We start from the raw sequence: 144,179 nt of genomic DNA, 5'->3' as shown, positions 1-144,179 counted from the left end.
AACATTGTTAATCAACTATGCTCCAATATAAAATAAAAATTTTAAAAAAAAGTAGTCAAACTCATAGAGCAGAGCGTAGGATGGTGAATGCCAAGGGCTGAAGGGAGGGGAAAACGGGGAGTTCCTGTTCAAATGTTATAGAGTTTCACTTATACAAGATGAATACTTGTCAGAGATCTGCTGTGCAGCATTGTGCCTGTACTTAACAATTCTGTAGTGTGTACTTAAAAATTGTTAAAAGGGTAGATCTCATGTTAAGTGTTCTTAACACAAAAAAAGAGGGTGTTTATGTCCCCACCCTTTAGAATTGGGCAGGCTTGTAACTGCTTCAAACAATAGAGGATGGCACAGGTGATGGTATGTGACTTCTGAAACGAGGTCATAAAAGGCTGTGCACTTTTCTCCTGGATCTTTTGAAGTACTGGCTTTGGAGACATTTACTCTCAGTACTCAGTCTTGGAACCAAACCATATGATTGGGTGAACCGAAGCCACAGTTGGCTAAGCCCTTATAGCCATCCTAATCAAGGCACCAGATATGTGAGTGAAGAAGCCTCTGGATGGCTCCAGCCTCCAGTCTTTCTAGTCACCCCTGGTGCTGATGGAGCAGAGACAAGCCATCCCTGCTGTGTCCTGTCAAGCTCCTTGACTCACACGCCCTTGAACACAGTAAACACATTGTTTTATGGCATAAACTTGGGATGGTTTGTAATGGCATTAATAGTAACAGTGTATGCATTTCAATGCGTTTTAAAATTAAAATTAAATAGTACCCTAATCTTATAATAAAATTTAAAACTCACTGTAATTAAAAATAAATCTTTTGATGACTTTTCTCTGAAAGTAGAAATAAACTTCCATTGAGTTGTATATAATTCTAAGCCAGGGCATACTTTGAAGTGAAACTTTTATGGAGTAGTTGGTAATATGTAGCTTGAAATCTGTGTCTAGGAACAGGAAAAAAAAAAAAAAAAAAAAAGGCAAAATCTCACAGCCCCCGAATGGGGAAACAAACCATTGCATTAGAAACTTCATATTAAAATATAAATTTATAGAATGTTTTATAATGAATGAAATGTCATTTAAATATGATCAAAGTAGAAATACTAAATTGTGAATTTTAGTATTAGGTATATATCCACCTTTCAGTAAAAATATTTAAATAATCCTTGCAGATAGAGCCTAAAATAATACATTGAGCATTTTTGTATGTGTGCCCTCAATGGAACACCAATTTTACTAATAAAAATAATAAGAAAGTGGAAAATATAATCATATATAAAACATGCACTGTAATTCATTTTATAAAATAATTGAATGTGTGACCTGTTAAATAATTTACATGGACTTGTAGGGTTTAAATAGTGTGAATGTTTGTGACCACTTTAGGGATGTGACATTTAATCTGCTACCTGAAACATGGAACGGAACCCATTAAGCAAAGATCCTAGAGAAGATAGTTTTAGGTAGAGGCACCATGAAGCCCTAAAGCTCTTCTACAAGAAAAGAGACATCTGTGCCCTGATGGGAGGGGAATTGAACAGTAGCATTGTGAACAGTGATGAGATAATATATTTCACATACTTTGCACATAGCTAAACATTCTTATCTCAAGAACAGTAAATATTCTTAGTTTTACTAAAGATATGTTCTCAAAAATTGCTGGGCTGTGTTTATAATTTTGTTAATATTTATAGGAAATCCATTCTGACCATTTTAGATATTGACTGGGAATTGTGTGTATTGGCTGATTTTACAACTCTAAGTAAACTATGCATAGAGGATTGAAAAAAGTGACATTTTAAAGACATTTTTCTGTGATTTACTTAATAGAAAACAAATATCTTCAAAAAGATAGGAAGATGGTAATAGATTTGTGGAGACCATGATGACTACTCCCTGGGAAACTTTTTAATCAACAGTAATTGAGAAGGAAGTTACTGATGAGAAAAGGGCATCTTTTACATGGAACAAAAAGCAATCAACTCTAGGTATTATTTTCTATTCACTAGAAAGCATTGAATGTGCCAGACTTTGACTTAAAACTTTTTCTTGGAAGACACTTAAGTTTCTAAATGTCTTTTTACAATTTGATCAAAGACATTAAAATGTAATCAGTAAATTTGAGAATAATCATGGGTATTTATTCTCTTTCAGAGAAACAAAACAATTCAAGCATAGATACATCATTAGACAAACAATAATACTATTTCTTTAAAAATTGTGTTGCGGGCTTCCCTGGTGGCGCAGTGGTTGAGAGTCCGCCTGCCGATGCAGGGGACACGGGTTCGTGCCCCGGTCTGGGAAGATCCCACATGCCGCAGAGCGGCTAGGCCCGTGAGCCATGGCCGCTGAGCCTCCGCGTCCGGAGCCTGTGCTCCGCAAGGGGAGAGGCCACAACAGTGAGAGGCCCGCCTATCGCAAAAAAAAAAAAAAAAAAAAAAAAATTGTGTTGCATTAAAAAACACATTGGAATATAGAACTAAATCAAGGACTATTTCGAAATGTGATGACGTGTATGTGAATGTGCTTTGTATACATTCTCATTTTTAACATTCTTACTGTTAATTAATAGTTTCTCTAACAATAACAAACCAAACCAAAGTATCTTGCATTTTGTTTAGTTACTTAGGATTCAACTTATCTAGTACTGATTCTGCTTGCCCCACAGTGAGCTAATCACTAAGTTAAATTGATTCCTTCTTCTCTCTGTTCCTCAGTACATCTTCTGTTTCACACTGTAGTCAACATTCTTTTTCCTGAATCCTGTGCCTTTGATGACCACATTTTCTGTTCTTCCTGCCTTCTTTACTAATGGTTCTTGTCAAATCAGTCTTCATAAAATCACTCTATTGTAGGCAGTCTCCTGTTCAGTAAACTGAAACTACGCTATTGGTATTGAATCAAGTCTTATCTAAGAGTCCTGACATCTGGCAACTTTATAATATATTCTAAATAACCTTCTATGCTCCAACGTGAATTCTACTTTAAAAAGGAAGTGCCTTATTATTCTCTCTTCATTATCAATGTGTGTGCTAAGGAAAAAACAGGATGGAAATTTCTATCTCTCTTTTTATAGGAAGATTACAACCCTTCTTACTTGTTTCTCCTTATTTCTCTCCTGCACACATGGAAAATGTCTTCCAAATGTAGAAAATGAACTTTCCATTTGCCTGTGTTTGACTCTTCTCCTTAGCGTAATGCTATATTAATTGAATGTAAAAAAAGGTCTAGGTACTAAAAAACAAATAAGAGTAAAAATATTCCTCCTGTAAGAATGATCTCTGTTCCATGGTATATATGACTTGCCTTGTAATTTAGCCAAGTCAACTCTAGGAAACATGACATACTCAGAAAATAAAAAGACATCAAAAATAGTATCATGTAACCGTTCACTTTTTATTTGCCCACCCTACACTTTTGTATTCATCTCTTCAGCTCAGAAATACTGTCTCTAACTCAGTAGGTTCTCTCCTGGATTTTCATATGTTAATATCTCTGTAGAGTGTTCATTGATACCTACTGTTTGATATTGACATTTGTTATTGCCTTGGGTGACCCATCATTCAAGCTCCAAGACCGTAACACACCAATTCCTTAAGGTTTTATATTTGTTATAGAATTTATATTTCTCACCATCCATATAAAGCTGCCTGGGTATATCCCTTACCAACTCTTCTTCTCTGGCAAAGCTGAGATGTTAGTTTCTAGGGCAAATGATAAGGAAACATTAATATAAAGTAAGATGGAATGAATGCAACAAACATCCATTTATTCACTCAAAATATTAACTGCATACTTGCTATGTGTATAGCAGGGTTTCCAGTGCTCAGGATGCAGTTGTAAATGAAACAGAAAAACACTTTCTATCCTTCTGAATTGTTATTCAATAGGATGAAGACATACAAGAAAAATATGAATAATACAGACTACATATATTAGTGACAAGGGATAAAGATACAGAAATTATGAGAGTGATTATACAAGTTAGGGATGTGTGTGGAATTATTGATAGAGTGAGTGTGGACGACCTAACTGAGAAGGTAAATTTTTGAGTAAAGATTTGTAATAAAAAGGCCCTTAAGACAGCAGCACACCTGTGTGCTCATGGAGCAGTGAGGAGGAGGCTGGGATGGCCGAAGTAGAAAGAGCAAGGGCGGAAATAATAGGAGACAAGATCGATGTGGTGATAGATCATGGAGGACGTCTTAAATGCTGTGTTTATTACCATCAGAGATATATAAAGCCATGAGAGTGTTTAAAGAAAACAAAAACATGATCCCATTCCTGAGTTATATGCTGAAATTCTGGTAGCTGTTTTGAGAATTGGGGGGCTGAGACAGAAGAATGGATAAATGGCCACTGCAACAATGTAGTCAAGAGACTGGTTTCTAGAGTGAGGACAGCCTGCAGAGTGAAAATGGTCAAATTCCAGACACCTCTTGTTAGGATATCATCATCTGGATTTACTGTTCACTAGGTCTAGGGAGTGAAAGGAGGAAAGGACTCAAAGATGATAAGAAATATTTTGGCCTAAGCAATTGGAATAATGTAGTTGGCATTAACTGAGATGCTATAACTCCAGGAGCTGGACTGGGAGTTTGGAGTACCAGGATCTCAGTTTTGTATGTGATGTGTGTGAGGTATTGAAGTAGGCAGTTAAATATAATGTGGAATTTAGGGAAAGGTCTGGCTTAGAGATATGCATATGCAGGTCATTAGCAAATGAATTGTATTAAAACCATAATGCTGGTTAAATGACCTAAGGATTAAGTTCTGGGTCATCTGACATTTAGAAAGTAGGTTAATAAGAAAAATGTGAAAAATGCAGTGAGAGTTTTCCAAAATGAAAGAGGGAAACTCAGTTGATGTGGCATCTTGGATGCCAGGGGGACAAATATTTTAAAAATTAAAGTAATTCCCTGTGGCAATCAAGTAGGATAAGAGTTGTGAAAGAGCTACCAAATTTAGCTTCTTGGGGATCATTGGCAACTTTGGCAAGAGCAATTCAGGAACAGTGCAGGAAGAAATGTGATTGGAGTAAGAAGTGGGGAAGAGGAACTTGAGATAGCAACTAAAGAATTTTCCTATTCTGTCAAGAAGTGAAATTGGGCAATGTAATTCTTGTTGTTTTGGTTTGTTTTTATTGCTGTTAGCTTTGTTTTGTTTGTAAAAGAGAAAAGTATAAAATAATATCTGTATATTGATGTGTATGCTCCAGTACAGTGGAAAAAAGGGATGATGCAAGGGAGAGGGCAAAAATACAAGCTGTAGGAGCAAGGCTCTGGAGTAGGCAAGTGGAGGTGGACTCTTGTGCAAAGGTAGAGTTTAAACAGTAAATGCACAGTAACTGGAAAGAAGATGGTATAAGGCCACTGATGACCCAGAGCACTGATGTGGTAGAAGCTTATAAAACATCTTTTCTGATTGCCTCCATTTTCTGGGTGAAGGGAGAGCCCAGCTCTTTAGCTAAGATTGAAGCTCAGGGAGGAGGTTGTGAAGTTTTAAGCAAATAAAAGTATGAAAGTTGTCTAGGAGCAGAGGAAAGAAAATGAACCAAGGAAGAAGAATATATTAGATGGCATTCCAAGCCTGCTCTGGTTTCTGATCATGAGTATGAGGCAACACAAGTCAGAATGGGTCTGTGTTTTCCTCCAGTGGTGTTCAGCTTCATGAATTAAGGATTATTGCAGCCAGAGCAATGGAGAGCATTTGCTAGAAACATACAATATGATGGTCAAGTGTATGATGTTTGGTATTGAAATTTTAAAGCACTAGTTGTTATTTGTTATGATGAGGCTAAATGCGTGACCATAGAAGTCAGTCATTGGATAAGGCCAAGTCAGATCCTCAGTAAATATTGAATAATTGTTTTGTTTTGGGGTATTTATAATAGCAAAATTGGGAAAAATATATTGCTCGTCAATAGATTGCTAAGAAAAATACCATAAACATATTATTTTGAATATTACTGAAACAATATAAATAGTGATGCAGGAAAGTATCTGTTGATATGGAAAATGACCATGGCAAATTTGAGAAATAGTTTACAATGAAGCATGCATAATATAATAGTTTTTTGGAAGATTAATCACATAAATGTATATGTTTATTGGTTTAGCTGAATATATAAAGAATAGTGATGCTTGCTAGACTGTTCAAAACTGAGTCATCAGTGGTTATAGCTTTAATATTTATGAGCATATATATATATATATATATTTTTTTTTTTTTTTTTTGCGGTACGCTGGCCCCTCACTGCTGTGGTCTCTCCCGTTGCGGAGCACAGGCTCCGGACGCGCAGGCTCAGAGGCCATGGCTCAGGGGCCCAGTCGCTCCGCGGCACGTGGGATCTTCTCGGACCAGGGCATGAACCTGTGTCCCCTGCATCGGCAGGCGGACTCTCAACCACTGCGCCACCAGGGAAGCCCGAGCATATATATTTTAAACAAAACTAAAGTACCTTTGAGAACATTTAATATTCAGATGGACACTAAACACATTTTTAAATTAAGAATTTTTTTAAATTAGTTCAGATTCTTTGCTTTCCTCCAAATAAAAGGAAACTCTCTTTATGTAGAACTTCCTCATTATTCAACTTCTTTTTAATATTACTAAATATCTAATGATCCTTTCTACTTGGATGTAGGCAGCTTTGCTTCAAGATTCCTCTCTAATTTAATTTTTTTATCTTCAAAATGCAAATTTTGACACTTTAATTATATCACTTACTCTGAAATACAGATTGGTTTCATCAGATCACCCCACTATTTTGTGAACTATGAAAAATAATATAACAATGATGTCAATCATTAATGATGGACACTGGATTTTTTTCTCTTCCCCTGAGCCACTGGAGCTCACCATTTTTCTCACTCCTTTGAACACACCTTTGTTTTATTTTGCATTTATTCAAAAGATAAAATTCAGTTGCATAACTTTATTACACTGTCAGTGTAAATTCTTTAGCTATACTTAGGGCTAAACTGATCTGAAGCTAGTGACAAAACTTTAAATAAAAGCGTATAATTAAAGTTATGTTGAAATATGAAAATGATATATTTGTATATCTCCACACATGTGATTAAATGCTACTGCTTAATCACGATTAGTAAACATATGATAGAGCAAGAAAATGTAATTTTTTTCCCTCAGCTCATAACTGAATTAGATCCTAGAATCAGGATTTATTGATGATTCATGGAAATTAATTTCTTTAAAAGTCACGTTAAGGACATAAACAAGCATTGTGGCTACCCAGGGCAGAATTAAGCATAAAAACATATTGCCTCTGAGGCAGAACAAAATCGTTTCTTGCAGGGAAACAATAGTGCAGAGTCACAGCATGAGACTTGAATTCTATTTCAGGGAAGAGACTAAGGGACGAGAAAAACACATTTATAATAAGCTTCTGTCCATGATCACGGAAATCTAAATTCCCTGGCTTGGATATGTGTGCTGGGGTAAGAGAACTACACTTGCTCTATGTTATTTGAAACTTAATTGGCATCATGTTTCTATCACAAAATTACCTCTTCTGCATTCATTTTACCTAAAAATAAATTGGTTATTATGATTAAGTATTTAGACAATTTTTTAATCTCCCCTTGTTAAGTTGGCTTGGAGAAAATTCTGTTTTACTTTTTATAAGTCAGAGGAAACAGAAACAGTTTTGTTTTCATAATTCTATTCAGGGTAGTTGATGGTTTTATGGCACAGTATTGTAACATATTTTTATATGTTGTTATATGTCATTTTGCCTTGAATATATATGCCTGTCATACCTTGCTCCTTCTGCTGTCTGCTGTATCTGTATAACTTTAACTCAGAATAAGGGCTCAGGTCAGTAGTTTCTCTGAAGTCAAAAAGAGAAATGATATCATATAGCTGAACTAGTATGTGAGCAGTTTGACTTCACGTCAGCAGCTGGAGTGTACTACCCTGGAGTATTTAGTCATCCAACAACATAATCAGTCCTAGGTCTGAATACCAGCCTACTTTCCAATATGGGATTTTTACTTTGCCGTACTTTTCATTATGGTATCACTTGGATTGCTTTACTTTTTTTTTTACTAGTTCCTTAAAAGCAGCCTTTCTAGCTCTCAGATAGTGAAAAAAAGCAAAGGAATAGCAATATCCAGAAAAAACAGTTGAATACACATAATCATCATGAAACTTCACACTGTGATACGTTATCTCTGACGCAGTAGAGCAGATGTACTATATTCAGTTTTAATATCTTGGAGACAGCATGGATTCAAAATTGTGCATTCGTCAGTCCCCGTAGGAAACTATTTCATTTTCCATAATTTTCTCTTTTCATCGCTACCCAGGCTGTATTCTCTCTTTTTATTTCACATGTTCCTTTTTGCTATGATTTTCTATAGATGCTGGAAAGTTTCCAGTGTAACCTTTCTGAAATTCTGGACTCATCTGTAATTTTTCTTTTGATAAAATTATTTGTTTAAAGCTTTTAAAATGCTGTTTTGCTTCAAAATTATATTATGTACTTAAAGACAAGGAAATCTGGATAAAATTTTCTTTTGGGATTCTCCTAGAGAATTACTATTCAGATTTTAAGCTACCCTCATTCATGCTGGGCTTTTTGATTAACTGGTTAATTCCCCTTCCTACCCCTCAAGATTTCTATGCTTATTAAGATGAGCTGTCTCAGCACTAACTTTTTGGGAGAACTGAGCCTCTGTAGCTTCCCTTATGTTGAGCTTATTTAGAAAAGCACAAGGTATGACCCTAGCAAATGCTTGGAATTTGTTGGACCACTGTGGTCTTGTGTCTCACTACCACCCACCTCTTTTTATTCATGAATAAAGCATGCAACTAAACTGTACTACTGTTGACAATACCTGTATAAAATATTATTTTCTCCCCTTTAATAGTAAGGACATATTGCCAGAAATGCAAATAAGTTTGGTGCTAAATTTCCTTTTCATTTTAAACTTTCAGAGTGTTCATAGAAGTCAATTATTGTCATTAAAACACATGAATGAAGATGACCTCTAATACTAACAAACAATTCCAAATAGCTTTGACTTTGGAACCCTGAAATTCCAATACTGATGGGTAAAATTCAAGCAGAAATTTCATCATGCAAAATGTGATATTTCAGTACCGGGCTAAACTGTAATTTGAGTTCTAAACTATCCATGTATCAGAACACGTATCAAAACCATGGAAAACACAGGGAAGTATGCAAACAGGCTGCAACAACACAAAAGGACTTGATTCATTGACAATCTCATTAAAGGTTCATACTTGACCTTCTCCATTTTACATACCTACCACCTTGCACAGTGGGTAGCACAACATAGACACTCACTTGTGGAAGTAATGAAAAATTAATCACCCAAAGTCTGTCTCTATAATGTAAAAGCATTAGCTGCTAAAAGTTGGAAGGTGGAAAGATTTTGTGAAAAATTAAGGGTACTAATGATCTTATTTTACCAACTGGGCAGTAAAGAAATATATAATATTATTGGTGGAACAATAAATGAGAATATGAGCATACTAATTTCATAAAACTTATATAAATAGATTAAAAGGCTATATTAGAAAGATTTTCATCTTTCCCATTCTGAATATAGGTGATATTTTCTTTTTCTCTTAATATTTTATCAAATATTTTAGCTCTCCTGTATCTTCTACTGTCTTCCCTGCCATTATCAAATCTGAGTTCCTGTGTATCGGCATTATTTTATTTGCATTTTAATTTAACAAAATGTTTTGTTTAGAAAACCTCATTGCTCTTATTAGAATGTAAATTGGTTGAGCCACTATGAAAACAGGATAGAGGTTCCTCAAAAAGTTAAATATAGAACTATCACACGATCCAGCAATCCCACTTCTGGGTGTATGTCCAAAGAAAATGAAAATATGATATCAAAGAGATATATGCACACTTATGTTTATTGCAGCCTTATTCATAGTAGCCAAGGTATGGAAACAAGTGTCTGTTAATAGATGAATGGCTAAAGATGTGGTGTTTGTGTGTGTATATATATATATATATATATATATATATATATATATATATATATATATATATATATATATATATATAATCAGCCATAAGAAAGAAGGAGACCTTGCCATTTGTGACAACATGGATGATCTTGAGGGCATTGTGCTAAATGAGATATGTAAGACAGAGACAGACAAATACTGTCTGATATCACTTATACATGATAAACAGCTGAGCTCATAAAACAGAGAGAGAAGTGGTGGTTACCAGGGGCTGGGGGATGAGGGAATTTCAGGAGATGTTGGTCAAAGGGTATAAACTTGCAGTTAGAAGATGATTAAGTTCTAGAGATGTAATACACAGCATTGTAATTATAGTTAACAATGCTGTATTATATGCCTTAAAGTTGATGAGAGACTAGACCTGAAGTGTTCTCACCACAAAAAAATAATTATGTGACTTGATAGAGCTGTTAGCTAACATATTACTAAATATACAACAAATATATCAAAGCTACACGTTGTACACCTTAAATTTACACAATGTTATATGTCAGTTATACGTCAATTAAAAAAAGAAAGTAGAGGGCTTCCCTGGTGGCGCAGTGGTTGAGAGTCCGCCTGCCGATGCAGGGGACACGGGTTCGTGCCCCGGTCTGGGAGGATCCCACATGCCGCGGAGCGGCTTGGCCCGTGAGCCATGGCCATTGAGCCTGCGTGTCCGGAGCCTGTGCTCCGCAACGGGAGAGACCACGACAGTGAGAGGCCCACATACCGCAAAAAAAAAAAAAAAAAAAAAAAAAAAAAAAAAAAGAAAGTAGAAATGGGTATAATTTATTCATAATTTTGATGTGGATTAATGTTGAAATGAAATATTCAGATTTGAGGGGTTAAGTGATTAACTTCCATGTTGAAAAATTTTAATTTATATAGGCACTTTTACTTTGTGGTTAAATTGTTTTAGACACCAAAGAATGGATTACAATTTTTGCCTTTGTAATAACTAATAATTTAATAGATATTACTATCAAATTTTAGCATTAATGCTTTGATATATTCTGTATCGAAAAATCATGTGTGTGTACATATCTGTGGATATATGTGTATTTCAGAGGAATATTTATGAAGTAATCATTTAAAAATTCTAATCACTGTGACGTATTTGAAGAACAGATTTTGAGCCATTGAGTCATCTAGAATATAATCTCCCTGATGAATGGAATTTGTGCCTTTTTTTATAACTGCTGTTCACCCAGTCTCTGGAAAGCTTAATACATGTAAGGAACTTCATACATATTTAGTGAATTCATTAATTTATTAAGCCTGAATATCTTTTATTTATTCAAAAATTTAAGTTTGATATTACCTCTTTTTGCATAGCTATGTAGGCAGGGAAGTATAAACAAATTATAATATTTTGATTAATTATCTTAATTATTAAAAATAAAGGGAGAAATGAGCTAAAATTAATTTGTAACACTATTTGCAATTTTTAATTTATCTGTTTTTCTTGGCTTCTAATTACACATAAAATCAATGGTAAATATAATGAGTGGTAGGAACTTGGTTGACCTGAACTTTAAACTCCTTTTTTTCCTATTTGCGCATAGAATTCATTTCACTCGATACCAATTTTGTTTCTCCAACATGTTTTTTTCATGAGCTAAGATTTACTGAATTGAAAATACTAATGCACTCTATTTAATATTTTTTTTCCTACACGAATGGGATATATTGGAACAGTAGGGATTTGAACACTATTAAAATATTTTTTTTGTATATTAATCTCAGGAGTCCCAATGATATTGTGGAATTTGGTATCAATTTCATCTTTCAAAATCTGTCAAATTTTGTAACGTACTCTAATTCCTTTACACATTTCAGATTCACTTAGCAATTTGATGTTCCATGGTTAAACATACCCAGGTAACTTAAATAGATCATAGATTTAAATGTAAAAGTAAAACCTATTACATTTCTAAAATAAAACATAGGAGAAAATCTCTGTGGCCTTGGAAAAGGAGCAAATATTTCTTAGGCTATAAATACTCATAATAAAAGAAAAAGAAAACTAATAAATTAGAAATCTGCTCCTAGAAAGACATTGTGAAGAAAATTCAAATCCAGTCACAGACTGAGAGAAAATATTTGCAAAACACATTACTGGAAAGGATTTATTCAGAATATTTAGAGAACTCTTATACTGATAATTGGAAAAAAATAAACAATACAATAGAAAATAGGCAAATACTTGAACAGAAGTAATACAAAAGAGGAGATGCAAATAAACAATAAGCACCTGATAAGATGCTCAATGCCACAAGTCATGAGGAGAATACAAACTAAATTCATTGTGAGATACTTTCACGTGTCTACTAAAATAACTAAAATATATATATATATATATATATATATATATATATATATATATATATATATATATATATATAAAGCAAAACTTAGAACACCTGTTGGCAGCAGTGATGTGGAACAACCAACAACCAGAACTATTGTATATTGTTGGTGGGAATGCAAAATGTTATAGCCATTTTGGAAATAAAACAGTTTGACATTTTTTTATAAGATTAAACTTACCGTATGACCAAGCAATCCCATTACTAGGTATTTACAAAAGAGAAACAAGGCTTGCACACAAAAGTTCACGGCAGATTTATTCATAGTAACCAAAAGCTGGTAACAGCTCAAATATCCATCAATAGGTAAAGGGACAAACCAATGGAGCTATATCTATTAAATGGAATATACTCAGTAATAAAGACAATTTAACTACTTTTATATGCAATAACATGGTTGAATCTCACAAACATGATGAGTGCAAGAATCCAAACACAAAAGAGTTTATGCTGAATAATTCCATTCATAAGAAATTCTAGAAAAGATAAGTCTAAGTAATCCATGGTGAGAGAAAGCCAATGATTGGCTCCCTGGGGTTAGAGGTGGAGAGTTTCATGGTATGTACTCAAGGATTTTTTTGAGATGATGGAGTGTTCCATATTTTTTTGTGGTAGTGGTTACACAGGTGCATGAATTTGTCAAAACTTGTTGAGATGTAAGTTTTAAATGAATGCATTTTCATTGACATAAAATATACTTCAGTCAAGTTTGTCTAAAATAAATAGCCAGAATGAGCAGTTAGTTTTGTTCTCGCTTTGACCATACATGGTATATTTTGACTTTGCTGAAGTCAGATGAAAGCATATCTATATTTTATCTTCAGTGTTTTATAAAGTGAGAGGGATACATTATTTAAGAAAATTCTGGATTCTCGAAAAATTACTTGGGATAGCTATATGAAAATATTTCTTTTACTTGAAAGGGGGATCTATAATTTCTATAACCACTATTCAGGTCAAAACATTCTTTTTTTTCCCATTTTTTAGATTTTATTCTATAGTCTGTTAAATCACTTTCAACTTGACAGTTTTTGTTTAATCTATGTAGTTTATTCCCAATGTTCAAAACGGAAGACTGACATCTATAATTTTATTAGGATAATTTGATGTATGATAGTTTTTTTAATGCTGTGTTTAAAAAAAATTTTTTTAAATGCTGTCAGTTTTGAGACCGGGGCTAGAAAAGTAGTCAGTTCTTCTTGAGCATCTGACTAAGTCCATACACCAACCAATTCCCTTATCACACAGCTTTTAGACTCCAAGGCCACTATACACCTACCCTAATTGCCGCAGGCCAGGCACCAGACAAGGAAAAACAGCATCTATGCTCTGGAGACAGGGAAATCATTCAAATGAGCCGATCCACAGGGAGCCTATGAACCCTAGCTAACCCCACTCCCACTGGCACACAGAAGCTGCCCCTCATATCTCCAGCTACCGTTATCCTATTCCTGGGTGCAACCCCCGTGTGGCCCTGCTTGACAACCTTTTCTTATTTTTTAAGACAACCTTCTCTTCGTGGCGAGTAACAAAGAGTTCCGCTTTTCATCTATCCAAGTACCACTGTGTTGTGTCACACCATTAAAAGAACTTTTAAATCTCATAAAACCTATGGAATGTATGTTTCTAGATGAATCTAGAATAACTTAACATTTGACTTTAGCACAGAGTTTTTAAAATACTAAAGTAATGGGATTCTAAATATACACTTAGCAATAACTGAAAAACAACAAGAAAATCTTTTATTTTTTTCAAAAATATTTAACTCAGTGTGATTCATGTTAGATATAGTGTTATACTGTTTACATTAATGTGAAACATTAACTGGCCAAATCTTTTTTTTTTTAATATTTATTTATTTATTTGGCTGTGCTGGGTCTTTGCTGCAGCGTGCGGGATCCTTAGTTGCGGCATGCGGGATCTAGTTCCTTGACCAAGGATCGAACTTGGGCCCCCTGCATTGGGAGCACGAAGTCTTAATCACTGGACCACCAGGGAAGTCCCTGGCCAAATCTTTTAATAGTATTCATGTTCTAGTTTATTTCAACATGTTTTCATTCTATACAAATAGCTTAAGTGAAAAAAATAAATACATATTTGTAGCTTATTTTGAAGATTATACTATCTAGTGTGCTCAATAAGTTTTTGAGTCAAATAGTAAACAACGTGTTATTTTTTTCATTTATGTTAATATATGGTCCTAAATTCCCATATAGTTCCACAACTGAGACATTTATGAACTACATATAAATTATTACCTAGATTCTCTTTTTATTTAAGAGGACTGTGGACAAATTGGAAGACTTGCAGTAGAGGTTGTGTAAGATGATGAAAGATTGGGAAATGAAGGGTTGTAGAATCCAGCCAAAAAGCTACCACTTCTGTGGCAAATTCCTCCAGTTACTCAGTCCCCACATAATAGCCGTGATTCTGGAGGGTGTGTTTGGCTGAAAAGTAGATTCAAGATAATGTTAGCAAAATGTGGTGAGCCATTCATGCTTTCATATGCAACTCCTAGCTCCATTTATTTTAACTAAAATCACATCTTTAGCAATCTTTCAAGTCCATTTTGCCTGATCCAAACTTCTAGATATTCTGGGGCTCACATTTGAATTTGAGATGGCTATAAGCCTTACTCTCAAATTTTAGACTTTTCATGAGTTATCATCATCTTCATGGTGGTTAAGACAAGACAGATTCTTGTTGAGCACTGAATATTTGTTGTTGCTTGTTTTGCCAAACACAGTTCCACGTGGTCTCTCATTTAATCCTTACAGCTACCCACAAAACAAATATTTTCATTCCATTTGTCAAGTTCTCAGTAGTAAAAGAAACCTAGAGGCTGAAAAATGGTTTCAAAGTCTAAGACTTCTAAAAGGGGACTCTGTAATCAGTAGACTCAGGTCCTATTGTCGACTCCGAGTCTAAATCTGACGTGTGATTTTGAACAAGTCATTTTGCTTCCATGTTTCTTAGCGTTTTCATTAGTGGCATTGAGGATGTTGGAGTGGAAAGCTCCGAAACTCTTGCTGCTCAAAAGTTCTTTGATTTCATGCCAATTATTAATAATTACAGTTGAAATAAAGACACAATTTTTTAAAATCTCTCATAATGTTTCTTTTTCTTTTATTCAGTGGAGGCAAATCTCCACTATCCCTGGAAGAAAATTCCTAAAGTCCCATGGATTTCTCTCTCCTTTCTCTCTTTGTTAACCGATAGTTCTGTGGTAACTTTTAGTTGTAATATAATCAAAGTTTAGTAGTTAGAATGTCTAGTTCTATTTAACGTTAAAAACACTTGACTTAACATAAAATATGGTATTCTTCCACAGCCTGCTAATATTATTGTAACAAGAAATATTCATGAATAGCTTAGAGCCTCATTTGTACTTAGTATCAATTAAATACTAGCTATTATATTACACGTAGACATTTCAAAAAGTTGTGCAGAACACGTTACATATGTTTTGCTGTCTGGCACCAAGGTTCAGGCCAAAATAAAATTTTTGTGTGTTGCTCATAACTTACTTTACTGAGTTTGAAGAATATTTAGAATTCCATGAATAGAATGGAAAATAACTAAGAGAAAAATAAGTTGAAGGTGTATAATTTAATTTGAGTAGTTACAAGGCCCGATTTTCAAAGATACTGCTCTCTGTTTAGTGTTTGCATAACTTTTGCACGAACACCTTTAAGAGGATGCTTTATTTCTTTATCATTCAGGTCACAATTCTACATCTGTGGATTAAGAAGAAAAGGCCAAAAACAGATTATTAAACTTGAATCAGAGAAGAGTGGCATATTTTCATTAGTGGTATAGAAATAAACATGATTTGAATAGGGAGGATGTTTTCATGCTTTTTGATGGATATCTGGTCTTCTGGCCTCCCAGTCAGCTCTTCATCACTACTTCCCTGTTTTGCCTATCCATAACCAGAATTATCAGTCATCTTTAACTCCTTCTATCCCTGCTCCCTCATCATGTCTCACAGATTTAATTATTTGAGACTTGCCTCTCATATCTGTGCTTCCAACCTGTCCCCACAGCCATCGCCATATGAGACCCTGATTACCTTATACCTCCTTATCCCTGCACTGCAAAAACATTCTCAGGCCATAGCAAAGGTATTCTTTCTGATTAAATTATTCAAGTAGATTCATTTTAACTACAGTTTTAAAAATCTGTGACGTTATAGCCATTCAGCATACAACATTTCAAGGTGAAAGAAATTCCATCCTGTGTGAATGTACTAAGGAAAATGATCAGAGTCTGATGGATCCCAGTTGGAGTGATTTTGGTAAACTGTTCCTCCTATTGAACCTTATAAAATTAGTGTTAGCCATTTAGAATTGCTTAATGTGGATCAACAGGAAAATGGCCTATTTTAACATTCCAATATTTTCCTTTGATGCATTTCACATACTGTATAGATAACTGATGATTATAAGTAGACCACTGGCCTTCTTAACCTACAGTACATTTAAAGGAGTAAATTAGATTCATAAGTAATACATATGACTAAATGATATGCAAATACTAAATTTGATTCTTCTTAAACATCAGACAAGCAAAATTAAAAATTTGTTCAGAATAGTCATTGAAAAAATGCAAATCAAAAATAGATTTGCTTCATATACCAGAAATGTTTACAACTTGTTATGAATTATACATATAGATAACTAATCATAGCCATTATATTTTACAAATCTCCTTAAATAGCATCATCATGACTGATAGAATAGCAGAGTGTTGAATTGGGATTCAGTGAACCCTCTCCTGTTACACTTACATTGTTTTAAATATCCTCTAATTCTTTAAGTTTTATAGTTAGGGAAAAGGTAGCTATATGGGATACATTTCTTTGTTATAGACACATGTATTACCGGTGTCAATATTAATATGTTAATAACAATGAAATTTAATTGGAGAGATGGAATCTTCATTCTATATGATACGACTCAATTACGGGTGAGTTAAAAATATAGTAAAAATAGTTATCTTAGTTTTTTCTTAACAAAAGAAAGGAGGATATTGCCAAATTATTTTATATTTTGATTCTGAGGACAGAACCAGATATATTCATTAGTATGGGCTTTTCCAAACATTTTGTGGTAAACAGATACGAAAAACTACACTTATTCTCCACATTTCCCTGTATCCATGGTTTTGAAAAATGAGTTTGTATCTTCTGCCATCAGGAGAGGGAGACTCTATGTTCCCCCTTTGGATCTGAGTGTATTTCTGTTTTTCTTTGGTCCATAGCATTCATAGAGCCAAGTCATGCCTTAAGAGGCCTTGCTCTCTCCTAGACTTCTGCTTATATCATGAGGATAAACTCACACAGGCTTTCTAAACTAGGAGAAACTTGTGGAAAAAGCCATGTCATTGCCGATCAAGACAATCTTACACATATTGAGTCTTCTGGACCCCAGAAAAACCATCAAGCCACACTGGGACAAGATCACCTAATAGCCTAGTTGACCTGTGGATTTACAGAAATAATAGATGGTTGTTGTTTTAAGTCCTTAAGTAGTGGGCTTATTACATAATATATTATGATATTAGATAACAGGTATGTTTAAAATTAAAAACTATGTTATTCATTCTAGCAACACAAATATTCTAAGAATACAAATATTCGTTATCTTTAATTTTTTAAAAAAATTAACCACTATAACAACTAATGTTATAACTACCAACATTTGGGAAGAGGAGGGGGAGTGTAAGTAATACAAGCCTTGCATTTCATAGGGGGCAACTAATAAATAAGGCCTCAAAATAATAAATCAAGTCATAGTAACATGCACATATTTCCTACAGTAAGGAATTTAGTGCTGGAACAAGGGAAAAAGAAAACCCCAGAAATTGCCAGACAAAAATATTTACTCGAACAATGTGAAAGAGAAAGAGGGAGGAAGAAATTTTTCATTGTCTGAGTCCTTACGTAGAATTTAATGATTTTATAAGATCATGTGACTATGGTACTAAACTGTTAACCTAGATCATTAATGCCACAAAATGCTCTATAAACATTAACTTTATAACTTTATTTACTTTATAATGATATAATAAGGTATGTGTATTATTATATGTAAAAAACCAGTTTAAAAGAGTATTCAAGTTTCATAATGATGTACATGAATTAAAATTATAGGCAATTCTATAACATGAATAATTAAAGTTAAGATCATAAAAATTACCATGAATTATTAATAGTACTCACCAAATTCTTATTTAATGAATTATCCTGCTTAAAACAAAAACATGAAATAGAAAGATAAAAAGATATATAATTTGATACAAAGTTTTTTCCCAGATTTGAGTTATAATTGACAAATAATATTGCAATATATTTAAAGCATACAATATGATTTGATATGTGTATATATTGTGAAATGATTCCCTCCTTGGTTAAATTTATTCTTAAATATTACTTTCTTTATGTTATTATAAATGTTATTTTCTTAATTTCTCTTTAATAGTGAGTTGTTAATGTATAGAGACACAACTGATTTTTATATATTGATTTTATACCCTGCCACTTTACCAAATTCATTAATTAGTTCTATCAGTTTTTTGGTGGAGTTTAGGTTTTCCTATATATAATATCAATCATATGACAACATTCTGATTTGGATGCCTTCTATTTTGTTTTCTTGTCTGATTGCTCTGGGTATGGGGGCTTCCAATTCTATGTTGAATTAATGGGGTGAGAGTGGGCATCCTTGTCTTCTTCCTCATGTTAGGGGATGAGCTTTCAGCTCTTCACCTTTGTATGTGACTTTAGCTGTGGGCTGGTCATATATGGTTTTTATTTATTTATTTATTTATTTATTTATTTATTTATTTTTTAGTTTTTATTTTTTTGCCTTATAACAAATTTAATCAGTTATACATATACATATGTTCCCATATCCCCTCCCTTTTGCGTCTCCCTCCCACCCTCCCTATCCCACCCATCCAGGCGGTCACAAAGCACCGAGCTGATCTCCCTGTGCTATGCGGCTGCTTCCCACTAGCTATCTACCTTACGTTTGGTAGTGTATATATGTCCATGCTGCTCTTTCACTTTGTCACAGCTTACCCTTCCCCCTCCCCATATCCTCAAGTCCATTCTCTAGTAGGTCTGTGTCTTTATTCCTGTCTTACCCCTATGTTCTTCATGACATTTTTTTTTTCTTAAGTTCCATATATATGTGTTAGCATACAGTATTTGTCTTTCTCTTTCTGACTTACTTCACTCTGTATGACAGACTCTAGGTCCATCCACCTCATTACAAATAGCTCAATTTCATTTCTTTTTATGGCTGAGTAATATTCCATTGTATATATGTGCCACATCTTCTTTACCCATTCATCCGATGATGGACACTTAGGTTGTTTCCATCTCCGGGCTATTGTAAATAGGGCTGCTATGAACATTTTGGTACATGTCTCTTTTTGAATTATGGTTTTCTCAGGGTATATGCCCAGTAGTGGGATTGCTGGGTCATATGGTAGTTCTATTTGTAGTTTTTTAAGGAACCTCCATACCGTTCTCCATAGTGGCTGTACCAATTCACATTCCCACCAGCAGTGCAAGAGTGTTCCCTTTTTTCCACACCCTCTCCAGCATTTATTGTTTCTAGATTTTTTGATGATGGCCATTCTGACTGGTGTGAGATGATATCTCATTGTAGTTTTGATTTGCATTTCTCTAATGAGTAAAGATGTTGAGCATCCTTTCATGTGTTTGTTGGCAGCCTGTATATCTTCTGTGGAGAAATGTCTATTTAGGTCTTCTGCCCATTTTTGGATTGGGCTGTTTGTTTTTTTGTTGAGCTGCATGAGCTGCTTATAAATTTTGGAGATTAATGCTTTGTCAGTTGCTTCATTTGCAAATATTTTCTCCCATTCTGAGGGTTGTCTTTTGGTCTTGTTTATGGTTTCCTTTGCTGTGCAAAAGCTTTGAAGTTTCATTAGGTCCCATGTGTTTATTTTTGTCTTTATTTCCATTTCTCTAGGAGGTGGGTCAAAAAGGATCTTGCTGTGATTTATGTCATAGAGTGTTCTGCCTATGTTTTCCTCTAAGAGTTTGATAGTGTCTGGCCTTACATTTAGGTCTTTAATCCATTTTGAGCTTATTTTTGTGTATGGTGTTAGGGAGTGATCTAATCTCATACTTTTACATGCCCCTGTCCAGTTTTCCCAGCACCACTTATTGAAGAGACTGTCCTTTCTCCACTGTACATTCCTGCCTCCTTTATCAAAGATAAGGTGACCATATGTCGGTGGGTTTATCTCTGGGCTTTCTATCCTGTTCCATTGATCTATCTTTCTGTTTTTGTGCCAGTACCATACTGTCTTGATTACTGTAGCTTTGTAGTAGAGTCTGAAGTCAGGGAGCCTGATTCCTCCAGCTCCATTTTTCGTTCTCAGGATTGCTTTGGCTATTCGGGGTCTTTTGTGTTTCCATACAAATTGTGAAATTTTTTGTTCTAGTTCTGTGAAAAATGCCAGTGGTAGTTTGATAGGGATTGCATTGAATCTGTAGATTGCTTTGGGTAGTAGAGTCATTTACACAATGTTGATTCTTCCAATCCAAGAACATGGTACATCTCTCCATCTATTTGTATCATCTTTAATTTCTTTCATCAGTGTCTTATAATTTTCTGCATACAGGTCTTTTGTCTCCTTAGGTAGGTTTATTCCTAGATATTTTATTCTTTTTGTTGCAATGGTAAATGGGAGTGTTTCCTTGATTTCACTTTCAGATTTTTCATCATTAGTATATAGGAATGCCAGAGATTTCTGTGCATTAATTTTGTATCCTGCAACTTTACCAAATTCATTGATTAGCTCTAGTAGTTTTCTGGTAACATCTTTAGGATTCTCTATGTATAGTATCATGTCATCTGCAACCAGTGACAGCTTTACTTCTTCTTTTCCGATTTGGATTCCTTTTATTTCCTTTTCTTCTCTGATTGCTGTGGCTAAAACTTCCAAAACTATGTTGAATAAGAGTGGTGAGAGTGGGCAACCTTGTCTTGTTCCTGATCTTAGTGGAAATGGTTTCAGTTTTTCACCATTGAGGACGATGCTGGCTGTGGGTTTGTCATATATGGCCTTTATTATGTTGAGGAAAGTTCCCTCTATGCCTACTTTCAGCAGGGTTTTTATCATAAATGGGTGTTGAATTTTGTCGAAAGCTTTCTCTGCATCTATTGACATGATCATATGGTTTTTCTCCTTCAATTTGTTAATATGGTGTATCACGTTGATTGATTTGTGTATATTGAAGAATCCTTGCATTCCTGGAATAAACCCCACTTGATCATGGTGTATGATCCTTTTAATGTGCTGTTGGATTCTGTTTGCTAGTATTTTGTTGAGGATTTTTGCATCTATGTTCATCAGTGATATTGGCCTGTAGTTTTCCTTCTTTGTGGCATCCTTGTCTGGTTTTGGTATCAAGGTGATGGTGGCCTCGTAGAATGAGTTTGGGAGTGTTCCCCCCTCTGCTATATTTTGGAAGAGTTTGAGAAGGATAGGTGTTAGCTCTTCTCTAAATGCTTGATAGAATTCGCCTGTGAAGCCATCTGGTCCTGGGCTTTTGTTTGTTGGAAGATTTTTTATCACAGTTTCAATTTCAGTGCTTGTGATTGGTCTGTTCATATTTTCTATTTCTTCCTGATTCAGTCTTGGCAGGTTGTGCATTTCTAAGAATTTGTCCATTTCTTCCAGGTTGTCCATTTTATTGGCATAGAGTTGCTTATAGTAATCTCTCATGATCTTTTGTATTTCTGCAGTGTCAGTTGTTACTTCTCCTTTTTCATTTCTAATTCTATTGATTTGAGTCTTCTCCCTTTTTTTCTTGATGAGTCTGGTTAATGGTTTATCAATTTTGTTTATCTTCTCAAAGAACCAGCTTTTAGTTTTATTGATCTTTGCTATCGTTTCCTTCATTTCTTTTTCATTTATTTCTGATCTGATTTTTATGATTTCTTTCCTTCTGCTAACTTTGGGATGTTTTTGTTCTTCTTTCTCTAATTGCTTTAGGTGCAAGGTTAGGTTGTTTATTCGAGATGTTTCCTGTTTCTTAAGGTGGGATTGTATTGCTATAAACTTCCCTCTTAGAACTGCTTTTGCTGCATCCCATAGGTTTTGGGTCATCGTGTCTCCATTGTCATTTGTTTCTAGGTATTTTTTAATTTCCTCTTTGATTTCTTCAGTGATCACTTCGTTATTAAGTAGTGTATTGTTTAGCCTCCATGTGTTTGTATTTTTTACAGCTCTTTTCCTGTAATTGATATCTAGTCTCATAGCATTGTGGTCGGAAAAGATACTTGATACAATTTCAATTTTCTTAAATTTACCAAGGCTTGATTTGTGACCCAAGATATGATCTATCCTGGAGAATGTTCCATGAGCACTTGAGAAAAATATGTATTCTGTTGTTTTTGGATGGAATGTCCTATAAATATCAATTAAGTCCATCTTGTTTAATGTGTCATTTAAAGCTTGTGTTTCCTTATTTATTTTCATTTTGGATGATCTGTCCATTGGTGAAAGTGGGGTGTTAAAGTCCCCTACTATGATTGTGTTACTGTCGATTTCTCCTTTTATGGCTGTTAATATTTGCCTTATGTATTGAGGTGCTCCTATGTTTGGTGCATAAATATTTACAATTGTTATATCTTCTTCTTGGATCGACCACTTGATCATTATGTAGTGTCCTTCTTTGTCTCTTCTAGTAGTCTTTATTTTAAAGTCTATTTTGTCTGATACGAGAATTGCTACTCCAGCTTTCTTTTGGTTTCCATTTGCATGGAATATCTTTTTCCATCCCCTTACTTTCAGTCTGTATGTGTCTCTAGGTCTGAAGTGGGTCTCTTGTAGACAGCATATATATGGGTCTTGTTTTTGTATCCATTCAGCCACTCTGTGTCTTTTGGTGGGAGCATTTAGTCCATTTACATTTAAGGTAATTATTGATATGTATGTTCCTATTCCCATTTCCTTAATGGCTTTGGGTTCGTTATTGTAGGTATAGTCCTTCTGTTGTGTTTCTTGCCTAGAGAAGTTCCTTTAGCATTTGTTGTAAAGCTGGTTTGGTGGTGCTGAACTCTCTCAGCTTTTGCTTGTCTGTAAAGGTTTTAATTTCTCCATCAAATCTGAATGAGATCCTTGCTGGGTAGAGTAGTCTTGGTTGCAGGTTTTTCTCCTTCATCACTTTAATTATGTCCTGCCACTCCCTTCTGGCTTGTAGAGTTTCTGCTGAGAGATCAGCTGTTATCCTGATGGGCATTCCCTTGTGTGTTACTTGTTGTTTTTGCCTTGCTGCTTTTAATATGATTTCTTTGTGTTTAATTTTTGACAGTTTGATTAATATGTGTCTTGGCGTATTTCTCCTTGGATTTAGTCTGTATGGGACTCTCTGTGCCTCCTGGACTTGATTAACTATTTCCTTTCCCATATTAGGGAAGTTTTCAACTATGATCTCTTCAAATGTTTTCTCAGTCCCTTTCTTTTTCTCTTCATCTTCTGGAACCCCTATAATTAGAATGTTGGTGCATTTAATGTTGTCCCAGAGGTCTCTGAGACTGTTCTCTGTTCTTTTCATTCTTTTTTCTTTATTTTGCTCTGCAGCAGTTATTTCCACTATTTTATCTTCCACCTCACTTATCCGTTCTTCTGCCTCAGTTATTCTGCTATTGATCCCATCTAGAGTATTTTTTATTTCATTTATTGTGTTTTTAATCGATGCTTGATTCATCTTTAGTTCTTCTAGGTCCTTGTTAACTGTTTCTTGCATTTTGTCTATTCTATTTCCAAGATTCTGGATCTTGGAAATAGAATCTTGGATCATCTTTACCATCATTATTCTGAATTCTTTTTCAGGTAGACTGCCTATTACCTCTTCATTTGTTAGGTCTGGTGGGTTTTTATCTTGCTCCTTCTCCTGCTGTGTGTTTTTCTGTCTTCTCATTTTGCTTATGTTACTGTGTTTGGGGACTGCTTTTTGCAGGCTGCAGGTTCATAGTTCCCGTTGTTTTTGGTGTCTGTCCCCAGTGGCTAAGGTTGGTTTAGTGGGTTGTGTAGGCTTCCTGGTGGAGGGGACTAGTGCCTGTGTTCTGGTGGATGAGGCTGGATCTTGTCTTTCTGGTGGGCAGGTCCACGTCTGGTGGTGTGTTTTGGGGTGTCTGCGGACTTTTTATGATTTTAGGCCACCTCTCTGCTAATGGGTGGCGTTGTGTTCCTGTCTTGCTAGTTGTTTGGCATAGGGTGTCCAGCACTGTAGCTTGCTGGTCGTTGAATGAAGCTGGGTGCTGGTGTTGAGATGGAGATCTCTGGAAGATTTTCGCCGTTTGATATTATGTGGAGCTGGGAGGTCTCTTGTGGACCAGTGTCCTGAGGTTGGCTCTCCCACCTCAGAGGCACAGCACTGACTCCTGGCTCCTCAATTTGGGATGATTCATTGTCTATTCATGTATTCCACAGATGCAGGGTACATCAAGTTGATTGTGGAGCTTTAATCCGCTGCTTCTGAGGCTGCTGGGAGAGGTTTCCCTTTCTCTTCTTTGTTCTCACAGCTCCTGGGTCTCAGCTTTGGATTTGGCCCCGCCTCTGCAGGTAGGTCGCAGGAGGGCGTCTGTTCTTTGCTTAGACAGGACAGGGTTAAAGGACCAGCCTCTTCGGGGACTCTGGCTCACTCAGGCCGGGCGGGATGGAGGGGCACGGAGTGCGGGGTGAGCCTGCAGCGGCAGAGGTCGGCGTGACGTTGCACCAGCCCGAGGCGCGCCGTGCGTTCTCCCAGGGAAGCCGCCCCTGGATCCCGGGACCCCGGCAGTGGCGGGCTGCACAGGCTCCCGGGAGGGCGGTGTGGACAGTGACCTGCGCTCGCACACAGGCTTCTTGGCGGCGGCAGCAGCAGCCCCAGCGTCCCACGCCCGTCACTGGGCTCCGCGCTTTCAGTCGCGACTCGCGCCCGTCTGTGGAGCCCCTTTAAGCAGCGCTCTTAATCCCCTCTCCTCGCGCACCAGGAAACCAAGAGGAAAGAAAAAGTCTCTTGCCTCTTCGGCAGCTCCAGAGTTTTCCCGGACTCCTTCCCGGCTAGCTGTGGCACATTAGCCCCCTTCAGGCTGAGTTCTCGCCGCCAGCCCCAGTCCTCTCCCTGCGCTCTGACCGAAGCCCGAGCCTCAGCTTCCAGCGCCGCCCGCCCCGGCGGGCGAGCAGACAAGCCTCTCGGGCTGGTGAGTGCCGCTCGGCACCGATCCTCTGTGCGGGAATCTCTCCGCTTTGCCCTACCCAGGTATGTGGGGAGTTTCTTGCCTTTTGGGAGGTCTGGGGTCTTCTGCCAGCGTTCAGTAGGTGTTCTGTAGGAGTTGTTCCACGTGTAGCTGTATTTCTGGTGTATCCGTGGGGAGGAAGGTGATCTCCGCGTCTTACTCTTCCGCCATCTTACCCGGAAGTCTCATATATGGTTTTTATTATGTTGTGAGACATCCTATCTACACCTATTTGTTGAATTTTTTACTATGAAAGGATGTTGAGTTTTGTCAAATGCTTCTTCCTCATCCATTGAGATGATATTATTTTAATCCTTCATTTTGTTAATGTGGCATATCACATTTATTGGTTTGCCTATGTTGAACCATTCTGTATCTCAGATATAAACCCCACTTGATTGTGGTGTATGATTCTTTAATGTACAGTTGAATTCAGTCTGCTAATATTTTGGTGAGAATTTTTGCATCTATGTTCATTTGGGATGTTGGCCCGTAACTTTCTTTTCTAGTAGTATCCTTGTCTGGCTTTGGTATCTGGGCAATTCTGGCCTCATAAAATGAGTTTGGAAGTATTTCCTCCTTTCCAAGGGTTTAAGAAGGACTGGTGTTAATTCTTCTTTCAATGTTTGATAGAACTTACCAGTGAAGCCATCAGGTCCTATACATTTTTGTGTTGTAAGATTTTGATTACTGATTCCATATCCTTACTGTAATTGGAAGTAGTTAAGATTTTCTATTTCTTCATGATTCAGGCTTTATAGGTTGTATGTTTCTAAGAATTTATCTATTTATTCTGTTTTATCTGTCGTCTCCTAGAGTTAGGTGATTTAGGACCAGTCCTTCAGGTGGAGCTGTAGAAATTGCGGCACTAGATATGTGGACAAACACCTCTCAGAGAGCTGCTGGTGACTTGGTTTAAATGCTGGGGCAAGCCCAGGGGGAGGTACAGGAAGTTCCAACATGCCAATTCAGGCTCCCAGAAGACTGAGAATTTATGTGACCCTTCACTTCCCCAGTGCAGTCTGATTAGAAGGCTGACCCTCAGGCAGCAGCTGGGCAAGTATGCAGTCAAAAGCCTTCCAAAAAGATACTGGGAGATGGGCATTTTTGCCTGTTCCTTCTGTGCTGAGCCCAGCATTGAGGGGATAACTGTGGAGAGCACTCATGTGCTTGTTTAAAAACTCCTTCTTTGTTTACTGTGGTTCCCAGGACTCATGAATAAGACTCCATTGGCTCTCAGAGCTGGGTGATTTGGGATCTGGGCCCTCAGGTGGCAGCCTCAAAAGTTGGGGTGCTAGATTTATGGTGAAGTAGAAACTTGGATTTATCGTTGGCGCGAGCCAAGGGGAGAAGTTAGGGGGGTTCTTTCAGTTAGCTCCCAGAGGCGGGTTGAGTAGAAGCCCAGCCTTGGGATGTCAGCTGGGAAAATACACAGTCAAATCCATTCCAAGGAGAAACTGGGCACAGGGAGTTTCGCCTGCTTCCTCTGTGCCGGGCCCTGGGAGAGAGCCACAGGAGGTGTTCACGTGCCCGTTTAAAAACTGCATCATTGCTTACTGTGGTCCTGAGGGACTCCTGAATGCCAAACCCGGTCGGCGGCTCTCCAAGCTGGGAGATTTGGGAGCCAGTCCAGGTTGCAGCCATAAAAGTCGGGGCACTGGATTTGTGGGCCAAACTCTTTACCCCTCAGGGAGAAACTGGGGATAGGAGATTCCCTTCTGATTTTAAAGTGCTGTCCGGGGTCAGGGGGTATTTATGGTAGAAGTGTGTCTCAGCCTTTCCTACCTGTTTCGAGGTGAGTATTTTCTCATTCTCCTAATATGTAGGAGTCATTCTAGTGGGTTGCCCAAAAAATTCGTTTGGGTTTTTCCATAAGATGTTACCTGAATTTCTCTCAAAAGGAATTGATCCATGTGTAGCTCTATATTCGGTCCATCTGTGGACAAAGGGAATGTCAGGAACCACTTATTCTGCCATCTTGCTTGGTTGTAAAGTTTTAAATAACTAAGTATACATTTTTTTGTAACTATTGATATCTTGAGAAGCCTTTTTCCATAGCCCTGAATTTGTAGTTCATTCTACCCTATGTTTTCAAAACTCTTTTAGTGTAACATAGTGTAATTATAGCAACATGAGGTAAAAGTTCTGAAGATAACATGGTCATGATTTCCACATTGTATTCTAAGTGCAAGAGGCGTTGCCATAAGTAGAAAAAGAGTATCACGATCTGGTGATTAACATCTGTGACATTATGCTGTTTTATCAGTAGGATTGCTGATTTCTCTCATCCGTTGAAAATATCTTTCTGAATCCCCAGCAGTATCACAAAATGTGTGATACTTTTATCACTCACAATACTAGATACACATTTAGAATGTAATCCAAGAAGAATTAACATGTCAATTTGACTTTTATAGAAAGATTTTCTTTTAAACTTTTATTTATTTATTTATGGCTGTGTTGGGTCTTCGTTTCTGTGTGAGGGTTTTCTCTAGTTGCGGCAAGTGGGGGCCACTCCTCATCGCGGTGCGCGGGCCTCTCACTATCGCGGCCTCTCTTGTTGCGGAGCACAGGCTCCAGACGTGCAGGCTCAGTAATTGTGGCTCACGGGGCTAGTTGCTCCGCGGCATGTGGGATCTTCCCAGACCAGGGCTCGAACCCGTGTCCCCTGCATTGGCAGGCAGATTCTCAACCACTGCACCACCAGGGAAGCCCTAGAAAGATGGTTTAACTCTTGATATCATTCATGAATTCAGTTCAATTTAATATTCTCTTTCTATTTCAGATACTTTTTAGTATCTGACCTACTACTACATATCCATTTTCCAGTAGAATGAATGTTAAATGAAGACAGGGACTTTTTATCTTTTATTCCTTGTCTCCTCTCTAATGTGTAGACAGATGACTTGCAACTACAATAAATTATTGTTGAAAGAATGCATGAAAGCTATTTAGTTCAATTCAGTGAAAGCTAGACCTTCTTACAGATGCTAAATGAGTAAGACATTGCATCTACTGTCAAGGATTTAAAAAAGCAAATGTTGTGGGAAGTGCTTAATAAGAGTTAAACTGTATCTGTGCTACAGGGAAGTCTGCTCAATGTTATGTGTCAGCTTGGATGGGAGGGGAGTCTGGGGTAGAATGGATACATGTATAGGTATGGCTGAGTTGCTTTGCTGTGCACCTGAAATTATCACAACATCGTTAATTGGATATACTCCAATATAAAATAAAAAGTTTTAAAAAGTTTTTAAAAACTGTGTTTGTGCTAAATAGAAGGAATATATAAACACAGGGTTTTAGAAGGAAACAATGATTTTTTAAAGAAAAGTCATCAAAGTTTATTTTGAGACTGATTCTGAAGAATACAATGAAATGTGAAACAGCACTCAAGACCAAAATAATCCTAAAATAGAGATGTGTTTTTTGGAGACAGCATGGCATGCTAAAAAAATGGTAATTTTGAACATATAGTAAAGATATTTAATAGCATTAATACTAGAAAGAATGATTGAGGCCAAATTAACTCAAAATTTGAAAATTTTCCTGAGATTTTGGACATTTTTTTCATGAGAGAAGAAATGCTATTGGAGCACTCTGAATAGTAGTATAACTTGGTCGAATCTGTGTTTTAGAAAATGAATTCTGTTGGCAGTACAATACATGGATTTGAAGCTGAGGACGTTACCAACAGGGATGCCAGTCTGGAGATGATTGCTGTAGTTTAGGTGAGAGATAATGAAACCTGGAATTAGAGTAGAGACAGGAGGAATGGAGATAAAGAAGCAATTTGGAAGTGATATCAAGAAGAGATTATAGACCGATTTGATATATTTGGTAAGAGAGAAGGAACATTGAAAAACACCTCCACAATCCTAGACAGTGGTGTTCCTGGTAAAGCTGTAAACTTAGATCACAAACCCAGGGAAAGCAAATCTAAGAATGCTGAAATTATTCTTTCTATACATGTATATGGAGAGATAGTTTCCCTCTTTCCAAAATCTTAAATAAAAACCCTTACTTTTTCAATCAAAACCTTCTAACATTTTAATTGATTAAATCACACATATAATCACTGAACACTTCCTGATCAAGAACTGCATGCAAGTAACAGTGCTAAATTCTGGGGGTAAAAAGATGAGGAGGCAAAGAAAAATCACACTTCCAAGAGGAGTTCATGGCCTCTTCCAAGAACTAAGGGAGGAGATTTATCTTTATGACGCGGCATACCGACTGTGGTGGTCAAGTGAGTGTTGTGCGTTCTTGCTTCTACCCAACAAACTAACGACTTAATACCTAAGACCTAGTGTCTTCTTTATCCCTTCTCTAATTACTTGTCTCACAGTAGTTTCTCTCAGGTCTCAACATAAGCATTATTATCTATATCATTCTGTTAGAGTTTTTAAATTGAAATGGTTTTTGAGGGGGCTTCCCTGGCGGCACAGTGGTTGGGAATCCACCTGCCAATGCAGGGGACACGGGTTCGAGCTCTGGTCCCAGAAGATCCCACATGCTGCGGAGCAACTAAGCCTGTGCGCCACAACTACTGAGCCTGCACTCTAGAGCACAAAAGTAGTACCTGATACAGTGAAGGGAAATACATATTTACTGAATGATGCAATCCATTTCTCATATGTTTTTGCAAAAGTCATTATTTCATTTTTATATCTTAAGAAATGAGATTCTTTGTTTTATTAATCACAAAATTCAAAGTGTACTGTTCAGTGATGCTTATTTTAGCTCCTTATTTTTACTGAGGTTTTCAGTCCAAATTTGTAGTGAGAGTTGACAATAGAGTGAGAAAGTGAAGCAAGAGGATTCTCTAGGAACGGTATGCAATTTGCTTTTCTTACTTCTGTTATGTAGTGTAAATACTCTCCAAAATACAACCTGATGATACTCTAACAATTTGTAAAAGAAGAAACTAGGATGATGGTAGACTTCATGTGTTGTTGCTATAGTTAAACTTTTCCAAATAACTGAATTTGGTTACAGTTTTCTTTTTCTTAAAAGTACCTGCTGAGTAAAAACTTTGCAAATGCTTATAACATTCTGTCTCACTGTTTTGTAAGTACTATCCAAAGACTATCATATAGTTTTAGCCGTTTTAATTAAATGAATAAATTTTGTAATTTTTAGTATCAGTATTGACATTTATTATTGACCACTCGATCAAAGTTGGAGGGATGGAAATTTTAACTTGCCAAATAGTTATGGCTAATTTTACTATGGCTTTAATCTTGAATAAATTAAACTCTCTAATGAAGAAAAATTTAGGAGACATTTTGTTCATTTCTGTCTTCAAAAAGTTTATTTCTACAATTGCTCCTTTGAGAGTTCACTGCAGTTTTTAAGTGTAAATGGACTAGGGTTAAAAACTACTGCATTTTCTCTCTTTTCTATATTGTTTTCTTCAAAATATAGATGCTATTCAATTCTACTTGATTTTCTTAGTGTGTTACTAGGTTATGTGTGGAAATATATCAGTTTTGAAGAAACTGAAGTTTAGCATCTGATTAAATTGCAGTTTGGTAATTGCGTATATTTGCAATGTTCACAGAGGGAAGAAACTTAAGTATTATAAAAACTGAGAATCAGGTACTTTGGCACTGAGAGAGAATCATCCTAAGGACATCAGTTAAGTATCTGATAAGCTGTAAAACACCTTGTTAACAAGGGGGCAGAGGTAGTCATAGGTGTGAAAGCAGCTCTAAGGAGCCTCGAAAATGAGCAGACCTACACGTAGTTATTCATATATATGCATTTATTCGAGGTGAGTTTAGGCTCCAGATTTTATTTTAAAGCTTTGAAATATTTGAAAATCATTTTTATTTTGCCTTTTACTTTATTTTAAGATCAGTTTTGGTATATTTAGATATGAAGTTAATTTTCAGAAAGAGAATTTCTATTTATATTACTGGCACACAAGAAAAATAGAATTGAGTTAGTTTCCAGGAAATAGCTCCCATGTTGTCAACACATAAAACATAGCTTTATTTGACATGCCAATTTACTCGCAAAATTTTGAGACTAAGAAAGGAAATCCAAGTGCATTTTGTCATAAATATACTGAAAGTGATGATAACATGTTTTTAGAGGAAAGTGTTATTTTCCTTATGTAAATCAAGGAGAAAAATATAATTAGTTGAAACTAATTCTTATATATGTATGCAAAGTTCCTAAAGAAAATTTTAAAACAATTATCATGAGCAATTGTTACAAAGGTAACATTTTAATGAATTCTAATATTTTCATCATACAGTAAAATAAAATGGTATCTGAATATAAATATAGGTAATCAAAATTAGTGAATATGCAGGTGTACTTGTAGCAATACCTCATTGCTTTTGACTGTGCATTATGTTCGTAACACATTTCAATTTACGAGATAGAGCGACTACGTTAGTCCTGTGAACCACAACTTGATATTTGTGTAAAGATTGCTAGTAGCATGTGAATGTTACATAAGTGTTGAGATACTTCATATTAGGAAATCCTAAGATCTATTTGACTATCTAGGAACTTTTGTCATACACTGCCTTCCAGCTCAAATCAGGAATTTTATTTTTATTTATTTAATTAGTTGTTTATGATTTGTTCATTTATTTTTATTCTTTTCTTTTGATGGGTATTGTTTGTATAAAGCTCAAAATTTGAAAGGTACAGTAAGTTATTGATTGTTGCCAAAACTTGGCCTCTGTTCACCAGTGCTGAATAGAAATGCAGAGACAGAATTTTGGGTGAAGTAGAAAAGAGTAACTTTTATTGCTTTGCCAGGCAAAGGGGGCCACAGCAGGCTAATGCCCTCAAGACTGTGTGACCCACCCTGAAGTGGGTAGTGAGGAGTTTTCTAGTGTTCAAGGAGCAGGGCGTGGTCAGCTCGTGGACAATTCTTGGATTGGTTGACATCAAGGTGAAGCTTCAAGCATCATCAGCCTTCTGGATTCAACCAGTCTAGGGTCTGTGCTTGTGGTCAGCAGTTTTCATCTGGAGGTGGTCTGCTTCCTATAAAAACAACTTAGGAATGTGTGTCGGTCCTTTATATGTATTGTTCGGGGAACTGGGATGCTGCTGTGTGGTGGATTTAGAGTCTAGATTGTTACCAGTTTCCCAGCCCAACAGCTGTTCTTTGTTTCTACATCTTCACATTTCCCATCATTAACTCCTGTGTCAGCATTTTACTTCAAAAGACACACAGGGGCTTGCACACAGTTTCATCATGAAAAGAAGACTCTTTCAATTTTTCTGTTAGATTTGTCATTTCCACCATTACTTTCTACTTTCCAGCTTTATTAGTTTATTATTGTTATTATTATCATTATTATTATGTAATTTATGTACTTAAATGACATATGTTTTACTCCAGCTAGTAAAAATTTGGAAATCAGCCCACTTAAAATATCTCACACATCACTTTATACTTCTTCCTTGTTTGTTCTTATAAAAGTCACATTATGTTCACATTATGTAAGCATAACACCTCCTTTACTTTTAGTGAAACAGATTTAATGTCCCTTGGCTGTTCATTTGCCATTTTTCTCTTGGTGGATGATATGTGTTCCCTGAGAATTTCTTCAAAATGAACTTACAGTTCAAATGAACTTACTAGGAACTCTGGTTTCTCGTAAGTTAAAAAAATAATAGCTCCCTTGTCCCTGTTTCATTCATGTTTGAATAGTGGTTTGGCTAGCTCTAAATTTATTAGGTCACACTTTCTTTCCTTGAAGATTGTATAGGTGGTTTTTCATGATCATTATAACATTGAGTATTGCTGTGGAAAAGTTGAAGGTCAGCCTATTTTTTCACCTTATAGATGAATTAAATCTATTTTCCTGGCTGCCCAAAGCATTCATATCTATATAAAATTTGAAATTCAGTTAACTTAAAGGGTTTATTTTACAGTGGACACTTTTAGGTCAGCTTCTCCTAGGATGTAGTGTTCTCTTTAAAGAAGTAAATTCAAGTCTTCTTTGACATCTGAAAAGTTGGTTTTTTTTAACTGAATATCTAATTTTTTTTTTCATTTCACTATTTTATTTGGACCCATTGGGAGATGCTAGTTGAGTGTATTAGATCTTGTTTGAAAAACTACTGCGTATTTGAAGTTTCTCTGTATTTTGCTCTGTGTTTTGTTTATTCATACTTTATTTTGCTCAGTTTTTAAAGTCTTGTCCTCTGTTTTTTCTTATTGTGATTTTAGCAATATCTTACATTTTTGCTGCTTCCAATTTAGTGTTTATTTTTATGAGACTTTTAAAATTTAATTTCTTTTCTGAGTTTTAACAACTCTTGTTCCATTTCCTTCTCACCATTTCATCACCACGAAGAAATGTTTAATGCTCTTGTATTATTAACATGATTGCTTCAGTAGTTTTATAATCAATTGTGATATTTTTGTGATGATTTGTATCTGATCTACAGCAATACTTTTGTGGTATTTTTCCTTTGGTTAGTTTTCATTACTTTCTTCATTCTTTGTCCTATTCATTATATTTACTTTTTATCGGTCTATTATTGTTTCTATTGAATTATTTCTCTTCTTTGAACCAGATTATTCTTCATGGGGGGTGGGGGCAGAATTCAGGTTAATGTTCCCAGGTTACTAGAATTTCCCTTTTAGGATTATTTGGGTGTGAATGAGGTCTCCCCAGCCAGTCAAGAGTAGCATCACAGGGCTCTCAAACCAGACTAGCTCTCCCCGCTCTGCTGTCCAGACACATAAACAGCCCGTGTGGCTTTTTCACTCCTGCGTATCTAGCTACCAACCCAGCAAAGTCTCATGGCTGGGTATTTGCACTTTATTTCCACAGCTGAAGAGAAACATGGTTGCTTTCCACTTCAGGGTGTACTACTTACTTGACAAGTGTGCTTTTGTAAGCTTTTTCAAGATCTGTGTCCATGGATGTGATAACCTACATTTTCCTGCACTTATTTGACCTTCAAAAAGTTTTGGAAACAACCTCTCCTCCTATTTTGGGATTCAGAGTTTTAGATATCTGTTGATTTCTTCAAAGTTGACATTTTATTTTTGTTTCTCATTTTTCTGTTTTCTTTTGGGTGATTTCCAAGAGAAGAAGAAAACAAATACAATTTTTAAATGGATGTGTACACACTGCTATATTTAAAGTAAAATGCCTTTCCATGAAAAAAAAGGAAAGAGAAAAAATTAGCAGAAATACAATACATAATGTAATTAGGAATATCAACAACAACAATAAATAAATAAATAAATAAATAAATAAAATGGATGTTTCTCCAGCTTTTAGGAGCAAGAAAGTAAGTTTTATTGGTCACTGTAGTCTTCGTCTGAATTTTATCAGACACATGAACTGATATCAAAATTAGACATTTGTAAATCTAGAATTGGCCTATATTTTATATGCGTATTTCATCACTATGAAGTTCTGTTGTATCTTCTCTTAATTTCTCCTAGTCTAAGTCACTTTAGGTAATATATCTTTGTTAATCATTTTCTTATTCTCTGTATACTCTGTTTCCACTTTTTCCACTATAGATTTCTATACTTAGCATACTGCCTCTAATTTCTCTAGTTTACATTTTTCTTTCTGTGTGTTTATCTAGTTGTTACATAACTTTCTTCAGGACAGGGTCTAATTCTTCCGACTCTTATAATTGACAGACTGGCAAAAAATAGTTCAGAAAAATAGAATCAAACTTTGTTATTTCTTTAATTTATAGCTGAACACACATGTCGACTGAAGAAAAACTCACAACCTAAAAGTTGCAAATTAAGCTGTACTCTGGGATCTTACTGAGGATTCTAGCACAGGCGACAGCCTCTCAGATATCCCTGAGGAGCTTCTCTGAAGAGTTAAGGGAGGAGCCAGGATATATAGGAGTTCTTGCTGTGATTTTTGATTCCTTGCTGTAATCAAACATCACAAGATTACTGCTAATGACAAAGAACAGACACCTCAAGTTAGTGATTTCAGTGCTTTTCTGTGTATGGGAAGATGCAAAGATCTCGGTTCACTCAGATTATTCCTTAGATTTGCATCTTAACTATCTAGGGCCAGTATCCAAAGCACAGAATGCTTCCTGTTTTTCTCCATTCTGAATTCCCATCAGGGCACACTGTCCCGGGCAGCTGCAGGAGCTGATTGATGGTTTGATCCTTTTAGAACTGGAAGGTCGGCAGCATTCTTCGTTTACTGGAAGGGCAGGGAACATTCCCTGTCCACACACCTGCACCACATATACACACAACTCATAGTTTCTCCAAGTAACAGTAGCCTCCTATTTATTTCCTCCCACCTAGATTCCACTGGGTTCATACATTTTCCACGAATCCCTTTCCGTCCCCCATTTAATCCAACTGTGTTGTGGATCAATGTCAAATCTAGGTGTTTTCCCTGCAAAAATAGTATGGGAGTCCAATATAAAGATATAGATGAATTTGTTAAATTTATGTTACTCGCTACAGGATTTTCTTTCTTACTGTAGCCCAAATGATTCTTTTTATTAAGAAATAAACATTTCAGACATTCTTTTAATTTACAGATTTGGAATTCTCTTTTTTTTGTTGTTGTTGTTAGTTTTGCCTCTTGACAAAATAATGATTCTTGAGAAAAAAATGAATTGATAAATGTATTATGAATTCATCAGTGAATCCCAGCTGTGTTATTGTTTTTACATTATGCTTAAAAAAAATGAAAGTTAAGCCCCAGATTCCTTTAATAGTTCTATTATCTTGGGTATCACTTTATGGTTTTTCAGATAGATATATAGTGACATCTGAGAAAAAAATTTCTTTTTCAAAATACATAATGTTTGAAAATGGTTTTGATACTAGTTTCAGTGTCCTGGAATTTCACAAAAGGAATCGGACAAAGCAGGGTACAAGACTTTAAGATTTCTAACTTTGAAGAATGTCTCCAGTTTTCTTTTAGGAAGGATATAAAGAACCATTGTAGTACAACTTCTGAGCCACATATGCTCAAGATATGGTTACATACTTCTAAGATATCAGTAGACTAAAAAGAACGGTGACCAGAGTGAAATGCAGGAATGTTGAAATATCTATTTGGAAAGGGTAACCTGACTAAACATTGTTTCTGAACCAAAAGAGAAAAAAATCACAATCAAAGAATAAAATAATAGGGCAAAAACTTCTGGAAAAAAATGAGCAGGTATAAAGTAAATGAAAAGAAATCAAACTTGAAGATTAAACAAATAGATTCCATTCTTTTTATGAAACATATTGCAGCAAATTGTTCAGGCAATTTAATGTCATTGGCATATTAATGGAGTGACTGTGAATACAATTTTATCTTATGGAATTACCAAAATTAGTCTTGAACACATGAACTTTTAGTGGTTAGAATTTAATTCCAAAATCATAAACAACTAAGTAGTTAACTTTCATGTTTGAATGAGAAATGCTTGTATTTTCTCAGTTAAAACATTGGGCTAACATTATGAGTGTGTTAGCAAGAGTAGGCTCTTGTGATGAAACAAAGAGAGTCAAAGTGTATAATGATTCCCATACAATGATTTTTTTTTTTTTTTTTGCTCATATACCAGTTCAGGTCAGGGTCCTATAGGTCAGATTTTGATATTGTAAGAACATTAGTTGTCACCCTGCTGAGCCTGGAGAGGATAGGAATTGTGAAGGGTATCTTTCAGGATAATTGTCACTCAGAAGATGTAAAACACAATTAATCCTTTCTATAAAAAGAAACAGAATAGTCACACTTGACTCCATGCAGATTGAAGTCCTGTCATAAAGCAGATGCTTGAGTTATCTTGGAAACAGGATATAAAAGGGCATGTTAAGCCCAATGATTCCATGAGAGAAAAGAGTCGTTAAATTTCTAACGATTCAGGCCTGTAATGAATGTATAATCTATATTTTTTTTATTTTAAAGTTTAGGTTCTTTAAATGGAATATTTGGACACCTTTTTTTGAGTTGTGAAATTTTAACAAGATGTTTTCAAAAGATGAGACATTTCTCTCCATTAATCCTTGCTTCTACTGAATTGAAGCTTACAAAAGTCAGAGGCAGATGGAGCCTTCATGCCCCTCTTTTTGCTGTCATACCTATGGAACAGCAGGGTCCTCCAAACGAAAGGGCAGGAGTGATATTCCCTATAATGAATAGTGCTATTTTGTTACTTGACCTTCTAGACAGCCTGAAAATTTCAAGTCAGAGATCAGTGTGGAAAAGCAAATTGATGAGGGGGAACACTGTAATCTTAGGTGATACCTCTTTAAAAGGTAACCAAAACTATTTCTTTGCTCCCTGGAAAATGGTAAACTGTTCAAAGAACTTTAAAAAACATCTGGTGGAGCTTGAGGGAAGTGAATATTCTGAATGGCCTTTTTAGACCATGAGTTACATTAAGAATATTGAGGCCACCTTTCTTAATAAATGGTTATTCAAAATCCTGAATATACCCAAAATTAGAAATGAGAGTAATATAACACTGTATGTAAACAAAAGCTTGGAGGACATTCACAAAGAAAGAAAAAAATCATGAAGGGCAAAACAATAACATGTAAGCCAGGACCTAAGCTGGATCTTAGTGGAATTTGGACTGGGGTCGAAGGGCACATTATCAGATATAAATCTGAGAAAAACACAAACTTGTAAAAAAAAAATGCAAAGAAACTGAAAGCATCTTTTCTGAAGTTTTGTGAAAATGTAGGATCAGAATAAAAAGTTCCTTAAAATGTACTAGTTTACATTTTTGTTTTGTTTTATTTTCATAATATCTACTGACCTAAATCCCTTAAATCATATGTGTGTGGGTGTGGGTGTATGTGTATATATATATATATATATATATATATATATGGAAACATGAAAAAATGGAGATATTTCTAACATGGAAAAAGACAATCATTATGCATAACTTTCTGAAGATTTTAGAAAATTACTCCAAAATTATCATATTTATATTAATATGTATCATAAAAGTGAAAACACCAAAGCACATGTTTTATAGAATAACAACATTTTTATCCGGATACAAAGAATTGTATTAATGTAGTCCCTTTTCTTTTCAGTGAATATTTCTGTAATTCAAATTAGCTCATGGATGACTGGGAAAAAAAGGAATGACATTGTTAAAAGATGGAAGCCATGTGAGTCCCTATGGTGTTTTCCCAGCACCCTTATGTTTTCTGCTCCCAAGTAAAGCAACTAAAGATACCAAACACACCAGCCAGCCTCAGCAAGCCCTGTTAAAACTCAGTGCCAGTTCCATCCCATGGTCTTCTTTTTGTCTTAGTTTGGCCACATGTCCTGTCTATGTAGTGCTGATTGCACTGTTCTCCCTGATAATTTGCACATTTTATCCCTGTTTTCATAAATTGGTAACCCCATCTTTTCCTTATACACTGTGTAAACAAGCTACATCCACCCTTTTTTTAAAAATTGTAGTTGATTTACAATGTTGTATTACTTTCAGGTGTACAGCATAGTGATTAATTCTTTTTTTGCAGATTATATTCCAGTATAAGTTATTACAAGATATTGGGTATAATTCCCTGTGCTATATAGTAAATCTTTGTTGCTTATCTGTTTTATGTGTAGTAGTCTGTATCTGTTAATCCCGTACCCCTAATTTGTCCCACTACCCCTCTATTTCCCCTTTGGTAACTATAAGTTTGTTTTCTATGTCTGTGTGTCTGTTTCTATTTTGTATATACATTCATTTGTAGTATTTTTTCAGATTACACATATGAGTGATATAGTAATTGTCTTTCTCTGTCTTATTTCACTAAGCATAATATTCTCTAGGTCCATCCATGTTGCTACAAGTGGCAATATTTCATTTTTTTAATGGCTGAGTAATATTCCAGTGTGTGTGCGTGCATGTGTGTGTGTGTGTGTGTATACATACATATATACCATATCTTCTTAGTCCATTTGTCTGTTGATTGGCACTTGGGTTCCTTCCATGTGTTGGCTATTAAAAATAGTACTGCTATGAACATTGGGGTGCACGTATCTTTTTGAATTAGTGTTTTTATTTTTTCTGGATATATACCCAGGAGTGGAACTGCTGGATCATATAGCAGTTCTATTTTTAGTTTTTTAAGGAAACTCCATACTGTTTTCCATAGTGACTGCACCAATTTACATTCCCACCAACAGTGTATAAGGGGTGTCTTTTCTTCACATCCTCGCCAACATTTGTTATTTGTAGACTTTTGGATGATAGCCATTCTGACAGGTGTGAGGTAATACTTCATTGTGGTTTTGATTTGCATTTCTCTAATAATTAGTGATGTTGAGCATCTTTTCACATGCCTGTTAGCCATCTGTATGGCTTCTTTAGAAAAATGTCTATTCATGTCTTCTGCTGATTTTTTTTTTTTTTTTTTTTTTTTTTTAAGCGGGGCTGTCACTGTTGTGGCCTCTCCCGTTGCGGAGCACGGGCTCCGGACGCGCAGGCTCAGCGGCCATGGCTCACGGGCCCAGCTGCTCCACGGCATGTGGGATCTTCCCGGACTGGGGCACGAACCCACGTCCCCTGCATTGGCAGGCGGACTCTCAACCACTGCGCCACCAGGGAAGCCCCTTCTGCTGATTTTTTGATTCAACTGTTTTTTTTGATATTGAGTTGTATGAGTTGTTTTTATATTTTGGATATTAATCCCTTGTTCGCTGCATCATTTGCAAATATTTTCTCCCATTTCATAGGCTGTCTTTTCATTTTGTTGAAGGTTCCTTTTGCTGTACTTCCACTTTTTTAAATGGTAAAGCCATTCATCAAGTCTAATATTTTGTTATATATTAGGAATTCAGCATGTTATTTTAGCTGCATTAGTGCTTTTATTATTTTTATCAGGATAATTAAAGCATTAATATTCTTGTTGCAAAGTTTCTTAGGACTTTAGTTGGCCTGCCTCAAACCTGTTTCTTCAAATCTGTTTCTGCTGTTTTCATGTGCATATTTGCATCATGCTATTTTATTCAAAAATACATATATGGCATTATTGAAAATTGTATATAATAAAGCAATTAGGACTCAAAATGGGTACTATAATTGACTCAGTACAAATAGTTGATTATGACTATCATTATATTTAGTAAAACATGAAAGATTACATCAAACATCATTGATCATTATAAGAAAACATAAAATATGAAACTAAGGTCTATTTCTTTTCTGTTATCTTCTTATCATTGTGTTCAGTGTAAACTCTTGATTCTTGATAATCAAGTTCTGGTTTAGAAATGGAACAGAAAGTTGGTCACATGGCAGCCTACCCAGGTTAAAAACTATAGTTTTATTACACTATAGTTATATATTGTATTGTGACTCAGAACACACACAAGAATAATTTTCTGCTTCAGTCAATCCTACAGAATGTTGTATGCATGCTTTCATTGTATTTACAAGTATTAGCCTTGGCTTTTATTTAAACCGTGAGATGCCAACACTAAAAGAGCATAGGAGGAGAGGCAAATTGCAATTACAACAAAATAAATATCTGGACAAAAGTCTCTAGATATGCTGATCTGGAATTAATAGAAAACTATTCTGAATGAGGGAAAACTAACAGGGAACTGAACACAGTTTGAAAATTCTTTTCATCTATCACAATCTAATGCCAACATTTAAATGACAGAACTGGGCAAACACAGTTGCTATAACAAGCCTTAGAGTTAGTGGCAGAGCTGAGAATGCAACATTCAGTCAATTTTTGAAACAGTGTTCTGACAGATATGATCTGAACTCAATTTATTTCTTACCTCGAAAAGACTTTTAAAAGCTGAAAAAGAATGATACCAATTTTATAGGGTTTCTGCACCTACAGAAATCTGTAGTGTCTTTTGTCAACACAGGGCCTTACCTTCCTCCACTGATCAAAAAAATGGGTTAATTATCTTGCTCTTAGACAGTCAGCTGTTTAAAACTTGTTCTTTGAAATCTTGGATTTTTTTTCCTTCTTCTAGTTCATGTGTTAAAATTAAAATTTTGATTTGGAAAAAGGGTGATTAGATATCTACTCTAGTGATACACTGGGTACTGGGAATATAGAGCTAGTGGTTAAAAGACATAATTGTCACAGTTTTGCTTTTATTCTCTGTGATAAATCATGTGTAAAATGTAATCAAATCCCGTTAGAAATTTAGAAGATTTATCGTGGAAGCCGGCATAATTCAGAGACCATATTATTAATACTATTTACCTTTGATCTGATTACTATCTAATGTATAATTCACGTGTATAAATTAAAATCTCTTTTTTTGTCTTCAGTTTTGCCATTAACTAATTGTGTAAACATCTGCTTTATGTGTATAATGAATATTTTTTAAATATTTAAAACTATTTAAAAAATCCATTTCTATTATTTCATGAAAAATAAATTTAACTTCTAGAGGTATCTAGGTTATTTTCTCTTCTCCCATAATAACTGTTAAAATAAATCCTATTAAAATCTCATAAACCTACCCTTTCATTTCGCGCATTGATTCTCTCTCCTTATTTCTACCCCAGGAATCCTTAGATTGACATCTTTGGTTGTAGTTGAACTTGCGATATATATGCCCCAGGAAGTATTTTCAGTCTCCAATAGACTGGTAATATAACCATTCCTTGGGTGAAGGAGTGGGAAAAAAGGAGTGGATCCACTCCACTTTTTGAGAAAAATTAGCATTATAACGGGTTCGAAGCAGCAATGGTGGTGAGGATTCCTCACACATTTTCAAGAGTTTTTATTTTGCAACAATTAACACTACCTACACACACAGAATACACTAGTTAATTAACTTAATTAATTATGTAGCTATGTACCTAGCATTACACTTAGTGTACCACAGGCATCTTCACTGCTTCCTTGACTTAAAAGAAGAACATAGTATTCTGTGTGCACACGCTGGATGCAGAGCACTCTGTGGAGGAACATTTGACACCTAAAGACAAGCATCTGTTAAGCATCTATGGTTGACTCTCAAAACACAGACTTGGTTGTTGTCAGGAACTATTACCACCCGGCAACAGATAAGAAGTTTTACCTTAACTTGCATTTCTCAGGAATTGATCAAGTAATAATAAAGATCATCAAGCAGTTGGAGATTGGTGGAGGTTTCTTTCTGAAATTTTGAAAGTTTATAAACACTGTTGAAGCCTCTGAAGATCAGACAACATCACGATGATGTGGGTTAAACGGTGATTGAGGGGATCTGGTTACCTGGCATCTTCACCAACTCTTACTATTGTTCTATTTACTAATAAATGGGGTAACATATTTTTTCCTTTGTTCTTTTAAAATCTCTATTTGTGAGACCATAGTAGTGGTGATGGGACTCAGGCTGAGACATCTGATATTATTAATATATATTTTAACTTAGACTTTAAATTCTAAATAAAGGATTCCTAGTAACACATTAGTAAAAGCATGTTTATTTGAGTTTTTGAATAAAGCCCCAGCAAATTTAGACATTAAGGCAAAATCTGAGAAGTGAAAATTTCCATGTAACTTTCCAAACAGGGGAACAAAATCTAACATTGTTCTAAAAATTATAATGATTTATGGGAACTCAAATTCCCTAGAGCATATTTAAACACAAAGACATATATAGAGAATAAAATACATTGTAAAAATTGTGCAGAACTTATTTTACCTTAATAGATGTGTGTATGTCTGCATATTGCTCAAGTATACAGGGAATTTATTCTATCTATTTTATGCATGAGGAAACAAAATTTCTGAGTGTTCTTTACTTTAGAATATATTCACATACCACAAAATTCAGCAGATTAAGGAAATTAATGTTTATCCTCTCAAGTTAAATGTTTTATTAAATTTTGAATATTCTTTAGTGCAGTAATATGACATTTTGCAAGTGAATTAATATAGTGCTTTCTAAATATTTATTTTTCTGGTGGGAAATTTGAAAGGAACACAATGTTTTAGTATGTACATTTCTTAGAAACCTTGATTTCTGTCTCTAGACTGATTAACAATAGAAAACTATGCAGCTGATCATAAACTAGACTGAAATGAATATTGACAAAGTACTGTTTAATTAACTCACATGTTTGAATGGAAATTAAACAATAACTCAAGTCTCTAAGAGTGGGACTTATGAACCAAATTCTGCTAAATACATTGCCACACTCAGAAAATTACTTCAATGTTATTTATGCAAAATAAGCACCCATTTTGGAATTAAATGACTTTCCATGATTTTTCAAGTAGTAATTTTATAAGGAATTGGGGTTGTTTTTATGCATTGCTATTAGTTATATGGGTGCCTGTGTAACCGGATGATTTTGAAAGTTCTGAATTGAATCTGTCACTACAGAAGTGTTTGTTTTTCGTTTACAGTTAAGATCTTTGAATTTCTAACCAGAAAATATATTTTTGATTGACAAAATTCATTATGGAATAGAAAATTGAACACAACTTTATCTTAATTCATTACAGTTGCCATCTGAAGTAAAAAGACCTTCTAAATTGAGTTCTTTTATAGCCAAATAGCTTTATTTTTGCCTACACTTATATCCATACTGTTCTTTCTGTGTAAAAATGCTCCTCTTCCCTTACACAAAAGAATACTTGTACTTACATTCAATATTTAGATCAAATGATCATCTCTCAAGTAGCATTTTTTCATCTCCCTCCAAAGACATAAGCGCTCATTACTCATAATTTTATGCACTTACTTAAATTCTAGTTAGTAGCTTTGGTTATTTGCATATGTGTTCTTATTTCCACTAGTCTGTGAGTCCTGAAAGGTAGAAACTCTGTTTTTTTCACCTTTACCACACAGAAACAATGACTGGCACATAACAGACATTTAATAATAGTGGGTTGTATCAATGTGTTTATCTAGATTGTTAAGATGAAAAGGGCAAAATAAACACAATCATTGCATTAATTTAACTTGAATCTTTTTAAAAAAAATTTTATTGGAGTATATAGTTGCTTTATAATGTTCTGTTACTTTCTGCTGTACAGCAAAGTAAATCATATATATATATATATATCTCCACTCTTTTTTTTAGACTCTTTTCCCATATAGACCATTACAGGGTATTGCATAGAGTTCCCTGTGCTATACAGCAGGTTCTTATTAGTTATCTATTTTATATATAGTAGTGTGTACATGTCAATCCCAATTTCCCAATTTATCCCTCTCCCCCACCTTATCCCCTGGTAACCGTAAGTTTGTTTTCTACATCCTTGACTCTACTTCTGTGTTGTAAATAAGTTCATTTGTACCCTTTTTTCTGAATCTTTTTTTTCTTTCACTTCAGTGAAAAATCTGTAGCATCCTTTATGCTTTTCTTCCCACAGTTTCCATTTCTTGTCTTCTCCACTAAAAAGTACAAAGTGAAGGGGTTTGTTAATAATTGTGGCAAAATTACAGTGGTCATGTTTGATTACACTGACAGTTTCCATCCCCAAATAGCATTTCCATTTCCAAAATGAGCCTGCCTTTTATCTTGTTTCCAATAATCAAGGAACTGTTTCCCTGGCTAAGGCTACAGATAGACATACTTCCTGTTCAAATTCAATTTGTACAATTTGTACAATTTCAAATATCTGTGATTTCTATCTGTATAAAGTATAAAAAACACCTGAACAATTTTAGAAATGAAACTTTTTTTCTCCCCAAGGGTAATTACTATTGAAAGGGAGATATTCTATCTGATTGAATAAATCATAGTCAGGACTGAAATTCCCTTGAAGAATAATTTGTCAACAAAAAGCAAGGAAACATAACTACCAGTAATTCAACTAATTTGACTATAAAATAATCTGCATTTGTATACAATGACACATGAAAGAGAACTTGACCAGGAAACTTGGAGATCTTGATCCTAATCCTATTTCTTCCCTTTCTTTCCCATACATAAAGCAAATCCCCCTTACTTCCTTTGGTCACATTGATCTAATAGTACGATGGACGGATGGATTTCATTAGATTCCCTTCTAATTCTAAAATATCATTTTATAAATTAATAAATTTGGGTAATAAAACTTGCTTGTTAACTTGCCACATTTAAAACATAGTGGGTGCTGGCAGACATGACTGAAACCGTGCACCTCAATTTGGGACTTGAACCCACGTGCCAGAACTCAAACCTGGCCTAAACCCAGACTGGGACTTGATCCCAGCCAAAACCCTGATTGGAACTTGAACCCATGTGGCTGGGACTCAAACACAGCCAAAGCCCACAGTCTTCCAACTGAGATCACACACCTGGTTTCAGGACTTAATTAACATTCTCCAGGATAGATCACATCTTGGGTCACAAATCAAGCCTTGGTAAATTTAAGGAAATTGAAATCATATCAAACATCTTCTCTGACCTCAGTGCTATGAGATTAGAAATTAATTACAGGGAAAAACGTAAAAAACAAAAACGCATCGAGGCTAAACAATATGTTACTAAATAACCAAGAGATCACTGAAGAAATCAAAGAGGAAATCAAAAAATACCTACAGACAAATGACAATGAAAACATGACGATCCAAAACCTGTGGGATGCAGGAAAAGCAGTTCTAAGAGGGAAGTTTATAGCAATACAAGCCTACCTCAAGAAACAAGAAAAATGTCAAATAAACAATCTAACCTTAAACCTAAAGGAACTAGAGAAAGAAGAAGTAATAAAACCCAAAGTTAGTAGAAGGAAAGAAATCATAAAGATCAGAGCAGAAATAAATAGAAACAAAGAAAACAATAGTAAATATCAATAAAACTAAAAGCTGGTTCTTTGAGACGATAAACAGAATTGATAAACCATTAGCCAGACTCATCAAGAAAAAGAGGGAGAGGACTCAAATCAATAAAATTAGAAATGAAAAAAGAGAAGTTACAACAGACACTATAGAAATACAAAGCATCATAAGAGACTACAAGCAGCTCTGCCAATAAAACGGACAAACTGGAAGAAATGGACAAATTCTTAGAAAGACACAACCTTCCAAGACTGAACCAGGAAGAAATAGAAAATATGAACAGACCAATCACAAGTAAAGAAATTGAAACTGTGATTAAAAATCTTCCAGCAAACAAAAGTCCAGGACCAGATGGCTTCACAGGTGAATTCTATCAAACATTTAGAGAAGAGCTAACACCTATCCTTCTCAAACTCTTCCAAAAAATTGCAGAGGAAGAAACACTCCAAAACTCATTCTATGAAGCCACCATCACCCTGATATGAAAACCAGACAAAGATACTACAAAAAAAGAAAATTACAGACCAATATCACTGATGAATATAGATGCAAAAATCCTCAACAAAATACTAGCAAACAGAATCCAACAACACATTAAAGGGATCATACACCATGATCAAGTGGGGTTTATCCCAGGGATGAAAGGATTCTTCAACATAGGCAAATCAATCAATGTGATACACCATATTAACAAATTGAAGAATAAAAACCAGATGGTCATCTCAATAGATTCAGAAAAAGCTTTTGACAAAATTCAACACCCATTTATGATAAAAACTCTCCAGAAAGTGGGCGTAGAGGGAACCTACCTCAACATAATAAAGGCCATATGCAACAAACGCACAGCAAACATCATTCTCAATGGTGAAAAACTGAAAGCATTTCCTCTAAGATCAGGAACAAGACAAGGATGTCCACTCTCACCACTCTTATTCAACATAGTTTTGGAAGTCCTAGTCATGGCAATCAGAGAAGAAAACGAAATAAAAGGAATACAAATTGGAAAAGAAGAAGTAAAACTGTCACTGTTTGCAGATGACATGATACTATACATAGAGAATCCTAAAGATGCCACCAGAAAACTACTAGAGCTAATCAATGAATTTGGTAAAGTAGCAGGATACAAAATTAATGCACAGAAATCTCTTGCATTCCTATACACTAATGATGAAAAGTCTGAGAGAGAAATTAAGGAAACAGTCCCATTCACCACTGCAACAAAAATAATAAAATACCTAGGAATAAACCTACCTAAGGAGACAAAAGAGCTGTATGCAGAAAACTATAGGACACTGATGAAAGAAATTACAGATAATACCAACAGATAGAGAGACATACCATGTTCTTGGATTGGAAGAATCAATATTGTGAAAATGACTCTACTGCTCAAAGCAATCTACAGATTCAATGCAATCCCTATCAAATTACCAATGGCATTTTTTACAGAAGTAGAACAAAAAATCTTAAAATTTGTATGGAGACACAAAAGACCCCGAATAGCCAAAGCAGTCTTGTGGGAAAAAAACAGAGCTGGAGGAATCAGACTCCCTGACTTCAGACTATACTACAAAGCTACAGTAATCAAGGCAATATGGTATTGCCACAAAAACAAATATAGATCAATGGAACAGGATAGAAAGCCCAGAGATAAACCCACACACCTATGGTCAACCACAATCTATGACAAAGGAGGCAAGGTTATACAATGGAGAAAAGACAGTCTCTTCAATAAGTGGTGCTGGGAAAACTGGATAGCTACATGTAAAAGAATGAAATTAGAAAACTCCCTAACACCATGCACAGAAATAAACTCAAAATGGATTAGAGACATAAATGCGAGACCAGACAATATAATACTCTTAGAGGAAAACATAGGAAGAACACTCTTTGACATAAATCGCAGCACGATCTTTTTTGATTACCTCCTAGAGTAATGGAAATTAGAAAAAACAAATGGGACCTAATGAAACTTAGAAGCTTTTGCAAAGCAATGGAAACTACAAACAAGATGAAAAGGCAACCCTCAGACTGGGAGAAAATATTTGCAAATGAATCAATGGACAAAGGATTAACCTCCAAAATATATAAACAGCTCATGCAGCTCAATATTAAAAAGACAAACAATCCAATCCAAAAATGGGCAGAAGACCTAAGTAGACATTTCTCCAAACAAGACATACAGATGGTCAAGAAGCACATGAAAATCTGCTCAACATCCCTAATTATTAGAGAAATGGAAGTCAAAACTACAGTGAGGTATCACATCACACCAATTAGAATGGGCATCATCAGAAAATCTACAAACAACAAATGCTGGAGAGTGTGTGGAGAAAAGGGAACCCTCTTGCACTGTTGGTGGGAATGTAGATTGATACAGCCATTATGGAGAACAGTATGGAGTTTCCTTTAAAAGCTAAAACTAGAATTTCCATATGACCCAGCCATCCCACTACTGGGCATATACCCAGAGAAAACCATAATTCAAAAAGACACATGCACCCCAATGTTCATTGCAGCACTATTTACAATAGCCAGGTCATGGAAGCAACCTAATTGCCCATGGACAGACTAATGGATAAAGAAGATGTGGTACATATATGCAATGGAATATTACTCAGTCATAAACATGAACGAAATTGGGTCATTTGTAGAGACGTCATGGATCCAGTGACTGTCATACAGCGTGAAGTAAGTGAGAAAGAGAAAAGCAAGTATCGTATATTAACGCATATATGTGGAACCTGGGGAAATGGTATAGGTGAACCGGTTTTCAGGGCAGAAATAGATGCAGATGTAGAGAACAAACGTAGGTACATCAAGGGGGGAAGTGGCAGGGGGTGGTGGTGGTGGTGTGATGAATTGGGAGATTGGGATTGACATATATACACTAATATGTGTAAAATGGATAACTAATAAGAACCTGCTGTATAAAAAAATTAATTAAATAAAAAAAAAAAAAAGAGGGCTTCCCTTTTGGTGCAGTAGTTGAGAGTTCTCCTGCTGATGCAGGGGACACGGGTTCATGCCCTGGTCCGGGAAGATCCCACATGCTGCGGAGCGGCTAGGCCCATGATCCATGGCTGCTGAGCCTGCACGTCCGGAGCCTGTGCTCTGCAACGGGAGAGGCCACAACAGTGAGAGGCCCGCATACCACAAAAAGAAAATAAATACATACATACATACATACATACATACATACATACATACATACATACATAAATAAATGTGTTCACAGAAATTAGTTAATCTAAGAAAGAAATGGAAAATTTTATTTGAGCCAGTTTGAGGTTTATAGCCCAGGAACAACTTCTCAGGAAGCTTTGAGAACTGTTCCATGGATTAGAGGTCAAAGCACAGTTATATAAGATTTTGAGACAAAGGACTGTCCATTAAATTAAGTATTATTGCCAGTTTACACAACCTAGCAAGCAGTGGGTCATGGGTCATTATGGTCCCTTACAAGATTAAGAAGGAATGTTACCTTTTAAGGAGTTTTGTCTTGTTGGTGCTAGGAGAATGTTACTTTTTTTTTTTTTGAAATAAAATATATGGTCTGTTTTTAAATTTTTTTTATGATGAATTAAACTTTATTAATCAAGTTATACACATTATTTATTTAAATTTCCAGTCATGTAATTATATTGAGAATATTGCTCTTTATGGTTGGGCAGTTATTTCTGCCAGTGGGGGAGGGTTGGTCTATGCATAATGCAAATACACAATGCACAGTAGAGGGGGGTGAGGAGGCCAAAGGGCAGAGAAATTTTTTATGTTTAAGTTTTTCTTGTCTTTTCATAGTATTTGAATTTTATTTTATGAATGGAAATTCTGAATTTGAAATAAACAATAACCTAAATAACAAATTTACTAGAAGGACTCAAGGGTACATTTGAACTGGCAGAAGGCTTGAAGATAGGTTACTAGATTGGTAGAGATAATGCAATCTGGAAACAAAATAAGAAGGAGAAAAATGAACAGAGCCTTAGAGAAATGTGGAAGCTTTAAAGTGCATCAAAATACACATAATTGGGGAGTACCAAAAAAGAGAAGAAAAAGAGAAGCAGAAAAAATATTTGAAAACATAATGGCTGAAAAGTACTCTAGTTTTGCTGAAAAAGTATTTATCTGCATATGGAAGCAGCTTAAACTCCCTGAAGTATCAAAAACACAGAGAGATCCATGCCCAAACACAGCATAGTCAGAATACTGAAAGACAAAGACAAAGAGCTTATTTGTGTGCTAGCATCTTTCCCTAGATTGTTTAATACCACTAGTGTGCTCAGGGTCACATCTGGATCCTCACCCATCCAAATTCTCATTCTTAGACTGCGGAACATCCGCATATAATAAAATAATTATTAAATCCTGTTTACTAAGTCTATCACAGATTAACAAAATCTATCTCTTTATTCTTCAGTGTTTTTAAATTGTCTGTATTGGCTTTTACTTATATCCCACAGAAAAGCTTTCCAAATCTTCCATGCTTCTTGAGCTTCCAGGCCAATTCCACATTTCTTCTTCTATTAATAGTTTTGTACTCAAAAGGTTGACATCATATAGCATAAACTCCTGAGCTTATCTTGTTTCCAACTAAAAATGTCTTTTGGGTGTTTTTACTTATACAATCTTTTATTCTTATGTCAGAGTAAAGTTTTTTCTCCTCTCTATGCCAAGGCTGTTTTCTCAGTTTATACCTTAATATTTTGGGGTTTTTTCCCAAACTTCTTCATATATTTTACCTTACCAGTTTTCTAATCCATTTCATTTTTTGTTCTCTGGATTTATCTGACCATTTATTGCCTCTCTTCTTCCTGCAGAACTGATCAGTTCAGGGCTATATAAACAAACAAAAGAATTTATGAGTCTTTTTTCTAAATTGAATTTCACTCGGACATCTGTAAAAATGAGAATAATTACATTTGTTTTCATTTCCTCAACATGCACTAAGGCCTATTTAACTTCTGATTTCATTTATATTATTTTTTCCTTCTAATTTCTTTGGGGTTTTATTTGTTTATTTTGCAGAACATTTATTCTTTAATTATCCTTTTGTTGTTGAATTTTAACTTGATGGTACTACCATCAAATTCTTTAAAAATTTTTATTGTGCTTTACTACCTGATATGTAGTATAATTTTCAAAATCATTTCCAAATATAATGGGAACTATTGGAGTTATTGACCATTGCAACTACTGTGTTGGGTATGCCTTGATTTGGGGGTGTTAATGTTTTCTATATTAAAATGTTATTTAATTTTTCTTTACCTTACTATTTATTTATTCTCATAATTTACTCTATTATTGCTCTACATATTTTTAAAATATATTATTAGGTATATACATATTAAAATGTTAATGGTTAACCAAACAACTTATCATTATATTATGATACTCTTTTCTCAAATAATATTTTGCTTGTGTTATTCCCTATTAGTATAGTTACTCAGCTTTATTTTGGTTATAGCTTTTCAATTATGTATTTTCCCATTTTTCTCTTTCAGTCTGTGTGTTTTAATTTACATATATTTTAGGTATGTATATTTAAAATATACCTGCAGTAACAATGTTTTAAATAACTATAGAAATATATTTCATTTTCTTACAAATGTCTGAAAGTAGGCCAGAGTTTTTCAAGCCTCTACTTGCATTCCACTCGTTAAAGGCAAAAGTCAAGAGTCAATGTGGAAGGGGAAGACAAAAGTTGTGAATTCTGGGACTAGTGGTTCAGGAGAAGGAAGGGCATTTTAACTGCCTCCCACAATCTTCCTCCAGGACATCAGTAATTCACTTTCCTTCTACATGTAAAACATACCGACCCACGCCCAACCCTAAAACCACCAGGGTTTCATCTGTATAATTATAATGTTTAGACAGATCTGAAGTCCAAGATCTCATAATCTGAATTATGACCAGACGCAATTAATTTGGGTAGAGTTCCCCCAAAGAACAATTCAGGGGGCAGTTCCCCTAAAAGCAAGGCCTAGCATTCCAAGAGGATAAACTCCAATTTGCAAGTACTTTTTTAAGCCTGTGCATGCATCATGCTTGCTAGTCTCCCCTTGGCTAAAACCAGTCACATGGGAAATCCTAGCCTCAGTGAGGGAGGGACTATACATGGGAATGAATATCAGGAACTGAGATTTATTGGCAGCCGTATTTGGAATAGTCTACCACGTGCTCTTTCTTTAAGGCTTTCAATTACTCTTTCCTCCTGATTTTAAGAATATCAAAATTTCTGCTGAAACCTTGTTTCTTCAGTTATTTCTTTGAGACCTTGCATAATCAGTCAGTTCCCAAATTGAAATTTTCAGCTACATAATCTAACAACTCCTTACCTAAACCATGAATATTTCTGAAGCACTGAGTTTTGTAGTCTTTGATTTGCATACTTATTCAACTCTTGAAAGCCTGTTGTTTCATAGTAGGCATATAGGCCTCTCAGGTGTCTTATTGAAACAGTAAAGAATCAATACATTTTATTCCCATAATCACAGAATGTATAGAAAACTTTTATGTTGTATTATATCCTTACTTTCTTCTCCTTAAGTAGATATAGTTCAGTCCATAAAGTTCCATTCTGTAGAGAGGCTGCAGTTACTTTTCTTTATTTCAAGCATTTAGATGTTTGCATATCATTCATATGATCACAATATTATAAATCACGTGTAGAATGTAAGTCAGATCATTTGTACTTAAACTAATTTGCAACAAAATAACCCCCCAGAAACTTTATCCAAAAATGTTTTTGTTTTATGCCCTGATAATTATTATAGAATATTAGAATGGAATAGAACAGAATAATAGAATATTTTATTCTTGTACATTGCTTTTATCCTTATGTGTGTAGTATGTGCTATGGTACTTTCTTTCCACTATCAATTCATAGTTTGAAGCAGTATCACTTGTGAAAAAGTTAATTAGAGCATCATACTGGAATATGAGCTCTTAGTGAGCAAGGGATTTTTTGTCTATTCTGTTTCTTGCTTTTATCTTCACTACCTAAGAGTAGTGCCTGGACTATAAACAGAAGCTCCAAGATGTACTGAATGGACGAATAGAAAAAGTAAAGGTGGAAAGTAATATGTTCATATTTTTTCAAATCATAATAGGAAAAAAATAAGGATAATATTAGAAAATGTAACTTGTGAAAACCTGTTCTAATAACTAGAGAGACATACAGGTTCCCAAACAAAATACCCAAAATATATTTGTATAATAAATTTTGGAAAATATTTATGGGAAATTTCAAGTTTTTCTACCCTCTAATTTTGGGCAAGTAATTCAATTTCTCTTCCTTCTTTCTTTTTTAAACACACATACACACTCACACACAGCTTTCCGTAAATTCAGTGATTTCAGTCATAAAGAAAAGCGAGCCTTTTGCACACTATTCTCTTAATTTTATTTTAAAATTTGCTATGTAATTTATTATTTAAAGAGTTGATTAATGTGGGAAAATGGCGTATTGTAAAAAGAAAAAATAAGTTTTCTAATTGTCATTTCTGAACCCTCCCAAAATATTTTTTAAAGGAATTTTGCCTTTTAAAAAAAATTTTATCTATCTATCTATTTATGTATTTATTTATTTATGGCTGTGTTGGCTCTTCATGTCTGTGCGAGGGCTTTCTCTAGTTGCGGCAAGTGGGGGCCCGTCCTCATCACGGTGCGTGGGCCTCTCACTATCGCGGCCTCTCTTGTTGCGGAGCACAGGCTCCAGACGCGCAGGCTCAGTAATTGTGGCTCACGGGCCTAGTTGCTCCGCGGCATGTGGGATCTTCCCAGACCAGGGCTCAAACCCGTGTCCCCTGCATTGGCAGGCAGACTCTCAACCACTGCGCCACCAGGGAGGCCCCCTCCCAAAATATTTTAAGCGTACATGTTTAATATCTCATGGTATATACTGCTAAGGCAGAATTAATTTTAATTTTAACTAAGAATTTTTCCACGGCTCAAATGTAAGAATGACTGGAGTAAATGCAATCATCCTAACTATTAAGATAATATCTATATTAAAGTACAATATAAATTATATTCCATTTAATGCTGTATGAGCAGTATGTAACATGGGGGTGAGGCAAACTGTATTTTGTGTATTTTGAAATGCAAATTTTAAAAAAATAGATAAACACCTATTTCATCACGTAGAAGACATATTGGGTTCCTGTTTTCTCTGCTGTATGGGCCTAATGATAATTTCCTACTATGTTGTTAACCCTTTATTGGATATATAGCCAATATATTCCACATGGACTATTAATACTTCTAAAGCACTGACTTTTCCAGTCTTTAGTTTGCATACTTACTCAAGGCTTAAAATAACTCCTCCAAGATATTGTATAGATGTGCATGTATATTATTCTATTTTTGATGTATTGGTAACTGGATATCTACTCTAAGCTTATCTTCATGTTCCTTAACATAAATTGTCCTCAGATGTGCAAATGTTTGACTTGTTTTCATTTCCAATGTGGCATTCAGTTTCAACTTCCATTTTCAATTGTTCAAAGGTGATTTATTTCATTAAAATTAGGAAATATTTTAAACAAATCAAAAATTGTAATGGCAGCTTCCCTAAGCAGCTGGAGAAAATTTAATTTTCTCCTCTTCTGTAACACCAAGGAACTTTATGTACAAGTTTCTTCTAGTAATTATATTTTAATTTTGTACATATTTTTTCCTAACTATTGTTTGGAAACTTCAATGGTAGTGACCATTTCTTATCAATATTTGAATCCCCATGACTTAACATAGTTCCTATTTCATAGTTATTGTGGAAATACTTTGTGAAATAAATCAATATTATGTACCAATTTAAAAATATTGCAAATTTGGGGAGCTATATTACATACAACTAATAACTTACCATTGTAATTTATTTTACTCACAATACTTTCTTTATTCAGGCTAACAGTTGTTCTAATAATTTCTGTTGAATCATTTGAGCTGTGACTATACAAAATATGATACAGTTCCATTTATTGGAAATAAAGAACATATATATTATTGAAAGTACTACGTACAGCATTTAAAAATAGAGTCTACACCAGTAAGGTAAATGAGATTATTAGAACACATTGCCTTAGTCAAAGTTAATGATCCTATATATATATAATGCCTCGGAAGATAATTACCAAATTTTACTAAATAATAATAATAGTTAAGATTCTCTAGAATACTTATGGTTGAGTGTCCTGATTCTTAGCCATGATAACTTGTAAATAATTTATTTAGAATATTATTTTTTAATTTTTACCCAGAATATATAAACCTGAGATTTCAAACTTCATGTTCCAAATTAGATGTGAAGAGATATTTCAATAAATGGAATCTCTACCAAGAAAAACAAAATCACCATGGAGGATGCTATAACATATAAAGACAATATATAAACTACACATTAATTATTGATTATAATTAATTATATAATTAATAATCATATAATAATTATGTTAAATATATTATTATTTTGTATATTAATGTTGTGTGTTGATTACTAGTTAATAATATATGCAGCATATAAAGCTACATATTTTAGGTCCCTTTAAAACACTTATTATGTCAATGTACAGATATTATTCTTGGAATATAAAAAAGTGAAAAACAGCAACAACCACTAAAATTTGGTGAGGGCATATTACCCTTTACATATGAGTAAAGGCTGCCTTGCATGCATTGTATAATGACACCATCTCTGAAGCAGCTGATTTAAAGCACTGAGAAATACGTAGCAGTTAAGACATGTGAACAGACTTGTTTTGACCATTTGCTTCTGGTTTAATAATCTGGTCCTAGAATACAGTCTGTTTCAGAATTTAAAGTTTCCACAAGCTAGACTCCCACTGAAAATCCAGGAGTCAAGAATCCTAGTCAAACTGATCTCGGAGAGACAGCAGCAAGCGGTCTTGAAGTGGCGTCTTAGTTCCCTGCCCAGGAATGGAACCCGGGTAGCCTGGATGAAAAACCAGGAATCCTAGCTGCTAGAGCACCAGGGGCTGGAGGATAGAAGTAAAGTTCCCCTGGCTCTTGCCCCATTTGAAAAATTTATTTCTCAAAAAGGCAAAAACTATAAAAAACATGTATAAAAGTTTGTTATCAGAGACAGCATAAGGTGTGGGAGAACAGACAGAGAAACAGTTTGTTTATTTAAGACAGAAGCAAGGCAGAAACACACGCAGGAAGAGAAAGGTGTGGAAATCCTCCCTAATGAGGAGGAACGCAGTACAAAGGCAGTTAAATCATTTACATAGGGCCATTCTTCCGGGTATTTGTTTCCCTTTGGCCATTTATCTCACTTCTTATCCACACCTGACCTACCCTAGGTTCCTCCCCAATGTGCATGTGCAACTTTTTGCCAAGATGGATTCCAGTGCAGAGGCCTGTGGGAGATTTGACAACATTTATGGGGTGACTGACGCCCCCTCCCTTTTTGACCTCCGATAATCCTTCCTGCGCATGTGCAGTTGGGGAGGCTTCCTTGACCTCAAGAGTGATAGATGTGGTCCTCTTATCTCTTTACTCCAGCTGAGCTCAGCTCCTGCCACTTTGTCCTTGGAGTGTCTAGGGAAAGCAAAGCTCCAATTACTCCTCTCAACTCCAGCTGTCCAGCCCCCGGGACCCATCTCCCTCCTACCTCAAAACCTCTCTGAGGATTCCACTTGCAAGTTATCGTTTCAGCACTGCACAGTTTGTAGTAGACATATGCTGTCTTGTTTGCTCATTTCCCTACTTTAAGGAACTTGCCCCTCTCTTTCATCCAGAAGGTTAGAAAGAAAATAGCCACTTGGACACAATACAAACCTGCATTATATATCTTAGTACATATCACAGGTATTTAGGATATTGGAATATTACAACCATAGTCTACCTGTTCTCTTGAAAAGGCAAAAAAGTATACCCAAGATTTTTGGTTTCAGCTCCAACATGTGAAGAGCTTAGAAGTCATCACTCCAATTTTTATAAAAGAAAAATCTAAACAAACGGAAAATCAATGATTTTTCGTGGTCATATCAGAGAATGGAGAACACAGGAAAACACCACATGCAGAAACCTGAAGAAACACATAACTGCACAGAGCCACAGCCAAGATCTTCTTACACAGAAAAGAAGTATCTGGACCTATAAATTGTCAGGGACATTTAAATAGTAATTTTGATGAATTCCTGGAGGACTACCTTCAGAGTGAGGAACTCCTAGCCCCCACACTTTTATGCCTCCAGAAATTTGATGGAATTCTTATACTGAAGAACTAAGGAAGATCCTCTCATAGCTTTGGCAAGGAGGGAAGATGATTAATCATTGTGAAATCCTCCCAGAATGTTCTCCATAACAAAGACCTACTCTCAGGGGAAAAGACTTTTCCAGAGCCTTGTCTTACCTGGAGGAAGGGCACTTCTCCCATGCCAGCTGAAGAACTTTCTGTCTTAAGCCTTTCTGTCTTTGTACGGTGGAAGGTAGGGGGGTCTGAGATAAGAGTTTATAAAGATGAGAGCCCAGGGACAATGACTGACCAAACGAAAACAATGAGATTTAGCCCTAAGATTACAGAGCTTTTCTACTCCCCTATAGCTTACCACCACCGAAGAGGCTTCAATATAACAACAGTGGATTCAGCTGAAGAAAGTGGCAAGAGACAGACTTTCTCCCAGGAGTATTACTTAGGGAGGTCCAAAGTAAACAAGGGAGACAAAACAAGGGTGCTCTGTCTACACAGCTACAGCAAACACTGAACACAGCCTACCCCTATTCATGTTAGCAAAAAACCTCACATTAAATGACTCTTTAACTTAGTTCTGCTAACCCAATACATCCTGTCCCATGTTCAAACAAAACAATTGTAAGATATTATAAAAAGAAAGAAAATTACAGTTTGAAGACAGAATAGCCATCAGAAACAGATTAAGATATGACACAGGTGCTGATATTATCACACGGAGAATTTAATAGCTATGATTATTTTGTGAAGTAGTCTAATGTGAAAAGGACATCATATATAAAACAGTATATTACTAATAAGATATACATTGATTACTTGTTGATATACTGGGTTAAATAAAATGTTATTAGTATTAACAATAGCACAGAGCTCTGAGTGGTTCCCCTGATGGAATGCAATTGGAAAACGTGTTGATAGCAAAAACAGAGCCATACAATTGGGCTGGAAGAATGCGCTGTCTTAGCATCCTCTCCTGGTTTCCATCATATCTTAATGATTGGTTACATTTTCCATGGGTTCCATGAGACCATCTGTGTTTTGTTGTAATAAATTACCTCCTATATTTTAAAGAATCTTCAATTAGATTAATGGTGTAGTCTGTAATTCGTCTCTGTACAATAGCAAAGCTTGTTGAAGTTTTACTTTTTCTGTGGGTCTGTACTCATTTTGTATTTGTGTCCTTGTTTCTCTTTTTTCAACAGATAATAAAGAAACCCAATAGATCTCATCTTCCTTATATCATAGCTATCCATGAATCTCTCCTCATCATTGTTCAAATAGAGCATTGCTAAAAATATTACTACACTGGACATTTTTGGATAATTTATTTCAAAACAACATTAATATAATTCAGATAATTCAGTTTAAAGATATGAATGTGAATTATTATTTAAAAAGACAATCTCTGAGAACTTACTATGTGAGAAAAATCATGAATGTAATATAGTCCTTGGCTTCAAGAAGCATAACATCTAATAAAAATTATTAATATTTATACTGTTATAATACAATTTAACATGTAGCACAAAAAAGTGAGCTATAGCTATCCAATGAATGGAGCTAAAACACTCAGAAGAGCATAAAGTATGTTTAGTAAAACTGAGTTCCATAATATTGGTCATAAAGTGGTCATAAAGTGGTGAAGGAAACCGCTGCAAGGGAGCTGAGGCCAGCTCATAAACTATGAAAAAACCCTTTATTCCTTAGGTAAGGGTGGCACTTATATGAAGGTCACAGTTGATTGGTTTGACTTCAAAGGTCAGTCATGATAAACACTTGACCAGAAAGTTTAGAGAATCCAACAATTCTTAAAGTACACAGTTGAGATTTATTTTCTAGAAACTCAGGATTAGAAACTATTGGCTCTATGCTTAAAATAAGCAACATGCATTTCAGGAAAAGGCAATAATGAGAGAAAATGTGTTCATTCTTTAATTAAGTTCATAGAGTTAGGATTATTGTTGTATATTGACTAATTCTGATTTTTCTAGTACCGTATTTAAATGCTTTTCTGCTTTATATGTTTCCATTGGAATTATTTGTTTTCTTGGAATCCTACACTGCCATGAAATAGGAGCCTACTCTTTTGTTGTTGTTGTAGTCAAATACAGTCAAATATGTTTGTCCTATACATTTTCTTATATAACTTATATATGTTCTGAATATCATATTTCTCTAATTAAAAAAAAATAGTAATTTGATATGTAGTGAATGTAATGTTAGACCCTCCAGTATAGGAAAGCAAAAATAGGTTTTGAAGAGAGAAACTTATATTAAAAGTTGACCTCAAAAACAATTTCTTGTAGAGAATATACACACACGTTTGTTGTATCAACAGTGGCTATTAAAATTTCATGACTGTGTTAATAAAATTATAAAATTTTGTGGTATAATTTATGATGAATTTTATACATTACACTTAAGATCCTTGATTCCTGTGTAAAGGAAATCTCAAACACAAAACACAAAATGTTAGTTTCACATCAGATTTACCGGGTAGTTAATGGAACTACTACCTAAGAAGCTATTAGCAGTTGCTTAGGGAATAGGTATGCACCACCAGGAGCTATTACTCCAGTGTGTTTTCTTGAGCAATTGTACTCATTTTGGTATTTTACATTGTTTCTACATTGAACTTACTTTAGGTCATGCTAATTGCATACTTGATTATTTGTCCACATTATTTAATGCACTATCTAGTGGGGAAAATATGCAATACTTGTCATATTCAGATTTTTAAAAAATACATGGTTATTATAAAGAAACCTTGTAGCAAAAAATCTACACATGAAAAATGCAAATAATGAGTACTTATATAAAGAGCAAAAATGGTCTATATCAAGATTTCTAAACATGGAATCACACTGCAAAATATATTCCAAAGATGACCTTTAGAGAAAAAAAAATTGTGTGTGGGTTCTTTGGTCATACAACTTGGGATGTGCTGCAGATTTTGCTTAAAGCCCTTACCCGAGAATATTGGAATGAAAAGATATTTCTTTCTCTCAAAACAACTACACAACATCCAAGGTCTAATGACCATGCCTTAGAAAAAAGTGTTTTAAAAAATAGTTAATATGTGTTAGAGATGTTAACATTAAAACCAATGATAATAAAAACAATAATAATAGTTCTAATAAGAATCTCTATCAATAGTACACAAAACTTTGATTTATATCTTATAATAAAACAGATATAATTATAGAACATTAAAAAAATCCATATTTTGAACCATAATGTCTACCTAAAATAGCATTTTACCCAGATATTTATATTTATATTTTATAATATTTACAAATGTTAATACATAGTGGATAGCAACCTCAAAATAAATCTATGTGCATCATATGTAAGGTACATTTTAGATAACTATTTGCTTTGCTTTCCTAGCCTTTCAAATAAGAGAGTTGACAAAAAGAAACAAAAAAAAAACAAACAGAGGTCAATGACAGCATCTCCATGCAGTGGAGTCAAAGTAAAGAGGAGAATGTGAAATCAATGCACAAAGGAATTTTACCATGAGTGTTTGGGATCCACATCTTCAGGCATACCTGCTATACTTAAGGGCAAAAATCCTAAATAATTACAAGACCGCTGAAAATCATTGGGGCATAAAGAAAGACTACATACGTGGACTTTTAAAAAAATTTTATTTAATGTTGTTTTGAATTTTATTTTAATTTTTTATACAGCAGGTTCTTATTAGTTATCTATTTTATACATATTAGTGTATATATGTCAATCCCAATCTCCCAATTCATCACAACAACACCACCCTACCCTGCCACTTTCCCCCCTTGGTGTCCATATGTTTGTTCTCTACATCTGTGTCTCTATATCTGCCCTGCAAACCGGTTCATCTGTACCATTTTTCTGGGTTCCACATATATGCATTATTATACCATATTTGTTTCCCTCTTTCTGACTTACTTCACTCTATATGAGAGTCTCTAGATCCATCCACGTCTCTACAAATGACCCAATTTCATTTATTTTTATGGCTGAGTAATATTCCATTGTATATATATACCACATCTTGATCCATTTGTCTGTTGATGGGCATTTAGGTTGCTTCTATGACCTTTCTTTAGTAAATAGTGTTGCAATTAACATTGGGGTGCATGTGTCTTTTTGAATTATGGTTTTCTCTGGGTATATGCCCAGTAGTAGGATGGTTGCGTCATATGGCAATTCTATTTTTAGTTTTTTAAGGAACCTCCATACTGTTCTCCATAATGGCTGTATCAATTTACATACCCACCAACAGTGCAAGAGGGTTCCCTTTTCTCCACACCCTCTCCAGCATCTGTTGTTTGTAGATTTTCTGATGATGCCCATTCTAACTGGTGTGAAGTGATACCTCATTGTAGTTTTGATTTGCATTTCTCTGATAATCAGTGATGTTGAGCAGATTTTCATGTGCTTCTTGGCCATCTGTATGTCTTGTTTTGAGAAATGTCTATTTAGGTCTTCTGCCCATTTTTTGATTGGGTTGTTTGTTTTTCTAATATTGAGCTGAATGACTGTTTATATATTTTGGAGAATTAATCCTTTGTCCATTGTTTCATTTGCAAATACTTTCTCCCATTGTGAGGGTTATCTTTTCATCTTGTTTGTAGTTTCCTTTGCTGTGTAAAAGCTTTTAAATTTCATTAGGTCCCATTAGTTTATTTTTGTTTTTATTTCCATTACTTTAGGAGGTGGGTCAAAAAAGGTCTTGCTGTGATTTACGTCAGTGTTCTTCCTATGTTTTTCTCTAAGAGTTTTATAGTGTCCGGGTTTACATTTAGATCTCTAATCCATTTTGAGTATATTTTTGTGTATGGCTTTAGGGAGTGGTCTAATTTCATTCTTTTACCTGTAGCTGTCCAGTTTTCCCAGCACCACTTATTGAAGAGATTGTCTTTTCTCCATTGTATGTCCTTGCCTCCTTTATCAATGATAAGGGTGACCATATGTGCATGGGTTTATCTCTGGGCTTTCTATCCTATTCCATTGATCTATATTTCTGTTTTTGTGCCAGTATCATATTGCCTTGATTACTGTAGCTTTGTAGTATAGCCTGAAGTCAGGGAGCCTGATTCTTCCTGCTCTGTTTTTTTCCCTCAGGACTGCTTTGGCTAGTCGGGGTCTTTTGTGTCTCCATACAAATTTTAAGATTTTTTGTTCTAGTTCTGTAAAAAATGCCACTGGTAATTTGATAGGGATTGCATTGAATCTGTAGATGGCTTTGGGTAGTATAGTCATTTTCACAATATTGATTCTTCCAATCCAAGAACATGGTATATATTTCCATCTGTGTGTGTCATCTTTGATTTCTTTCAGAAGTGTCTTATAGTTTTCTGAGTACAGGTCTTTTACCTCCTTAGGTGGGTTTATTCCTAGGTATTGTATTCTTTTTGTTGCAGTGGTGAATGAGATTGTTTCCTTAATTTCTCTTTCTGATCTTCTGTTGTTAGTGTATAGGAATGCAAGACATTTCTGTGCATTAATTTTGTATCCTGCAACATTACCAAACTCATTGATTAACTCTAGTAGTTTTCTGGTGGCAGTTTTAGGATTCTCTATGTATAGTATCATGTCATCTGCAAACAGTGACAGTCTTACTTGTTCTTTTCCGATTTGTATTCCTTTTATTTATTTTTCTACTCTGATTGCCAAGGCTAGGACTTCCAAAACTATGTTGAATAATAGTGGCAAGAGTGAGCATCCTTGTCTTTTTCCTGACCTTAGAGAAAATGCTTTCAGTTTTTTACCATTGAGAATGATGTTTGCTGTGGGTTTGTCATATGTGGCCTTTATTATGTTGAGGTAGGTTCCCTCTACGCCCACTTTCTGGAGAGTTTTTATCATAAATGGGTGTTGAATTTTGTCAAAAGCTTTTTCTGAATCTATTGAGATGATCATATAGTATTTCTTCTTCAGTTTGTTAATATGGCATATCACATTGATTGATTCACGTATATTGAAGAATCCTTGCATCCCTGGGATAAATCCCACTTGATCATTGTGTATGATCTTTTCAATGTGTTTTTGGATTCTGCTTGCTAGTATTTTGTTGAGGATTATTGAATCTATATTCATCAGTGTTATTGGTCTGTAATTTTCTTTTTCTGTAGTATCTTTGTCTGGTTTTGGTATCAGGGTGATAGTGGCCTCATAGAATGAGTTTGGGAGTGTTCCTTCCTCTGCAGTTTTTTGGAAGAGTTTGAGAAGGATGGGTGTTAGCTCATCTCTAAATGTTTGATAGAATTCACCTGTGAAGCCATCTGGTCCTGGACTTTTGTTTGTTGGAAGATTTTTACTCATGTTTTCAATTTCATTACTTGTGATTGGTCTGTTCATATTTTCTATTTCTTCCTGGTTCAGTCTTGGAAGGTTGTGCCTTTCTAAGAATTTGTCCATTTTTTCCAGGTTGTCGATTTTATTGGCATAGGGCTGCTTGTAGTAGTCTCTTAGGATGCTTTGTATTTCTGTGGTGTCTGTAGTATGCTTTTTCACTTCTAATTTTATTGATTTGAGTCCTCTCCCTCTTTTTCTTGATGAGTCTGGCTAATGGTTTACCAATTTTGTTTATCTTCTCAAAGAACCAGCTTTTAGTTTTATTGATCTTTCCTATTGCTTTCTTTGTTTCTATTTCATTTATTTCTGCTCTCATCGTTATGATTTCTTTCCTTTTGCTAACTTTGGGTTTTATTACTTCTTCTTTCTCTAGTTCCTTTAGGTGTAAGGTTACATTGTTTATTTGAGATTTTTCTTGTTTCTTGAGGTAGGCCTGTACAGCTATAAATTTCCCTCTTAGAACTGCTTTTGCTGCATCCCGTAGGTTTTGGATCGTCATGTTTTCATTGTCATTTGTCTGTAGGTATTTTTTTGATTTCCTCTTGGATTTCTTCAGTGATCTCTTGGTTATTTAGTAACATATTGTTTAGCCTCCATGTGTTTGTGTTTTTTACAGTTTTTTCCCTATAATTCATTTCTAATCTCATAGTTTTGTGGTCAGAAAAGATGCTTGATATGATTTCAATTTTTTTAATTTACTGAGGCTTGATTTGTGACCCAAGATGTAATGTATCCTGGAGAATGTTCTGTGCACACTTGAGAAGAAAGTGTAGTCTGCTGTTTTTGGATGGAATGTCCTATAAATATCAATTAAATCTATCTGGTCTATTGTGTCATTTAAAGCTTCTTTTTCCTTATTTATTTTCATTTTGGATGATCTGTCCATTGGTGTAAGTGAGGTGTTAAAGTCCCCCACTATTATTGTGTTACTGTCGATTTCCTCTTTTATAGCTGTTAGCAGTTGCCATATGTATTGATGTGCTCCTATGTTGGGTGCATATATATTTTTAATTGTTATATCCTTTTCTTGGATTGATCCCTTGATCATTATGTAGTGTCCTTCCTTGTGTCTTGTAACATTCTTTATTTTACAGTCTATTTTATCGGATATGAGTATAGCTATTCCAGCTTTCTTCTGATTTCCATTTGCATGGAATATCTTTTTCCATTCCCTCACTTTCAATCTGTATGTATCCCTAGGTCTGAAGTGGGACTCTTGTAGACAGCATATATATGGGTCTTGTTTTTGTATCCATTCAGCAAGCCTGTGTCTTTTGGTTGGAGCATTTAATCCATTCACATTTAAGGTAATTATTCTTATGTATGCTCTTATGACCATTTTCTTAATTGTTTTGCATTTGTTTTTGTAGGTCCTTTTCTTCTCTTGTGTTTCCCACTTAGATAAGTTCCTTTAGCATTTATTGTAGAGCTAGTTTGGTGGTGCTGAATTCTCTTAGCTTTTGCTTGTCTGTAAAGCTTTTGATTTCTCCATGGAATCTGAATGAGATCCTTGCCGGGTAGAGTAATCTTGGTTGTAGGTTCTTCCCTTTCATCACTTTAAGTATATCATGCCACTGCCTTCTGGCTTGTAGAGTTTCTGCTGAAAAATCAGCTGTTAACCGTATAGGAGTTCCTTTGTATGTTATTTGTCGTTTTTCCCTTGCTACTTTCTGTATTTTTTCTTTGCCTTTAATTTTTGCCAATTTGATTGCTATGTGTCTCCGTGTGTTTCTCCTTGGGTTTATCCTGTATGGGACTCCCTGTGCTTCCTGGACTTGGGTGGCTATTTCCTTTCCTATGTTAGGGAAGTTTTCAATTATAATCTCTTCAAATATTTTCTCTGGTCCTTTCTCTTTCTCTTCTCCTTCTGGGACCCCTATAATGCGAATGTTGTTGCATTTAATGTTGTCCCAGTGGTCTCTTAGGCTGTCTTCATTTCTTTTCATTCTTTTTTCTTTATTCTGTTCTGCGACAGTGAATTCCACCATTCTGTCTTCCAGGTCACTTATCTGTTCTTCTTCCTCAGTTATTCTTCTATTGATTCCTTCTAGTATAGTTTTCATTTCAGTTACTGTATTCTTCATCTCTGTTTGTTCTTTAATTCTTCTAGGTCTTTGTTAAACATTTCTTGCATCTTCTCGATCTTTGCCTCCATTCTTTTTCCAAGGTCCTGGATCATCTTCACTATCATTATTCTGAATTCTTTTTCTGTAAGGTTGCCTATCTCCACTTCATTTAGTTTTTCTGGTGTTTTATCTTGTTCCTTCATCTGGTACATAGCCCTCTGCTTTTTCATTTTGTCTATCTTTCTGTGGTTTTTGGTCCACAAGCTGCAGGATTGTAGTTCTTCTTGCTTCTGCTGTCTAGCAAGTTCTGCTACAGAAGAACTATAACATTCACCGGCGCTCAGAAAATGAAAGTGAGATTGTATTGAGAGAAGGAGGATCATAAAAGCCAAAGTTGGACACATGGACCACATGTGCAAAGGTCTTAGAGACTGTCTAGATGTGAAAACTCACCTTCCTTATCTAGTGCGTGGCTAATTTTCAGTGAAATTTCAACTCACAGACAAAATATTGAAAATGTATTCTAAATTATTTGAAACACATATAGTAATTCTAATCAAGGATTTGTAGAAAAATATTGTAAAATATAGTATCACTGTTAATATATGATTTTTTAAAACCAAACTAAATGCTCCGACCATTTTATTGTTTTTTGCCTTTTCACCATATTTAATTAAAACATTAGACAGTCATTTGGTAACCAAATTAGTTTCATAATATTTTAATTTTTATGAAATTACAATTATGCCTGGCTGTACTTTGACAGTAAAATGTAATAGAAGATGCCTTCCAAGTCTATTATGGCATTCTTTGCTTATTGTACTTCTTGTGTTGACTTTATCATATCAGGTATAACTGAAGTGCATGAGGAAATCACCCTGATTAGTCCCTATAGTCATGTGAGTCTCCATGACCCATTGCCTTGTATAGTGGGAATCAGAACTAATCTTTCAGCCAATTACCTCTTGTTGCCCTCCTGCCACAATATATTGCATAATTTTACTACAGGGAGGAGCTTGAGCAATTCTAAAAGTTCCCATTTAACATCACAGTTAAAACCAGGTGAAGGAGAGATTTGGTGGACGTCATGTAAGAATGTTCAGTCAGAGTCTTCCATTTACACATAATGTACATTGACATCATGCCTTTGTACTGTGGGGATGAAATGACAGAATACCCATCCCAGTATCATTTTCTAACTCATGATGTACCATTATCGTAACCTCCGAGAATCTCCATGCCTTTTAATTTATGCCTTTGGGCCTTTTAAAATGAGCTTTCTAATCTGCACAAGAATCATTGTATACTGAGGCCTGTGTCTTAATAGAATATCCTCTGCATTCCATGGTCACCTCACCCAGGCTCGAAGCCACTTGTATAGTCTTCACTTATAACATCTATTCAAGTATCCAGGAAAATACAACAAGTTTCTCATTAACAGAAATACAAAGAAATATATTACTTTCTCTTAGATTGTTCTATTTTCTCTCTTTATAAGTTTTCAATGGGGATACTAAGAACAGCAAGGAAATAGTAATTTTTCCTTACTTTTATTTATTTTTTTAATGCTTTTCATTCTCTGTCTCTTCCCTTGGCCAATTCTCCCTGGTCTAAGTTTCAATCTTGAAGTTTCAAAATCACCCCATAAACTTATTTGGGGCTTTCACCACTTGATCCCAAGGATTCCTAGAAAGCCATCCTGAAGTCCAGTTCTCATCAAGTTTTCCACTCTCTCTTTTCTGTCAAAGAAGTGAAACATGAGTCTGAAAAACAACCTTACTACTGCTACAAGTTGTAAGATAAGGGTTGATCTCTGAAAACTAGATCTTATCTAACACTAAAGTATACTAATGATTCAAAGGATAAAGGCAAAACCAGATAAAATATGCCTGAAATACAAAACTTCTGGAACCAAAAACCAGGAGAAATAGCTGCTGAAGTTTTTCTTTTTCCTACATCAAGTTGTGAGGTTTGAGCAATAATTACAAAAACACTGTTTAAAATGCAACTTTTTTTTTGATTTTGGGATCCTCCTTTATTTACAACTATAAACTTAGAAAAACCAGGTCTCAAATTTTATGCACATTAAAAATAAGCAATTTAGGCAGATTATGTATGTACTGTTAAAAATATTCTATAAGGGGAAACTTCTGTATATATTTCTGCTAGTAAATATCACTGTTCTAGATTTTCTGTTGTCAATTTAACGTGGAAACTATGATTTTCACAATTCATTCATCATTGCTTTTCTAATCTCTACTTTAAAACAAGTTATTTTATTTCATTTTTTAAATGAAACATAATACAGCATAAATTATATAACAAAAAGCTATCCTAAATGCTTTCACTATGGAGAAATTGAGGGGAGTGATAAAATCATGTGGTAATAGAAATCTTGGGAAAAGGCACTCTGAGAAGCAATTATATATTTGGAACATAAGATACATAGATGGGGGCTTCCCTGGTGGCGCAATGGTTGAGAGTCTGCCTGCCGATGCAGGGGACATGGGTTCATGCCCCGGGCTGGGAAGATCCCACGTGCCGCAGAGCGGCTGGGCCCGTGAGCCATGGCCACTGAGCCTGCACATCCGGAGCCTGTGCTCTGCAACAGGAGAGGCCACAACAGTGAGAGGCCCGCGTACCACAAAAAAAAAAAAAAAAAAAAAGAATAAAAAGATACATAGATGGATAGATAGATAAACAGATAGATAACTTATGCTTGGTAGAAGCCAAACTGTGATTCCAGTATTTCTATTTTTTTAATTTATGAAAGAGATTAGTTTTTATTTACCCCATAATGATATCATAAGCATAATGAGATATAGAATTTTTACTCTAATTGAAAAAAAAATTCTGATTCATAAATATTTTTCTTTATATAGAATGTCATTACTTCAATTAAATTTCCTTGAATTAAATTTTAAAATTAATATTATATCATAATAACAGAGTATAAAATTGAAGTGGAAATAAATGTGTAACTGGTATAAAGAATCTGTAATCCCAATCATGCTTGTCTTTGAAAGCCTTCAGGCTTTCATAATTATGCCTCTTAATTAGTAGAAAAAGATTTGTGTTTTTGGTCAAATTATTAAACAGGTATATTATAAGAGTGAAACTTGTTTAATAATAAAATAATAGTAAAATATATCTGGGCATTGTTCTGAATGTTTATGGTCTCCTAATAAATGAGTTAATAGAGAATCTTTGAATAAATATCTTGGCCTGAGATTTAATTAAGTAACACCTGAACCATAGCTGAACTTCAGTGTAGTACACAGTGTGAAATAGAATTTTCAGTGTAAAGGTTAATGAGTTAATTAGCCACATTTAAATGTTTAATTCAAATAAACGCTCAACCAGTTAACTGTGAAGTTCAGTTTTGTCCCTTTGTTTATTTCCTCTAAGACTCTTTCCCCCTCTGAAGTTTGCTAAATGGAATAGCACACAATATTGAGGAGAAGAAACACAAGAAATTTGATTATTTTACTATGAATGCATATATTACAATGAAACACATGATCAAATCTGGTAAATATTAATGATCAGATAATGATAAAGCAGTCAAGTTCAACTCAGATTTTATAGTCATTGTTATATTATTTATAGTATATATATATATATATATATATATTTTTTTTTTTTTTTGCAGTACGCGGGCCCCTCACTGTTGTTGCCTCTCCCGTTGCAGAGCACAGGCTCTGGACGTGCAGGCTCAGCGGCCATGGCTAACGGGCCTAGCCGCTCCACGGCATGTGGGATCTTTCCGGACCGGGGCACGAACCTGTGTCCCCTGCATCGGCAGGCGTACTCTCAACCACTGCGCCACCAGGGAAGCCCAATTATAGTATGTTTGAATTACCTTTCTTTGGTAGCTTGCAAATCATCTGAAAACCAAAGAATTCAAAGATTTTTAACAAATCCATTTTCCAGTTAGTGTCTTGTACCTCAGAAGAGTATTTCCACCCCAATCTTTTAAATAAAGTATCACACCCACCCTCACAAAGAAAAATGAAGGAAACAAAGCATGAATGCACACCAGGTGCATCTTTCTCCTTTGTTATCTATTTATTCTTTACTTCTGAAATATGAACAGTTTTATTTCTAGCCTAAGGATGTGGGGAAACATCTTGAAGAGATTATATGTACTGATTGTTTAGGGCAGTTTTAGAAATAATAATGTACCATATACATTCTTTGCTAACAATGAGGAAATTATATGTGGAATTTTTTCCATTATAATATTTTTTTTTTTTTTTTTTTTTTTTTTTTTTTTTTTTTTTTGCAGTACGCGGGCCTCTCACTGTTGTGGCCTCTCTTATTGCGGAGCACAGGCTCCGGACACGCAGGCTCAGCAGCCATGGCTCACGGGCCCAGCCGCTCCGCGGCATGTGGGATCTTCCCGGACCGGGGCACGAACCTGTGTCCCCTGCATCAGCAGGCAGACTCTCAACCACTGTGCCACCAGGGAAGCCCCCATTATAATATTTTTAATGTGGTAGTCTTTTTATTTAAGTAACACTAAAGTAATATACTAAACCTTGCTCATAAAATGGAGCCTAATATCAATTTTACTAAAATGTACATAATATTTTTAACTGGTTACACAGCTCAACATACCTGTATCTTTATGGCTGTTGTTTATTTTAGTATCTTGGTTCATCTCTGTCATTTGAATTTTTGAGTTCTAAACCACATATTTCCTTTCATAACTGCCAAAACCAGAATTTTTCCATTGGAATGGATCCACTTTAGTTAGCTCTATCTGCTTTTACCCACTGTATTTCTTTTATCTACAAACCCTTCTTACATTTCTGGCTTAAATGCAATTTTCTCATCAGCATTAAACACATCATCCATGATGCTACACTCAAAAAACAAAATTGCAGGAGAAAACAAGCACTTGACTCCTTTTCAAAACTGTCCTCAATTATTTCTCAATTCAAAAGAGAAAATTGAAGTCACACTTCTGTTACTATAACATGGAAGCAGAATTTTGGACAAGCCACAGGAGTTGAGTCAGTCACAATTACTTCTAAAATATGATACGAATAAACTTTAAATAAAAAGGATCAGCACTTGAAGTACATGCTTCAATTAAGAATTGAGGGTTAAATTCACTCCATAGTATAAAAGAGACTGAATTTAGAAACTTAAGTACAGCCAAAGGCAAGGCATAAGGTAATTTATACTTAGTAATTTAAAGCGTATTTTAAGTTTCAAAGTTATCAATTACTGTATAGGTGCGATGATCAGAGAATTATAACCATTCTAGAATTTTCATATAACCACCAATATGAATTACAGTAGTTAAGAGTTTCAAAGCTTCTCATAGGGAAGGTATGCTAGTTGATGTCCCATTTATAATTAATCTTTCTTTTGCAATTTCAAATATATACAATAATCACTGAATAAATATGAATTTAAGAGTTTGTCTCCCTCTTAATGACCCTTACAGTATGCCGTACTAACTCTGTTCCATGGCATAATATGTAAACAAAAAACTCATGTCTACTCCCTTTTTAAATTTGCAGCTATATTTTGAACTCTGTAATGATTTTGCCACTGCTAATTGTGGAAGTGCTTATCTTCCTATGAATTACAAATTTTTCTCTCTCCTGCCCACTTAAGAGAATTCTGATTTCACCCTCTCAGTTTGTTCCATGTCTGTCTCTCTTGGGTGAGTTATGCTTCACCAGGCAGTTTTCTTAGGTGCTGGTGATGCACCATCTGTGGGAAAAGGAAGGGGGAATAGACATAGGGGTATGACTCTAGGACCCAGAGGAGAGACTTTATAGAAAGCTTGGAGGAAGAGGACTTGTGGCAGGTCTGGGCAGCTCTGCTTCATGCAGCCATTCAAGACTGAATCAGGTTTCTCTTGGTTCCACAATTCTTTCAGGGTATAGATTTTGTCCTCCTTGTCAAAAGGGTTTCACCACCATCATGTCTGGTTCCAGACGCAGGGCTGAGGGGAAAAAGGCAGTGAAAAGTGTATAACTTCATTGTGAAGATATCACACGGAAGTTGCACATATCACTTCTGTTCCTATTTTATTTGACAGTCCTTAGGTACATGGTTACACCAGCTTCAAGTTTTGCTGGTTGGCCATGCATGCCACTAGAATTTGAGGTGGTAGTTTCCATTACCAAAATAAAAATGGAGAGAATTGATATTTGAAGATAATTAACATAATCTGCTAAAAAACAATTCATTGCCCCTGAGATTTTCTTTCATCAAGAGAGAACACCTTGAACAGAAGCATCTCATTGACCTTAGCTAACAGAGAGCTAAATAAGTAGCATCGGCCCCTTATAATGTTATTGTCCAACAAGAGTGTTCACAGGTACACTTACTACAGAGAAATGAATGTATGACATTTAACTTAACTTTTGAAGTTTGAGTCTTAATAGTTAACTAGTACGTTTCTTTTTTTTAATAAATTTATTTTATTTTTATTTATTTCTGGCTGCGTTGGGTCTTTGTTGCTGTGCGTGGGCTTTCTCTAGATGCGGTGAGCGGGGGCTACTCTTGGTTGAGGTGCACAGGCTTCTTGTTGCGGTGGCTTCTCTTGTTGAGGAACACAGGCTCTAGGCGTGTGGGCTTCAGTAGTTGTGGCTCGTGGGCTCGAGCACAGGCTCAGTAGTTGTGGTGCACAGTGTCAGTTGCACCGCAGCATGTGGGATCTTCCCAGACCAGGGCTCGAACCTGTGTCCCTTGCAATGGCAGGCGGATTCCTAACCACTGCGCCACCAGGGAGACCCACAAGTATGTTTCTTAAGTAGTGATTCCACTGACAAATATATTTCATGTTCTGATTTGTCCCAGTGAAAAAAGATAGCTTGAATGAAGAATTATTTATTTCATCATTAAGATTTGGTATAATTTAAAAAATAACCCCAGAAAATAAGGGACCACATTTGTATAAAAATTACTTGTTCTCTAATGATTATTTTACATTAGTAATATGCACATCAGTTATGAGAGTAGCATGAATAAATGAAACTAAATTAGTCATTATTAAAAATATACTCTTAAAATGCATACTTTGTCTCTCTGTTCTGTTAATTCTGAAGAATATTTCCAGCTTTCAGGTAAACACACTAAGTAATATTGTTTGTGTGTTAAACAGTTCTGAATTATGAACAACCTCTTAAATGTAGAATATTCTGTTTACCTGTAGGTTACTGGTCATAAAGCTGAGAAAATCAGCTCATGTAAGTTGCATTAATTAATAATTTGCAAACATTATTCTTTGTGCCAAGCTTATAATTGAGAGCATTTATTTCCCCGGATGTGCAAGAGCAGCTGTGGGCTATGACTGGGAGGAGTCATCTTTGCACTTTTCACTGTTGCTAGGGAATTGCCTAATTTTTTCTTTGATATTCCCTCATATAAGGATTCCAGTTACAAATATGATGTTTTCATTCCACCCTGTGTATTAATCCTAAAGTCACTGTTTTAAAAGTTTAACCCATAGGCATGCTGTTTTCTTCCAATTAATTCATAATAATAGGGCTTCCCTGGTGGCACAGTGGTTGGGAATCCGCCTGCCGATGCAGGGGACACGTGTTCGTGCCCCGGTCTGGGAAGATCCCACATGCCACGGAGCGGCTGGGCCCATGAGCCATGGCTGCTGAGCCTGCGTGTCCGGAGCCTGTGCTCCGCAACGGGAGAGGCCACAACAGTGAGAGGCCCGCATATCGGAATAAATAAATAAATAATTCATAATAATAGAATGCATTTATTCTGATGAGGCAAAGGCATAATATAGTGATAAATATACAATCTGACTTTCCTGGTTTTAGAAGTAAAAATAAATGTAGACGTCAGTTTTGACAGATGATTGATGAAATTATCACTCTACAACAGTTCATTTTGTTAAGCTAAAAGGCACCTCAGGTTCTTTTTTTATTTATGTATTATCCTTAAACCGTATTTTTTTTTTTTTTTTTTTTTTTGTGGTACGCGAGCCTCTCACTGTTGTGGCCTCTCCCGTTGCGGAGCACAGGCTCTGGACGCGCAGGCTCAGCGGCCATGGCTTATGGGCCCAGCCGCATGTGGGATCCTCCCGGACCGGGGCACGAACCCACGTCCCCTGCATCGGCAGGCGGACTCTAAACCACTGCACCACCAGGGAAGGCCCCTTAAACCGTCTTTTTATAAGCATGACATATAGGTATAGGGGGATGAAAAGGAGCACATTAATAAATGTGGGCTCTCCCCACCACCTTTAAATAAATGTCAACCTTGGTTTACAAGTAGTTTTGTGAAAATCTTTTATTCATATTTTCAATCACAAAGAGCATCAGTTTCATTTTCAATTGTTCTATAATCTCTTCTCCTATATAAAATCCCTATTGAATCACAGTTATAGGGTTTAAAAAATCTTCAAATAATCTCAGCGAGTTTAGACGTTATGATAAATGCTCTTTCTTCTTATGAGACTTTCCCATGTAACAGGTGTGGGCTATAAGCTAGACTTTAATTGGGCTTTGAGCAGAGACTGTTGGGGTCTTCGGGATATCTCTTTTGGGGAGCAGGTATGTGAGTACACTTTATCCACTGAAGAAAAATGGAGTAAATGCTCAGCGACTACAGTAGACTTTAGTGGAAGCAGTGTTACTCATTCAATGAACTGTCTGAATTTTGCTCACTGGCATAAACATATATTTCCAATTCCTCTTGCTTTTATGTTGGGTCCAGAGCCTATCTCTAACCAAAATAAAGTGGGAGACAGTGAAATCGTTCCTTTCAAGCCTGAATTCCAAAATCTCCTGAATGATCTTCCATTTTTGCTATCTTCCTTTGCTTGTCATAAGTGTGAAGGAAAGGTTGAAGAAGAAATAATTCTGCACCTTCCAATATGGCAGCCACATACTCTGTGTAGGTAGATCTACTGAGAAGTTAAAATGTGGCTAGGACACTAGAGGAACTTGGTTTTTTTTTTTTTTTTTTTTTTTTTTTTTTAATTTTTTTTTTTTATTATTAGTTTCTGCTTTATAACAAAGTGAATCAGTCATACATATACATCTGTTCCCACATCCCCTCCCTCATGCATCTCCCTCCCTCCCACCCTCCCCATCCCACCCCTCCAGGCGGTCACAAAGCACCGAGCTGATCTCCCTGTGCTCTGCGGCTGCTTCCCACTATCTATCTACCTTACGTTTGGTAGTGTATATATGTCCATGCCTCTCTTTCCCTTTGTCACAGCTTACCCTTCCCCTTCCCCATATCCTCAAGTCCATTCTCAAGTAGGTCTGTGTCTTTATTCCCGTTTTACCCCTAGGTTCTTCATGACATTTTTTTTTTTTAAATTCCATATATATGTGTTAGCATACGGTATTTGCCTTTCTCTTTCTGACTTACTTCACTCTGTATGACAGACTCTAGGTCTATCCACCTCATTACAAATAGCTCAGTTTCGTTTCTTTTTATGGCTGAGTAATATTCCATTGTATATATGTGCCACATCTTCTTTATCCATTCATCCGATGATGGACACTTAGGTTGTTTCCAGCTCCGGGCTATTGTGAATAGAGCTGCAATGAACATTTTGGTACATGTCTCTTTTTGAATTATGGTTTTCTCAGGGTATATGCCTAGTAGTGGGATTGCTGGGTCATATGGTAGTTCTATTTTTAGTTTTTTAAGGAACCTCCATACTGTTCTCCATAGTGGCTGTACCAATTCACATTCCCACCAGCAGTGCAAGAGTGTTCCCTTTTCTCCACACCCTCTCCAGCATTTATTGTTTCTAGATTTCTTGATGATGGCCATTCTGACTGGTGTGAGATGATATCTCATTGTAGTTTTGATTTGCATTTCTCTAATGATTAATGATGTTGAGCATTCTTTCATGTGTTTGTTGGCATTCTGTATATCTTCTTTGGAGAAATGCCTATTTAAGTCTTCTGCCCATTTTTGGATTGGGTTGTTTGTTTTTTTGCTATTGAGCTGCATGAGCTGTTTATAAATTTTGGAGATTAATCCTTTGTCAGTTGCTTCATTTGCAAATATTTTCTCCCACTCTGAGGGTTGTCTTTTGGTCTTTTTTATGGTTTCCTTTGCTGTGCAAAAGCTTTGAAGTTTCATTAGGTCCCATTTGTTTATCTTTGTTTTTATTTCCATTTCTCTAGGAGGTGGGTCAAAAAGGATCTTGCTGTGATTTATGTCATAGAGTGTTCTACCTATGTTTTCCTCTAAGAGTTTGATAGTTTCTGGCCTTACATTTAGGTCTTTAATCCATTTTGAGCTTATTTTTGTGTATGGTGTTAGGGAGTGATCTAATCTCATACTTTTACATGTCCCTGTCCAGTTTTCCCAGCACCACTTATTGAAAAGGCTGTCCTTTCTCCACTGTACATTCCTGCCTCCTTTATCAAAGATAAGTTGGCCATATGTGCGTGGGTTTATCTCTGGGCTTTCTATCCTGATCCACTGATCTATCTTTCTGTTTTTATGCCAGTACCACACTGTCTTAATTACTGTAGCTTTGTAGTATAGTCTGAAGTCAGGCAGCCTGATTCCTCCAGCTCCGTTTTTCGTTCTCAAGATTGCTTTGGCTATTCAGGGTCTTTTGTTTTTCCAAACAAATTTTGAAATTTTTTGTTCTACTTCTGTGAAAAATGCCAGTGGTAGTTTGATAGGGATTGCATTGAATCTGTAGATTGCTTTGGGTAGTAGAGTCATTTTCACAATATTGATTCTTCCAATCCAGGAGCATGGTATATCTCTCCATCTATTTATATCATCTTTAATTTCTTTCATCAGTGTCTTATAATTTTCTGCATACAGGTCTTTTGTCTCCTTAGGTAGGTTTATTCCTAGATATTTTATTCTTTTTGTTGCAATGGTAAATGGGAGTGTTTTCTTGATTTCATTTTCAGATTTTTCATCATTAGTGTACAGGAATGCCAGAGATTTCTGTGCATTAATTTTGTATCCTGCTACTTTACCAAATTCATTGATTAGCTCTAGTAGTTTTTCGGTAGCATCTTTAGGATTCTCTATGTATAGTATCATGTCATCTGCAAACAGTGACAGCTTTACTTCTTCTTTTCCAATTTGGATTCCTTTTATTTCCTTTTCTTCTCTGATTGCTGTGGCTAAAACTTCCAAAACTATGTTGAATAAGAGTGGTGAGAGTGGGCAGCCTTGTCTTGTTCCTGATCTTAGTGGAAATGGTTTCAGTTTTTCACCATTGAGGACAATGTTGGCTGTGGGTTTGTCATATATGGCCTTTATTATGTTGAGGAAAGTTCCCTCTATGCCTACTTTCTGCAGGGTTTTTATCATAAATGGGTGTTGAATTTTGTCGAAAGCTTTCTCTGCATCTATTGAGATGATCATATGGTTTTTCTCCTTCAACTTGTTAATATGGTGTATCACATTGATTGATTTGCGTATATTGAAGAATCCTTGCATTCCTGGAATAAACCCCACTTGATCATGGTGTATCATCCTTTTAATGTGCTGTTGGATTCTGTTTGCTAGTATTTTGTTGAGGATTTTTGCATCTATGTTCATCAGTGATATTGGCCTGTAGTTTTCTTTCTTTGTGACATCCTTGCCTGGTTTTGGTATCAAGGTGATGGTGGCCTCGTAGAATGAGTTTGGGAGTGTTCCTTCCTCTGATATTGTTTGGAAGAGTTTGAGAAGGATGGGTGTTAGCTCTTCTCTAAATGTTTGATAGAATTCGCCTGTGAAGCCATCTGGTCCTGGGCTTTTGTTTGATGGAAGATTTTTAATCACAGTTTCAATTTCAGTGCTTGTGATTGGTCTATTCATATTTTCTATTTCTTCCTGAGTCAGTCTTGGTAGGTTGTGCATTTCTAAGAATTTGTCCATTTCTTCCAGGTTGTCCATTTTATTGGCATAGAGTTGCTTATAGTAATCTCTCATGATCTTTTGTATTTCTGCAGTGTCAGTTGTTACTTCTCCTTTTTCATTTCTAATTCTACTGATTTGAGTCTTCTCCCTTCTTTTCTTGATGAGTCTGGCTAATGGTTTGTCAATTTTGTTTATCTTCTCAAAGAACCAGCTTTTAGTTTGGTTGATCTTTGCTATCGTTTCCTTCATTTCTTTTTCATTTATTTCTGATCTGATCTTTATGATTTCTTTCCTTCTGCTAACTTTGGGGGTTTTTTGTTCTTCTTTCTCTAATTGCTTTAGGTGCAGGGTCAGGTTGTTTACTCGAAATGTTTCCTGTTTCTTAAGGTGGGATTGTATTGCTATAAACTTCCCCCTTAGAACTGCTTTTGCTGCGTCCCATAGGTTTTGGGTCGTCGTGTCTCCATTGTCATTTGTTTCTAAGTATTTCTTAATTTCCTCTTTGATTTCTTCAGTGATCACTTCATTATTGAGTAGTGTATTGTTTAGCCTCCATGTGTTTGTATTTTTTACAGATCTTTTCCTGTAATTGATGTCTACTCTCATAGCATTGTGGTCAGAAAAGATACTTGATACAATTTCAATTTTCTTAAATTTACCAAGGCTTGATTTGTGACCCAAGATATGATCTATCCTGGAGAATGTTCCATGAGCACTTGAGAAAAATGTGTATTCTGTTGTTTTTGGATGGAATGTCCTATAAATATCAATTAAGTCCATCTTGTTTAATGTATCATTTAAAGCTTGTGTTTCCTTATTTATTTTCATTTTGGATGATCTGTCCATTGGTGAAAGTGGGGTGTTAAAGTCCCCTACTATGATTGTGTTACTGTCGATTTCCCCTTTTATGGCTGTTAGTATTTGCCTTATGTATTGAGGTGCTCCTATGTTGGGTGCATAAATATTTACAATTGTTATATCTTCTTCTTGGATCGATCCCTTTATCATTATGTAGTGTCCTTCTTTGTCTCTTCTAATAGTCTTTATTTTAAAGTCTATTTTGTCTGATATAAGAATTGCTACTCCAGCTTTCTTTTGATTTCCATTTGCATGGAATATCTTTTTCCATCCCCTTACTTTCAATCTGTATGTGTCTCTAGGTCTGAAGTGGGTCTCTTGTAGACAGCATATATATGGGTCTTGTTTTTGTATCCATTCAGCCACTCTGTGTCTTTTGGTGGGAGCATTTAGTCCATTTACATTTAAGGTAATTATTGATATGTATGTTCCTATTCCCATTTCCTTAATGGCTTTGGGTTCGTTATTGTAGGTATAGTCCTTCTGTTGTGTTTCTTGCCTAGAGAAGTTCCTTTAGCATTTGTTGTAAAGCTGGTTTGGTGGTGCTGAACTCTCTCAGCTTTTGCTTGTCTGTAAAGGTTTTAATTTCTCCATCAAATCTGAATGAGATCCTTGCTGGGTAGAGTAATCTTGGTTGCAGGTTTCTCTCCTTCATCACTTTAATTATGTCCTGCCACTCCCTTCTGGCTTGTAGAGTTTCTGCTGAGAGATCAGCTGTTAACCTGATGGGGATTCCCTTGTGTGTTATTTGTTGTTTTTCCCTTGCTGCTTTTAATATGATTTCTTTGTGTTTAATTTTTGACAGTTTGATTAATATGTGTCTTGGCGTATTTCTTCTTGGATTTATTCTGTATGGGACTCTCTGTGCCTCCTGGACTTGATTAACTATTTCCTTTCCCATATTAGGGAAGTTTTCAACTATAATCTCTTCAAATATTTTCTCAGTCCCTTTCTTTTTCTCTTCTTCTTCTGGAACCCCTATAATTCGAATGTTGGTGCGTTTAATGTTGTCCCAGAGGTCTCTGAGACTGTCCTCTGTTCTTTTCATTCTTTTTTCTTTATTTTTCTCTGCATCAGTTATTTCCACTATTTTATCTTCCACCTCACTTATCCGTTCTTCTGCCTCAGTTATTCTGCTATTGATCCCATCTAGAGTATTTTTCATTTCATTTATTGTGTTTTTAATCGATGCTTGATTCATCTTTAGTTCTTCTAGGTCCTTGTTAACTGTTTCTTGCATATTGTCTATTCTATTTCCAAGATTTTGGATCTGGGAAATAGAATCTTGGATCAGCTTTACTATCATTATTCTGAATTCTTTTTCAGGTAGACTGCCTATTACCTCTTCATTTGTTAGGTCTGGTAGGTTTTTATCTTGCTCCTTCACCTGCTGTGTGTTTTTCTGCTTTCTTATTTTGCTTATGTTACTGTGTTTGGGGTCTCCTTTTTGCAGGCTGCAGATTCGTAGTTCCCGTTGTTTTTGGTGTCTGTCCCCCGTGGCTAAGGTTGTTTCAGTAAGTTGTGTAGGCTTCCTGGTGGGGGGGACTAATGCCTGTGTTCTGGTGGTTGAAGCTCGATCTTGTCTTTCTGGTGGACAGGTCCACGTCTGGTGGTGTGTTTTGGGGTGCCTGTGGCCTTATTATGTTTTTAGGTATCCTCTCTGCTAATGGGTGGGGTTGTGTTCCTGCCTTGCTATTTGCTTGGCATAGGGTGACCAGCACTGTAGCTTGCTGGTCGTTGACTGAAGCTGGGTGCTGGTGTTGAGATGGAGATCCCTGGGAGATTTTCGCTGCTTGATATTATGTGGAGCTGGAAGGTCTCTTGTGGACCCGTGTCCTGAAGTTGGCTCTCCCACTTCAGAGGCACAGCACTAACTCCTGGCTGCAGCACCAAGAGCCTTTCATCCACCCGGCTCAGAATAACAGTGAGAAAAAGTAGAAAGAAATAATTAGTAGAAGAAAGAAAGAGAGATTGAAAGAAAGGAAGAAGGGAAGTAAGGAAGGAAGGAAGGAAGGAAGAAAGAAAGGAGGGAGGGAGGAAGGATGGAAAGAAAGGAAAGAAAGGAGGGAGGGAGGGAGGAATGAAAGCAAAAGGAAGAGTGAATGTAAGAAGAGAGGGAGGGAGGGAGGAAGGAAAGAAAGAAAGAAAGACAGGAGGGAGGGAGGGAGGGAGGAAGGAAATAAAAAGTGGAAAGAAGAAGGGTGGGAGGGAGGGAGGGATGGAGGAAAGAAAAAGAAAGAAGGAAAGGAGGAGCGGAGGGAGGGAGGGAGGAAGGGAAGGGAGGAAAAAAAGAAAGAGCAGGTAAAGTAAAATAGAATAAAGTATGAAATATAGTAGTGTTATTAAAATTAAAAAGTAATTATTGAAAAAAAACACGGACCGAAAGAACCCTGGGACATATGGTGGAAGCAAAGCTATACAGAGAGAATCTTACACAGAAGATTACACATACACATTCACAAAAAGAGAGCAGGGGGAAAAATCAAAAATCTTGCTCTCCAAGTCCACCTCCTCGATTTGGGATAATTCGTTGTAAAAAGAGGAAAAGGGCGAAAAGTCTGAAATCTTGCTAAGTCCACCTCCTTAATTTGAGATAATTCGTTGTAAAAAGAGGAAAAAAAAGGGGGGGAAAGTCTTAAATCTTGTCCTCAAGGTCCACTTCCTCAATTTGGGATGATTCGCTGTCCATTCATGCACTCCACAGACGCAGGGCACATCAAATGGACCGTGGAGCTTTAATCCGCTGCCTCGGAGGCTGCACAGAGAGATTTCCCTGTCTCTGCTCTCACAGCTCCCGGGTCTCAGCCTTGGACCTGGCCCCGCCTCTGCGCGTAGGTCGCCGGAGGGCGTCCGTTCTTCGCTCAGACAGGACGGGTTTAAAGGAGCCGCTGATTCGGGGGCTCTGGCTCACTCAGGCAGAGGGGAGGGAGGGGAATGCCCTCTCCTCGCGCACCAGGCAACAAAAGGGAAAAAAGTCTCTTGCCTCTCCGGTAGCTCCAGACCCTTTCCCCGGACTCCCTCCGGGCTAGCACTAACCCCTTCAGGGTCTCTTCCTGCCGCCAGCCCCAGACCTCTCCCTGCGCTCCGACTGAAAGCCGATACCCGAGCCTCAGCTCCCAGCCCCGCCCGCTCTGGCGGCCGAGCAGACAAGTCTCTCGGGCTGGTGTGTGCCTGAGGGCACCGATCCTCTGTGCCAAAATCTCTCTGCTTTGCCCTCCACACCCCTGTTGCTGTGCTCTCCTCCGCTACTCCGAAGCTTTCCCCCTCCGCCACCTGCAGTCTCCGCCCTCGAAGGGGCTTGTAGTGTGTAGAAACCTTCCCTCCTTCACGGCTCCCTCCCACTGGTGCAGGTCCCGTCCATAACCTATTGTCTCTGTTTATTCTTTTTTTCTTTTGACCTACCCAGGTATGTGGGGAGTTTCTTGCCTTTTGGGGGGTCTGAGGTCTTCTGTCAGCGTTCAGTAGGTGTTCTGTTGGAGTTGTTCCACGTGTAGATGAATTTCTGATGTATCTGTGGGGAGGAAGGTGATCTCCGCGTCTTACTCTTCCGCCATCTTCCTCCGGCTCCCCAGGAACTTGGTTTTTAATTTAAATTAATTTGAACTTAAAGAGCTGCATGGCTCATAGCTACAGTATCAGACAGCACAGCTCTCTAGAAGCTGGTGGTGCAGAAATTTAGAGGAAGCCAGAATCCTAAAACATCACATGGAATGTTTCCCTTTGAACACTATAATCAGACTGTGTTGTTAGAAATAAATTTATAATTTGTTAACACAATGAGATATTTTTATTCTGTCTTACAGTAGCCAGAGTTAATCAGCATGACTAAGTCCTATTTATATTTGTAATCTCAGCATTTAGACTAGTACTGTCACATGTCTTGGTGAATAAATGAATTAGCATTCGATATTCATATACTCTGTAGGTACTGAAAGAGCATTTGCTCAAAAATATGTGGCCTATAAAGCAATTTTAACGGTTATCATATATATAAGTATGCTTATATATGTGTGTATGTATATAAAAATATTCAGATAATAGTCATGTAAAAATTAGCATGCCCTAATTTTCTCTTCCTTCTGAATATAGAGTTTTAGCAGTGAAGTTGAACTGTTAAGAGATTTTTATGACCCTTTGGTAAGGCAACTCAATTTAAAGAACTAAACTAAAATCATTGGTGGCCTTTCCCTTACCATATGAAATGTTCCTTCCTTAATTTTTGTCAATGACTCATATACCTGCCATGTGATGTTAGAAGAGTTAGGTGTTTTTATTACTGAAATTCAAGGAGTAAAGGAGGAAGGCATGTAACAATTTTCTGAGATAACTGGAACCCATGAAGATGAGAGCCCATCTCTTGAATGAGTGTCTCTCAGTAGCACACTGGTCTCTTGCTATTAACAATGTGTTCAGTGACACAGGTAACCACAGAGAAGCAGGTCCTTTGGTTTTGATATTAGGTATCCCATTCATGTGATGGGCATGGGGACAGTGGAGAGAGTGATAGGTATCCCCAGGGAACGCTTTCACACTAACACTCTTATAGTACCTTCCCTCTGACAATAACCTCTTGGAGTCAGTGTGTTCCCATCACTTGATGATTACTTTTACTTGGTCATTACAACTCAAGGTGCATTCACTGTGTAATGATCAAGAAGTCAAGGGGGTTTTCTAGGAAAAAAATATGCAGTGCATATATAGAAAGAGGTGTAGAAATATATAGAAAGTCTTCCGCTGATCATTGCTTACTATGATTTCTCCAGAGAAATTCTAGCCCTATTTTCTTGGGGCTTTTCTTGGGACATAGCCTGATAACTTACAAAGCAAAAATATAATAGGTGGCCAATTCATTCCTATTAGTGGAATTTGTCTTCTAGTAAATAGGTCAATGCCACAGAAGAGTAGAATAGGGTGCATAACCAAACATGATGCCCAGTAAAGACAGGTAGTATTTATAGGAACCAGATGATACGCAGATAACTTGTAGGTAGGAAGAGGGGGCACACTTCACTCTAACAGGAGGAAAAGGAGAGATGGGTGCCAAAGCAGGTAGCTGGGTAGTATTGGCATGGGTTTATGAGACACCCCCGTAATCTGATCTCCTTCTGTGAACTGCTCAGCTAGGAGGGGCAGAACACGCAGAACAACATAATACACGGTAAATATTAGCCCTAAAATAGCACTAAAGCATTTTAGGGAACTGAAAATATGTACTCAAGTAGCAATACTAATATTTAGTGTGTCATAAGAACCCTGAAACAGTCATTCAGGGCTACTGCAAACAGATTTTACTCACCACACTCTCCCCTACCAAGGAGACGACAGTCTTCTCTTGGGTGCTCATGTTCAGGAAATGTGCCAGGTTGAAGCACAATTAGTGTCCCATCAATGTATTGCCAGATCAAATTGCGTATTTCTATACTTTGAATGAATAAAAGCTGAAGAATTTGTCTCCTGTATGCCAGACTGTATTATGGTCAAGACTTTTCCTTAGAAAATAAGTAAGGCTTAAGCCTGTTATCACGGAGTTTATTGAAACGAATAAGCCATAGCTTCAGGCAAAAGTCTATACAAATCAGTTTGATAAACCTAATTACCACTTTTTATAACACCTTTGGGCCACTTTGAAATAGAGTCCCAGCACTGTGCAGTGAATGGCTGACTTGCCCCGAGAGGCAGTGAGACAATGATTTAATTGAACTTTTTCTAAACAAAGAGCAGTTTCAATTTTTCTGTCTCCCAAAATATAGGGAAAAGCAGAATTCAAGCATGTCCTGACAGTCCTTCATTTCAACTCGCAAAACCTCATTCCTTATTTTAGCATCTTTAATATCATTAGATAGAAGACTTAGTAGCTTTATATCACACCTGCTTTTTACCTTAACCTTATTAAATGGCAAGATGTTAGTACATGAAGTGCCTGGTTTGTGAGACTGTTCCCACTGCTGTCACACAAATGCACGGCTGCACAAACTACTGTCTGGTTGGTTCTGCCAGCTATCCCAATGCCTCACATGCCATCACTTACTTACTGCCTACCCTTCATTAGTTACATTAATTTCAGATTACTTTTGGCAAAACTAAACTGTATTTATACCACTCTTTATACTTCTGTGTGTAATTTTGGCGTCCCAAAGCTTCTGAGAACCATTTTTATAGCCTATCACAGTATCACTCGTTTCCAAATGTGTATCCTGCTCTTATTCAATATTAATTTAATCTTTAACCAAACTTAACCATTCATAAATTTTTCCTCAGAATGTAATTGTTGATATATATTTTAATTTTGAAAGTAAACTTTATTAAATTATAATACCCATTTAGAAATCAAATCATAATATATAGCTCAGTAAACTTTCATAATCTGAATGTATTTGTTTAATCAGCACCCAGATCAAGAAACAGAGCTTTAGGAGCATTCCAGAAGCCCCCTTTGTGACCCTTTTGTTCACTAAGCTGCCCCTCCCAAGGGGAACCAGGATCCAGACTGCTAAAAGCATGTCGAATTTTATACTGAAATAATATTGTGTACACTTTTTAAAAAATCTGTTCACTTTCCCTAAATATTGTGCTTGTCAGATTCAAGTTGAATGCAAGTTGTTGCTTACACCTAGACTTTCTTTATTCTATTGATATCAGGGCTTGATTCTCACCTCTTTATTACTGCTTAAAATACACAATGTTTAAAATGCTATTTCCCAACTCCAAGTCTGTTTTCTGCCAGGCTCATGATTGGAATTTCTGAACATTTCTCAAGCAAGTCCTAGTTCAAAGGCTTCTTCCATGATAGTCTTTGTCACTTTTCTTCTTTCACCTCTGTTCTCAGCCAAAGGGTGGTCCTTGATATTCTAAATAAGCATAAAATATTTATGGTACTTCTAATATTGTACTCGGTGTATTCTGCTCAGCTTCTTCTTTTTGTTGTATCATGTATTGTACTTTAGACACTGTTCTAGATACTGGAAGATAGAATGCTGAAACAAGACAGAGTCCTCTTGCCTTACATTGCAGTTGATGATTGTACAGTGATTTGTACTGCATCCTTTTCCACTTACTGGAGTCTAGGCACAGGATTAAAATAATGGCATCATTAAAAGCAAGACATACATTACACTACACCAAGGAATATGGACAAATTATTATATTAGTGCTCTCCCACAAATTGTTTAATTCCATATAAATGAATTCCAGTGTAGTCAGGGTTTCCTTATGGGATTTCTCCTAGCTATTCTTTCCCATTATTGGACCAAATACAGCCCAAATGGCCTCTGTAAATATTTTGATAATTCCATCCGAACAGGATGTACCTCCTTTTCCCCCTCACACACCAGATTTGGTTCAGATGTCATAACTGATGGTGTTATATAAGGTATTTATCATTCACATCATGAGACTTCTTGGAAGGAGCAAGGCAAGTTCCCAAGCATGTCAGAAAATGGCTTGAGAAAGGAGGGAAAAGAGAGTGGCTTTGGCGTTTCATGGTGCATAGGAGGTAGGGCTGGAGTGATGATTCCTGCACACGTGCTGGGGATTGTGTGGTTTGAACCTCCTGCCAGTACTAAAGTAGGGAGCACTTGTCTTTTCTTAACCACTTACCCTAAGGTGGACACAGAAGGGAAAAGAAATAGAAGTGTTGGGGCTTGAAAGCTGTGAACAGTCAAATATAAAAAATGGAGTCAGATTCTATTTCAGTAAACTTCTTGATTTTACCATAAGGTCTCAAGAATTCATTATCGTTCTTTTCAGTATCCACAGCAGAATAACGATCATACCAGTTACTGGAAGTAGTGCTTGGCTCAGTGTTTCTGATAACTTAATCCTCTTAGCAAGGTCAGGAATGTCAGGAAAATTGTTATAGATCATAGGAATTATGAATCCAGAGAAACAGGTGAAAGGGTTGAGAGAAAGCTGTTGGTTTGTCAGTTCAAGGACATTTGACTTTTAGGAACCGTAACTCAGAGACTGTGTGAGTGTGTGTGTGGGTGAGAGAGAGAGAAATGAAAAAAAAAATCTTTACTTTTGTAATGAAGTAGAGAATCCAAATAATTCAGAATATAGAAATGGTGGAGAGTTAATAAATTCAGGCTTTTTATTTCCATGAGTTAATACAAATGGGTCCTTTGCTTTTGGCTAAAGGGGGAGGAATGAAGTTTTTTGGTTGTTGTTGTGGTTTGCTTATTTGATTCTTTTTTTTCCTACATGCACTGGATTCTGATGAGAAGAGATGGAGAAATAAATGATGGTAAAGGTTCTATGGCACCTCCTTCCCATTCCTGAACTCGGTGATAGTTTCTGTTGTCATTGTTATTTTTAGTTTTTGGGGGGTTTGTTTTTTTATTTGTTGGTGATCGTTTTGAATCCGTGGTGTCAGGCAAATGTTTAACCATCACTCCCTCCTTAAAAAAAGCATAACTTGAACCTAATTTGTATCATATGCTTATTCCCATGGTGTAAATATTATTACCATGGTCTATTTCAAGCAGTCAATGAGATCACACCACTCTTTCAAATCTTTAGGGATTAATATCCTGCGATGAAGTAGCTGACAAGTATTTTCTGAGATTGAGTTTAAGCAGTATTTCTTCACGGCCTGTGTGCCAAAGGCTAAGTCAGAGCTGTGAGATGGCTAGCGCTCTGCTTCTGCAGGCCTCGGGAAACACACTGCAGACAACAGCTGTGCCCCGCTGAACAGAGCCACACAGAAAGCCATCAGGACAGTGGAGCAGAAAAACACTATCTGGCTTCCTCCTGAGCAGCAGAGAGTAGAACTCTGCTGATTCCCAGAAATAACTGCAATAGGAGGCAAACATCGTGAGGGCTGTGAGAGCAGGTTGAGGCTGAGACAATATATTTATAATGTCTGTTTTAAATCCACAGATTGGTGAGGAGATGTTTTAACAGGAAAAGCTACTGGCATTACCACTGATTAAACACAGTTGGAAAACAACTACAAAAATGTAGATAAAAATTAAACTTGAGATTGAGAATATAAGTATGATCCTAATTACAACAAATAATTCATGTTCTTCAGTCATGACTAACACAATGCACAGTAAGGATTATTAATTCTAGGAAGGTGAAGGCTTAATCTGATATTTGATTTAAACTTGATGACATACTTTTAATTTTCATGATTCGTTCTGTATGGAATGTGCCCATTTGTTCATGTAATAACATTTGTTCATTATTTAAATAATAAAAGACAGGCAAACAGTATCAGTTGCAGTGATATTTATCCTTTTTGTTCCATGAACTATGTCAGTTAGGTTCTAGAGCAATGGAAAAATCAACAAGCAGTGACTAAATAATTAATAGGTATATTTTGTTTTACATGAGCAGATGTCTGTTGGGAGGCCTTCCATATCCAGTATATGCACCCCACATGAGCTCTGTTCATCATTCTTTGTTTAATACTTTAGGACTCTCCTGAAAGTCATGTACCTGCTCTACAGCAAATGTGTAGGTTCTTATTCTTAATGTTTTCTTTGTTGATCATGAAAATCCAGAGCTCGGTGTTGGAACCTCAGAGCAGGTGTATAAAGAGCACGCTCTAAAATATGTTTTTTCTTAGACATTTAGTGGTGTTGGAGTAAACAGTCAGAGGCAACTCGGGTGAAAATAACCTTTGTCCTCCTAGCCGCTCACACCTTGATGTTCTAGGCAGACTTCTTATTCTTGTCTCTCAAAAGATTTCTCAGATCAGTTTAACTATTTCCTGTCATTTTGGCACCTTAGTCCCTCTATCCTTTACACATGAAACTCTTCTCTGTGCTCTCCTGATGCACTCACCCTCCTACAGCCCCAATATCTAAGTGATATTCCTAAGAAAACTGACCCGCGTGGCTTAATTTTTTACTCTTCACAAGACAAAGAAGCGAAGAGGCGACAAAGATGAAACACTGCAGTGCTATATAGCAAGGGGTCGAGGAGAAGGAGACCATGTATCTGTTCAGATTGATTCATCAGTGTGTGTACCTGGGATAAGAATTAATTTCAGGGTAAAAAATGTCATTGAGATTTAAACATATTCTGTTCTTCAGTGTTTCATGCATACAAGACAATATGCATAATACACATGTAATTCTGTAGCATAATTAGAACATTTGTACGCATGAGTTACCACTCAAACTAAGACTTAGAATATTAGTGATGACTTTACATTAATCCATGAGCTCCTCCGTTTTCCATGTTCCTGCCTTCTGTCATATGAGATTGCTTATCAGAAATTATTTTTCTATTACAGTTTAACCAAAAATGCATTTACTCCTAAACAATGCATGTTTCATTGTGCTTGCTCTTCATCCTTTAACAAAGGGTATCTTCCTCTCTGTATTCACCCGTAACTGACCTTTTTCATACAATACTGCATTTTTAAGCTTAGTAATACTGTTTTAGATAACTATTGTATAGTGTCCTCCCTGAGGTATAATAACCCATGGTATGAACATCTATTCCATTAATACAGTTATCCATTCTCTGGCTAATAATCATTTGTTTCCAGCTATTTGCTATTATAAACAACACTGCTTATATACATTCTCGTATATGCCTCTTGCACTTGGACAACAATTTCTGCAAAATGTGTTTATCAGTACGGAATATCTGGTGCTTAGAGTTTATATGTTTCATCTTTATAATACAAAAGTGTTTTCCAAATTGTTTTTATCAATCATACACTCACACCAAACGTACCTAATTTCCATGACTTCTTATCTATGACAACATTTGGTAGTAAGAAGTTTCTCAATTATTACAAATCTAGGGAGGAAAAAAACTTACATCTCAGTATTTTCAAGATTTGCATTTCCCCCAATACTGATAAGATTCAACATATTGCCATTTATGTGTTCTCCCCTGCACAGTCACAGTTTCTATCTTCAGGCCACATTTTCCTGAGATATTTGATTTTTCTCTCAATGGCATGCTTACATATTTTGGATATTATTCTTTCACAGCCATGCTTTTCAAATATCTTCTCAAAAATACTGGTTTGTCTTTATACTATCAATTGAAATCTCCAATTTCAAAACAATCAAAATTATTAAGTTCTACCTTCTTGATTTACTCATATTGCATGCTTTTGCAGAAGTGCTTTTATTTATAAAATTGAGATCATACAAATGTTGTATAATTTCTTCACCAGACTTTAGTTTTAAACTTTTAGTTTATCTAGAATTGAATTTTGTGTATAGTGTAAAATAAGGACCCAATTTCACTGTTATCCCCTTATGGATATTGAAGCTATTGTCCACAACAATTATTTTAAAGATTTGCGATATTACCATTGTTGTATAGCGTGTTCACTATATGTGTTCATCTCTTTCTGGAGTTTTCATAACGATCCATATTTTAACTGATAAATCTATGAGGCAACAAAGTAACGTTAAATACAATAATTTTGTAATGAATATTAATATCTGATAAGGTTAGCCATCCCAATATATTCTTTTACACACTATTTTTAGATACTGACTTTTTCATTTAAATTTTATAATTATTTTCTAGAAGAATCTTTCAAAGGTATTGTTTGGATTTGCGCTGGATATAAACAATGATTTGGGTGAAACTAATATATTTACAATATCGTTATTCCTGGCAAAACATTTGGCTACCTTTGGTTGATTGTATCATGGAAGGCAGAGTGCATACCCACCGCACTGTAATGTTGGTGGGAATGTTAGGGTAAATCAAGAAAGTTGATATGTTTTTGTTAATTCTTTCCATTTTAAACAAATCCTGCAAGAGAAATGTAAACACACTAGAGGTTGTGATGGATGGAGAAAAAGCTCTGCTTAAGCTGCTTCTGGCCTACAGTCTACATTGATGGAGAATGTTGAGATTTGGAGTCTTTGAGCTCTGTATCTGTTAGAAGCAGTGACCTTAAAGTGTATGTCTTATGAAAGAATAAATATTTGGCCCAAACCTCTTCTAGACACATCTTCTGCTAGGAGTTTTCTGCCCTGTGATGGGAGCCAGCATAGGAAGGAACGTAAGGCCCCACCGGAGCTGCTTGTTTCATGTAAGCTCAATCAAGCTGACAGAGAGGGATGACAAAAGAACAGAGTCTGCTGAACATAAGACAGAGCCCTCGGGCTTAACAGCTATATATAGACAAGATCTGTAGTTGTTTGTACATAGAACTGACCAGAAACAAATAGACTATATTTTTAGAATTGTAGGAATTGTATTGCCAAGAATTGTATTGTCAAAACAAGAAAAGAAATTACAAACCTGGAAAACTTAAAATTGTTCAACTCTTAGAGCACAAGCAGAAGTAAGCCAAACAAGTTGTGCATCACCCAACTGACAGCTGATCTGAAGATGCACATCTTTCAACAACTCTAGAAAATTCTTAGGTATGATCTTTGAAATATTGCTTCTCTTCCATAGTCTTTATTTCCTCTTTTAGGGACTGTGATTAGCCAATTTTACATCTTGTCATTCTATCTTTTGTGTCTTGTAATATCTACTGGCTGTTTCTGTATTTAAATTTCTCTGTGCTTCATTTTAGTCACATCAAACTTAACTTCTAGTCACAAATATTTTCAGTGTGCCTAACTGCTCTAAATTTCTGTTTTTGGAACTTTTAAAATTCTCTTTTTTTTTTTTTCTTTTCTGTGTGTCTGTATAAAATATATCTGACTTGAACAGTATGGGTTTAAAATGGGGGGGAGGGGAGACGGGGGTCTGCTTAGAGGCAGATTTCCTTTTTTCAGTAAGTACTACAGTACCGTACTGTCCATGGTTGGTTGAACTCCCAGATGGGAACCTCAGGTACAGAAAGCCTACAATGGGACTTGAGCATCTGTAGATTTTGGTATCCACTGTGGGTTCTGGAAACAATCCCCCAGGATACCAAGGGACTACATACTATCTATATAGTTTCCATATCACACAGGCCATTTTATAATCCTTTGTTCCTTTCTCATTTGTGTGAGCCCTTTTACTTTATATGTATTTCCTACATACTAATTTTATATTTCATATCTAATAATTGCAGTATCCTAAATATTTGTAGGACTCAATCTGAGGTTTTGAAATGGTTATTTCATTCAGGACTTTTCTGGATTTTGCTTTTGCTTACTGCCTTAGTGTTCCTGCTTATATTTGGGTTCCCTTCTTGTCATTCCATTTTTTTTTTTTAACTAAATTTACTTATTTTTATTTTGGAAGTCAGCTAAAAAAAGTTCATGATATGTTAAGCTCTGCCTGTTGCAATTTATGTATTGGTTTGGCCAAAATGTTCATTCGGTTTTAAGTAAAAATAAACGACACATTTTTCATTTTCACCAAGAACTTTATTGAACAACGTATTCATAAACCAAACTAACTTTTTGGCCAACCCAACAGTAAGTACTTGCACTTTAGTGAGGTGACTCTTTACAGTACCTGCTTTACCTAAGTCCACCAACAGTATATTGTTTTCTGCCTAATCATATTATAAACCACATAAATGCATGTCATCTAATTTATTTCATATAATTAACTTTAAAAGTCGGTTAGCATACATTTGGGAAACATCTACATGCCATGAACTCTGCTTTATGCCAATTATACAAAGTTAATTAAAAAAACTGTCCCAGTACTTCTAATATTTAAGGTTCACATGGGGTGACAAATGTGAAATCAATCAATTAGTAAACTACAATGTGAAATAACAAGATAAAATACAATACAGTAATAAAATGGTGATGACTATAATATTTTCTGTTGCTTGGAACCAGAAATTCTGGTTAATATGTGAGGTTTAAACAAGGAAGTATGAGGAAAAGAGGACTTATATCTGCCTATAGGAGTGAGGGAAGACTTCCCAGGAATAGTATAGATTGAAGAAAAATGAGTACTGAGAAAATGAATGTAATTTAAAATCATTCTGGGTGAAGTGGACATGTAGGTTTCATAAGAGAGAGAAGTCATACATTGAATATAGGTTTCATAAGAGAGAGAAGTCATACATTGAAACATTTCTATTTTATTATGTCATCACTAGGGAATTGGTAAAGAACTTGGATTGCCAGTACATGCCAATAGTGCTATAGAATAATGGGAAGCAAACTGAGAGTTGATAGGGCCAACGAAGAGTGATTGAGGTAACCTCAAAAGCAGACGATGAAACTTGTAAGTAGTGAAATCAGGATGGAGATGGGGAAATAGATTATTAACAATTGATTAAAAACTGAAAAAGGATGGCATTTAGGATGGTTTCTAGTTCATTGTCTGGGCAAGTGAGTAAAGCTGTCATTCATCAAGATTAGAGATACAGGAGAAAAAGGAGCAGATTCTTGAAGGTGTTTAGTTTTGGATTGAGTTGAAGTTGACCCTGAACATTTAGGAAATGATGTTTAGTGTTTAAGTAAGTATAGAGAAATGCAGTTAACATTGAGTGAGATGAAATGAGCTGGGAATTATTGATTTTTAAGTTTTTGCATGGACTCTCTTTGGAAAGCTGTATAAAATACAAAGCAGGAATGAGGCAGAGTCTTGGGCAAGCCAGTACTTACAGGACAAACATAAAATGTGCCTACAGAGGAAAACTACAATGATATGATTATTTTCCTTCCTACCCTTAGTGTACTCATAATATTTTGTATTTTTATAATCCTAAAATGACTACATTAATTTTAGATAAATATTTGTAGCAAAAATATCTCTGTTTCCTCAAGTTGCCAAATTGTTTATTTACTTCTGTAGAATTGCTGTGTTGAGACATTTTATCATGCTGTTTTACGAAACTGTTTCATTGTGCTGAAAAATTAACCAAGTAAGTAGCCTTACTAACACTAAATCCAAGCTTAAACTGTGCCTCTGGATTTTGAAAAAGAGGTAAGAATTTCTTAACATTCTCAGTTCCAATTGTCATCCTGGTTATCATTACTATTCCTCCCCTATCATTCATCATAATTGTGTTCATATTGTAATGTCTCATATTTATGAATACTATTATGTTTGCAATCATTGTACTGGATAAAAATCCAGTTGTATTTTCTTTTTCTCTTGTTTTTACAACATGCTTTATGCATAGTAATTCTCTTTGTTTCCCAATTCTAAAACCGCATAATTTGTTGTCTCTTAGCAACAGACTAGAGAGGCTACCAGATTTATTTATTTACATGCTTGATTTCTGAAGGGAAGTGGACAAACTGCGTATCATCCAAGGAGTGCCTAAAAGTACTTTTTTAGTCAGCGAGACTATTTCAATGGCTAAATAAAAAGGGTTGATGCACTTTTCTTAGCATATTTCTTAAGACATTCCACAATACTTCATTGTACTTGTTATTAAAAAAACCAGGTTGAGGGTTGAAACCACTCTCCCCACCAAAATTTTTAAAAAGAACTCAGAGTAAATACAGAAGAATGATTAAGTAAGACTTAGCTGAAGTGCTGGGTGAATGCTAAATTTAAAACATGAATAAAGTTCCTTTAAAAAAAAATCCTTGATCATTAAGTTTGGAAGCTGTAATGGGAAAAGAGTAGAAACTGTGAGTTGTCTGGTGTGTTAATTTCCTATAGGCACTGTAACAAATTGCCACAAATTTAGTGGCTTAAAACAACACAAATTTATTCTTTTTCGGTTTTGAGAGCTGAGTCTTATGGGGCTGAAAAATCAAATTGTCAGCAAAGCTGGTTCCTTCTGAAGGCTCTGAGTGGAGAATCTGTTGCCTTGCATTTTTCTGCCTTTACTGGCTGCCTGTACTCCTTGGCTTATGTCCTTACCTCCACCTTCAAACTGCATCTCTCCAATCTCTGCCTCTCTCATCATGTTGCTTTCTTCTCTGCTGACTCTCCTGGGTCCCTCTCATAAGGGTCATCTCGATTACATGGGGCCTATTTGGATAATCCATGATAATCTCCCCATCTCAAGATCTTTAACTGAATCACGTCTGAAAAATCCCTTTTGCCACATAGGGTAACATTCACAGGTTCCAGGGATTAAGGCATGTACATATTTAAGGAGCCATTATTCAGTACACCACAGTTGATTTGTTCTCTTTTTATTTGCTTTGTATTTCTCTTCTCCCCTAAGGAATTTTACCTCACAAAATCCTCCCTTTTATTTGCTTATGTTCCACTTTACTTGTTTGATGCCTAGGCTTGTGAAACTGGCCTTTTTAATCTTTGAAAAAAAATGCATATAGCCTTTTGCCACTACATTTGAATTTTCACAGGTGTTTATTTGAGGGCTTAGTTGTCATTTAAATTTTAATACTTTTGCATGTGAAAACCTTGAGAAAGGGCATTTCAGGGACAAGGGAGACTAAGTTCAAAAGCTCTGGCATGGGGCTTCCCTGGTGGCGCAGTGGTTGAGAGTCCACCTGCCGATGCAGGGGACATGGGTTCGTGCCCCGGTCCAGGAAGATCCCACATGCCGCGGAGCAGCTGGGCCCGTGAGCCATGGCCGCTGTGCGTCCGGAGCCTGTGCTCTGCGACGGGAGAGGCCACAACAGTGAGAGGCTCGCGTACCGCAAAAAACAAAACAAAACAAAACAAAAAAACTCAGACATGTACAAGCTTGAAAATTTTAAGGAAGCTAAATTTTGGGGGCTAGAGTAGAGTTGTCAGTTAAGAAACAGGACACCCAGTTAAAATTGAATTTTTAAAAAAGTTCAATTAAAAAAACTTTTTTTGCATAAGTATATCCCAACCATTGGATGGCACATCTTATACTTTAAAAAGAGGGGTTTTTTTTTGTTTTTTAATCTGAAATTTAAATTTAAACGTGTGTTTTTTTTTTTTTTTCTCTTCCCTTTTTGCTAAATCTGGCAACCCTAGACTAGCTCATGAGAAATAAGAGTGTGTGGTTGATGTTGTTAGGAGAAGTAGTCAGAGAGACTACTTTTAGTCCTAAAAGGCCAGCAGAAAAAGTTTGCATATTTTCTACATGCAATTCAAAGGCACTGGAAGGTTTTAAGCAGTCAAGTGTTAGATAAAATCTTATTTATATTCTAAGATACGTGCACTGGTGTCTTTGTGGAAGTAGGCCATAAAAGGACAAGCTCTCGAAAGCAAGGAGACAGTGTGAGTAGCCAGTCTTGGCTGGAGATAATAGTGTTTGAATTTGGGAGGTAGTCAAAGTAGAGCCAAGTGTCATTCAGTTGGGGGACAAGTGTTCAACATAACTGTTAGCACGGTGGTAGTGGGTGGGAAGACAAATGAAGAACCTTGGTTAAAATAGAATAAACAGAAGAATGGGAAAACTTCCCAAACTTCAAACCTGAGTAAGTTAAGCCATGGGCAGGCTTTTCTTCAGTAAAAGAGTGACCTTAGGGAAGTTGTAAGTTTCTCTCTAGCAAGGAATAACAATATAAAGGAAATAAAGTTACTGTATGTGTATCATTGCTTCATATGTGGAGGAGTCACAAGAGTGTTAGCATGGGCTGGGTGACATCACCAAGGTGGTGCCATCACCAAGGTGGCGCCATCACCAAGGTGGCGACATAAGTTGTTTCTGATTTCCTTCCCCCCAACAAGAAGAACAACTAAAAACTATTCAAGAACAAGATAATGCTGAAAAAATCCTAGAACGTGGGGGTAACTCTGAAGCACCCGCCATGCCACAGAGACCAAGACATCCTGCATCAGAAGGGTAAGAGAGCAGCAACGTGTTGACCACATGGCCTCACTTGCAGGCTAGTGCAGCACGACACAAAGAGTTCTCAACCCCTGAGCCTCTGGTTCCTCCAGTGAAGAAAGAGAACCAAGGGGAGCCAACTTGCTCCCTTAGCATTGTGGGTGGCTTTGCAGAAGCCCCTACTTTGATCTAGTACCATAGGGATTGCAGGGGCCTGTGGGGCGCAATCGCTGGGAATCTGACTGTGATGGAGAAGGGGGCAGGGCTTGCAATGGTCAGCTCACAGATCTTGGCAGGCCGAGTTCTCACCTGTAGTGCCCAAGTAGTAATTCCAGCAGTGGCTTTGGCCATCTGCAGAACCAGGCTGGGTGCACATTCTGACCAGAGAACTTGGTGGATGCAGGTCTGCCTGATTTGGATCCTCAAACAAGCAATTTTGCCAGCCCTAGAGCCCAGATTGCCCATACCCATACTCCCCACAGCCCCAGCCTCTGTGGAGAGTGTCTTCTGGGCCTATCTGAACAGAAGGACTGGCAATAACTCCTGGAAGCTGTGCAGTCCAGTGGCACTTGAGTGGAGAGGCAGACAGAGCTGACTATCCTCAGAGCAAAGCCAGTACTGGGCGTAGGGCATTCCCACGCTACTACAGCAGGGGAATAATCCATAGCCGAGGCTGAGGGTAGCATCCAACCCCTCCCAAGCAGAGACTCTGCTAGGGAAATTGAAAGTGGCCTAGGGAGGCCCCTTTCCCTCCCACCCAGGTAAGGGAGCCGAGCCCCCGCTCCCTCTGTGGAGTGTGTCTTCCAGGACTATCTGACCAGAAGAGTTGGAGACAGCCCTGGAAACCATGTAGCACAGCAGAACTCCAGCTGAGAGGCAGGCAGAGCTGATAGTTTTCAGAACAAAGCCAGTGGCCCTATTTGGTCAGGAAACTTGGGGTGCTGGTTGTCTTGAGTTAAGACAATGAAGAACCTTACCGGATTTAGAGCTTCTTCTCCTGCAGCGTCCAGACAGGGAATATAATCCACAGCCCTGCTCATCACTGAATACAGCCTTCAGCCTCTCTGACCAGCACCAGTAAGTACAGTGGCACCATAAGTACAGTGCAGCCCCCATCTGCAGAGCAAAACCAGCAGCCTCACCTGACCAGGGAATTCAGGGCACACTGTGGCCTGATTTGGGTTGGCAAACAATAAGCTGTGTAGGCTCTGTGCATCCTGGTGCCCCATCAGGACAAGGAAGCTAATGTATAGCCCATATACTACTGACTATAGTACCCAATCCTGACCATCCAGGAAGCCTGACGGAGAATTCAGGCAACCACAGCGTCCATCCTGCAGCCTCACTTGGGTAGAAAACCAAGCCAGCAGTTCTATCTAACTGTCCTCAGGCAGTGGCACTCCCCCCCATCACCACCCCAAACCATACATATCTTCAAAGCTCAAAGAGTTGCCTTGCCTAGAAATAGACCATAATAGCAGGCCCCACCTACCCAAGGACACAACCAAGGTCAAAGACTAATAATTTTAAGAACAGCAGAGAAAAGAGAGAAGTTACATACAAGGGAACCCCATTTGCCTATCAACGGATTTTTCAAAGAGACTTTTTGAGCCAGGAGAGAATAGGAGGACATATTCAAAATATTGGGAAAAAACTGTCAGTCAAGAATTCTGTAACTTCTGAAGCTACCCTTCAGAAATGGAGGAGAGAGAAATACTTTCCTGAACAAACAGAAGCTGAGGGAGATCATTACCACCAGACCTGCTTTACAAGAAATGCTAAAGGAAGTTCTTTGAGTAGAAGTAAAAGAACACTAATTAACATCATAAAGACATAAAAAATGTAGTGTATATCTCACTGGTAATGGGAAACATATAGTCATAGTTAGATTCTGCAATATGGTAATAGTGGTGCAAAATTCACTTAACAAAACTAGTTTGGAAGTTTAAAAAAAAGAATATGGTAAAAATAACCATAATTATAATAATCTGTTATTAGTTGCACCGTATAAAAAACATGTAAATTTTAATAGCAATAACCTAAAGTGTGAGCAGGAGGAGAAGTGAAAGTGCAGAGTTTACAAATTCTATTAGTTAAGTTGTTAACAGTTTAAAATAGGGTGTTATGAGATTAAGGTATTTTATGTAAGCCTCATGGTGCTGGGATAATTGGATATTCACATCTAAAAGAATGAAACTGGATCCATATCTTACACCACACACAAAAATTAACTCAGAATGGATTAAAGACTGAAATGTAAGACATGAAACTCCTAGAAGAAAACACTGGAATAAAACTCCTTGACATGGGTCTTGGTAATGACTTTTTCATTAGGACACCTAAAGCATAAGAAACAAATAATATACAAACCAGTGGGACTACTTTAAACTAAAAAGCTTCTGCACAGGAAAAGAAACCAGCAACAAAGTGAAAAGACAACCTAAGGAAAGGAAAAAGTATTTGCAAGCCATTTATCAGATAAGGGGTTAACACCCAAAATATATAAAGAACTCAGTACAATTCAATAGCAAACCCCAAATAACCCAATTTTAAAGATGGACAAAAGACCTGAATGGACATTTGTCCAAGGAAGATATCCAAAAGGCCAACAGGTACGTGCAAAGATGCTTCAACATCACTTGTCCTTAGGGAAATGCATCATCAAAAAGACAAGATATAACAAGGGATGTGGAGAAAAAGGGAACCCTTGTGCACTGTTGGTAGGATTGTAAATTGGAATAGCCCCTATGGAAAATAGTAGGGAGGATCCTCAAAAAATTAAACATGTATATACCATATGATCCAGCAATTCCACTTTTGGGAATATATCCAAAGAAAACAAAATCACTAACTTGAAAAAATATATGCACATCCATGTTCATTGTAGCATTATTTACAGTAGCTAAAATATGGAAACAACCTAAGTGTCCATCAGTGGATGAATGGATAAAGTAGTTGTGATGTATACATACAACGGAATGTTATTCAGCTGTAAAAAAATTGAGGAAATCCTATCATTTGCAACAACATGGATGGACCTTGAAGACATTATGCTAAGTGAAGTAAATGAGACAGAGAAAAACAATGCATATGATCTCACTTATATGTGGAATCTAAAAACAAAAACAAACCATCAAAATAACAAAAATCACCAAACTCATAGAAAAAGAGATCAATCTGACTTGTGGTTATCAGAGGCGGAGGGTGGGGAGAGGGGGCACTAGAGGAAGGTGGTTCAAAGTACAATTTCCTGTTATAAATACTAGAGATGTAATGTACAACATGATGACTATAGCTAACACTGCTGTATGATATATAGGAGAGTCGAGAGTAAATTCTATAAGCTATCACCAGGTGATTCTTTTTCTTTTCTTTTTATTGTATCTACATGAGAAGATGGATGCTAACAAAACCTACTGTGGTAATCATTTCACAATGTATATTAATCAAAATATCATGCTAAAAGCCTTAAATTTATACAGTGATGTATGTCAATTATTTCTCAATAAAACTACAAAAACAGTGTTAACATGTTTTTTTCAAGAAGATTCTATTTTTCACATATTATTATAGTGCTTGGGAATATATTATATTTTACTAGTTCATCAGCAGATTTCTAGAATCAACTGTTTAAACTTTAGTACCATTTCAGAATAGAAGTCAATTTTTTTTTTTTTTTTTTTTTTTTTTTTTTTTTTTTTGCGGTATGTGGGCCTCACTGTTGTGGCCTCTCCCGTTGCGGAGCACAGACTCTGGATGCGCAGGCTCAGCGGCCATGGCTCACGGGCCCAGCCGCTCCACGGCATGTGGGATCTTCCCGGACCAGGGCACGAACCCGTGTCCCCTTCATCGGCAGGCGGACTCTCAACCACTGCGCCACCAGGGAAGCCCTAGAAGTCAATTTTTGACTAATTTTTATTTGCTTTTTCTTTTGTTAAAAAAATTTTGTCAGCAAATGTGCTATTAATTTTTTTCTTTCTAAAGAATTATAAAAGTGTTGTTAGCAGACAGAATTTAAATTTTAAACAGTGTTGATACCTAGGAAAAGTATGATTAGAGGAAAGGAAACAATAGTAGATTGTTTATCCTAGAGTTAATACAATATTGAATGTATTCTCCTTGATTTTTGAAAAATGTAATTTCTTTCCATTTTTCCTCCTGTCATTAATTGAAGCAGCAGATTTCTCTTCACCAACAAACATAGTTTCCTATACACTTGTAACACAGCCTATATTGCTGTTAAATCAAGCACAATTAATCACCAAGTATTATTTCTTTCATTTCCTTCTTGCCCTTGTATTCTCTCTCCAGTTATTTTTCCATCTAAATTAGTTGAGCATAAAGTTCTAAGTATGAACTTTATGAAACGTTAATGCTCAGCAAACAATTCAGTTTTATAAATAGAATAATATGCTTCAAGGATTCAATATTATAACTTATGATGAATATTCGAAAAGAATCATTAGCAGGACACAAAATTAACATACAAGTTAGTTTCATTGCCACTCCACAAAAAAGTATTACTCGATTTTTTAAAAATCATATATATCTATTCACTAGATAATTAATGTCATTTTGAAAAGAAGATATAAAAACCAGGGAACAGGAAAATGTTGCTCCCAGGGAAACGTTGCATATGTCCAAAGGAAATGAAGAATTTAAAAAACTGTATTGCCCAGAATATTCATCTTTTTCTCAATATCTTAATTCAAAAATTTGCCTTTTTTTCCTCAAGGAATTAAGGTTACCTGGAGCTAGTAAATATGTTATTATGTTGTTTTTTGTTAAATAATAACTTTTTACAATAACATAAATATCACATGTTTGAAACTATTTAATTAGGACAGATTCCCCAATCAGAGTTACCTGGTTAAAAAGAATATCTTTAAAGCTCATGATTTTTTTCCAGAACAACTGTGGCATTTTAAACTACTACCAATACTGTTTCAAGGTATCTGTTTCATCAGCATTATCTTTTGTCATTAAAAACATGTCAAAAATTTATCCTTGTGAATTTGATAATAAAATATCTCAATATTTCTTCATAATGTATTTCTTTGAAAATACCTCAGATATTTTTGAGAATTATAATTCCTTATGTTTAATGAGATATTTCTTTAAAAATATATTCTTTCCCTTAGTCTATTTTATCATTTTGTTATTGTGAGGGGAGCTCTTATTATTATCACTTGTGAATTTTATGAGTCCTTAATGATGTTAAAGAGAAAATGATATATGTCCTACATGATGAATGATTATGTAACATTTGTTGATAATATTTTACTGAATTCCCTATTTGACTTTCAGTTTTGTTTCAGACAAATATAATTTTGATTGGCTTATCTTGACCTATAAATTGCCACTGTTTGTGATCAAATTGTCCAACCTTCTTTTTGTCAAAGCATCCATAATTTTGTGGTTTAAAAATATTTCCCTAATTCACAATTTAATCAATTACTAATCATTGTTTTTTGTTGTTTTTCCCAACGACTTGACTTTTAGTGTCAACTCACTAGTGTATTAAGATTTGTGGGATTTGCATGTCCTTTTATACAGGGCAATTACATGAATTATGTAATTTTATTTTCACATAATTTAGGATCCCATATATGCCAAATGTTCAGACTAATATTAAAAATAGATTGTATGATAATTCTGGGATTTTATTTCAATTATTTTAATGTAAAACAGAAGAGCACACCAGACTCCCTAATATAATGCTTATTTACATCGCTTTGGTGTTGCGTCCTCAATTAATAAGATTATTAAAATATAATGTCTGAAAGTTAGAAAAAATTATAGCATCTTTATTTTTTAATGTTTTGTATGTTATATAACCCAGAATTTTTCTGGGATCCATCTAATCATTCAACTGAAAAAGATGTGTGCTGCCAGGAGCAAAACAACAGATTTCCTTTAAATCTTTGTAAAGCTAGACCTATGTCTCTATGACCACAGGTCAAGGTTCTCTTTTCTATCTGACCCTATTTGACATCTGTCAGTTATACCAGATGCCCGAATTAATTTTACTTGAAACTTTGGTCTATAAAATGTTCTACCCATTTTCTGAGAATCTCCTTTATGTCCTATCCCTAACTGTCTCAACAGTGTAGCTACAATTATTCTTATTTTACAGATGATAAAACTGGGACTAAGAAAAATTAAGAAATTCAGCTAGTAGATAATAGTACCAGAGTCTCAGTCCAGATCTTTTCATCACATTAATTTTGACCACCTACTCTCCCATGGATTTCATTGTATCAATTGGATTCATATAAAAAGAGCCATCAAGCTGTTGACTATCAAGATATGGAAAGAAATTACCACCTTTACTGACCCTTAAGATTTTCAAAACTTTCTAGCAATATAATTAAAAAATGTTCCTTCAACCTTCTTAGATTTATCTATTTCCTTTATAAATTATTATAAAAGGATTTCTCTATGTTAAAGATACAATTGACATTATAGAGGGTTGGTGAGGAGGTGGAGTTAGCCATCTGAGACTTGTTAATCATGTATCAACCAACAATTCCCCCGTGTCCTGCAGCAGTATTGATAAACAGAATGATTTATTAAGAACTAAGAATTCAACAGAAAAGAAAGTGTAATGCCTCTGTCTCTTTGTGGAATCAACATATATCTTACGTTATTGGTTAAATTAAAGTGCTAAGACAAACCAATCAATTTGAATACCTATTATTTAAATCTACTCTGGGTAATTATTATCATTGATTTCTTGAGCAAAAAATATGTTGGTCAAATAAAAGTGTGCCGTTTTAGCAAATATCAAATGTGCAGGATAAGGAGACTTTAAAAGTCTACCGACAACAGATAGGCACATAGAGTTCATGGACTGTGGTCCCTACAATCCATCAGTTGTCACATAGCTGCTATCCAGTGATAAAATCAATGCAAGTGCTTTCAAATACACAGCACTGCTTCATTGAGAACTGTAACCTCAACATTGTCATCACACAGGTATTTAAACATCAGGCAAGGTGTAGAAAAGCTTCAAGTGGTTTTGAACTTGTAAAACCTGACAAAATATTTATGTATTTCACAGATTTGTTTTCTTCTAGCTCAGTATCAATGTCAGAATATATCAATCTATCAACCATTCTTCTTGTGAATAAACAGTGTGAATAAATTGTAGCAGGAATTTTACTACATGTTACATTGGTTAGTTAAATGAATGCCCTGACTTAAAAGCAAATAGGAAAATGTATAACTTCCAGAGTACAGAGATAAGCTTCCTGTCCAGTATCTATTGTTAAGATATATGATTTTGAGTTTTAAAATTGAAGTCATCTTAAAACATTTCCCTTTATATAGTGTGATTTTCTGCATCGATACTCCCCAAAAGCAGTGATGTAAAAGGTATAGGTGGGCCTGGAATGAATTTAAATTGAAGTTCGATTTATATAGTGTGGAGAAATTTTAGTTCGAAAATAATCTATTTTGATTTAGCGTGCTAGGAATAAGGATTGTTGTATAAACCTCACACATGATTTCTAGTATAGTGAATGTAGCTGTTATTTGGAGAAAACGTTGGTCCTTTGATCATTAAATTGAAATGAAATTTATTTATTTCCATGCCTTTGGGGTTACGATATTATTTCATCAGAATTCATGGCTAGAACTAGAGAATTCTTTTGTTGTTAACTCAAAATGAATTCAAAATCAAGAGAATATGGATACACAGGATACACAGTAGTAACACAACACATGATTAAAATAATGGCAGCCATTATTTTTCATAACATTATAATTTTCTAGGTGCTTTCACAGGCTATCTTAATCATGTCAACAATATTAATATGTGCGCTACTCATGAGTTTGGGAGGACTGTTAGAAGGCTATTCTTGGCAAATCTAATCAGTTCCCCTATTTAGACTACTTAACCTCCTCAACACATTTTATTTCATTCTTACAGCTTAATGAACTGAAGGAAAAGGTAGTATAATTTCTATTTCACAGACACAACAGTGGACTAACTAGAACACTGATTGGACTAAATGAACACAATTAGATCTTTAGCAAAAGGATTACATAGAGAGTTTCTGATTCTTTTCCTGTTTTCATTTATTTTATTACACTGTCTACCAAGAAAATGCTAACTGGAAATTTTTGACTTATTCCTTTTCAGAAGACACTTTTGTCTATATGCCTAATAAACATATAACATAGGCAAAATCATTTGGAAGCATATTACTGTACACACATATGTAAATTCTTGTAAGGTAATACAGTTGGGTTAATGACTGAACAAGATACTCACTTCAGACTATTAGAAATTATGGAAGTACCTGGAAATTAGAGTCAGGATAAAATAAGAAAAATAATAAAAAATTGGTAATAGGTATTAGTATTATAGGCATTTTCAAAAGATTTATGTTTAGAACATTTTTATTATAAAGATACTAGAAATAAGACTTTTGAATGTTAAAAGGCAAATAACTTAGAATCTATGAATCCCACTTTATTTGCATAGAACACTTAACTATATTAAGATTACCTTCTCTATAGTGTTGGCATAATTACACTATAAAAGATAACATTGTAGAAAATATAACAAAAAAACTGGAAAGCTTTTAGATGGTGTTTAATATATAATGCCATTTCATAAGTATGTAGAATAAAAATATAGAAAATAAAAAAGGATGTCATAAGTTTGACTATTTAGAACATTTATAATACTTTTTTTATCTTAAAGTGATTTTCTTGTCTTTAAAAATGTATTATTTATTTCTTTTAAAATTTAACTTTATGTTAGAAAATGTTTTACACATATTTTATAACTTTCCCAAATGTTTTGTTATGTTATAATTTTGATTATTACTATACTTCCTTTTCCAATGTAACTAAAAATACAGAGGCAATTTTAACTTTTTCCTATTTAAAAATGTTAAATACAATCATATAAATTTGTTTTGGAATAAAATCTGCTGCTTACCCAAATTAGGTAAAATTTTAATAAATGTATCTCTGAATAAGTTATCTTGATTTTATTTAATTTTAGATTATATAATTTTCTAACAATATTTATAATATAAAATGTCAACTACATAATGCTTAAAATTTAAGACTAGCTCTTAAAACATAATCCCAAAAGTAACCCATATCACTCCACTAACATTTCATTGCCTATATAAGTCAGAGTTAATATTAGACTTCCAGTTTCCAGTCCAAATGTAAAGAGTTTGGAAGTCATTGTTCTCATTCTCATAGCAAGAAAAAAGCTGAAAAACCAAAGGTCAACAACTCTCTTACATTCATTAGATAACTACTTATCTAATGAATCACAGAAAAACCACTGCCCTGAAAACTGGAAAGAAAAGTAGATACAGACATGGTAGCTTATCAAGGGCAGAAACAGGCACTAGAGCAAACATTTGATGTAATAGTTTGTTGACTAATTGCTAGAGACTAGCGTGGACTAACATAAGGTATAAAAACTTCAGAAAGGGGCTTCCCTGGTGGCGCAGTGGTTGAGGGTCCGCCTGCCGATGCAGGGGACGCGGGTTCGTGTCCCGGTCTGGGAGGATCCCACATGCTGCAGAGCGGCTGGGCCCGTGGGCCATGGCCGCTGAGCCTGCGCGTCTGGAGCCTGTGCACCGCAACGGGAAGGGCCACAACAGTGAGAGGCCCGCGTACCGCAAAAAAAAAAAAAAAAACAAAAAAAAAAACTTCAGAAAGACAGTCGTAAGGATCTCCTGCACTTTCATAGTTTTCCCTCCAGGAGCCCCATGAGGTTTTCACTTTGAAGATCTGAGAAAAATCCCTTCCTGCTTCCAACAGGGGAGGGGAAAAGTAACCATTTTGGAATATGCTCAGAGAATTCTGTTTTCCTTAACAAAGTCATGCCCATAAGGGAAACTGTTCTACCACTGTCTCCCCAAAGTGGGTTTTAGCAGAGCCTAAACAGTGTGGAGGAAGGGAAATACCCAACTCCATCCATTTCTGGCCTTCCTGTCTCACTTAACTGAAGAAAAAAAAAAAAGGAAAAGACTGAGAATGACTTGTGAAGGTCACAGCTGAGGGGCATAGGCTTCCTCAAAGACTTAGACCTAACTTGATCACAGGGCTATAAACATTTCCCCTGCCCCCATATCTTACTACATCAACCAGCTCCTCTATCATAACTGAGAATAAAAGTTGAAAACAACTGCAAGACTCAGAACCTGTCTAAAAAGGAATCTCAAGGGAAACCCAAGGTAACAGAGGAGACTAAAACAAAAACAGCAGAAGAAATTTTAGCCTGTGACATTTACAGCGAGTGCAAACAAACACAGCATAACTCCTAGCCAAATGAACATAAAACCCCACACCAAGAGCCTATTTACTGCAATTCCTAAAGTTAATATCATTGATTTTAAAAATTCATCATAAGAATAAAGTATATCATTAGGTTCTGTATCAAGTGTATGTGTGTGTTCATATGTTTGTTTTTTGAACAATTAATATATGAGTAAATGCATGAATTAATAGAGCATTTAAGAAACGATAAAATTCTGATACTTTCTAACACATATACAACCTCCCCTATAAAGAAAGTAATTTTCAATACTAATTTTTATTAGTCTTAAGTGATTTACATTCTTCTGAATATGTCCTGTTTAGTCATGCATTGTATATGGCCTTACTGTATAGATTTTAAGGGGACTTCTTCTTAACCCAAGTAAATTAATAGCTGTAACCCAAGTAATATTAATCTCTGCTATAGACTGAATGTTTGTGTTGCCCCCAAATTCACTTGTTGAAAACTAATCCCTAATGTGATGGTATCTGGAAGTTGGGCTTTAGGGAGGTGATTAGGTCATGAAGGTAAAGGTCTCATGAATGGGATTAGTGCCTTTATAAAAGAGACCCCAGACTCCCTCTTGTGAGAACACAGGAATCACAGCTAACTGCTGAGCAATCATTGACAGGAAGACACTGGAACTCACCCGAAAAGATACCCCATATCCAAAGACAAAGGAAAAGCCACAGTGAGACAGTAGGAGGGGCACAATCACAATAAAATCAAATCCTATAACTGCTGGGTGGGTGACTCACAAACTAGAGAACACTTATACCACAGAAGTCCACCCACTGGAGTGAAGGTTCTGAACCCCACGTCAGGCTTCCCAACCTGGGGCGTCTGGCAACGGGAGGAGGAATTCCTAGAGAACCAGACTTTGAAGGCTAGTGGGATTTAATTGCAGGACTTTGACAGGACTGGGGGAAACAGAGACTCCACTCTTGGAGGTCACACACAAAGTAGTGTGTGCATGATGACCCAGGGGAAGGAGCAGTGACCCCGTAGGAGACTGAACCAGACCTACCTGCTACTGTTGGAGGGTCTCCTGCAGAGGGAGGGGGTGGCTGTGGCTCACCATGGGGACAAGGACACTAGCAGTAGAAGTTCTGGGAAGTACTCCTTGGTGTGAGCCCTCCAAGAGTCTGCCATTAGCCCCAACAAAGAGCGGGGTAGGCTCCAGTGTTGGGCCACATCAGGCCAAACAACCAACAGGGAGGGAAACTAGCCCCATCAGCAGACAAGCAGATTAAAGTTTTGCTGAGCCCTGCCCACCAGAGCAACACCCAGCTCTACCCACCACCAGTCCCTCCCATCAGGAAGCTTGCACAAGCCTCTTAGATAGCCTGATCCACCAGAAAGAAGACAGCAGAAGCAAGAAGGACTACAATTCTGAAGCCTGTGGAACGAAAACCACATTCACAGAAAGATAGACAAAATGAAATGACAGAGGACTATGTACCAGATGAAGGAACAAGATAAAACCCCAGAAAAACAATGAAATAAGGTAGAGATAGGCAACGTTCCAGAAAAAAATTCAGAATAATGATAGTGAAGATATCCAGGACTTTGGAAAAAGAATGGAGGCAAGGAATATTTTACAAAGACCTAGAAGAATTAAAAACAAACAGATGTACAAAACAATAACTGAAATGAAAAATACACTTGAAGAAATCAATAGCAAAATACCTGAGGCAGAACAATGGATAAGTAACCTGGAAGACAGAATGGTGGAATTCACTGCTGTAGAACAGAATAAAGAAAAAAGAATGAGAAGAAATGAAGACAGCTTAAGAGACCTCTGGGACAACATTAAATGCAATAACATTCGCATTCTATGGGTCCCAGAAGAAGAGAGAGAGAAAGGACCTGAGAAAATATTTGAAGAGATTATAGTTGGAAACTTCCCTAACATGGGAAAGGAAATAGCCACCTGAGTCCAGGAAGCGCAGAGAGTCCCAGGCAGGATAAATCTAAGGAGAAACATGCTGAGGCACATGTAATCAAACTGACAAAAATTAAAGACAAAAATATTATTGAAAGCAACAAGGGAAAAATGACAAAAATCATACAAGGGAACTCCCATAAGGTTAACACCTGATTTCTCAACAGAAACTCTATAAGCCAGAAGGGATTGCACAATATATTTAAAATGATGAACGGGAAGAACCTACAACCAAGATTACTCTACCCGGGATGGATCTCATTCAGATTCCACAGAGAAACCAAAAGCTTTACAGACAAGCAAAAGCTAAGAGAATTCAGCACCATCAAACCAGCTCTACAACAAATGCTAAACGAACTTCTCTAAGTGGCAAACACAAGAGAAGAGAAAGACCTATGAAAACAAACCCATAACAATTAAGAAAATGGTATTAGGAACATACATATAGGTAATTACCTTAAATGTGAATGGAATAAATGCTCCAACCAAAAGACCCAGGCTTGCAGAATGGATACAAAAACAACACCCATATATATGCTGTCTACAAGAGACCCACTTCAGACGTAGGGACACATACAGACTAAAAGTGAGGGGATGGAAAAAGGTATTCCATGCAAATGGCAATCAAGAGAAAGCTGGAGTAGCCATCCTCATATCAGATAAAATTGACTTTAAAATAAAGAATGGGGCTTCCCTGGTGGCGCAGTGGTTGAGAGTCCGCCTGCCGATGCAGGGGACATGGGTTCGTGCCCCGATCCGGGAAGATCCCACATGCCGCGGAGCGGCTGGGCCCGTGAGCCATGGCCGCTGAGCCTGCGCGTCCAGAGCCTGTGCTCCGCAACGGGAGAGGCCACAACAGTGAGAGGCCCGCATACCGCAAAAAAAAATAAATAAATAAAATAAAATAAAATAAAGAATGTTACAAGACACAAGGAAGGACACTACATAATGATCAAGGGATCAATCCAAGAAGAAAATATAACGATTATAAATATATATGCACCCAACATAGGAGCTCCTCAGTACATAAGGCAACTGCTAACCACTATAAAAGAAGAAATCGACAACACAATAATAGTGGGGGACTTTTTAACACCTCACTTACACCAATGGACAGATCATCCAGACAGAAAATTAATAAGGAAACACAAGCTTTAAATGACACAATAGACCAGATGAATTTAGTTGATATTTATAGGACATTCCATCCCAAAACAGCAGTTTACACTTTCTACTCAAGTGCACATGGGACATTCTCCAGGATACATTACATCTTGGGTCACAAATCAAGCCTCAGTAAATTTAAGAAAATTGAAATCATATCAAGCACCTTTTCTGACCACAATGCTATGAGATTAGAAATGACTTACAGGAAAAAAAAGGAAAAAAAAACACAAACATGTGGAGGATAAATAATACATTGCTAAGTAACAAAGAGATCACTGAAGAAATCAAAAAGAAAACCATAAAATACCTAGAGACAAATTACAATGAAAACATTGTACAATGAAAACCCAAAACCTGTGAGATGCAGCAAAAGCAGTTTTAAGAGGGAAGCTTATAGCAATATAATCCTACCTCAAGAAACAAGAAAAATGTCAAATAAACAATCTAACTTTACTCCTAAAGGAACTAGAGAAAGAAGAGCAAACAAAACCCAAAATTAGTAGAAGGAAAGAAATCATAAAGATCAGAGCAGAAATAAATGTAAAAGAAATGAAGGAAACAATAGGAAAGATCAATAAAACTAAAAGCTGGTACTCTGAGATGATAAACAAAATTGATAAACCTTCAGACTCATCAAGAAAAAGAGGGAGAGGACTTCCGGGTAAGATGGCGGAAGAGTAAGACGCGGAGATCACCTTCCTCCTCACGGATACACCAGAAATACAGCTACACGTGGAACAACTCCTACAGAACACCTACTGAACGCTGGCAGAAGACCCCAGACCTCCCAAAAGGCAAGAAACTCCCCACATACCTGGGTAGGGCAAAGCGGAGAGATTCCCGCACAGAGGATCGGTGCCGAGCGGCACTCACCAGCCCGAGAGGCTTGTCTGCTCGCCCGCCGGGGCGGGCGGCGCTGGAAGCTGAGGCTTGGGCTTCGGTCAGAGCGCAGGGAGAGGACTGGGGCTGGCGGCGAGAACTCAGCCTGAAGGGGGCTAATGTGCCACAGCTAGCCGGGAGGGAGTCCGGGAAAACTCTGGAGCTGCCGAAGAGGCAAGAGACTTGTTCTTCCCTCTTGGTTTCCTGCTGCGCGAGGAGAGGGGATTAAGAGCGCTGCTTAAAGGGGCTCCACAGACGGGCGCGAGTCGCGACTGAAAGCGCGGAGCCCAGTGACGGGCGTGGGACGCTGGGGCTGCTGCTGCCGCCGCCAAGAAGCCCGTGTGCGAGCGCAGGTCACTGTCCACACCGCCCTTCCGGGAGCCTGAGCAGCCCGCCACTGCCGGGGTCCCGGGATCCAGGGGCGGCTTCCCTGGGAGAACGCACGGCGCGCCTCGGGCTGGTGCAACGTCACGCCGACCTCTGCCGCTGCAGGCTCGCCCCGCACTCCGTGCCCCTCCCTCCCGCCCGGCCTGAGTGAGCCAGAGTCCCCGAAGAGGCTGCTCCTTTAACCCTTTCCTGTCTGAGCGAAGAACAGACGCCCTCCGGCGACCTACACGCAGAGGCGGGGCCAAATCCAAAGCTGAGACCCGGGAGCTGTGAGAACAAAGAAGAGAAAGGGAAACCTCTCCCAGCAGCCTCAGAAGCAGCGGATTAAAGCTCCACAATCAACTTGATGTACCCTGCATCTGTGGAATACATGAATAGACAACAAATCATCCCAAATTGAGGAGCCAGGAGTCAGTACTGTGCCTCTGAGGTGGGAGAGCTAACTTCAGGACACTGGTCCACAAGAGACCTCCCAGCTCCACATAATATCAAACGGCGAAAATCTTCCAGAGATCTCCATCTCAACACCAGCACCCAGCTTCACTCAACGACCAGCAAGCTACAGTGCTGGACACCCTATGCCAAACAACTAGCAAGACAGGAGCACAACGCCACCCATTAGCAGAGAGGTGGCCTAAAATCATAAAAAGTCTGCAGACACCCCAAAACACACCACCAGACGTGGACCTGCCCACCAGAAAGACAAGATCCAGCCTCATCCACCAGAACACAGGCACTAGTCCCCTCGACCAGGAAACCTACACAACCCACTAAACCAACCTTAGCCACTGGGGACAGACACCAAAAACAACAGGAACTACGAACCTGCAGCCGGCAAAAAGGAGACCCCAAACACAGTAACATAAGCAAAATGAGAAGACAGAAAAACACACAGCAGGAGAAGGAGCAAGATAAAAACCCACCAGACCTAACAAATGAAGAGGTAATAGGCAGTCTATCTGAAAAAGAATTCAGAATAATGATAGTAAAGATGATCCAAAATCTTGGAAATAGAATAGACAAAATGCAAGAAACAGTTAACAAGGACCTAGTAGAACTAAAGATGAATCAAGCATCGATTAAAAACACAATAAATGAAATGAAAAATACTCTAGATGGGATCAATAGCAGAATAACTGAGGCAGAAGAACGGATAAGTGAGGTGGAAGATAAAATAGTGGAAATAACTAATGCAGAGCAAAATAAAGAGAAAAGAATGAAAAGAACAGAGGACAGTCTCAGAGACCTCTGGGACAACATTAAACGCACCAACATTCGAATTATAGGGGTTCCAGAAGAAGAAGAGAAAAAGAAAGGGACTGAGAAAATATTTGAAGAGATTATAGTTGAAAACTTCCCTAATATGGGAAAGGAAATAGTTAATCAAGTCCAAGAAGCACAGAGAGTCCCATACAGAATAAATCCAAGGAGAAATACGCCAAGACACATATTAATCAAACTGTCAAAAATTAAACACAAAGAAATCATATTAAAAGCAGCAAGGCAAAAACAACAAATAACACACAAGGGAATCCCCATCAGGATAACAGCTGATCTCTCAGCAGAAACTCTACAAGCCAGAAGGGAGTGGCAGGACATAATTAAAGTGATGAAGGAGAGAAACCTGCAACCAAGATTACTCTACCCAGCAAGGATCTCATTCAGATTTGATGGAGAAATTAAAACGTTTACAGACAAGCAAAAGCTGAGAGAGTTCAGCACCACCAAACCAACTTTACAACAAATGCTAAAGGAACTTCTCTAGGCAAGAAACACAACAGAAGGAAAAGACCTACAATAACGAACCCAAAACAATTAAGAAAATGGGAATAGGAACATACATATCGATAATTACCTTAAATGTAAATGGACTAAACGCTCCCACCAAAAGACACAGATTGGCTGAATGGATACAAAAACAAGACCCATATATATGCTGTCTACAAGAGACCCACTTCAGACCTAGAGACACATACAGACTGAAAGTAAGGGGATGGAAAAAGATATTCCATGCAAATGGAAACCAAAAGAAAGCTGGAGTAGCAATTCTCATATCAGACAAAATAGACTTTAAAATAAAGACTACTAGAAGAGACAAAGAAGGACACTACATAATGATCAAGGGATCGATCCAAGAAGAAGATATAACAATTGTAAATATTTATGCACCCAACATAGGAGCACCTCAATACATAAGGCAAACACTAACAGCCATAAAAGGAGAAATCGACAGTAACACAATCATAGTAGGGGACTTTAACACCCCACTTTCACCAATGGACAGATCATCCAAAATGAAAATAAATAAGGAAACACAAGCTTTAAATGATACATTAAACAAGATGGACTTAATTGATATTTATAGGACATTCCATCCAAAAACAACAGAATACACATTTTTCTCAAGTGCTCATGGAACATTCTCCAGGATAGATCATATCTTGGGTCACAAATCAAGCCTTGGTAAATTTAAGAAAATTGAAATTGTATCAAGTATCTTTTCTGACCACAATGCTATGAGACTAGATATCAATTACAGGAAAAGAGCTATAAAAAATACAAACACATGGAGGCTAAACAATACATTACTTAATAACGAAGTGATCACTGAAGAAATCAAAGAGGAAATAAAAAAATACCTAGAAACAAATGACAGTGGAGACACGACGACCCAAAACCTATGGGATGCAGCAAAAGCAGTTCTAAGAGGGAAGTTTATAGCAATACAATCCCACCTTAAGAAACAGGAAATATCTCGACTAAACAACCTAACCTTGCACCTAAAGCAATTAGAGAAAGAAGAACAAAAACATCCCAAAGTTAGCAGAAGGAAAGAAATCATAAAAATCAGATCAGAAATAAATGAAAAAGAAATGAAGGAAACAATAGCAAAGATCAATAAAACTAAAAGCTGGTTCTTTGAGAAGATAAACAAAATTGATAAACCATTAGCCAGACTCATCAAGAAAAAAAGGGAGAAGACTCAAATCAATAGAATTAGAAATGAAAAAGGAGAAGTAACAACTGACACTGCAGAAATACAAAAGATCGTGAGAGATTACTATAAGCAACTCTATGCCAATAAAATGGACAACCTGGAAGAAATGGACAAATTCTTAGAAATGCACAACCTGCCAAGACTGAATCAGGAAGAAATAGAACATATGAACAGACCAATCACAAGCACTGAAATTGAAACTGTGATAAAAAATCTTCCAACAAACAAAAGCCCAGGACCAGATGGCTTCACAGGCGAATTCTATCAAGCATTTAGAGAAGAGCTAACGCCTATCCTTCTCAAACTCTTCCAAAATATAGCAGAGGGAGGAACACTCCCAAACTCATTCTACGAGGCCACCATCACCTTGATACCAAAACCAGACAAGGATGTCACAAAGAAAGAAAACTACAGGCCAATATCACTGATGAACATAGATGCAAAAATCCTCAACAAAATACTAGCAAACAGAATCCAACAGCACATTAAAAGGATCATACACCATGATCAAGTGGGGTTTATCCCAGGAATGCAAGGATTCTTCAATATACGCAAATCAATCAACGTGATACACCATATTAACAAATTGAAGGAGAAAAACCATATGATCATCTCAATAGATGCAGAGAAAGCTTTCGACAAAATTCAACACCCATTCATGATAAAAACCCTGCAGAAAGTAGGCATAGAGGGAACTTTCCTCAACATAATAAAGGCCATATATGACAAACCCACAGCCAGCATCGTCCTCAATGGTGAAAAACTGAAACCATTTCCACTAAGATCAGGAACAAGACAAGGCTGCCCACTCTCACCACTCTTATTCAACATAGTTTTGGAAGTTTTAGCCACAGCAATCAGAGAAGAAAAGCAAATAAAAGGAATCCAAATTGGAAAAGAAGAAGTAAAGCTGTCACTGTTTGCAGATGACATGATACTATACATAGAGAATCCTAAAGATGCTACCAGAAAACTACTAGAGCTCATCAATGAATTTGGTAAAGTTGCAGGATACAAAATTAATGCACAGAAATCTCTGGCATTCCTATATACTAATGATGAAAAATCTGAAAGTGAAATCAAGGAAACACTCCCATTTACCATTGCAACAAAAAGAATAAAATATCTAGGAATAAACCTACCTAAGGAGACAAAAGACCTGTATGCAGAAAATTATAAGACACTGATGAAAGAAATTAAAGATGATACAAATAGATGGAGAGATGTACCATGTTCTTGGATTGGAAGAATCAACATTGTGAAAATGACTCTACTACCCAAAGCAATCTACAGATTCAATGCAATCCCTATCAAACTACCACTGGCATTTTTCACAGAACTAGAACAAAAAATTTCACAATTTGTATGGAAACACAAAAGACCCCGAATAGCCAAAGCAATCTTGAGAACGAAAAATGGAGCTGGAGGAATCAGGCTCCCTGACTTCAGACTATACTACAAAGCTGCAGTAATCAAGACAGTATGGTACTGGCACAGAAACAGAAAGATAGATCAATGGAACAGGATAGAAAGCCCAGAGATAAACCCACGGACATATGGTCACCTTATCTTTGATAAAGGAGGCAGGAATGTACAGTGGAGAAAGGACAGTCTCTTCAATAAGTGGTGTTGGGAAAACTGGACAGGGACATGTAAAAGTATGAGATTCGATCACTCCCTAACACCATACACAAAAATAAGCTCACAATGGATTAAAGACCTAAATGTAAGGCCAGAGACTATCAAACTCTTAGAGGAAAACATAGGCAGAACACTCTATGACATAAATCACAGCAAGATCCTTTTTGACCCACCTCCTAGAGAAATGGAAATAAAGACAAAAATAAACACAGGGGACCTAATGAAACTTAAAAGCTTTTGCACAGCAAAGGAAACCATAAACAAGACCAAAAGACAACCCTCAGAATGGGAGAAAATATTTGCAAATGAAGCAACTGACAAAGGATTAATCTCCAAAATTTATAAGCAGCTCATGGAGCTCAATACCAAAAAAACAAACAACCCAATCCAAAAATGGGCAGAAGACCTAAATAGACATTTCTCCACAGAAGATATACAGACTGCCAACAAACACATGAAAGGATGCTCAACATCTTTACTAATTAGAGAAATGCAAATCAAAACTACAATGAGATATCATCTCACGCCAGTCAGAATGGCCATCATCAAAAAATCTAGAAACAATAAATGCTGGAGAGGGTGTGGAAAAAAGGGAACACTCTTGCACTGCTGGTGGGAATGTGAATTGGTACAGCCACTATGGAGAACGGTATGGAGGTTCCTTAAAAAACTACAAATAGAACTACCATATGACCCTGCAATCCCACTACTGGGCATATACCCTGAGAAAACCATAATTCAAAAAGAGACATGTACCAAAATGTTCATAGCAGCCCTATTTACAATAGCCCGGAGATGGAAACAACCTAAGTGTCCATCATCGGATGAATGGGTAAAGAAGATGTGGCACATACATACAATGGAATATTACTCAGCCATAAAAAGAAATGAAATTGAACTATTTGTAATGAGGTGGATGGACCTAGAGTCTGTCATACAGAGTGAAGTAAGTCAGAAAGAGAAAGACAAATACTGTATGCTGACACATATATATGGAATTTAAGAAAAAAAAAGGTCATGAAGAACATAGGGGTAAGACAGGAATAAAGACACAGACCTACTAGAGAATGGACTTGAGGATATGGGGAGGGGGAAGGGTAAGCTGTGACAAAGTGAAAGAGCGGCATGGACATATATACACTACCAAACGTAAGGTAGATAGCTAGTGGGAAGCAGCCGCATAGCACAGGGAGATCAGCTCGGTGCTTTGTGACCGCCTGGAGGGGTGGGATAGGGAGGGTGGGAGGGAGACGCAAAAGGGAGGGGATATGGGAACATATGTATACATATAACTGATTAAATTTGTGATAAAGCAAAAAATAAAAATAAAAAAATAAAAAAATAAAAAAAAAAATAAAAAAAAAAAAAAAAAAAAAGAAAAAGTGGGAGAGGACTCAAATCGATAAAATTAGAAATGAAAAAACATATTACGGGCACCGCAGAAATACAAAGCATCATAAGAGATTACTACAAGTAACTCTATGCCAATAAAATGGACAACCTGGAAGAAATGGACAAATTCTTAGAAAGACACAGCCTTCCAAGACTGAACCAGGAAGAAATAGAAAATAGGAACAGACCAATCACAAGTAATGAAATTGAAACTGTGATTAAAAATCTTCCAACAAACAAAAGTCCAGGACCAGTTGGCTTCACAGGTGACTTCTATCAAACATTTAGAGAAGAGCTAACACCCATCCTTCTCAAACTCTTCCAAAAAATTTCAGAGGAAGGAACACTCCCAAACTCATTCTATGAGGCCACCATCACCCTGATACCAAAACCAGACAAAGATACTACAAAAAAAGGAAAATCACGACCAATATCACTGATGAATATAGATGCAAAAATCCTCAACAGAATACTAGCAAACAGAATCCAACAACATATTAAAAGGACATACACCATGATCAAGTAGTTTTATCCCAGGGATGCAAGGAGTCTTCAATATATGCAAATCAATCAGTGTTATACACCATATTAACAAATTGAAGGATAAAAACCATACGATCATCTCAATAGATGTAGAAAAAGCTTTTGACAAAATTCAATACCCATGTATGATAAAAACTCTCCAGAAAGTGGGCAGAGAGGGAACCTACCCAACATAATAAAACCATATACAACAAACGCACAGCAAACATCATTCTCAATGGTGTAAAACTGAAAGCATTTCCTCTAAGATCAGGAAAAAGACAAAGACGTCCACTCTTGCCACTGTTATTCAACATATTTTTGGAAATCCTAGCCATGGCAATCACTGAAGAAAAAGAAATAAAAGGAATACAAATTAGGAAAGAAGAAGTAAAACTGTCACTGTTTGCAGATGACATGATACCATACATAGAGTATCCTAAAGATGCCACCAGAAAACTACTAGTGCTAATCAATGAATATGGTAAAGTTGCGGGTTACAAAATTAATGCACAGAAATCTCTTGCATTCCTATACACTAACAACAAAAGATCAGAAAGAGAAATTAAGGAAACAATCCCCTTCACCACTGCAACAAAAAGAATAAAATACCTAAGAAAACACCTACCTAAGGAGGTAAAAGACCTGTATTCAGAAAACTATAAGACAGTGATGAAAAAAATCAAAGATGATACAAAGAGATGGAGAGATATACTATGTTCCTGGATAGGAAGAATCAATAGTGTGAAAATGACTATACTACCCAAAACAATGTACAGGTTCAATGCAATCCCTATCAAATTACCAGTGGCATTTTTTTAAGGAACTAGAAAAAAAAATCTTAAGATTTGTATGGAGACACAAAAGACCCTGAGTAGCCAAAGCACTATTGAGGGGAAAAAATGCAGTTTGAGGAATCAGCCTCCTTGACTTCAGACTATACTACAAAGCTACAGTCATCAAGACAATATGGTACTGGCACAAAACAGAAGTATAGATCAATGGAACAGGATAGAAAGCCCAGAGATAAACCCACGACCTATGATCAACTAATCTATGACAAAGGAGGCAAGAATATACAATGGAGAAAAGACAGTCTCTTCAATAAGTGGTGCTGGGAAAACTGGACAGCTACATGTAAAAGAATGAAATTAGAACACTCCTTAAAACCATACACAAATATAAACTCAAAATGGATTAAAGACCTAAATGTAAGCCTGGACACTATAAAATTCTTAGAGGAAAACATAGGAAGAACACTCTTTGACATAAATCACAGCAAGATCTTTTTTGATCCACCTTCTAGAGAAATGGAAATTAAAACAAAAATAAACAAATGTGACCTAATGAAACTTAAAAGCTTTTGCACAGCAAAGGAAACTACAAACAAGATGAAAAGACAATCCTCAGAATGGGAGAAAATATTTGCAAATGAGTCAATGGACAAAGGATTAATCTCCAGAATATATAAACAGCTCATGCAGCTCTATATTAAAAAAAAACAAACAACCCAATCCAAAAATGGGCAGAAGACCTAAATAGACATTTCTCCAAAGAAGACATACAGATGGCCAAGAAGCACATGAAAATCTGCTCAACATCACTAATTATTAGAGAAATCAAAACTACAATGAAATATCACCTCACACTGGTTAGAATGGGCATCATCAGAAAATCTACAAACAACAAATGTTGGAGAGGGTGTGGAGAAAAGGGAACCCTCTTGCACTGTTGGTGGCAATGTAAATTGATACAGCCACTATGGAGCTCAGTATGGAGGTTCCTTAAAAAAATAAAAATAAAATTACCATATGACCCAGCAATCCCACTACTATGCATATACCCAGAGAATACCATCATTCAAAAAGACACATGCACCCCAGTTTTCATTGCAGCACTATTTACAGTAGCCAGGTCATGGACGTAACCCAAATGCCCATCGAGAGATGAACGGATAAAGAAGATGTGGTACATATATACGATGGAATATTACTCAGCCATAAAAAGGAACAAAATTGGATCATTTGTAGAGACATGGATGGATCTAGAGACTGTCATACAGAGTGAAGTAAGTCAGAAAGAGAAAAGCAAATATTGTATATTATCTCATATATGTGGAATCTAGAAAAATGGTATAGATGAACCAGTTTGCAAGGCAGAAATAGAGACACAGATGTAGAGAACAAACGTATGGGCACCAGGGGAGGAAAGTTTCTGGCAGTGGGTGGTGGTGGTGTGATGAATTTGGATATTGAGATTGACATATATGGACTAATATGTATAAAGTAGATAACTAATAAGAACCTGCTGTATAAAAAATCAATAAATTCAAAAAATAAATAAAATCTATGCAGTTTAGGGATAAACTCAATGTTTGCACAATAAAAAAATCTAATAAAGTTATACACCTACAATTATAATAAATAAAAAAGACCCCAGAGAGCTCCCTTGTTCCTTCTACCATGTAAGGGCACCTCAACAAGACAGCCATTTTTGAAACAGGATACAGGTCCTCAGCAGACACTGAATCTATGAGCAACTTTATCTTGCACTTCTAATCTCCAGAACTGTAAGATATAAATGTTTGTTGTTTAAGCCAACCAGTCTAAAGAGTTTTATTTTAGCAACCCAAATGGACTAAAGCAGAAATTGGTCCTGAGAAGTGGGATATTGCTGTAACAAATACCCAAAAATGTGGAAGCAGCTTTGGAACTGGGTTGTGGGTAGAGGCCTGAAGAGTTTTGAGGTGATGCTAGAAAAATCCTACATTGCCATGAAGAGACCTTTAAAGGTAATTCTAGTGGAGAAAGCCTCAATTTCTTAGAGAATATTTATGTAATCCTGAACACAATATTGGTAGAAATAAGAACACTAAAGTCTTTCTGATGAGGTCTCAGATGGAAATGAGGAACGTGCTATTGGAAACTGAAAGCAAGTCCATCCTTTTTATAAACTGGCAAAGAAATTGGTTGAGTTGTGTTGTGTTTTACTTTTGTGGAAGGTAGAACTTGCAAGCAATGAATTTGGCTGTTTAGTTGAAGCTATTTCTAAGCAAGGTGTTGAAGGTCTGGGCTTGGCTCCTCTTGACTGCTCATAGTAAAATGCAAGAAGGGAAAAATGACTTAAAGACGGAATAGTTAAGGAAAAGGAAGCAGAATGTAAAATTTTGGAAAATTTTCAGCCTATCCATATTGGGAAAAGTGGGAACACTAAGAGTGTGTCCAAGTGACCATTTGATGAGGAAATCTGTATGGGTCAGCCAATGGAAGAATGACCCCAATGGCAATTCAGAGATGATCAGGGCTGCCACCCGAGTCAGAGGCCCAGAGTGTAAGGACTTGCAAGGCAGAGAAATTTCAAAGGAGGAGTGGCTCCTGGGGCCCATAGATGCACACTGCTCACACATCACCAGGTGTCACCTCACATCGCGTCTCCATTCACCCTCTGGCACCACTCCTCTGCTGTCCCAGATGTGGTTTCGGTAGGCTCCAGTGCAATGCAGGCCAGGTGGCCTCCCCTCCCAAATGCACAGGCAGAAAACTTTAACAGCTTCCTCTGGGCACCATCTCCATGGATGAGCATAGTGCAGGAGCCAAGGTGGGGTACGTCTGCCTCTGCCTAGATTTCAAAGGTTGAGGCCATTGACAGACTGTAGGGACCCAGGAGGAGAACCACTTGGTAGTGCTGTCCCACAGAGTCTTGGAAGTGACTTGCCAAACCAGTGGGCCTTGAAGGCAGAGCATCCAGCCAAAGAGGATCATTCTTGAGATTTAAGATTTATTGTTTGTCTCATTAAGTTTGAGACTTAACCTGGGACCTACCACTTCTTTCTCTCTTTTGGGGTGGAAATATCTGTCATATGCATGTCCCTCAATAGTATGTTGGGAGCACGTAACTTGTTTGGTTTTACAGATTCACAGCTGGACAGCAGTATGCCTCAGGATGAATCATATCTTGAGTCTTACCCATATCTGATTTTGATCAAACTTTAGGCTTTAGACTTTTGAGTTAATGCTGGAATGAGTTAAGACTTTCAGGGCTGTTGGGATGAAATGAATATTTTTTGCATGCAAAAAGGACATGAATTTGGGGGAGCTAGGGCAGAATTCTAGAGACAATGTTTGTGTCCTCCCCTAAATTCATATGTAGAGCCTAATAATGTGATGGTATTTGGAAATGGGCCCTTGGGAGGTGATCAGATCACGAGGGCGGAGATCTCACGAATGAGATTAGTGCCCTTACAAAAGAGGCCCCAGAAAGCTCACTTGCTCTGCCATTTGAAAACATAATGAAAAGATGGCCATTTATGAATCTGGAGGTGGCCCCTCACCAGACACTGAATCTGCCTGTGCCGTAATCTTGGATTTCCAGCCTCTGGAGCCATAAGATATAAATTGTTGTTTAAGCCACCCAGTCTGATATTTTTATTCTAGCAGCCTGAATGAACTAAGACAGTATCCTGTTACTCATTCCTCCCAACAATTCACTTAAAAGCAACACAGAATAGGGGCTTCCCTGGTGGCACAGTGGTTGCGAGTCCGCCTGCCGATGCAGGGGACACGGGTTCGTGCCCCGGTCCGGGAAGATCCCACATGCCGCGGAGTGGCTGGGCCTGTGAGCCATGGCCACTGAGCCTGCGCGTCCGGAGCCTGTACTCCGCAACGGGAGAGGCCACAACAGTGAGAGGCCCACATAGCGCAAAAAAAAAAAAAAAAAAGCAACACAGAATAGCAGTACTTCCTCCTTCTCTATCAGAATCCCAAGCATAACTCATACTACCACTAAAGGAAATAAGAAAAGATAAGAATAAAAATAAGTTAACAGCACATAAAATTAAGTAGATAAAATATGGCAATTCAAAGCATAACCAAATTGATATTTAACTTTTAGTCAACTCAGGTTAATTTAGGTCAATTTAGCTCTCCACTTTTTCCTTCAGAGTACTTGCTCTGTTTCTTTCCTACTTTTTCTCTCTTTGTTTCTGACTCTCTCTCTGCCTTTCTCCCTCTGAATTTGCTCCTTTCTCCTGCCCTCTTTATTCTTTACTTACCAGAAAATAATGATAAGAAACTATGTATTTCAAAATCCTTTCCTGTGGTTTTATTCTGCAAGTCTACACCAAACTGTTACTGTTTCTATAGGTGGATAGCTTTACTTATTTAGGTGTTTGGACAGAAACATAGTTAGGAAATAGATATTCTGCAGTGAAGGGAGTAATGAGGAATATGTTTTATCTGGAAAAAAATTTCATCAAATACCTGGACTAGGAAATTTAATGATAAATTTATAATCTCTGAGTTATATTGAAGAAAACTCATTTGAGAATTATCAGAATTACCTTTTGACCACTAAAAGTTAGAAAAAAGTTGTAAATCATAACAGTCAGCATTATTGGATCTCTAAGAAATTGCATTAAATCAAGGTTACATATATTAAACATAAAGCATATCCATAACTTATTTATTATAAACCATACATTTCTATTCATTCACATCACTAAAATATAGATGAGACAGTGAAATGAATTAGTTATGAATTGCTGCCTATAGTTATTGATTTTTCCGTGATTTTTTTTCCTTCAAATTCTGGAGAAAATATCCTTCAATTTCAGGTTAGTCTTGCTGTTATATTCTGTGAATATATATTTGCATTATTAGGTGTTCTAGTCTATTAGATACTTTATATACTCTGAACACCTATTCTAACTTTTAGCTCCAAAGGCCTATTTTTTCTTTTTTAAGTATAGCTTATCAGTTTAAAAATCAAATATCCTGGTACCTGAAAACTAACATCTTCTGGTCATTAAGAAATCTCAACAAGCTGAGAAGACAAGACCAAAGGGAAGGTAACTCTAAAAATCACATGATGTTATTGATCTCACCTTTAGAGGTGGTATGTTTCTGGCCATATTTGCCTAGTTTCAGAGAAACTCTTCCACTTAAAAATCTTGACAAACTGTATATATCTTATGTATGAAGGCAATGGAAATCTACAGAGACAGTGAAAATTGGGAGGCCTGCAATCTTGGATTGGAGGAAAGTGCAGAGTTTTTATCTGCATGTTGGGGACCACTTTTCCCTTTGAGATGATTACTGATTCAAAAAGTGAAAGCAGTAACTATAGGTGCAGAAGCTGAGCAGAGACTTCTGTAGTCTTATGAGACTTTGAGGACCCACTTGAAATGAAAACTTTGTAAATTTTCCAAGCTATTGATTGGGACTTTGAGGTCCACAAGGAATGAAAGGTGAAGCATAAATAGATTACTCAGTCACAAAAGACTAAAATCTGACTTCACATCATCTTAGTCTCCAACTGGGAAAAGTGATACGAGACTGTTACTGTGAAGAGAATAGCTGCCCACCCCAAGGAACCATAAATCTTCTCTAAAGGAAAATGACAACCAGAGCCTCAAATTCTCTTTTATAAATGAAGTCCATAATTGAGTAAAAAACAACCAGTTTTAGAAGAACACAAAACTCTTTTTTGGAAGTATAGCTGATTTACAATATTGTGTTAGTTTCAGGTGTACAGCAAAGTGATTCAGTTATATATATATATTTTTTCAGATTGTTTTCCAACTCTTTTTTAAAAGATGAAAAATTCCAAATATGAAATGATAGGAGATATTTTAAAAAGGAGTTTTCAGACATAGACTTTAAAATGACTACAACAAATAAATCTAAGGGTAGATGAGACAACAAAGAAAATAGCAGAAATTACAAAGGAGAAGCAAGTAAGAATTCTTAAAAACATAATATTTTTGAGTGCAATAGATTGAACAGCAGGTAAGAGATAATGAACTGAAAATAGTTGTAAGATATTTAGACTGAAAAATAGAGAGGCACTTGGATGGAAAATACATAAGAGATCACATGGGTTATATAGAACAAAATGAAAAGACTAACCAGAATGTAAATACCGTTGCACAAGAGAAGAGTTAAAGTAGGATAGAAGCAATCTTTGGAGAGATTACAGGGAAGAAATTTTGAAATGGGTATAAGAAATCAAGTCATATATTAAGCAGGATAAACATATACACGTAAAGAATGCCACACTTAACTCCATAAAAGAAAAACTGCTGAAAACTAAGATATGAGTAGGTTTAAGTCTCCCGTATTCATCTTTTACATGTGTCCCATCTAATTTTTCTACCTTTGTTTCTTCATTGCTGCCTCCTTTTGTATTAATTATATTTTTCATTTTTGAAAATATATTTTAGGGTTTTGTTTTTAGGCTTTACAATAAACATTCTTGCTTTATTACAGAATTCCATGAGCTAATTTTATACCATTTTACCTGTGAAATAGAAGTTTTATGAGTCTATTTCCATTGACCCTAGCTTATTATCTTTACTACTGTTGACCTTTATTTACTCTTTTATGTGTTATCTAGTGTATCATGCAGTTGCTTTAGTGGCAACTACAAAGTGAGGTATTTGTCAATACTTCTCACTCTGTAATAATTAAGTAAATCCCTAATGGGGAATAATAGATATATATTCCAAGAAGAAAGGAGTCTGTTTCTACAAGACATTAGTTTGGCTAACTTAAAAATGGAAAAAAAAAATTCATAGAAAACTCTGAATAGTTTTATTATTTTTGATAAGCAGTCAATTTTATTTTAAAGAAGTTCAAAAATGAGAAAAACAGACTATACATTTATGACATACTTGCTGCTCCTCATTCTCTTTATGCCTTTGTGTTCATTTCTTTTTTTTTAAACACCTTTATTGGAGTATAATTGCTTTACAATGTTCTGTTAGTTTCTGCTGTATAATAAAGTGAGTCAGCTATATGTATACATATATCCCCATATCCCCTCACACTTGCCTCTCCCTCCCACCCTCCCTATCCCACGCCTCTAGGTGGACACAAAGCACCGAGATGATCTCCCTGTGCTATGTGGCTGCTTCCCACTAGCTATCTATTTTACGTTTGGTAGTGTATATATGTCCATGCCACTCTCTCACTTCGTCCCAGCTTACCCTTACCCTCCTCGGGTCCTCAAGTCCATTCTCTACGTCTGCATCTTTATTCCTGTCCTGCCCCTAGGTTCTTCATAACCATTTTGGTTTTTTTTTTTAGACTCCATATATATGTGTTAGCATATGGTATTTGTTTTTCTCTTTCTGACTTACTTCACTCTATATGTCCACCTACCTCATTAAAAATAACTCAATTTCATTTCTTTTTATGGCTGAGTAATATTCCATTGTATATATGTGCCACATCTTCTATATCCATTCATCTGTCGATAGACACTTAGTTTGCTTCCATGTCCTGGCTATTGTAAATAGAGCTGCAGTGAGCATTGTGGTACATGACTCTTTTTGAATTATGGTTTTCTTGGGCTACATGCCCAGTAGTGGGATTGCTGGGTCATATGGTAGTTCTATTTTTAGTTTTTTAAGGAAACTCCATACTCTTCTCCATAGTGGCTGTATCAATTTACATTCCCACCAACAATGCAAGAGGGTTCCCTTTTCTCCACACCCTCTCGAGCATTTATCGTTTGTAGATTTTTTGATGATGACCATTCTGATTGGTGTGAGGTGATACTTCATAGTAGTTTTGATTTGCATTTCTCTAATGATTAATGATATTGAGCAGCCTTTCATGTGTTCATTGGCAACCTGTATATCTTCTTTGGAGAAATGTCTATTTAGATCTTCTGCCCATTTCTGGATTGGGTTGTTTCTTTGATATTGAGCTGCATGAGCTGCTTATAAATTTTGGAGATTAATCCTTTGTCAGTTGCTCCATTTGCAAATATTTTTTCCCATTCTGAGGGTTGCCTTTCCATCTTGTTTATGGTTTCCTTTGCTGTGCAAAAGCTTTTAAGTTTCACTAGGTCCCATTTGTTTGTTTTTATTTCCATTTCTCCAGGAGGTGGGTCAAAAAGGATCTTGCTGTGATTTACGTCATAGAGTGTTCTGCCTATGTTTTCCTCTAAGGGTTTTATAGTGTCTGGCCTTACATTTAGGTCTTTAATCCACTTTGAGATTATTATTGTGTATGGTGTTAGGAAGTGTTCTAATTTCATTCTTTTACATGTAGCTGTCCAGTTTTCCCAGTACCACTTATTGAAGAGCCTGTCTTTTCTCCATTTTATATTTTTGCTTCCTTTATCAAAGATAAGGTGACCATATGTGCGTGAATTTATCTCTGGGCTTTCTATCCTGTTCCATTGATCTATCTTTCTGTTTTTGTGCCGGTACCATACTGTCTTGATTACTGTAGCTTTGTAGTATAGTCTGAAGTCAGGGAGCCTGATTTCTCCAGCTCCTTTTTTCATTCTCAAGATTGCTTTGGCTATTCGGGGTCTTTTGTGTTCCCATACTAATAGTGAAATTTTTTGTTCTAGTTCTGTGAAAAATGCCATTGGTAGTTTGATAGGAATTGCATCAAATCTGTAGATTGCTTTGGGTAGTATAGTCACTTTCACAATGTTGATTCTTCCAATCCAAGAACATGGTATATCTCTCCATCTGTTGGTATCATCTTTAATTTCTTTCATCAGTGTCTTATAATTTTCTGCATACAGGTCTTTGTCTCCTTAGGTACGTTTATTCCTAGGTATTTTATGCTTTTTGTTGCAGTGGTAAATGGGAGTGTTTCCTTAATTTCTCTTTCAGATTTTTCCTCATTAGTGTATAGGAATGCAAGAGATTTCTGTGCATTAATTTTGTATCCTGCTACTTTACCAGATTCATTAATTAGCTCTAGTCGTTTTCTGGTCGCATCTTTAGGATTCTCTATGTATAATATAATGTCATCTGCAAACAGTCACATTTTTACTTCTTCTTTTCCGACTTTGATTCATTTTATTTCTTTTTCTTCTCTGATTGCTGTGGCTAAAACTTCCAAAGATTCCAAATGATGAATAATAATGGTGAGAGTGGGCAACCTTGTCTTGTTCCTGATCTTAGTGGAAATGGTTTCAGTGTTTCACCATTGAGAATGATGTTGGCTGTGGGTTTGTCATCTATGCCCTTTATTATGTTGAGGTAAGTTCCCTCTATGTCTCCTTTCTGGAGGGTTTTTTCATAAATGGGTGTTAATGTTTTTGGAAATATTTTTCTGCATCTATTGAGATAACCATATGGTTTTTCTCCTTCAGTTTTTTAATATGGTGCATCACATTGATTTGCGTATATTGAAGAATCCTTGCATTCCTGGGATAAACTCCACTTGGTCATGGTGTATGATCCTTTTAATGTGCTGTTGGATTCTGTTTGCTAGTATTTTGTTGAGGATTTTTGAATCTGTTCATCAGTGATATTGGCCTGTAGTTTTCTTTTTTTGTGACATCTTTGTCTGGTTTTGGTATTAGGGTGATGGTGGCCTCGTAGAATGTGTTTAGGAGTGTTCTTCCCTATGCTACATTTGGAAGAGTTTGAGAAGAATAGGTGTTAACTTTTCTGTAAATATTTCATAGAATTCACCTCTGAAGCCGTCTGGTCCTGGGCTTTTGTCTGTTGCAAGATTTTTAATCACAGTTTCAATTTCAGTGCTTGTGATTAATCTGTTTATATTTTCTATTTCTTCCTGGTTCAGTCTCGGAAGGTTGTGCTTTTCTAAGAATTTGTCCATTTCTTCCAGGTTGTCCATTTTATTGGCATATAGCTGCTTGTAGTAATCTCTCATGATCCTTTGTATTTCTTCAGTGTTACTTCTCCTTTTTCATTTCTAATTGTATTGATTTGAGCCTTCTCCCTTTTTTCTTGATGATTCTGGCTAATGGTTTATCAGTTTTGTTTACCTTCTCAAAGTACCAGCGTTTAGTTTTACTGATCTTTGCTATTGTTTCGATCATTTCTTTTTCATTTGTTTCTGATCTGATCTTTATGATTTCTTTCCTTCTGCTAACTTTGGGGTTGTTTTGGTTCTTCTTTCTCTAATTGCTTTAGGTATAAGGTTAGTTTTTTTATGTGAGATGTTTCTTGTTTCTTGAGGTAGGATTGTATTGCTATAAACTTCCCTCTTAGAACTGCTTTTGCTGCATCCCATAGGTTTTGGTTTGTCAGTTTTTCTTTATCATTTGTTTCTAGGTATTTTTTTGATTTCCTCTTTGATTTCTTCAGTGATCTCTTGGTTATTTGATAGAGTATTTTTTAGCATCCATGCATTTGTTTTTTTTTACACTTTTATTCCTGCAATTTATATAGAGTCTCATACCATTATGATCAGAAAAGATACCTGATAAGATATCAATTTTCTTAAATTTACCAAGGCTTGATTTGTGACCCAAGATATAGCCTATCCTGGAGAATGTTCCTTGAGCACTTGAGAAGAAATTGTATTCTGTTGTTTTTGAATGGAATGTCCTATAAATATCAATTAAGTTCATCTTGTTTAATATGTCATTTAAAGCTTGCGTTTCCTTGTTTATTTTCATTTTGGATGATTTGTCCATTGGTGTAAGTGGAGTTTTAAAGTTCCCTGCTATGATTGTGTTACTGTTGATTTCCCCTTTTATGGCTGTTAGTAGTTGCTTTATGTATGGAGGTGCTCCTATGTAGGGTGCATAAATATTTACAATTGTTATATCTTCTTCTTGGATCGATCCCTTGATCATTATGTAGTGTCCTTCTTTGTCTCTTGTAATAGTCTTTGTTTTAAAGTCTATTTTGTCTGATATGAGAATTGCTACTCCAGCTTTCTTTTGATTTCCATTTTCATGGAATATCTTTTTCCATCCCCTCACTTTCAGTCTGTATATGTCCCTAGGTCTGAAGTGGGTCTCTTGTAGACAGCATATATATGGGTCTTGTTTTTGTATCCATTCAGCCAGTCTATGTCTTTTGGTTGGAGCATTTAATCCATTTACATTTAAGGTAGTTATCGATATGTATGTTCCTATTCCCATTTTCTTAATTGTTTTGTGTTTGTTATTGTAGGTCTTTTCCTTGTCTTGTGCTGCTTGCCTAGAGAAATTCCTTTAGCATTTGTTGTAAAGCTGTTTTGGTGTTGCTGAATTCTTTTAGCTTTTGCTTGTCTGTAAAGGTTTTAATTTCTCCGTCAAATCTGAATGAGATGCTTGCTGCGTAGAGTAATCTTGGTTGTAGGCTTTTCCCTTTCATCACTTTAAATATATCCTGTCACTCTCTTCTGGCTTGCCGAGTGTCTGCTGAAAGATCAGCTGTTAACCTTCTGGGGATTCCCTTTTATGTGATTTGTTGCTTTTCCCTTGATGCTTTTAATATCTTTCTTTGTATTTAATTTTTGATAGTTTGATTATTATGTGTCTTGGCATTTTTCTCCTTTGATTTATCGTCTATGGGACTCTCTGTGCTTCCTGGACTTGATTAACTATTTCCTTTCCCATATTAGGGAAGTTTTCAATTATAATCTCTTCAAATATTTTCTCTTTCCCTTTATATTTCTCTTCTTCTTCTGGGAATCCTATAATTCGAATGTTGGTGTGTTTAATGTTGTCCCTTAGGTCTCTTAGACTGTCCTCAATTCTTTTCATTCTTTTTTCTTTATTCTGCTCTGTGGTAGTTATTTCTACTATTTTATCTTGCAGGTCATTTATCCGTTTTTCTGCCTCAGTTATTCTGTTATTGATTCCTTCTAGAGAGTTTTAAATTTCATTTCTTGTGTTGTTCATCATTGTTTATTTGCTCTTTAGTTCTTCTAGGTCCTTGTTCAACATTTCATGTATTTTCTACATTCTATTTCTAAGATTTTGGATCGTCTTTACTATCATTAGTCTGAATTCTTTTTCAGGTAGACTGCCTATTTCCTCTTCATTTGTTTGGTCTGGTGGGTTTTTACCTTGCTCTTTTATCTGCTGCATATTTCCGTGTCTTTTCATTTTGTTTAACTTACTGTGCTTGGAGCCTCCTTTTTGCAGCCTGCAGGTTCATAGTTCCTGTTGTTCTTGGTGTCTGCCCCCAGTGGGTAAGGTTGGTTTAGTGGGTTGTGTATGCTTCCTGCTGGAGGGGGCTGTTGCCTATGTTCTGGTGGATGAGGCTGGATCTTGTGTTTCCGGTGGGTAGGACCACATACGGTGTTTTTTTTTATTTTGATTTTAGGCAGCCTCTCTGCTAATGGGTGGGGTTGTTCTCTTGTCTTGTCAGTTGTTTGGCATGGGGTGTCCAGAACTGGAGCTTGCTCATCGTTGAGTGGAGCTGTGTCTTAGCTCTAAGATGGAGATCTCTGGGAGTGCTCTCACTGATTGATATTATGTAGGGCCAGGAGGTCTCTGGTGGTCCAATGTCCTGAACTCAGCTCTCCCACCTCAGAGTCTCAGGCCTGACACCCGGCCAGAGCACCAAGACCCTGTCAGCCACATGGCTTACATGTAATTGGGTTAAATTCTCCATTCCAAAGGCCCAGGGTGGCCGGCCTTCTTTGCTCCGCTTGGTCCTCCAGCCAGGCGTTGTCCTCCGGGCCTGGTCAATATGGAGAGCCTGATTTGGATCCAGGTCCACCTGCATTCCCTAGCGTCTAGAAGAAGTAGCTGTCGCCCCCATCTTCCCCTATCCCCAATGCAACTCAGGATCCTGGAGCACCCATGGCTCCGCCCCTCATGCTGCTACATGTGCTCATTTCTATACTGAAATTTTTTTTCTATTCACTCATTATGTTCATCTTTTTCAAGAGCTAAATATATTTTTCTTGAAAGTCCTGATAGTATTTTAGGTTTGCAGGCCAAATAGTCTATATCACTACTACTCAATTCTGCTATTTTTTAGCAAATGCAGTACTAAACAACATGCAAATTATTAGTTTTAACTATTTTCCAGTACAGCTTTATAAAAATAGGTGGGCCATAATTTGCTGACTCCAATCTGTTAGATTACATCTTTGAGCATATTCGTCATTGTTGTTTTCAAGTTTGTAACTGCTAATGCTGATGTCCATGTCATATCTGGATCTATTTCTATTGACTATTATTCTTCTGCTGCTATGGATCACATATTTGTTCTTCCTCCCCTGTCACATATATTGTTTTCTTTTTTAAAAAGTTGTATGTTTGTTCTTGTAGATACTATGTTACTGAAAGTTGAGATTTTCTTGTCTTTCATTAAAGAGTGTTGAATTTTGTTTTAGAAGGCGGGTAACTTGCTGGCAAACTAACTTTATCCTCTTGAGGCTCATATTTTAGCTTTGTTAGTGAGAGTATACAGAGCTCTCACTCCAGGGCTAGGGGGGTGCTACTGCTAATGAAGTCCTTTTGGGGGACTTTAATTCACTGTCTGTCCTGTTTAGTTTGTTTTTTCCACTCTGGCTTGTGCACACCTCTCTTTCTCAGTACAGCGTTGCTTTTGGTAACTCTGTGGAAGCCTAGATACCCAGTATTTGTTGTGTGCCAAGTCTTGCTGAATCCCACTTTGGGCACACACAACTGACTATTCATCCAATATATTTTTTTAAGGCAATCAGTGTTTATTAAAGCTTTTTTTCACCCAGAGGCAGTTAAAACTTATACTTTAAAACTCAGCCTAGTACAAAAAGGGAGGACAGCTTAGGTAGAAACTGTGCTCCATTGACAAAAGGACTGAGACAGACGAGGTCTAGGGAGGGGCCACCACAGGGGCCCAGTATCTCTCCTTTCCTGAGGGCAGGAGCAGCAGCGGGGTGGGAAGCCGGGTAGTCCCCACCCCTGGCACTGCCTAGTGTTCAGGCTTCTCCAGGTGGGGCAGTGCCCTTAGGAATGGCCCTCAGTTGTGTGTGTTCATCCTGAAGCCTTGGTGCACTTCCTGCTCACTCTGCTCTCCACTTCCCCCATGAGTTGCTGAGGCTGAACCCCATGACCATTATCTTAGCTTCGTCTATGTTCCCAACAAACTGCAAAAGAGGTGGTTGGCCAATGAACCATCATTTACGAACCGTTTCTCTAGAGCATAAAATGTTATGACCCAACATTTCCATTCTTCCTAAAGTGTGATCAAATCCTGGTATTACTGTATATTAAAAATGCTATTTGGGATAAGCTATTTAAGTTTTCCCATACGTAAAACAGCTTATCATAGAAGAGCCTCATAAGGTTGTTGTAAGAATTAAATTATATAATTCACGTAGTACAGTCCCTGGTAGTGACAAATAGCAAAAATAAATAATGCTAATGATTATTATTTCTATCATTTATTGTTATGTTGTTATTTTTATTATGCTTTTACTATTATTCATATTTTATCTCTGACATAGGAAAAATATAGTGCTATATTAACTTAGGAATGCCTCAGAACCTTTTTGGTGTGTGGGTGGGGGTAGCGGGGGCTGGAAAAGACTTTCAGATGCTGTCTTCCCTTCAATAGCACCGTGTTTAAATTCATATTTAAGGTGGAAATTTCACTTAGTGTCACAAAAATACCATTTTCCTTTTTCTATCTTAACTTCCTATTAGTCCACCATAACTTTAACTTTAGAAAGTTTGATTCATTTATAAATTATAGGCTGTTAGCTTCTCCTCTTTAACTCAGAATGACTATATTAATATGATTAATACTATAATGTTTCAAGCAAACATAATCATACATTTTTTCCATTCACTCTTTAATTTATTGACCTACAGTGACCAAAAAGTGACTGCACATTATCCTTGTCTTTGTAATATTTTCCACTAGGATGGAAACTTTATAGAGTAACCTTCTATACTTATAAGCTTTTTAAGCCCTTAACAAGTATAAATGGCTAATTAATTCCATAAAGCATAACAATATGTTTTACAACCAAAGGAACTTGCCATTACTAACTCCAACACTGAATAAAAATCATGAAGGCAATATAGAATAATTCACAAAGTCAAGAAGTACCTCAGTTAAAACACATGTAAATTAGCTTATAAATATGCTCACACAAATAAAAACTTTTACTTAGTTGGACAACTTAATTTAAGACTATACCCCCGGAAGACTTCCAGGTAAGATGGCGGAAGAGTAAGACGCGGAGATCACCCTCCTCCCCACGGATACACCAGAAATACAGCTACACGTGGAACAACTCCTACAGAACACCTACTGAACGCTGGCAGAAGACCCCAGACCTCCCAAAAGGCAAGAAACTCCCCACATACCTGGGTAGGGCAAAGCGGAGAGATTCCCGCACAGAGGATCGGTGCCGAGCGGCACTCACCAGCCCGAGAGGCTTGTCTGCTCGCCCGCCGGGGCGGGCGGCGCTGGAAGCTGAGGCTTGGGCTTCGGTCAGAGCGCAGGGAGAGGACTGGGGCTGGCGGCGAGAACTCAGCCTGAAGGGGGCTAATGTGCCACAGCTAGCCGGGAGGGAGTCCGGGAAAACTCTGGAGCTGCCGAAGAGGCAAGAGACTTGTTCTTCCCTCTTGGTTTCCTGGTGCGCGAGGAGAGGGGATTAAGAGCGCTGCTTAAAGGGGCTCCACAGACGGGCGCGAGTCGCGACTGAAAGCGCGGAGCCCAGTGACGGGTGTGGGATGCTGGGGCTGCTGCTGCCGCCGCCAAGAAGCCTGTGTGCGAGCGCAGGTCACTGTCCACACCGCCCTTCCGAGAGCCGGTGCAGCCTGCCACTGCCGGGGTCCCGGGATCCAGGGGCGGCTTCCCTGGGAGAACGCACGGCGCGCCTCGGGCTGGTGCAACGTCACGCCGACCTCTGCCGCTGCAGGCTCACCCCGCACTCCGTGCTCCTCCCTCCCGCCTGGCCTGAGTGAGCCAGAGTCCCCGAAGAGGCTGCTCCTTTAACCCTTTCCTGTCTGAGCGAAGAACAGACGCCCTCCGGCGACCTACACGCAGAGGCGGGGCCAAATCCAAAGCTGAGACCCAGGAGCTGTGAGAACAAAGAAGAGAAAGGGAAACCTCTCCCAGCAGCCTCAGAAGCAGCGGATTAAAGCTCCACAATCAACTTGATGTACCCTGCATCTGTGGAATACATGAATAGACAACAAATCATCCCAAATTGAGGAGCCAGGAGTCAGTGCTGTGCCTCTGAGGTGGGAGAGCCAACTTCAGGACACTGGTCCACAAGAGACCTCCCAGCTCCACATAATATCAAACGGCGAAAATCTTCCAGAGATCTCCATCTCAACACCAGCACCCAGCTTCACTCAACGACCAGCAAGCTACAGTGCTGGACACCCTATGCCAAACAACTAGCAAGACAGGAACACGCCACCCATTAGCAGAGAGGTGGCCTAAAATCATAAAAAGTCCGCAGACACCCCAAAACACACCACCAGACGTGGACCTGCCCACCAGAAAGACAAGATCCAGCCTCATCCACCAGAACACAGGCACTAGTCCCCTCCACCAGGAAGCCTACACAACCCACTAAACCAACCTTAGCCACTGGGGACAGACATCAAAAACAACGGGAACTACGAACCTGCAGCCTGCAAAAAGCAGACCCCAAACACAGTAACATAAGCAAAATGAGAAGACAGAAAAACACACAGCGGGAGAAGGAGCAAGATAAAAACCCACCAGACCTAACAAATGAAGAGGTAATAGGCAGTCTACCTGAAAAAGAATTCAGAATAATGATGGTAAAGATGATCCAAGATTCTATTTCCAAGATCCAAAGTCTTGGAAATAGAATAGACAAAATGCAAGAAACAGTTAACAAGGACCTAGAAGAACTAAAGATGAATCAAGCATCAATTAAAAACACAATAAATGAAATAAAAAATACTCTAGATGGGATCAATAGCAGAATAACTGAGGCAGAAGAACGGATAAGTGAGGTGGAAGATAAAATAGTGGAAATAACTGCTGCAGAGCAAAATAAAGAAAAAAGAATGAAAAGAACAGAGGACAGTCTCAGAGACCTCTGGGACAACATTAAACGCACCAACATTCGAATTATAGGGGTTCCAGAAGAAGAAGAGAAAAAGAAAGGGACTGAGAAAATATTTGAAGAGATTATAGTTGAAAACTTCCCTAATATGGGAAAGGAAATAGTTAATCAAGTCCAGGAGGCACAGAGAGTCCCATACAGAATAAATCCAAGGAGAAATACGCCAAGACACATATTAATCAAACTGTCAAAAATTAAACACAAAGAAATCATATTAAAAGCAGCAAGGCAAAAACAACAAATAACACACAAGGGAATCCCCATCAGGATAACAGCTGATCTCTCAGCAGAAACTCTACAAGCCAGAAGGGAGTGGCAGGACATAATTAAAGTGATGAAGGACAAAAACCTGCAACCAAGATTACTCTACCCAGCAAGGATCTCATTCAGATTTGATGGAGAAATTAAAACCTTTACAGACAAGCAAAAGCTGAGAGAGTTCAGCACCACCAAACCAGCTTTACAACAAATGCTAAAGGAACTTCTCTAGGCAAGAAACACAACAGAAGGAAAAGAGCTACAATAACGAACCCAAAACAATTAAGAAAATGGGAATAGGAACATACATATCGATAATTACCTTAAATGTAAATGGACTAAATGCTCCCACCAAAAGACACAGATTGGCTGAATGGATACAAAAACAAGACCCATATATATGCTGTCTACAAGAGACCCACTTCAGACCTAGAGACACATACAGACTGAAAGTAAGGGGATGGAAAAAGACATTCCATGCAAACGGAAACCAAAAGAAAGCTGGAGTAGCAATTCTTATATCAGACAAAATAGACTTTAAAATAAAGACTACTAGAAGAGACAAAGAAGGACACTACATAATGATCAAGGGATCGATCCAAGAAGAAGATATAACAATTGTAAATATTTATGCACCAAACATAGGAGCACCTCAATACATAAGGCAAATACTAACAGCCATAAAAGGAGAAATTGACAGTAACACACTCATAGTAGGGGACTTTAACACCCCACTTTCACCAATGGACAGATCATCCAAAATGAAAATAAATAAGGAAACACAAGCTTTAAATGACACATTAAACAAGATGGACTTAATTGATATTTATAGGACATTCCATCCAAAAACAACAGAATAAATATTTTTCTCAAGTGCTCATGGAACATTCTCCAGGATAGATCATATCTTGGGTCACAAATCAAGCCTTGGTAAATTTAAGAAAATTGAAACTGTATCAAGTATCTTTTCCGACCACAATGCTATGAGACTAGATATCAATTATAGGAAAAGAGCTGTAAAAAATACAAACACATGGAGGCTAAATAATACACTACTTAATAACGAAGTGATCACTGAAGAAATCAAAGAGGAAATTAAAAAATACCTAGAAACAAATGACAATGGAGACACGACGACCCAAAACCTATGGGATGCAGCAAAAGCAGTTCTAAGGGGGAAGTTTATAGCAATACAATCCCACCTTAAGAAACAGGAAACATCTCGAATATACAACCTAACCTTGCACCTAAAGCAATTAGAGAAAGAAGAACAAAAACATCCCAAAGTTAGCAGAAGGAAAGAAATCATAAAAATCAGATCAGAAATAAATGAAAAAGAAATGAAGGAAACGATAGCAAAGATCAATAAAACTAAAAGCTGGTTCTTTGAGAAGATAAACAAATTGATAAACTATTAGCCAGACTCATCAAGAAAAAAAGGAAGAAGACTCAAATCAATAGAATTAGAAATGAAAAAGGAGAAGTAACAACTGACACTGCAGAAATACAAAAGATCATGAGAGATTACTACAAGCAACTCTATGCCAATAAAATGGACAACCTGGAAGAAATGGACAAATTCTTAGAAATGCACAACCTGCCAAGACTGAATCAGGAAGAAATAGAAAATATGAACAGACCAATCACAAGCACTGAAATTGAAACTGTGATAAAAAATCTTCCAACAAACAAAAGCCCAGGACCAGATGGCTTCACAGGCGAATTCTATCAAGAATTTATAGAAGGCTAACACCCATCCTTCTCAAACTCTTCCAAAATATAGCAGAGGGAGGAACACTCCCAAACTCATTCAACGAGGCCACCATCACCTTGATACCAAAACCAGACAAGGATGTCACAAAGAAAGAAAACTACAGGCCAATATCACTGATGAACATAGATGCAAAAATCCTCAATAAAATACTAGCAAACAGAATCCAACAGCACATTAAAAGGATCATACACCATGATCAAGTGGGGTTTATTCCAGGAATGCAAGGATTCTTCAATATACGCAAATCAATCAATGTGATACACCATATTAACAAATTGAAGGAGAAAAACCATATGATCATCTCAATAGATGCAGAGAAAGCTTTCGACAAAATTCAACACCCATTTATGATAAAAACCCTGCAGAAAGTAGGCATAGAGGGAACTTACCTCAACATAATAAAGGCCATATATGACAAACCCACAGCCAGCATCGTCCTCAATGGTGAAAAACTGAAACCATTTTCACTAAGATCAGGAACAAGACAAGGTTGCCCACTCTCACCACTCTTATTCAACATAGTTTTGGAAGTTTTAGCCACAGCAATCAGAGAAGAAAAGGAAATAAAAGGAATCCAAATCAGAAAAGAAGAAGTAAAGCTGTCACTGTTTGCAGATGACATGATACTATACATAGATAATCCTAAAGATGCTACCAGAAAACTACTAGAGCTAATCAATGAATTTGGTAAAGTTGCAGGATACAAAATTAATGCACAGAAATCTCTGGCATTCCTATATACTAATGAGGAAAAATCTGAAAGTGAAATCAAGGAAACACTCCCATTTACCATTGCAACAAAAAGAATAAAATATCTAGGAATAAACCTACCTAAGGAGACAAAAGACCTGTATGCAGAAAATTATAAGACACTGATGAAAGCAATTAAAGATGATACAAATAGATGGAGAGATGTACCATGTTCTTGGATTGGAAGAATCAACATTGTGAAAATGACTCTACTACCCAAAGCAATCTACAGATTCAATGCAATCCCTATCAAACTACCACTGGCATTTTTCACAGAACTAGAACAAAAAATTTCACAATTTGTATGGAAACACAAAAGACCCCGAATAGCCAAAGCAATCTTGAGATCGAAAAATGGAGCTGGAGGAATCAGGCTCCCTGACTTCAGACTATACTACAAAGCTACAGTAATCAAGACAGTATGGTACTGGCACAAAAACAGAAAGATAGATCAATGGAACAGGATAGAAAGCCCAGAGATAAACCCACGGACATATGGTCACCTTATCTTTGATAAAGGAGGCAGGAGTGTACAGTGGAGAAAGGACAGTCTCTTCAATAAGTGGTGCTGGGAAAACTGGATAGGGACATGTAAAAGTATGAGATTAGATCACTCCCTAACACCATACACAAAAATAAGCTCAAAATGGATTAAGACCTAAATGTAAGGCCAGAGACTATCAAACTCTTAGAGGAAAACATAGGCAGAACACTCTATGACATAAATCACAGCAAGATCCTTTTTGACCCACCTCTTAGAGAAATGGAAATAAAGACAAAAATATACACATGGGACCTAATGAAACTTAAAAGCTTTTGCACAGCAAAGGAAACCAAAAACAAGACCAAAAGACAACCCTCAGAATGGGAGAAAATATTTGCAAATGAAACAACTGACAAAGGATTAATCTCCAAAATTTATAAGCAGCTCATGCAGCTCAATAACAAAAAAACAAACAACCCAATCCAAAAATGGGCAGAAGACCTAAATAGACATTTCTCCACAGAAGATATACAGACTGCCAACAAACACATGAAAGGATGCTCAACATCTTTACTCATTAGAGAAATGCAAATCAAAACTACAATGAGATATCATCTCACACCAGTCAGAATGGCCATCATCAAAAAATCTAGAAACAATAAATGCTGGAGAGGATGTGGAAAAAAGGGAACACTCTTGCACTGCTGATGGGAATGTGAATTGGTACAGCCACTATGGAGAACTGTATGGAGGTTCCTTAAAAAACTACAAATAGAACTACCATATGACCCAGCAATCCCACTACTGGGCATGTACCCTGAGAAAACCATAATTCAAAAAGAGACATGTACCAAAATGTTCATAGCAGCCCTATTTACAATAGCCCGGAGATGGAAACAACCTAAGTGTCCATCATCGGATGAATGGGTAAAGAAGATGTGGCACATATATACAATGGAATATTACTCAGCCATAAAAAGCAATGAAATTGAGCTATTTGTAATGAGGTGGATGGACCTAGAGTCTGTCATACAGAGTGAAGTAAGTCAGAAAGAGAAAGACAAATAATGTATGCTGACACATATATATGGAATTTAAGGGAAAAAATTGTCATGAAGAACATAGGGGTAAAACAGGAATAAAGACACAGACCTACTAGAGAATGGACTTGAGGATATGGGGAGGGGGAAGGGTAAGCTGTGACAAAGTGAAAGAGCGGCATGGACATATATACACTACCAAACGTAAGGTAGATAGCTAGTGGGAAGCAGCCGCATAGCACAGGGAGATCAGCTCGGTGCTTTGTGACTGCCTGGAGGGGTGGGATAGGGAGGGTGGGAGGGAGACGCAAAAGGGAGGGGATATGGGAACATATGTATATGTATAACTGATTAAATTTGTTATAAAGCAAAAAATAAAAAATAAAAATTAAAAAAAAAAGACTATACCCCCGTGTCAAAATCATATTCTGTCATAAATATGAGTTCTAAATAATCCAGTAAGCTTCTCCTGAGAGTTTTGAGATATTCTACTGTAGTCTAATTTGAATGAAACAACTTCACTTAAAATCAAGCAGAAGCATATGATGGATTAACTCACCTTTAAACTATACATAAATATCTCTCAACCTGGAATATCAGTCTGGAGATATATGAATAATCATTCAGTTTCACAGATATTTAGGACTCAAATCTTCAGTATAAATTCAGATCAGATAATTCAGCTCTGACACATGTGAACTGAATTTATTAGACAATTCTGTTTTCATTCAGGTGTATACTTTAGTGAAAACATCTAATTATGTATTTCTACAGCATCAATATGGTTCAGTTAGTTATTTATAGAGTTTCTCTCTCTCTTAATATATATAATATGATATACATATTCACATACATATATAAATATACATATTTATATCCATATTATACATTATATTATAGTCATATAATAGATATATATCATAACTTACATAGCTATATTCATTTTATACATGATATATATACATATATATTATATATTATACATATCTATATTAGATGCATAAGTTAATACAGCTAATAGATACATTGATGTTTATCATATATATATATACATAAATATAAATATATGGAGAGAGATAGAGAGAGCAAGAATTTAATAAACACTATTCAAAGCAAAGGCAGTTTAGACAAACAATATTTCTGCAGTTACAGCAGTTAGATGGTTAAAATCTAATAGAGACTTTTTTTAATTTATGATTTTATAGATTAATAATTTAACCTAAAATACATTGCTTTGGAATAATATTAATTACTACTATTGCTTTAAGAAATAGTAGGAGAATCAATGTAAGAACTTGAAGAGGTGTCAATAATTCCTCCCAAAAAGGAACTAAATAAACCAAGTAGTTTTATGGGCAAGAAAAAATACTGCTTTCAAGGTCTAGATTATTTCCATTCTCTATAAACTCTTTTTGAACATATCATAATAGAGAGGGTTCATAAAAAGTCTTTAATTAGTCTACTTTTCATAAAACATCATAAGCAAAATCAAACAATATACAGTAAACTCTGAATCAGTATTTATAAAGTTTTGGAAAGGAGAAAGTGTTAAATGTTAATTTATAAAATAGAATCATGTTAACTACCTTGAGAAGTTAGAGGATAATTATATGAGGTTTAGTATTGAATTTGGAAAAGAACGTATCCAGAGTTTCAGAAATCATATAAAAATTACAATCACAGATAAATGAGCTGAAAAAATAAAATTACAACATATCTTCTTTTGATTATCTGAACATTTAAAATTAAATATGCATAGCATATAATAGGGCAGAGAGATGCATATCCTTATGCTATCCTATATCTAAATTATTATATATTTTTTTTAATGACTTGTTTTAAAAAATTAATTTATTTATTTATTGGCTGCATTGGGTCTTCGTTGCTGGCCGTGGGCTTCTCCCTAATTGTGGCGAGCTACTCTTCGTTACAGTGCACGGACTTCTCATTGCAGTGGTGTCTCTTGTTGTGGACCACAGGCTCTAGGTGTACGGGCTTCAGTAGTTATGGCACGTGGGCTCAGTGGTTGTGGCTAGCAGGCTCTAGAGCAGAAGCTCAGTAGTTGTGGCACATGGTCTTAGTAGCTCTGCTGCATGTGGGATCTTCCCAGACCAGGGCTCAAGCCTGGGTCCCCTGCATTGGCAGGTCGATTCTTAACCACTGCACCACCAGGGAAGCCCGAAATTGTTATATATTTTTTGATAACTGTCAATAGTTATCAAAAGCCTGTTAACTAATCTTATAGGAATACTCTATGTTCTATTTCTTAAAATATATTTCAAAAGCAGAATTCAAGAGAAATGTCCAAATGTATATATGAGGATGATACTGCAATGATATTCATATATGTAAAAATATATAATATCTAAATCTCTAATAATGATATGATGATGATCACAATGATTATAAGAGCTAATGTTTATTCTTGCTATATACTAAGCATTAAATATTATCTCATTTAAACTTTAAAACAATCCCATCTTATATAGTTATTTTTTATAAGAAAAATCTTTGGTTAATTTTTTCCCACTTTTCAAGTAATGTGTATTAGGTTGGAAATTCCACTTAATGTTATAAATATACTACTAATACTTTTGGATGCAGCTTCAGGTTACAAATATGAAATGCCTTTTATCTAGAATAATTATGATTCAAATATTAAGAAACATGGATGTGTGACATTATGAGAAATAAAACAATTTTAGTAAAGTCACTTTTTTCTTTTTTTCTTACCATTTTTACTTTTTACCTTTTTATCTTAAACAATGAGCTACTCAGTATTCTCTTTTCCAGTGTGTGGAATTTTTTCATTGTTGTGAGGGCATTAATTCAGATATTCATTATGTTTTTTAATATTTTCTTAAAGGCTTAAGTTTTTAAATTAAGACTTTCTTTCTTAGAGAAGTTTTAGTTTTAGAGAAAAATTGAACAGAAAGTACAGAGTTCTCATTTACCCCTTCCCACTACAGACAGTTTCCCCTATTAATGGCCTCTTGAATTTGTGTGGTATATTTGTTACAGCTGATAAGCCAATACTGACACAATGTCATTAGCCAAAGTCTATAGTTTATAGTAGGGTCACTCTTTTTGTTGTATATTTCATGGGTTTTGACAAATACATAATGGCATATATTGATATTACAATAACATACAGAATAATTTCACTGTCCTAAAAATCCCTTTTGCTCCACTTATTCATCCCTTTCTTCCTTCTATCCATCACCCCCATGACTACTGATCTTTCTACTGTCTCCATAATTTTACCTTTTTCAGAATATAATATAGTTGGAATCCTTTGGTACGTAGCCTTCTCTGATTGGCTTCTTTCACTTAGCCATATGCATTTAAGTTTCCTCCATTTCTTTTCATGGCTTGGGAGGCTCATTGTTTCATATCACTGAAAAATACTCCATTGCATGGATGTACCACAGTTTGTTTATCCATTCACCTACTAAAGGGCATCCTGGTTGCTTGCAAGTTTGGCAGCTATGAATAAAGTTTTGTTAACATCTATGTGCAGAATTTTGTGTGGACGTAAGTTTTAGACTCCTCTGAGTAAATACCAGGGAGTGTAATTGCTGGATCATATGGTAAGAATATATTTAGTTTTACAAGAAATGACCAAACCGTCTTCCACAGTGTCTACCACTTTGTGCTCCTGCTGGCAGTCAATCAGAGTTCCTGTTGCTTCACATCCCCACCAACGTTTGTCATTGTCAGTGTTTTAGATTAGCCATTCTAATAGGTATGTAGTGGTTTTTCATTGTTGTTTTAATATACAATCAACAATATAATATTCATTGTATTTTTAAACGTCTGCTTTGGTGTCACCATTATTCTGGAATTTAATGATATAGAACTCCATGGAATGTCCTTCCTCATTTTGGTGGGAAGAGAGAGATCAAGAAACAAGAAAATAATTAATATAATGTGATGCTATATATTCTAATATAGTGAAATATCTAAGACTTCATAACATATGATATAATCTAAACAATGACAAGTACAATAAAGAAATTAAGTCTGGGACGAGGAAAACAAGTGAACAGATCTGTGGGGGATTCTCTATAGTTCAAAAGAAAGGGAATGTGGTAGTGGTGCGGGCTCTAGGGCATCAGCTGCAGAGTTGATAAATGTTTATAATTTCAAAGATTGGCTTAGATATGTGGTATGAGAAAGAGATAAATCAAGAGCCAATCCTAGATTTTTGGACGTGTGGTGCTGCTATTTACTGACATGGGAAAGACTAGATAAACAGGATGAGGAAAAGCTGAAAGCAAGTTTCTTTTGCAATATGTTAAGGTTCTGTAAAGATTAAAAATTCAGCAAAAAGTCACAAAAACTGCTCATAAATTTAATCATTTTTCTCATACAGTCTACCACTGTTACTGAAGTAACAAGACTAGAACACAGTTTTACTATAGAAATTCAAATTATTTCACTGCTTGGGAAGAACAGAGGGATAAAGGAGTTTAAAACTGTCTCCTCATCTACTTATTCATGTCCCTTGGCAAGAGTGGTTTAGTATCGAGATGCTTGAGAAGAAAAGAAAAACGAAGGAAAAAACCCGAAAAATCCTCCAGCACATTTGAGACCTGAAGATGCAGTAACACATTTTCATCTTTGCATTCCAAACTATGTCTCTTATAACGGCTCATTCACACTGT

This window comes from Hyperoodon ampullatus, assembly GCF_949752795.1.
Source record: "Hyperoodon ampullatus genome assembly, chromosome: 2".
In the NCBI taxonomy this organism is placed as follows: Eukaryota; Metazoa; Chordata; class Mammalia; order Artiodactyla; family Ziphiidae; genus Hyperoodon; species Hyperoodon ampullatus.
This window is presented reverse-complemented; position numbering follows the sequence as displayed.